The sequence below is a fragment of the Bufo bufo genome, chromosome 2 (assembly GCF_905171765.1).
Source record: "Bufo bufo chromosome 2, aBufBuf1.1, whole genome shotgun sequence".
Taxonomy (NCBI): Eukaryota; Metazoa; Chordata; class Amphibia; order Anura; family Bufonidae; genus Bufo; species Bufo bufo.
Genome location: NC_053390.1, coordinates 527,906,225 through 528,050,403, shown reverse-complemented (window position 1 = coordinate 528,050,403; position 144,179 = coordinate 527,906,225). Strand labels below are relative to the sequence as shown.

The 144,179-nt window shown below is 43.9% G+C and overlaps 1 protein-coding gene across 15 annotated transcripts; it reads left to right on the top strand.

Moving 5' to 3' along the window:
* Positions 1–25,190: 25,190 nt before the first annotated feature.
* On the top strand, positions 25,191–143,142 carry RUFY3 (RUN and FYVE domain containing 3). Of its 15 annotated transcripts, none has more exons than XR_005776299.1 (19): positions 25,192–25,838; positions 89,169–89,342; positions 89,466–89,583; positions 90,549–90,650; positions 95,018–95,141; positions 96,231–96,292; positions 100,113–100,178; positions 103,827–103,896; positions 104,540–104,620; positions 105,003–105,086; positions 106,698–106,865; positions 108,405–108,502; positions 112,527–112,646; positions 119,401–119,527; positions 121,030–121,103; positions 122,577–122,610; positions 134,251–134,325; positions 136,033–136,289; positions 142,314–142,450. XR_005776299.1 is itself a non-coding variant. In XM_040417943.1 (18 exons), the coding sequence occupies exons 1-18, from the start codon at positions 25,445–25,447 to the stop codon at positions 142,455–142,457; spliced, it is 2,115 nt and encodes a 704-aa protein (XP_040273877.1). In that variant the 5' UTR covers positions 25,194–25,444; the 3' UTR covers positions 142,458–143,142. The 15 variants fall into 15 exon arrangements, 5 of the variants coding, with proteins under 5 accessions (XP_040273878.1, XP_040273879.1, XP_040273877.1 ...); XR_005776305.1 differs by having other exon boundaries at positions 25,669–25,842; XR_005776308.1 differs by lacking the exon at positions 25,192–25,838 and adding an exon at positions 62,993–63,076.
* Positions 143,143–144,179: the final 1,037 nt, after the last annotated feature.

Below are 144,179 nucleotides of genomic sequence, written 5' to 3'. Positions count from 1 at the left end.
GGCCTATAGGCCCAAAATATGCTGGTCCTCAAAGCAATGGCCACACATGGTGTAAATGCTGTGGATCCTCCACAGTGGAATTGCACGCAGATAGTCTGCAGTATTTACAGTAGCAGTCAAGTGGGTGCCTGCAGTGAAATTCACACATAATACATATTCCCATAGCGCTTTACTGACATTATCATCACTCTGTGGGGGCTCACAACCTAAATCTGCAACATGTTCATTTATCAAGGGGAAACAAAATGTAGATTAGTAAGTTTGTGTCAGTAGGGAGTTAATAGACTTATAATAGACTGATTTGACCCATTAACATGATGTGCTTTTTTAATGTTACATATAGGTTTGTCTAAAAAACATATTGCCCCATATGCATATAATTGGTGGTTGTGATTTAAAGAGGACCTTTCACCGGTCCTGACATTATCTTATAAATAGCTGGCAGTGTACGGCATACTGATGGCATGTTACAGTGCTCACTAGTTTCTTTCTGTGCCGCTCTGTTCGCCCACTGTGCCCCCGTATTGTTTTCCAGTCTGGTAGGTAAATTCATACATTGGTACGGGGAGGAGGAGAAGGCTGTCAGCTGCCCAATCGCAGAGGAGAGCCAGGGAGAAAAAAAAGCTCACCTCCCTGTCTGTGACGCTCTCCGCTGCGATTGGGCAGCTCACAGCCAGAGAGAAGAAGGCGCCCAATGAAAAACGCAGCCGTCTCCTCCTTCCTGTACTGATGGTATGGATTAGCATACAGGATGGGACATCAGAACGGGAGGCACAGCGAACGAACGGAGCGACACATAGAAAACATAGTAAGCGCTGTAACATGACTTCACTATGCCCTACACAACCCGCTAGTTATATGATAATGTCAGGACCGGTAAAAGGTCCTCTTTAAGCTTTTTTTTTTTTAGCTAGTAAGGGAGTAATTACTATATGCAATTGAGAATTCTGAGTAAAAAATCCCTAAATGAAACATGACTCTTTTAGTAACAGAGCTATAATGTGTATTATATCATATATTATACTATATATTGTGTATAAATAACATTTGGAGTATGAAAATCAGTTCTATATGTAATACTATTTGTACTAATATAAAATAAAGGTGTGGGATCCAATATTTGAATTAGGTCTATTTTTTGGGATGATACTAGGAAAAAGTTAAATAGAAGGAACACGATTTAAAGGGGTTGTCTCACTTCAGCAAGTGGCATGCATCATGTAGAGAAAGTTAATACAAGGCACTTACTAATGTATTGTGATTGTCCATATTGCCATATTCATTTTTCCATCACATTATATTCTGCTTGTTTCCATGGTTATGACCACTCTGCAATCCATCTGTGGTGGCCATGCTTGCACACTAAAAGAAAAAGTGCCAGCCTCTCTGGTGGTCCGGGGGAGTGCACATAGGCAAGCACGCAAGCACAGCACATCCTATCCACCTTGTATCTGTGCAGAAGCAGTGGTTGTAACCCTGGAAACCAACAGTGTATAATGTGATGAAAACATGAACCAAGCTGGGAAAGGAGGCAATATGGATAATAACAATACATTAGTAAGTGCCTTCTATTAACTTACTCTACATGATAAATGCCATTTACTGAAGTGAGACAACCCCTTTTAACCGCTTTACGTCCGCCCATAGGATATAAACGTCCTATGGGTGGACGTCTATTTCTGAAAGCACGTTTTAAAACGTCTTTTCAGAAATAGCAGCTGCTGATCGGGTTGCCCGCTGTCAGTGACAGCAGGGCAACCCTAAGACAAGGCAGGGACAGTGCCCAGGTGTCCCTGCCTTCTGGATCGCTGCAGACACAGCGCTCACCGAGCGCTGTGTCTGCAGAGAAGGAAGCGCTGTGCGCTTCCTGTTCCGGCCCGGCGGTCATGTGACCGCCATGACCGGAGTGTGCAGGAGCTGTGTGAGGTCTCTCAGAGACCTCGATCAGCCCTGCTCTGAGGCTGTACAGCGCTGGATTGCTGCTGTACAGCCTCTCTAGGGGTGTATTTGTCCTGTAACTGGGGCTACTATGTCAGCCCCAGTTACAGGAGAAATCAACAGTGAAAAAAAAAAAAAAAGTGAAGTAAATGTCCCCCAGAGGTCTTGTATGACCTTATGGGGGACGAAAAGTGTAAAATAAAAAAAATAAAAATAAAAGGTTGAAAATAAAAAAATAAAAAAAAGTTTCACATGTAAAAAAAATAAGTCCCCAAGTAAGGAATGAAAAGAAAAAAGTTAAAAATAGAAAAAAAAAAAAAGTATACATATTAGGTATTGCCGCATCCGTAAAAAACAGCTCTATAAAAATATCACATGACCTAACCCCTCGGGTGAACACCGTAAAAAAAAAAAAAAAGAACTGTGTCAAAACAAGCAATTTTTGTCACCTTGCATCACAAAAGGTGCAACACCAAGTGATCAAAAACGCGTATGTCCCACAAAATAGTACCAATAAAACCGTCACCTCATTCCGCAAAAAATGAGCCCCTACATAAGAAAATCTCTCAAAAAATAAAAAACTATAGCTCTTAGAACATGGAGACACTAAAACATCATTTTTTTGGTTTCAAAAATGCTATTATTGTGTTAAAGTGAAACAAATAAAAAAAAGTATACATATTAGGTATTGCCGCGTCCGTAAAAACCAGCTCTATAAAAATATCACATGACCTAACCCCTCGGGTGAACACCGTAAAAAAAAAACAAAAAAAAAACTGTGTCAAAACAAGCAATTTTTGTCACCTTGCATCACAAAAGGTGCAACACCAAGTGATCAAAAACGCGTATGTCCCACAAAATGGTACCAATAAAACCGTCACCTCATCCCGCAAAAAATGAGCCTCTACATAAGAAAATCTCTCAAAAAATAAAAAAAACTATAGCTCTCAGAACATGGACACATTAAAACATAATTTTTTTGTTTCAAAAATGCTATTATTGTGTAAAACTTTAATAAATGAGAAAAAGTATACATATTAGGTATCGCCACGTCCGTAACAATCTGCTCTATAAAAATGTCACTTGACTGAACCCTTCAGGTGAACGCTGTAAAAATAAATAAATAGAAACTGTGCTAAAACAACCAATTTTTTGGTCACCTTGCCCCATAAAGTGTTATAATGAATGATCAAAAAATCATATGTACCCAAAAATAGTACTAATAAAACTGGCACCTTATCCCCTAGTTTCCAAAATGGGGTCACTTCTTGGGAGTTTCTACTGTAAGGGTGCATCAGGGGGCTTCAAATGGGACATGGCATCTAAAAACCATGTGGAGTTTCTTTTCTTCTGCGCCCTGCCGTGTGCCCATACAGCAGTTTATGACCACATGTGGGGTGTTTCTGTAAACCGCAGAATCTGGGTAATAAATATTGAGTTTTGTTTGGCTGTTAACCATCGATGTGTTAAAGAAAAAAATTGATTAAAATAGAAAATCTGCCAAAAAAGTGAAATTTAAAAATTTGATCTCCATTTTCCTTTAATTCTTGTGGAACGCCTAAAGGGTTAACAAAGTTTGTAAAATCGGTTTTGAATACCTTGAGGGGTGTAGTTTATACAATGGGGTCATTTATGGGGGTATCCACTATGTAGGCCCCACAAAGTGACTTCAGACCTGAACTGGTCCTTAAAAAGTGGGTTTTGGCAATTTTCTTAAAAATTTGAAGAATTGCTTCTAAACTTCTAAGCCTTCTAACGTCCTAAAAAAATAAAATTACATTTCCAAAATGATGCCAACATAAAGTAGACATATGGGGAATGTTAAATAATAAATATTTTATGAGGTATCACTTTCTGTTTTAAAAGGAGAGAAATTGAAATTTAGAAAATTGCAAATTTTTCAAATTTTTGGGTAAATTTGGGATTTTTTCATAAATAAAGGTGAAATATTTTGACTCAAATTTATGACTATCATGAAGTACAATGTGTCACGAGAAAACAATCTCTGAATGACTTGGATAAATAAAGGCGTTCCAAAGTTATTACCACATAAAGTGAGATATGTCAGTTTTGCAAAATTTGGCCTGGTCAGGAAGGGGGTAAATGGCCCAGATGGCAAGTGGTTAACAAAAATAATCCACTGAGGAAAAAGTCCAATCTGACTTTGAAAAGTGTCTGGAGTATTTATTAATCTGTATCTGGTTGTCCCAATCTGAAAGAAGAAGCCTACTGTTTATAATTTGATGGTAAAATATCAACTATAGGCAAGATTCAAAGCAGTACTGCATCTAAGCAAGAAATGTGGCCTAGACATAGGAACGCAGAATGGACTACAACTCCCCTCCACGGCAGGAAGCAAGAAACCAGCATCAACCATCTAAAGTAATGCCACTATTCCAGTTCCAGCAATGTCCAGAGGATTATACCAACCCTTGGCGACTGGTCAGGTGGTGAGTGGTCTAAACACACTTTAGTAGTGGGCGCTGCATCTAAATAATAAGTAGACGCTACATCGATGATTGTCATGTCAGCGCACATTATATGGATTGCTATGTTTGGAGCACAAGCTAAATGCTAGTTCAAAAGACATAAGTGCACTGGCTTGTTTTAAAACTCAACAAGCGGCAACTGATACAAACCTATGTGATTGACCGCTTCTTTACTGAGCATTTATTGACTGTTTTACAAAAAACTACTTCTTACTGAAAGTGGAACACCACAGATACAGTACAAACTAAATGACAGTGCAAAGGCCAAGTGTCCTGGTGTCCCAATATCCTGACATACATATACTTTTATTAAATAGTATCTATATTTATACTATTAATATCTATCCTTATTTTTTTTTATGTCCAATTTGTATGTATTTTCAACAATTTATATACAGGGTGGGCCATTTATATGGATACAACTTAATAAAATGGGAATGGTTGGTGATATTAACTTCCTGTTTGTGGCACATTAGTATATGTGAGGGGGAAACTTTTCAAGATGGGTGGTGACCATGGCGGCCATTTTGAAGTTGGCCATTTTGAATCCAACTTTTGTTTTTTCAATAGGAAGAGGGTCATGTGACACATCAAACTTATTGGGACTTTCACACGAAAAACAATGGTGTGCTTGGTTTTAAAGTAACTTTATTCTTTTATGAGTTATTTACAAGTTTCTGACCACTTATAAAATGTGTTCAATGTGCTGCCCATTGTGTTGGATTGTCAATGCAACCCTCTTCTCCCACTCTTCAAACACTGATAGCAACACTGCAGGAGAAATGCTAGCACAGGCTTCCAGTATCCGAAGTTTCAGGTGCTGCACCATTGATGGTATGGTGTGGTATATGGGGTACAAAGATAGTGGGGCCATTCTTCATCAATGGAAACCTCAAGGCCACTGGATATGCGAAATTGCTACATGATGATGTGTTTACCTCTTTATGCACTGAAGCTGGCACGTTCCCTGAGTTTTTCCAGCAAGATGGTGCACCACCACATTATGGGTGTCAGGTCCGAGCATTCCTAGATGAACAGTTTCCTGGAAAGTGGATTGGTCGTCGTGGGCCAGTTGAATGGCCCCCAAGGTCTCCCGATCTGACCCCCTTAGACTTTTATCTTTGGGGTCATCTGAAGGCAATAGTCTATGCTGTGAAGATACGAGATGTGCAGAACCTGAAACTCCTGCGGTGTTGCTATCAGTGTGTGAAGAGTGGGAGAAGAGGGTTGCATTGACAATCCAACACAATGGGCAGCACATTGAACACATTTTATAAGTGGTCAGAAACTTGTAAATAACTCATGAAAGAATAAAGTTACGTTAAAACCAAGCACACCATTGTTTTTCCTGTAAAATTCCCAATAAGTTTGATGTGTCACATGACCCTCTTCCTATTGAAAAAACAAAAGTTGGATTCAAAATGGCCAACTTCAAAATGGCCGCCATGGTCACCACCCATCTTGAAAAGTTTCCCCCCTCACATATACTAATGTGCCACAAACAGGAAGTTAATATCACCAACCATTCCCATTTTATTAAGGTGTATCCATATAAATGGCCCACCCTGTATATCCATTAATAAACAGATTTAATGTGTAGCCTTAAGAGCCAATCACTATCATGTTAATATATCTGCTGTGGATTTCACTCTTTGAAATGCAGATGGTGAAATCCAGTACGCCATGATTTGGTTCTTATTTTGCCACTGCCGACTTCAGCCAGATCCGCTGCAGATCACATGAGGCCGTACCCTTACATCACCTGCAAATGTGTGTGGGTGAAGGTATATAACATCCACACAAATTTCCATGCATTTCTGCAGCATATCCTCATCAAAATCCACGATTTCTAATTGCGGATTTTGGTGCGCATTAGATGCAGTTTTGCTGCAGATCTCACCCTTCCATTGAAAAGGGTGAAATCCGAAACTAAAACCGCATTTATATTTGACATGCTGTGGATTTGGAAATCCACATGGCAGGTCAATTTCAGCACGGTAACAATCCACAAAGTGTACATCAGATTTGTGTACACAATCTCATACACTTTGCTGGTACTGGTATAAGTTTTAGGGGAAGGAATGAGGGGGAAAATGTTTCCCACCAGAGAGTAAAAGGGACAAAAATACAAATGGGCAAATTAGAAACAAATGTAAAGAAAAAAATATCGGAAGAAACAATACTAAATTCCAAAACTCCTCAAAAAAGAAATCTGGCAGAGGCTGTAGAGGACAAAGAAAAATCGCACAGTCCAACAGCAAAAAGATTGAAGGAAATTTAAATGAGATCTTTAACCTTAGTTCCTATTCTTTGACTGAACTAGAAAAGACGGTGTTAGGGGCAAACTTGAGGCCTTTTCCTAACAAAAAGTTAAATAAATTTCAAACATATCTAGATATACATAGATATATACATAAGTTGAATATATGCAAATATTCTATATGTAATCCAAAAATTTTAATTAAACCTACCGGTGATTGCATTATACACTCCAACCTTAGGGAGAAGTGTAAATTCTAGCCCTTGAATAAGAACAATCAATGTATATAGGCTTTTAAAAGGGCGAATTACACTTCATCAGAGTAGACAGGGAAATGTAAATAAAAAAGAGAAATTAGTGTTGCGCAATTTGAAAAAATTACAAATATTGTTATAAAGCAAGCAGATAAAGGGGGTGGAGTGGTTGTCATGAATAGAGAGAATTATGATTAAAAAAATGAGCGTTTATTGGCAGATAAAAATACATGTAACATACTCAAAAGAGATCCGAGATGGAATTATTGCTGAATAAAGGCCTGAAAAATTGCATTTTTAATAAGAAAGAATTTGAGTATCTGAATATTCAATATCCGGTAACACCAATAATTGATCATTTCCCTAAAGTGTACAAAAGTATGGAAAAACCCTCAGGGAGGCCGATTGTATCGGGCATTGTGGCCCTAACAAGCCGTCTTACTGAGTATATTGACTTCTATTTACAAAAATATGCCCAGTCAGCTCAGTCTTTTCTGGAAGATCCAAGACATACATTGAAGGAGTTGAAAAATATGGGAAAACTTGAGGCAGATACATTTGTAGTAACTGCGGATGTGACATTGCTCTACACCGTTATTGCCAAAACAAAAGGGCTGGAGGCTGTGGAATTTTATCTCACTAATGATGACAATATTGAAAATACTTAAAGAATCTTCATTTTATAGTGTATTGATTTCTGTTTGACTATTTATGGTATGGAGGTGCTTTTTATTCATAGTTGGTTGGTACAGCGATGGGGGCGATATTCGCCCCCAGTTTCTCTAATATTTGTATCAGATACTGGGAATGATCTTTTATTGACAATTCACTTGTCAAAAATGAGGGCAGTGAATTATTAATTTTAAAGAGGTTTATTGATGATTTTTTTTTTTTGGCAAGGGAACAAGCTTGAAGTATTTATAAAATATATTAATAAGAATGACTGGAACTTGGTGTTTACTACCAACATTGAGCAGCAAAATGTACAATTTTTAGATTTGGACATTTTCATGGTAAATGGGCATATTGAGACTAAAACCTTCTTTAAGACGAGTGACAGGAACTCCTATATTGACACCACTAGTTGCCATTATGCGCCATGAATTAATGATATCCCTAAGGGACAATACAAAAGAATCAACTGTAATTGTTCCAATAAGGAAGACTCCCATAAACACAGGTTTACTATCTCTGAGATTTTTGGAAAAGGGTTATGATAAAGGTTTCTTGGAGAGAAAGTAGAGAATGAGTGTCAATATGAAAAAAGAAAAAGGATTACTTTAACTATGCCTTTATTACTGAATATAGTCAGGATCCTAGACAAGTAGAAAAGATACTGAAGAAAAGTTGGTCCTGTTTAAAATATGACCCCGTTATTGGTGATCAAATTCCAGATAAACCTCAGTTTATCTTTTCTAAAGCACCAAACCTCAGGTCAAAACTAGTAAAAAGTAACCTTTGACTGAAATTACGCCCACTTCTAGGATCAGTATTCTCATGGTGCGGTTTTTGCATAGCATGCAGGAATCAGGATCGGGATGATAGAAGGTTGAAAACACAGTCTGTAAAAGTGCGTGGAAAGTCACAAGAATTGGGAGTCAAAGGAAACATATGGTTCAGAGCAAAGCAGGTGAGACGTCATATGCTGTGGTTTTTCCACAATGTGTGCCAATGGCCTAAAGCAAATGCTGTGGCCAGATGTTAACTGAAAGCTTATGGTGGTATATAAAACTCACTGCAAACAACACATATAAAAAAAACTTGTGTGAAAGAGGCCAAAGGGAAGTTCATTTTGTTTTTTCACATATCACACATACCTATTGATTTTATTGTGTTTATTCACACATACTTGAATATACTAGTGAAGTTTACAAGGGGGCGTGGTTTTGGGAGCGTAGCTTAACACAAGGGTGGTTATTTGACACAAATCACTTGATCATATTAAGATTTTTGCTACCTAATTTTTGTTGTGACAGTTTTAAATAAAATGTAGCCAAAAACGATGCACTGGCCTCATGTGTAACCAGGTATAATTCAATGAGCTATTATGGAGAAGCAAATAACCACAAAGTCAGGAAAAATCCATCCCCTACACCAGTGTTGAGTGAATCGGGTTAAGACTGCTGCATCCGAACCGAACCCGATTAGTTTGAAAACTTCATTTACAATATAACCTCCATACTACCATAAAATTTATGGGCTCCGCGGAGGGATTTATGATCTTGCTGCAAATATCGCAAGACTTGCTACGTTTTGAGTCTATGACGTGATATTTCGGTTATATACATAAATTACAGTGTCAAAATCTAAAGCTGAACTCTGATTCGTTAAGGAGGCACAAAGCTGAGTTCAGCTTCGGATTTTGACACTATAATTTAAGCGTATAACCAAAGTGTCACGAAGCAAGTCTTGCGATATTTGCAGCAAGGTCGCAAAGACCTCTGCGTAGCCCATACCTTTTTACGATAGTACGAAGGCTATATTGTTAATGAAGTTTTCAAACTAATCGGGTACAGCAATCCAACCCGATTCGCTCAACACTACCCTACACCTACAGACGTTAATTTTTGTTTTACAGAACAAAGTATGTAAAACCAGGGCAAACTAGTCTCCTACATAGGGCTGGACAGTTCAGGGGCAGCACAGACATACATGTGCATCTCAATAACTTAGAATATATTTGATAAGTTAATTGATTTCACTAATTTAATTCAAAAAGTGAAGCTCATATACTCTATAGATCCATCTATTTCAAGTATTTATTTCTTATAATGTTGATGGCTTACAGCTAATGAAAATCCAAGTTAGGATCTCAGAAAATTAGAATATTGTAAATAAGTCAAAAATTCAGTGGGCTACACAATCATGGGGAAGACTGCTGACTTAGCAGTTGTACAGAAGACAGTCATTGACACCCTCCACAAGGAGGGTAAACCACAAAAGGTCATTGCTAAAGAAGCTGGCTGTTCACAGAGTGCTGTATCCAAGCATAATAATGGAAAGTTATGCAAGAGTGGAAAGTAAAAGTGTGGCAAAAAAAGCTGCACAAGCAACAGGGATAACCGCAGCCTTGAAAGGATTGTCAACAAAAGGCCATTCAAGAATTTGGGGGAGAGTCACAAGGTGTGGACTGTGGCTGGAGTCAGTGATCCAAGAGCCACCACACACTGACGTAGCCAGGACATGGGCTACAACTGTCGTATTACTTGTGTCAAGCCATTCATGACCCAGAGACAACATCAGAAGCATCTTCTATGGACTAAGAAGAAAAAGTACTGGACTGTTGCTTAGTGGTCAAAAGTCCTGTTTTCAGATGAAAGTAAATTTTGCAGTTCATTTGGAAATAAAGGTCTCAGAGTCTGGAGGAAGAGTGGAGAGGCACACAATCCAAGTTGTTTGATATCCAGTGTGAAGTTTCCAGTCAGTGATAGTTTGGGGAGCCATGTCATCTACTGGTGTTGGTCCACTGTGTTATATCAAGTCCAAAGTCAGCGCATCCATCTATCAGGAAATTTTAGAACGCTTCATGCTTCCCTCTGCTGACACGCTTTATAGAGATGATTTAATTTTTCATCAGGACTTGGCACCTGCCCACGCTACCAATACCTGGTTTAATAACCACAGTATCATTGTGCTTCATTGGCCAGCAAACTCGCCTGCCCTAAATCTCATAGAGAATCTAAGGGTTTTGTCAAGAGGAAGATAATAGACACCAGACCCAACAATGTAGAACAGCTGAAGGCCGCTATCAAAGCAACCTGGGCTTCCATAACACCTCAGCAGTGCCACAGGCTAATTGCTTCCATGTCACACCATGAAGTGATTCATGCAAAAGGTGCCCGACCAAATATTCAGTGCATATACTGTACATACTTTTCAGTAGGCCAACATATCTGTATGGTTAACTTAGGTATGATAGTCTTGTAGACGTACTAACTCAATAATGTTTACTGCCTAACTGAAGTACGTTAAAAACACTTTATTTAGTTATATTAAAAAGGTTTATCTCCACATAAGTAGGCTGATAGGGTGGACTGGAACTATTATAGACCAATTATATGCTGGTTCCTAAGTGCACCCTACCACAAAAAACTCCTTTTCTATGTAGGAGTATGAAGTCGCAGGGGTATCCTATTGTGGTCCTAAAAAAATATTATTTTTGCACTAAACTCACAGGGCTGTGAACCCTTTGGCCAGTGCTATTCAGGACCCAACATAAAAGGATTACTCCCTAATGGGGCTCAATAGAGGAACAGAGGTCAGTCTGCACGTATGCTTTATACTGCAGTCTAATGCTCGACGCGTTTCCCTTAATTCATCAGGAGCATTAAACCTAATGTTTGGCAGGCACCATGTACTGCGACCCTGATGGTGGGTACGCAATAATCTTGCCAAACACACTTAGGTTTACTGACTAAAAGTGCTACACGCCTCTGATAGCGTGCGTGCAGCAAGACAACGAGCCTCCCGGCACTGTAGTGGCCGTAACGCGCGTGAAGTGTGCGCTGTTTAAAAGGAGATGTCTCCTCCCCTTTCCTTGCCAAGCCTCTAACAGGCATCCAATGGACGTACGATCACTAAACGGCCACGCCTCCTGCTGTCGTCATCTCCAGCTATTGACAGACAGCCCATCCACGCATAGCCGTTCTCGTCGACTACACCTCCTCCTGTTTTCATTCGTCGCTCTGAGAGTGGGGAGTGTATAATCGTGACATATGCTTGAGTCACTATCTGGGGACATATAATCCGTAAGGCATCTTCAGATACAGGTAAATCCAGTATCTAAGTTATCGGAACAACTTGAAACTTATACTGTCATTGATGATTGCCACAAGGTAAACAGAAAAATCAGGCACTGACATTCCTGCTTACAGCAGGAAGGATCCAATTGCCTCCAATACCATAGGAGTCCCTATGAATGGCAGAAGCGTCAGCCACTGACACCCATATTAAGGACATTCGGGAAACAAGTAGGTCCCATTTCATGGACAATCTCCACATATGGCAGATAGAAGGAGATCACGGTGAAGGAGAGTCATCAGGGGGAACAGGATCTCCATTCAAGTGGAGAAACAGGGGATGAATCTCATATATAATGACCAAGAGGGACAAAGGGACACTGTTCTTCATTCAATAAAACATGCGAATGAGATCGCATCATTAAGGCCCTTTGGTTTAACAAATGCAGTTTCCACATTTACATGTGCCATTTGGTATATTTGCCCCTAACCAGGTCTCATTGGTAGGAGAATTAAAGGCACTGTGGACCACCTTATCCTTAATGTTCCCGCCACGACGGTATGTGATCATAGGATAGCCACCCACTAGATGACCAACATCTGGGTCAGTTTTTAAAATATCCCAGTGCTCAGTCAACAATGCACGTATCTCCTTGTGCGCCGTATCAAAGGTTCCTATGATATGTAACTGAGCATCCTCAGATATCCTGTTTTTGGGATGCAGGAGATTTTTCCTATTGCATGCAGCCGCATGCTGGTAGGCCTCCTTTAGGACAGGTTTAGGGTATCCCTTCTCAACAAACCGTTTCTCTAGGTCATCCGCTGATACCTTAAAATCAGACCACTGAGAACAGTTCAGTCTCATTCTAAGGTACTGCCCCTTAGGGATGCCCCTCTTGAGTGGGAATGGATGCCCACTCTCCCACCTCAAGAGGGCATTAGTGGCCGTGGGCTTACGGAACACTTTTGTTTTAAGATATCCAGAGGGGTCAATCTCAATCGCGAGGTCCAGAAAAGTGAGATGTTTTTCATCGATTACAGATGTGAAGTAGAGGCCTAAAGTGTTAATATTCAGCCTCGATACAAAGTCCAAGAATTTCTTCTTTGTACCTCTCCATAGGATGAATATATCATCAATGAACCTCATCCATAATAATATGGATGAGGTCCATTCTTCCATCTCATCGTTAAAAACCGTCTCTCTTTCCCACCAGCCCAGGTAGAGGTTGGCGAAAGTGGGGGCACAGGGACTGCCCATGGCCACCCCCCTGAGCTGGCGGTAGAGAGAACGGTCACCAATACCTGGTTTAATAACCGCAGTATCATTGTGCTTCATTGGCCAGCAAACTCGCCTGCCCTAAATCTCATAGAGAATCTAAGGGTTTTGTCAAGAGGAAGATGATAGACACCAGACCCAACAATGTAGAACAGCTGAAGGCCGCTATCAAAGCAACCTGGGCTTCCATAACACCTCAGCAGTGCCACAGGCTAATTGCTTCCATGTCACACCATGAAGTGATTGATGCAAAAGGTGCCCCGACCAAATATTCAGTGCATATACTGTACATACTTTTCAGTAGGCCAACATATCTGCATGAAAAATCATTATTTTTATTATTGGTCTTATATAATATTTTAATTTTCTGAGATCCTGACTTTTGGGTTTTATTAGCTTTAAGCCATAATCATCAACATTTAAAAAATAAACACTTGAAACAGATCACTCTGTGTGTAATGAATGTATGCCCCTAAACTGTCCAGCCCTATGCAGAAAACTAGTTTGGCCTGGTTTTACATACTGGTTTGTTCTGTAAAACAAATTAAAAATTAACGTTTATGTCTAGAGATGATCGAATTTCATATTTTGAAATTCGTTCACACTTAGTTTGTTGGTTAAGGGTGAATTGCGTTATGGATTCCGTTACCACGGACCATAACGCAATTCTATGATGTAATGCATAATGGAATGCCTTTAGAGGAGTCCTCTGCTGTATAACGGAAACAGGACGGATCCGTTTTGCAGCACATAGACTTCTATTATAACGGAATAAATAAGGGAATGCCTCTAAAGGCAGTAGAGTATGAATAACTATCACTCTTCTCAAGTAGATTTGACTCTTTTCAAGGCCTGTGCTATAATGATTATAAAGCTGGTTCTCAGTGTCACGGGCAGCGGGTGTGAACCCACTGTGCTACGGACTGGCTGTACCCTGGAGGGGCGTGACTAAGAAGCTACCTGGTTTTCACCAGAGCCTTTGATGGTGAGGATAGACTTTGCTGTTAGGGTAGTTGCCAGGTACCACTCCGGGGCAGTCCCAGAGTCAGTAGCAGCTGGTCCAGGCGAACCAGGAGTGGTTAGACAGGCAGGGTCGTTGCCAGGAGCAACAAAGACAGGAACTGGAGGATGAGACGTAGCAAGCAATGGGTCAGGGCAGGCGGCACAGGAACAAAGTCAGACAATTAGGGTCGGCAACAGGAGAAGCGATGCAAGCAAGCAGGGATCAGACGAAGAGCGTAGTCTAGGAACGAGGCACGTAGTCAGGAACACAAGTGGTAACAAGCTCAATTGCACAGGATAGGACCTTGACTCTGAGGTGCTTGAGTAGAGGGTTGAGCCACTTAAATACCACCAGGAGAGCCAGAGTAGGTCAATAGGATCACCTGACACAAAACAGCCCTGCTCAAGGAGTGATGCGTACAGCAGCCGAGCACAAGCAGCGTTCAGGTAGACTGGAAGCTGCGGAGCGGAATCTCCAGAGCAGCAGCAGAGGCAGGGAAGCACAGATCATGATCACAGGTAAGCACGGCGCCCGGAACAGTGGAGGGGGGGAGGGAGACAGCATCACACCGAGGACTCTCTTACAGTCCCCCCCCCCCCCCCCTTACGCCCCCTCTTCTTGAGTCCATGGCGAGACAGAAAACGATTGATGAGATCCGGAGCCTGAATGTTCTCCTGCGGCTCCCAGGACTTCTCCTCTGGACCAAATCCCTTCCAGTCTACAAGATAATAGGTCCTCCTGCCCCGTTTCTTGACGTCCAGGATGTCCTTGATTTCAAAACCCTCGTCAGCATTCTCAGCCACTGGAATAGGTCTAGAAGGAGCCTTTGAGAAGCAGTTAAGGACCACTGGTTTAAGCAACGACACGTTGAAGACATTGGGAATGCGTAGCGAGAGAGGCAGGCGTAACTTGTATGTCACCTCGTTGATCTTCTTCAAGACCTCAAAAGGTCCAAGGAATCTCGGAGCAAACCTAAAACTGGGGACTCTTAAGTGGATGATTTTGGAGGAAAGCCATACCTTTTCCCCAGAGGAGAACTGAGGTGGTTTCCTTGTGATAACCGGAAGAGAGGTTCAGATCTATTTCTAGAAGATGACAGAGGGCTCTCCAGAGCTTGGACGTAAACTGAACTTCTCGATCGGAAACAATATGTCCAGGCAAGCCATGTAAATGAAATATATGTTTTATGAACAGTTTGGCGAATTCCAAAGCCGAGGGTAATCCAGTAAACAGAATGAAGTGTGCCATCTTGGAGAAGCGATCCACAACCACCCAAATCACGGTACATTCAGCTGAAGAAGGCAGATCAGTAATAAAGTCCATAGCAATGTGTTGCCATGGAGCATCAGGAACGGGTAGAGGTAGCAACAGGCCTGGAGGTTTGCTCCTGGAAACTTTATTATGAGCACAGACGGTGCAGTCCGTAACATAGTCACGTACGTCTTTGGATAATGTGAGTCACCAGTAGTGGCGAGACACTAGTTCAGTGGTCTTGCGGATTTCATGACCGGCCAGTTTGGAGTTGTGTCCCTATGACAGGATGCTTTTCCTTTTGGCAGAGGGTACGAATGTTCTCCTGGGAGGAATGTCTCTTACCAGGAGAGGAGCCACCGTGATGAAGCGAACAGTATCCATCATGCATTGAGGCTTCTCCTGCTGGGCAGAAAAATCAAAAGATCGGAACAGAGTATCTGCCTTAATGTTTTTCTCAGCCGGGCGGAAGTGTAACTCAAAGTTAAAATGGGAGAAGAAAAGTGCCCACCTGGCTTGGCGAGGGTTCAGATGCTGAGCTGTCTGCAGGTATGTGAGATTCTTGTGGTTGGTGAAAATTATTACTGGATACTGGGCTCATTCCAATAGATAACTCTGTCCCCAATACAGTAGTTCCTCTTGAACATCTTGCCCTTGGAATTCTTTTGCAGTAAGACCGCACCAGAACCTATGGAAGAGGCGTCCACTTCTAAAAAGAATTGGCGGAAGACATCGGGATGTCGCAGAATAGGTGCAGATGCAAAGGAGCTCTTTAATTGGACAAAAGCGGCCTCTGCCTCAGAAGGCCAGTCTTTGGCATTCGCCCCTTTTCAAGTAAGGGCGGATATCAGACACGTTAGGGAGGAAAAGTTCGGAATAAACTGCCGATAAAAATTAGCTAATCCGAGGAAGCGATGTATAGCGCACAGCCCCTGTGGACGAGGCCAGTTCTTTACCGCATTCAGTTTTTCAAGATCCATCTGTAATCCAGCATCCGAGATGATGTATCCGAGAAATGGTACTGTCATTTTGTCGAAGGTGTATTTCTCGAGTTTGGCAAAGAGTCTATTCTCCCTCAGGCGCTGTAAGACGAGTCGTACATGCCTTCGATGAGTGTTCAAGTCTGGAGAGAAGACCATCCAGATACACAATCACGCAGGTATAGAGCAGGTCCCGAAAGACATCATTAACTAGCTCTTGGAATACCGCAGGAGTATTGCATAGACCGAAGGGCATGACGAGGTACATCACGAGTGTTGAAAGCGGTCTTCCACTCATCACCTTTTCGAATGCGGACCAGATTATATGCACCGCGCAGGTCGAGTTTGGTGAAGATTCCAGCCCCCCGGATCCTGTCAAAAAGTTCGGAGATCAACGGAAGAGGATATCGGTTTTTCACTGTGATCTTATTCAGACCTCGATAATCGATACAGGGCCGCAAGGACCCATCTTTCTTCTGCACGAAGAAAAAACCGTCCCCAGCTGGTGAAGTGGACTTACGAATAAACCCCCTTTTAAGATTGTCATTGCCTGAGTCTCTGACGAGGAGGGGTAGCACCGGGCAGAAGGTTGATCGGACAGTCATATGGACAATGAGGAGGCAGAGTCTCAGCATCCTTTTTTACTAAAGATGTCCACGTAGCTGGCATATTGCTGTGGTAGTCCAGGCAGGTCTACTGGTACCGTAGGCGGGGAGGACTGTCGGACCTCCACTAAAGCAGGTGGAGTGACAAGATGATCCCCATCGCAGAATCTCACCGGAGTGCCAGTCAAACAATTGGTGAATGAAGACGTAGCCAGGGTAGCCCAAGAATAATGGGATTCACAGAGACTGGCAGGACATAGAAAGAGATCATCTCTGAGTGCAGAACCCCAATTTGTAGTTTGAGGGGCACAGTAACAGTGAGTACTGGTTCAGGAAGCGGTAGTCCATTTACTGAAACCACTGACAAAGGCCTCTCCAGCCGCATGGAGGGAAGCCGATAATGATTAACCAGCGCTTGTTGAATGAAGTTATTGGCTGACCCATTGGCAGTCCATGAATGCCGGCACAGATAGCGTAACTCCCTTGTGAGAGAGAGTCACCGGAACGGAAAGTTTCGGAGAGGATTTCTCCAGGTCTAGAACCACCTCTCCAACTGAGCCTAGACAATGGCGTTTCCCGGCCACTGGGGACAATTGCGCACAAAATGGGCCTTGCCTCCACAATACAGACAGAGATTCTCCGCCTTGCGACGTAGACGCTCAATCTGCATGGGCTCTTCAGGAGGAACGTATGCTATTGGAAGGACTGGCCTCTGAAATGAAGGAGCCAGGCGAGATGGTCTTCTGATGCATGCGACCTTCTTAGAACATTCCCTGAAATGCACATCAATCCGTGTAGCCAATGAAATTAGGTCGTTCAGAGACGACGGGCAGTCGCGCCCAGCCAATTCGTTCTTAATACGGTCAGAAAGACCCTCCCAGAACACTGCCGATTGAGCCTCATCATTCCATGCAAGTTCGGCCGCTAGCGTGCGGAACTGGATGGCGTACTGACCCACAGTCGCGAAACCTTGACATAGATGTAGCAGAGCTGAGGCAGCGTAGGACGTATGAACCGGCTCCTCAAATACCATCCGGAAGGTAGTCAGGAAAGACTGCAGATTAGTAGTCTCTGGACCTCCACGTTCTCAAATAGGATTTGCCCAGACGAGGGCCTCATTAGACAGGGATATTATGAATGCAACCTTGGACCGCTCCGTAGGGAACTTCTGCCCATTTAACTCGAAGTGGATCAGGCAATGGTTAAGGAATCCCCGACACGTTTTAGGATTACCACCATAGCGGGTTGGCAGCGGGAGTTGCACTCCGGCGGAAGTCTGTTCCGGAATCACTGGTGGCATCGTAGCAGGCGGAGGAGCGACTGGCGTGCCCGGATGAGAGACGGAATCCAAGCAAGCAGCAACATTTTGCATAGACTGTATCAATACGTCTTGTCGTTCATTCTGGTGTTTAAATTCCTGTAAGAGATCATGAACAGTGGTCTTGGGATGACCAGCGGGGTCCATGGCCTCAGAGTACTGTCGCGGGCAGCGGATGTGAACCCACTGTGCTACGGACTGGCTGTACCCTGGAGGGGCGTGACTAAGCAGCTGCCTGGTTTTAGAGCCTCTGATGGTGAGGATAGACTTTGCTGTTAAGTTAGTTGCCAGGTACAACTCCAGGGTAGTCTCAGAGTCAGTAGCAGCTGGTCTAGGCGAACCAGGAGGAACCTGCAAAGGTACCGACAGTACAGGCGTGGTTAGACAGTAAAAATTTGAAAACTACGATACGTTGTTATATATTTCAGCGCTGCAAGCAAAACTGTGACGTGGGTAAGTCTCACACTGCTGTACACCAATATGAATCTCCTCCTCAATCACAACAGGCTATTTTTCATCAGACATTGAAAACACCATCCAGCTCCCCAGGAAAGCGTCTCTCCTCTTCCAGACTCTCCTATAGGGATCAAGGATTCGCCACAATGGTGAAGTATTGCCAGACTCCGTAAATATAAAAAGGGTTTATTCTACTTACAAACACATCCTTGTTAAAAGCACATCAAAGTCTTAAAACCGCATGCACATCAACGCCCTGTAGCAGAGGAGGAGGTAATAAGGGCGGGCCGGTGGGCTGAAAGAGGTGTGTTTTTCTGGGCACATCGCCGAGGGGCCTGGGCACTTGCGGCAGTAACTCCGCTTCTGGGCACTTGCAGAAGCTCATTTGCATACATTTAAAAAGTGTCTTTTTTATGATCTCGACGAGGGACACAGAAAAGAAAGGTACCATTGAAATGAGGGTCATAGAGTCTATAACTTGATCTGAGTGGTCTAAAACAGCGGTCCCCAACCACCGGGCCCTGGAAGATGGTTTACTGGGCCGCGGCGATCAGGGCCGTCTAACTCTGTACTAATGAAGCGCTTCCATTATGGAAGCGCTTCATTAGTACAGAAGGACCAGGGAGCGGTGAAGGATCTGTACTCACCGCTTCCTGGTTCACGGCTCGGCTATCGGCTGTGCAGGGCTGCGCACAGCGTGAGGTCGCTCTGTGACCTCACACTGTGCGCCGCTATACACAGCCAGCCGACAGCAGAATGAAGAGGATCGTGATGGTGACCAGGAGCAGGAGAGGTAAGTGTTTTTTATTTTTATTTATTTGCACTAGGGGCTGATGGCTGACCTGGGGGACATATGGCTGACATGAGGGGCAGACATATGGCTGACATTGGGGGGGCTTATGGCTGACATTGGGGCCTGATAGATGGCTAAAGGTTTGGGGGTTGATCTGAGCCATTGGGGGTCTGATCTGAGGTCTGATTAACATTGGGGGTCTGATTGCTGGTCTGACCTGAGGTGTAATGAAAAAAAAAAATTCTTCTTATTATTCTCCTACAAAACCTAGGTGGATCTTATAGGGCGAAAAATACAGTACAGTGCAGCAGAGACCATAGTCAGTTTATATAGTCGTTATATAGTGTTATATACACTGCTCAAAAAAATAAAGGGAACACAAAAATAACACATCCTAGATCTGAGTTAATTAAATATTCTTCTGAAATACTTTGTTCTTTACATAGTTGAATGTGCTGACAACAAAATCACACAAAAAAAAAAAAATGGAAATCTAATTTTTTAACCCATGGAGGTCTGGATTTGGAGTCATACTCAAAATTAAATTGGAAAAACACACTACAGGCTGATCCAACTTTGATGTCAAAATGAGGCTCAGTAGTGTGTGTGGCCTCCACGTGCCTGTATGACCTCCCTACAACGCCTGTGCATGCTCCTGATGAGGTGGCGGACGGTCTCCTGAGGGATCTCCTCCCAGACCTGGACTAAAGCATCTGCCAACTCCTGGACAGTCTGTGGTGCAACAGACTGTGGATAGAGCGAGACATGATGTCCCAGATGTGCTCAATTGGATTCAGGTCTGGGGAACGGGCGGGCCAGTCCATAGCATCAATGCCTTCGTCTTGCAGGAACTGCTGACACACTCCAGCCACATGAGGTCTAGCATTGTCTTGCATTAGGAAGAACCCAGGGCCAACCGCACCAGCATATGGTCTCACAAGGGGTCTGAGGATCTCATCTCGGTACCTAATGGCAGTCAGGCTGCCTCTGGCGAGCACATGGAGGGCTGTGCGGCCCTCCAAAGAAATGCCACCCCACACCATTACTGACCCAATGCCAAACCGGTCATGCTGGAGGATGTTGCAGGCAGCAGAACGTTCTCCACGGCGTCTCCAGACTCTGTCACATGTGCTCAGTGTGAACCTGCTTTCATCTGTGAAGAGCACAGGGCGCCAGTGGCGAATTTGCCAATCTTGGTGTTCTCTGGCAAATGCCAAACGTCCTGCACGGTGTTGGGCTGTAAGCACAACCCCCACCTGTGGACGTCGGGCCCTCATATCACCCTCATGGAGTCTGTTTCTGAGCGTTTGAGCAGACACATACACATTTATGGCCTGCTGGAGGTCATTTTGCAGGGCTCTGGCAGTGCTCCTCCTGTTCCTCCTTGCACAAAGGCGGAGGTAGCGGTCCTGCTGCTGGGTTGTTGCCCTCCTACGGTCTCCTCCACGTCTCCTGATGTACTGGCCTGTCTCCTGGTAGCGCCTCCATGATCTGGACACTATGCTGACAGACACAGCAAACCTTCTTGCCACAGCTCGCATTGATGTGCCATCCTGGATAAGCTGCACTACCTGAGCCACTTGTGTGGGTTGTAGACTCCGTCTCATGCTACCACTAGAGTGAAAGCACCGCCAGCATTCAAAAGTGACCAAAACATCAGCCAGGAAGCATAGGAACTGAGAATTGCCTATAATTTCCACCTGTTGTCTATCCCATTTGCACAACAGCATGTGAAATTGATTGTCACTCAGTGTTGCTTCCTAAGTGGACAGTTTGATTTCACAGAAGTGTGATTGACTTGGAGTTACATTGTGTTGTTTAAGTGTTCCCTTTATTTTTTTGAGCAGTGTATTTTAATATGCACCTTGTGTTTTGTTATGCGTGTGAATCAGTCAGACCCGCCCACCCCCCCTTCCCCCGGGAAAATTGTCTTGCATGAAACTGGTCCTTGGTGCAAAAAAGGTTGGGGACCACTGGTCTAAAACACTCAGATTAGGTGACAGACTCCCTTTAAGGTAATGCTGGTGGTTTGGGAGGCGTTTTTTTTTTTATAACAGGTTCCCTTAAACATGGACATGTGAAAAAGGCCTTACTGGTATAAATTTACACTACACAGTGTAAAGATGCGCCAGATTTATCACTCAGCATTACCCACTGGCTGTCTAACATAAGTTTTACAGTCAGTATACGTAAATGTGCCCCAAAGTGTTTTGTTCTATGGCATTTTGTGCATTGCATTTGTGAATTTTTAGCTTTATGATTCCCCCCTTCCCAAAAAAAGCAGCAAGAATGGTGTTTTCCATGCAGATTTTCATCCAGCAAGCGTAATATAATACCAGGAAAGTGAATGAGATTCGCCAAGTCTCATGTACACATTGAGTATTTTTCTATGCGCGGAAATTGACCTGCCAGGCGGATTTTAGGATCCATAACATGTCAACAGTTTGCGTAATTCTGCACTGTAGGGTACATTCACATCACTGTATGTACACTGCTCAAAAAAATAAAGGGAACACAAAAATAACACATCCTAGATCTGAATTAATAAATATTCTTCTGAAATATCTTGTTCTTTACATAGTTGAATGTGCTGACAACAAAATCACACAAAATTTTTTTGGGGAAATCACATTTTTTAACCCATGGAGGTCTGGATTTGGAGTCACCCTCAAAATTAAAGTGGAAAAACACACTACAGGCTGATCCAACTTTGATGTAATGTCCTTAAAACAAGTCAAAATGAGGCTCAGTGGTGTGTGTGGCCTCCACGTGCCTGCATGACCTCCCTACAACGCCTGTGCATGCTCCTGATGAGGTGGCGGACGGTCTCCTGAGGGATCTCCTTCCAGACCTGGACTAAAGCATCTGCCAACTCCTGGACAGTCTGTGGTGCAACGTGACGTTGGTGGATAGAGCGAGACGTGATGTCCCAGATGTGCTCAATTGGATTCAGGTCTGGGGAACGGGCGGGCCAGTCCATAGCATCAATGCCTTCGTCTTGCAGGAACTGCTGACACACTCCAGCCACATGAGGTCTAGCATTGTCTTGCATTAGGAGGAACCCAGGGCCAACCGCACCAGCATATGGTCTCACAAGGGGTCTGAGGATCTCATCTCGGTACCTAATGGCAGTCAGGCTACCTCTGGCGAGCACATGGAGGGCTGTGCGGCCCTCCAAAGAAATGCCACCCCACACCATTACTGACCCAATGCCAAATCGGTCATGCTGGAGGATGTTGCAGGCAGCAGAACGTTCTCCACGGCGTCTCCATACTCTGTCATGTCTGTCACATGTGCTCAGTGTGAACCTGCTTTCATCTGTGAAGAGCACAGGGCGCCAGTGGCGAATTTGCCAATCTTGGTGTTTTCTGGCAAATGCCAAACGTCCTGCATGGTGTTGGGCTGTAAGCACAACCCCCACCTGTGGACGTCGGGCCCTCATATCACCCTCATGGAGTCTGTTTCTGACCGTTTGAGTAGACACATGCACATTTGTGGCCTGCTGGAGGTCATTTTGCAGGGCTCCGGCAGTGCTCCTCCTGTTCCTCCTTGCACAAAGGCGGAGGTAGCGGTCCTGCTGCTGGGTTGTTGCCCTCCTACACGTCTCCTGATGTACTGGCCTGTCTCCTGGTAGCGCCTCCATGCTCTGGACACTACGCTGACAGACACAGCAAACCTTCTTGCCACAGCTCGCATTGATGTGGCATCCTGGATAAGCTGCACTACCTGAGCCACTTGTGTGGGTTGTAGACTCCGTCTCATGCTACCACTAGAGTGAAAGCACCGGCAGCATTCGAAAGTGACCAAAACATCAGCCAGGAAGCATAGGAACTGAGAAGTGGTCTGTGGTCACCACCTGCAGAACCACTCCTTTATTGGGGGTGTCTTGCTAATTGCCTATAATTTCCACCTGTTGTCTATCCCATTTGCACAACAGCATGTGAAATTGATTGTCACTCAGTGTTGCTTCCTAAGTGGACAGTTTGATTTCACAGAAGTGTGATTGACTTGGAGTTACATTGTGTTGTTTAAGTGTTCCCTTTATTTTTTTGAGCAGTGTACTTTACAGTCCACAAAACGTGGACTTTTTTTGCAGATCCATATACTTCAGTGAGTCCATGAACCGCATTTTGTATCAAGTATAGGACATGCTCTATCTTTTTGCAGAACTGACATATGGATGCGAAAAGCACACGGATGATCTGTATTTCATCTGCGTTTGCATAGTTCCCAACTGTCCCGAATTTGCAGGGACTGTCCATGATTTTCATTTCCAGCTCATAATTGGATGTTTCTAAGAAGAGTGTGGGCATTCCCAGGGGAGGGGTTTTGGATCCCCTGATTTTACCAACCTAAATGTTGGTAAATATGCGTTTTGTGGATCACAAAGTACATACGGTGTGTGAATATACCCTTATGTATAGTGATTTTCCCCATAGACTTCAATAGGGTCGATAATATAAACAGAAATTCCGCACAAAAAAAGGGGTAAAAACTGCAATGAAAGTGCATTTTTTAGGGCCCCTGATGAAGTGGAGGCTAAACCCGGGTTGGGCGTTTGACAAGAGAATGTGCACATGAATGTTATTTTATGGATCTTGTGAGTACAATTAATTACTAGATTTATACTCAGTGGTACTTCACTATGTCAGGTCATCTCTTTTATTCTTAGGAGACTTGAGCATTGATTTATGTGAGAACCGAAGCTTTATACCTGAGGAACTTTATCTGAAGGACACTCTGTTTACTCTGAATGTGAACTCTACCTAAGCTTGAGCTGCGCGGTCTTCTTTCTTCTATACTCATTTTTAGGGCCCATTCACACAACAGATTTTGATGCTGCCGGCGGCAGAAACCTTTAAAGGCTGCAGTCCAGTTCGTGGCTTAGACTGAGTTCACACCAGTCATTTGATCAGTTATTTCCATAAGTTAGGGTCCGTGTTTTTCGGACCGCACATGGCTGGTCCTATGATAGAAATGCCTATTCTTGTCCACGATTGCAGACAATAGGACATGCTCTATATTTTTTGTGGGGCCGCAGAATAGAACTGAATGAGTCCGCACCCGTTCTGCAAAATGGATGCGAACGCAGAAATACGGACGTGTGAATAGACCCTTATTGTAAGTCAAAACCAGTAGTGAAGCCTCCACAGAGATAAGGTATAATGGAAAGATCTGCCCCTGTTCTGCGTTTTTGACCTGCACTTAGTTTTGGCTCGCACACCGTATGTATTTCGCGGTTGGGGGGAGAACGGACATGCGGAAATATAGAGATGGAATGCACACAGTCATTTCCGTTTTTTTTTTTTTAAAGCCCCGTTGAAATAAATGGCTCCGCATACAGACCTGTAAAAAACTAAATGGAAGAAAAATATGTTTGTGTACAATACCCCAGAGAAATAACTGAAGTGTGAACTCAGCCTTAGCTCCACTGAATGTGTGACCCACTCAAGCGGCAGGGGTCCACACCAAGAAGGGTCGGCATGCCTCTCCTTGTCCTGGTGGCAGCTTTTAACCGGGTTGCCCCCTATTAAAAAGAGAAGAGAGCCATACACCAAGCAGCTAAATTTTGGCGCGGTGTCCACCCGTGTAGACGGGACCTTATTGCGTTTTTCATGCCTTTTTACTGCATACAAATCCCCACCGTCTACAGGTCGCCTGGACTGGCTGCTCCTAGAAATAAACCCCCACTAATCTCCACACACGGACACATCCTATCACTAGGGCGCCCGCCGCACATGACTGCTAGTGTGTGCGCTCCCCCCGCGGGAAAAGGCGGGACGACGTCCTCGCTGCCACTAAAGGGTTACAGCTTGAGGGAGGAGCGGCCGCTGAGGAAGAGTCTGGCTCTGCTTCCTCCTCTGCCTGACTTGGCTGTGAGGGAGTTCCGGGCTACTAGTGGGCTGCTGAGGGTGGCAACCAGGAGACTGGACGTGGTCACCGGAGCCATTGTAAAGCCTCATGTCTTGGGGTCAGGCGACACTATATAATGTGAAAGCCCTCATAAGCGCATAGGTCTGACTGAGGGGACAACTCTCTTCCCTGAAGGCTTTCTACACAAGTGACATTACTGTGAGGAGACATGGAAAAGCAGCAGCGTAGTAATGGTGGCCCCCAAGGCAAGGGTCTGCGGGACCTGGAGATCATCCCTCTGCACCTGGACCAGAAGGGTTGTCAGGAGCCTGAAGACTCCCCTCCAGCATCTCCATTGCCACCACCCATATTCCTTTATCCAGGAGCCAGGAAGCAAAAGCAGCAAGTGAGGTCTTCTCCTGGAAACAGTCAAGGAGCAGGGGTCAGGGAGGAGTACGCTGGCACTTCTCCATCATCCTCATCCCAGCAGGGGTACCCTGAGCCAATGTCACCTGGTTCTGGGGGGCTTTCTCCAACGTCTTCTCTTCAGCTCATGATGCTGATGATGAACTACAGGGGAGCTAGCAGTGGAAGCAATGGCGGTGGGGACAAAGTCCAAAAAAGTGAGTAAAGTTGATGTCGGGGAGGGTTGAGCAGACATATAACTTCTAGTTAAAGATCTAAATAGTAGTGCATCCCTACTGACTCCCCATTAAAGGGAATGTCATTGTGACACCGGGGGGGGGGGGGGGGGTTTGGTTTTGGCTTAAGGTCCTTTTACACATCCCAATAATCAGAAAATAATATTTTCGGGGGTATTTGTAGATACGCTTCTTCCCAATAACTGGTCCGTGTAAAGGTGCTGGTGATCAAGCGCCCATTCGTCAGGTGATCGTGTCTTTCATCTGGCACCTAAAATCCTCGTCCCCGTGCAGCAGGTTGTGCTGTGTGTACAGGGATCTGCTGCTTATTTTCTATGGACATGAGCGATCACTGGAGTAATTGCTCGTCCCCATACAGCGGAGGTGAGTGCTCACACAAGTGAGTTCAATGTGAGGAGCTTGCAGGTGTCAGTGTGAGTTCTCCTCCTCTGGCAGGATCGCACATCATTTTGATTTCTAAGGCTTTGTGTCCCTGAGAGTCCTGAAATCTACAGAATTACACAGACCTAATGCAATATGACATAATATATATTGTCGTATGACATAGTACAATAGATTCCAGGACTCTCAGGGTTACACATCATTATACATCAGTATGATGCTGTGCGATCCTGTCAGAGGTCAGGACGGGACCTCTAACGGACACACTGCGAGCTCCTCGCTCGTGTGTGTGTGGCCTCGGTCAAATCTGCTATAGATTTTTCAGAGAATCTGTGGCAGAAATACAAAGCAGAAACTTTGATTTCTGCTTGCAGATAAAGCTACGTCCAAATATGTGTTCGAGCTTTCCGCACTCTATTCCGGCAGAGGAACAGAATACCCGAATTGCTGTATGCATTATAGCCAGACACTGCCGAATCCCTGTTCACTTGACCCTGCCGAATCCCTGTTCACTTGACCCTGCCGGGTGCCTGTTCACTTGACCCTGCCGGGTGCCTGTTCACTTGACCCTGCCGGGTGCCTGTTCACTTGACCCTGCCGGGTGCCTGTTCACTTGACCCTGCCGGGTGCCTGTTCACTTGACCCTGCCGGGTGCCTGTTCACTTGACCCTGCCGGGTGCCTGTTCACTTGACCCTGCCGGGTGCCTGTTCACTTGACCCTGCCGGGTGCCTGTTCACTTGACCCTGCCGGGTGCCTGTTCACTTGACCCTGCCGGGTGCCTGTTCACTTGACCCTGCCGGGTGCCTGTTCACAATCATGGGATCTGTACGGGTTTCTGGAACAGGTGTCCGGCCATGCCGGATAGGCGATTCCAGTATTATGTTCGTCTGCTGGAACAGCGTACCGGAATACCCTACACAGATGTGGATGTAGCCTTAGCTTACTTGTAATTTAGTGTAGTTAGCCCGTGGCTTTAAAACGGCTCTGTCAGCTTAAAAGGGTTCTTTGGGATTTTGATGTTGAGAATCATCTAAATTTGATCAGTGAGTGTCTGCCTCCTGGGAACACCACTGATCAGCTGTATGAAGAGGCCGCAGAGTTCCATGAGGGCTTAGGGCTCTTCCTGGGCCATGTGACATCACTGTCATCGGTCTCATGGTGTAGGCCCAGTCTGCCCCATGCAAGTGAATTGGGCTGAGCTGCAATACCAAGCACAGCTGCTATCCAATGGCCGGCACCGTGTTTGTCGGGAGTGGGACCCCTGCTGATATCATATTGATGACCTGTCCTGAGGGTAGGCCATCAATATGAAAGTTTCGGAGAACCCCTTTAAGATGCTGTCTTGTGTAAGATCCATACTACTGCTATGGTGTAGTTTGCCTACTAGCAGCACTTACAGAATAAACTGAACACATACTTATGAGTCCGGTGTGTGTGCATGATAGCGCCCCCCACCTGTCAAGGTGGTGTTTGGCGGGCTGCTAGGTACAGGTGCCGTCAACACCCTTAGAGGGGACGCCTCCTGGCCACAAGAAGTATAGACCTGTGGCTGGAATAGGCCACCCTTACATGGGGCAAGAGAATACCACGTTAAAGAACATGATGGGGGTTTTATACTCCGCTCACTGGTATTACTGGCAGAATGTCTGTGCAAAATCCAGGCCCAAATCCACGAGTTTGTGAACATGGCCTAGAGATGCCATAAGAAATCAAAATCAGTGAGGGGATCATAAAAGGAGAGATGTATAAAGGACAGAAAACACTTCTCCTCTTTTCTGAATTCACTGCTTTGGCTTTCAAAACTGCATTAAACCTGACTGTGTGGCCGCACCCTAAGGTGCTGTGGATATGACGTATCGCTGTCTTGATCTGTCATGGCACACATACATGTCTTTTGATATGATATTACTTTTTAGGATTGCCCCCAAAAATGACCAAAACAATCCAACATGGACACTCAACTTTTCCGCATACCTGCTTTTGGTCTGCGCCTGTCAGGCTGCCATGCCTCATGAGGAGGCAGTGACAGGCAGCAGAAATGCTCTAAATGTCCCGTGTGGGGTTAGCTAATCTGTAGTATTCACATCTCCGTGTGAGTGAGGTGTGGTGGAAGTCCACCTCCTGCCGATGGGGTCACGTCCACCCCACGGGTCGGTTATCACTGCAGACCTTCACCATGTGGCTGAGATTGTGGGAACTCTCATTCATCTGCAATTCCATAGCACAAAATCTCCAGCGAAAAGCCCTGTGTGAACACACCCTAAATCCTGATTAAGGATTCCTTCGAGGGGCGATTTGTATGCAGAACCCCGATTAAAAAAAAAAAAAAACGCACCCAGATCCACACTCTTTATTGAATTTTTGAGAAGGTTTTCTACTTTAAAGCGGTTGTCCAAGTGTTTAGTATGGATAACCCATCCTCAGGATAAGAGGAGGCAGAAATACTAGTGAACTTGGCATTCGCCCTCCACTGGCACCACCTACGTTATCTGGAGTGCAGGTGTCACTACTTTCTTGCCTATCCTCAGGATATGCATCACTATCAGATTGTGGGGGTCCGACTCTTGTCACCCCTGCCGATCAGCTGTTGGAAAAGGCCATGGCACTCCAGTGAGCGCTGCAGCCTCTTCGTAAGCCAGTGATGTCACCGTACGTCAGTCATATGACCTAGACACAGCTCAGTCCCATTCAAGTCAGCCGCTATACAATGCAATGGCGCTTTGGTGCAAGGAGGGTGCGGCGCTCACAACAGTGCTGCATCCTCAAACAGCTGATCGGTGGGTGTACCTGAAGTCGGACCCCTATTATCAGATACTGATGCCCTATCTTGAGCATAGCTCATCAGTATTATACATTCATAAAACCCCATTGAAATACATCGGCCATGGAGCCACAAAAACAATTGACATGCTGTGGATTCTAAAAGCCAAAAAGGTCCGTCTCCTGGCAACCCTGCCAGTCAGTCCCAATGGGTGATGAACATATGATGTCACGTACATCGGTCAAATGGCCTGGACACAGCTGTCCTATCCTCCTGTCAGTACTTGTCACCTGACTATTGATAGTGACAACTTCAGATTTCATAGGTTAGAAGGAAACAAGCGGACGGCATTTGCTCACTTACAGTTATAAAATGGTTATTTTCAAAGAGCATATGTCAGCAGGATCAACCCAGTTAAACCAGGAATACTGTCTGGTAGGGTTGATTTTGCCGATCAAAATGACCCTTGCCAGGTGAAAATCAGTTGTGCTGTTTCAGAGAAAAAAGACTTTTATTATTTATGCAAATCAGGGCTTCAGTGCACCAAGGAGTGGTCCCTAACCCTTTGGTGCACCTCAGCTCCTCCTTCTAGTGTTGGCCACTTCCTTTGACTGACAGGGCTAGGCATCATCATTGTTCTTTTGCCTGGCCATGCACAGTATATGCTTCTAGTTTCTACAGTTGGCGCATTCGCAGTAAATCTTCAGCTTGAGGACTGCACATGTGCTGATAACACCACCCTCCACCTAGGAGTCCATAGTGTCTTTCCTGTGATGTCATCGATGGTTACACAGTAGTCATTTCAGTGGTGGAGCAAACTGAAGGAGATGTACCGCACATGCACCAATTGTGGAATCTACAGCACAGAGGCAGGGTTACAGGGCCAGGCAATGATGTTGTCTGGCCCTGTCTGTCAAGGGGAGGGGGATGTGGCCAACACTGTAAAGTGGAGAAGCTGAGGTGGACTGAGAATGGGCTAGATGGGTATCCTTCTAATCAGCAGGATCAGTCCTGCCAGGCAGTATGCCTTGTTTAATAGGGTTAATCCTGCTGACAGATGCTTTCATTTGTGTCAACCTCTTTTATCTTCTAAAGGTTTAGAAGATGATGTTAATCTCTTGACAGACACTTCTATTACATCTTGCATCTTATGGGAGATAATAGAAGTAGATGAAATCCTACTTTTTTCCTGACGTTAGTAGGGTTGTTTTCTGACAGACCCATAGCTGGCTGACATGTAGATGTTTTAAAGCCAACCTGTCATCTCAAAATGGCTTGGCATCAGGTGGCATCTCCTTAGGGTACAGTCACACGGTCAGGTTTCCTTGATGCAGTTTTGGAAGCCAAAACTAGAGGTGAATAAAAAAAAAATAGGAGAAGCCATATCTGTCCTTTATACTTTCCCCACTTTTATGATTTGCTGCAGATTTTGGCGTCCAAAACTGCATCAAGAAACTTGATCGTGTGGCTGTACCCTAATAATACAAGAAATATGGTGGAGTTTTTAAAATCTTTCTAATTGACCAAGCAATAGGAACCTGCAGTTCTATGCGGCCCCCACACATCAGGACACAAGCATGCTCATTTGTCTCCAAACTGTTCAAAAAGACAACCAGAACTCTGGAAGCCCCATAAACCACAAGAATGGGGGTTCCGTGATCCCATTGGAGATGAGATGGATAGATGGATACGCACACATTCTGCTCTCCGTTGTAGTTTATAGTAGTTATGAAGCAACCGGTTGTTTCTGGCATCTCCCAATAAGGGCTTGTTCACACCACCGTGTGAAGCACGTGCTGTGGACCGCAAATTGCGGGTCTGCGATCCGTCCGCTCCGCAAAAAGATAGAGCAATTCCGTAGTGCTTCCGTGGGGTTCTGTTCCGCACCATTCCACATCTCCGGATTTGCGGACCCATTTAAGTGTATGGGTCCGCATCCGTGATGAGGAATGCACATGGAACGGTGCCCATGTATTGCGGATCCGCAATTGCGGTCCGTGTGAATGAGCGCTAAGTTGGAATCCCAAAAGTGGAGCCCCCACTCACGAGACCTTTATGGTATAACTGGTCAATGTGTCAGGAATAGCTCAAATGTTAATACCTTTTTAAGCTTTAATGCGGCCATTAGGGTTGGTACAACGCAACAATTGTGTAGCCCTGATATAGCACAGACCACCAACTCTGTCATCATCAGTAGCATCCTGGACCCTGGCATGCGTCTAGCGTTGGCATAATATTAATTTCTTAAATTATCCATGCACCCTTATGTTGAAGACAAGTCCACAGCAAGTGCTGAGGTTTTACATGTCCGTGTATTTCATGCTACCAAGTAGAGGTCACACTACATTTTTTCTGGAAGAGTAAAAATACTCCTTATACCATTTTTGAGGAGTATTTTTAGCCGAGGAGGAGTCCGAAATTTGCTGTAATTCATATATATATAATACGTAGGCCTAAATAATATTAAAGGGGTTCTGCACTTTCATTTAACTGATGATCTATCCTCTGGATAGATCATCAGCTTCTGATTGGCAGTGGTCCGACACCCAGGACCCCCGCCGATCAGCTGTTTGAGAAGGCAGCGGCGCTCCAGCAGCGCCGCGGCCTTCTCACTGTGTACTACCGGGCCGCCGGCCCACTGACGTCCCGGGTGTCGGACCCCCGATCAGAAGCTGATGATCTATCCAGAGGATAGATCATCAGTTAAATGAAAGTGCAGAACCCCTTTAAGATGTTGCTATTTCTGCAAGGAAACCATTACCAGTCTCCTCTATAATGTATTCCATGCAGAAATGGCAAATTTTTACCATTTTAAATTTCTCTCTCAGAAGACTAAATCCCTACCTTTCTTGAAGCACCAAATCTGTCACACAGGGATTGGAGCGGTAGATTGTGCAAAACTCAATGCAATAAGAATTGAACAGGGATGTCTGGTCGTTGTGGCAGGGAGCAGTGGGTGGCATAGTGGCGGTGGGTGGGGTCTGGGACGAATGCACAGGAGGCAGTTATAGGACAGTCTTACACACAATATATTGGACTATTGCACAGTATAGTGTACTTGACGTCTCTGTACTTCATATCTATGAGCACTGTGGCTTTCACTATAAGGTCTCAAGCACACGACTGTATCCGTTTTGCGGTACACAAATCACGTATGCGGTCCGTGTGCAATCCGCATTTTCTTGAGGACCCATTGACTTCAGTGGGTCCGCCAGAACAGGACATGCTCTACCTTTTGCAGCATGTAGATGTGGATAGCACATGGATGTCCATATTTTGTGGATCAGCGATTTGCAGACCTCAAAATGTGTACATGAGACCTAATGGGGGCAAAATGACTGTCCCAGATATAGGGACAATCTATAGCCTATTTGCCAACCCTCCTTGGTTTTTATGGAGTCTCCCTAAAAATGTAAGCCCTCTTAGATCCCAGCAGAACATATATAACATTGCACCAATCACAAATTGTGCTGTCTAATTACGATAAATTAATTTAATGTGCTCACCAATCATAAGTCTTCCATGTGATGACAAGCTACTAGTCCAATAGTCACATTCACTTTATGAAGTTCTGGACGTCGGGCTGCGGGTCACTTTCTCCATGTGCTCACAGCGTCTTCTCCAGTGAAGAACGTGCGTCCAAACTCATAGCCCACCCCAACTCATCACCATTAGCCCCCCCCCCCCCCATCTCCATGTCAACATGCGCTGCGCCCGACTGGCCTAGAACGGACCCGATCATTTTATTCATCTGACCAGGGCAAGCATGCTCAGGCATATAGTTCCCTGGGGGGAGTTTTTTGGTATCTGGATACTATGGAGTTTGGGTGCACATTTTTCACTGGAGAGGACGCCGTGAGCACATAGAGGAAGTGACCCACAGCCCCAGACCGCTTACCCCGCCAGGCGCCACCTGGTGAGAATCTCTCGCCGCGGTAGGACTCTTCCTCCTCACTTCAGAGCGGTGTGCCAAATGGTCCGGCTGCCCGCTCAAACCGACCAATAACAAAGCTCCTTAATGTAAGGAGCTTTGTTATTGGTCATTTCAGGCACAGGCAGCATCGCTGCGCTGCCCGCACTGTTCACATCGCTCACTGCGCTGATGAAAGGCGGGGAAAAGTCTAAGGCGTATCTGTACGCCTTAGACTTTTTTTTTAAGGAGTAAAATTGTCTGAACACGCGTCTATGACGCTTGTACAGGTGTTATTGCGACCTCTGCTACCAAGATTGTTATATTTTATAGTTTGTATTATTATGTTATAAAATAGTTTAGATTTTGTATTGTTCTGTTATATTCTGAAGTGTTGTGTATGGGTGGGGTCTTTTTTCCCCTTGGATTGGGGGCCCTTTAGAGCTGACTGGACACTGGGTCTCCACCCTGAACAGATAGCCAGGTAGTATAGTACCTCCTGAAATTCTCCTTCACGTGTTGCCTCCATGTGTCCAGTAAGACCTCATGTACACCACCATTGTTTGGGTCAGTGCCTGATCAGCCATCACACGGATGACATTCGCGTGCTGTCTGCATCCGTTCAGCCTTTGGGCTAATTGTAGTACATGCCCTATTCTTGTCCGTTGTATTTGAAAAATACGCCATGCACAAGGCTGGTATCCGTATTTTAGAAATCCGCAGTTTGTGGAAAATCTATCCAGTTGTGTGTATGAGGCCTTATCTGTATGAACGTCTTGTCCAGGATTTCATTCTTCTAATGAATAAGCCTATTGATTAGATGTTGCTCTAGGATATATTTTATTTGCTTTCTCTGCTTGCATGTTTTATGAGCCTCGTGAGTATTTTTTTGGAGAGGAAGTGTTTATGGTGTGCTAGAAGTCATTCTCAGAACCGTTCTCTTTGGTCTTCCATCCACTATAATTCAAAATCCGTGCCATTTCACGATTAAACTGGATGTTAGGCACACGTTTTAAGGGGCACACTTTTTTTTCTTCTAAGAAAGAATTTGTGTTGTATGCAAGTAAAGGGTACTTTCACACTAGCGGCACGGGCCTCCGTCGGATCTGTCCTGCCGCTAGTGAACGTGTGCCCCCGGACTGCCGCTCCGTCCCAATTGATCATAATGGGGGCGGGGCGGAGTTCTGGCGGCAGCGCACGGCGAGAGGCAGCCGGACTAAAAGTACGACATGCCGTACTTTTAGTCCGGCTACCTCTCGCCGTGCTGCCGCCGGAACTCCGCCCCGCCCCCATTATGGTCAATCCGGGGGCAGGACTGATCCGACAGGCTGTTCACCTGACGGAACAGCCTGCCAGAGGTCCATGCCGCTAGTGTGAAAGTAGCCTAAGGATTGTCAATTTATTGTTTTGGGCTCATGAATTTTGATCTCGGTAAAATACTTTTAGTAGAAAAGGTGATATACCGGTATTTCTACTGTGATTTGTTTGTACTTTTGATTTGTTTTCCTCAAGAAATATAGGTTTTGGTTGTGAACTGTGCATATTTTAAGGTTAGGATTCTTTGCAGTTGATCTAAATTAACATCAGGTTACATTAGGCCGCGTTCATATATCTGTTTAGGAGGTCTGGCAGACTATTCCAGCACAGAGCAGCCTGCTGGATCCTTTACTTCACCAACAGATCCCCATTGACTGCATTGAGGTCCGACAGTGATGCCAATTTCTGGCATAAATGCCTTGCATGCAATGTTTTTTTTTTTTTTTTTTTTTGTCCAGCTGGAATTTGCATCCGGTGAGGCAGCTGGATCTCCTAAACTGAAATGTGAATGTGGCCTTAGCTTTTCAGTCCCTCACCCACTGACCTCCATGACTTGTTTTTTTTTTTTCCCCCCTAAGGCCTCTTGCACACAACTGTGTGTCCCCCGTGGCCATATTGCGCACCGCATACATCGGGTCCGCAATACACAGGGCACCGGCTGTGTGCATTCCGCATCATGGATGCGGACCCATTCACTTGAACACAATACTTAACACAACGACCAGTGTTGTTCAGCAGTTATCACTCTTTGAACTGGTATCTTGTGTCTACACTGCGTGCAGAATTATTAGGCAAATGAGTATTTTGACCACATCATCCTCTTTATGCATGTTGTCTTACTCCAAGCTGTATAGGCTCGAAAGCCTACTACCAATTAAGCATATTAGGTGATGTGCATCTCTGTAATGAGAAGGGGTGTGGTCTAATGACATCAACACCCTATATTAGGTGTGCATAATTATTAGGCAACTTCCTTTCCTTTGGCAAAATGGGTCAAAAGAAGGACTTGACAGGCTCAGAAAAGTCAAAAATAGTGAGATATCTTGCAGAGGGATGCAGCACTCTTAAAATTGCAAAGCTTCTGAAGCGTGATCATCGAACAATCAAGCGTTTCATTCAAAATAGTCAACAGGGTCGCAAGAAGCGTGTGGAAAAACCAAGGCGCAAAATAACTGCCCATGAACTGAGAAAAGTCAAGCGTGCAGCTGCCAAGATGCCACTTGCCACCAGTTTGGCCATATTTCAGAGCTGCAACATCACTGGAGTGCCCAAAAGCACAAGGTGTGCAATACTCAGAGACATGGCCAAGGTAAGAAAGGCTGAAAGACGACCACCACTGAACAAGACACACAAGCTGAAACGTCAAGACTGGGCCAAGAAATATCTCAAGACTGATTTTTCTAAGGTTTTATGGACTGATGAAATGAGAGTGAGTCTTGATGGGCCAGATGGATGGGCCCGTGGCTGGATTGGTAAAGGGCAGAGAGCTCCAGTCCGACTCAGACGCCAGCAAGGTGGAGGTGGAGTACTGGTTTGGGCTGGTATCATCAAAGATGAGCTTGTGGGGCCTTTTCGGGTTGAGGATGGAGTCAAGCTCAACTCCCAGTCCTACTGCCAGTTTCTGGAAGACACCTTCTTCAAGCAGTGGTACAGGAAAAAGTCTGCATCCTTCAAGAAAAACATGATTTTCATGCAGGACAATGCTCCATCACACGCGTCCAAGTACTCCACAGCGTGGCTGGCAAGAAAGGGTATAAAAGAAGAAAATCTAATGACATGGCCTCCTTGTTCACCTGATCTGAACCCCATTGAGAACCTGTGGTCCATCATCAAATGTGAGATTTACAAGGAGGGAAAACAGTACACCTCTCTGAACAGTGTCTGGGAGGCTGTGGTTGCTGCTGCACGCATTGTTGATGGTGAACAGATCAAAACACTGACAGAATCCATGGATGGCAGGCTTTTGAGTGTCCTTGCAAAGAAAGGTGGCTATATTGGTCACTGATTTGTTTTTGTTTTGTTTTTGAATGTCAGAAATGTATATTTGTGAATGTTGAGATGTTATATTGGTTTCACTGGTAAAAATAAATAATTGAAATGGGTATATATTTGTTTTTTGTTAAGTTGCCTAATAATTATGCACAGTAATATTCACCTGCACACACAGATTTCCCCCTAAAATAGCTAAAACTAAAAACTACTTCCAAAAATATTCAGCTTTGATATTAATGAGTTTTTTGGGTTCATTGAGAACATGGTTGTTGTTCAATAATAAAATTAATCCTCAAAAATACAACTTGCCTAATAATTCTGCACTCCCTGTATATAGGATTAGCTGCTGTGACTTAAAGGGAACCTGTCACCGGGATTTTGTGTATAGAGCTGAGGACATGGGCTGCTAGATGGCCGCTGGCACATTCGCAATACCCAGTCCCCATAGCGCTGTGTGCTTTTATTGTGTAAAAAAAACAACAATTTGATACATATGCAAATTAACCTAATATGAGTCCTGTCCCTGACTCATCTCATATACAGGACTCCTCTCAGATTAATTTGCATATGTATCAAATTGGTTTTTTGACACAATAAAAGCACACAGAGCTATGGGGACTGGGTATTGCGGATGTGCTAGCGGCCATCTAGCAGCCCATGTCCTCAGCTCTATACACAAAATCCCGGTGACAGGTTCCCTTTAAAAGTGTTATCCTGGAATTCGATAATAATGGCCTATCCTCAGAATAGGTCATCAATATCATATTAGTGGGGGTCCGGCACCTGAGACCGCCGCCGATCAGCAGTTTGAAGAAGCTGCTGTGCTCACCGGAGCTTCCATGAATTTCACAGCTTGCCAAGCACAGTGCATAGTATTCAGCTGCACCATGTGACCAATGTACTGTGAGGTAAGTGGCCTACAAGAGACCTAAGCGCTCTCACTGAGCAGTGTGGCCTCTTCAAACAGCTAATTGGTGAGGGACAAAGGAGCCCTGAGGATAGTTAATATCAGATTCCGAGATAGCACCTTCAAACAGACTTGTGTCAAAAGAATACAACCTATTGTTTAAACTGTTCCGGACCACCGTAGGACTGTATACGTCGGCGGTCGTGACTTTTAATATGGCACCTGCTTGCGAGCACCACAGCTGCCAGGTACCAGGGCTTCTGGGTAGTCAAAAAACTGTACTCCCTGTAGCACAACAGCTTCCCCTAGTAAGGATCGGGGAGCCGGATGCAGTGTGCGGCAGCTTTTGCCCTCCTGAGCGACAGGAGGCTGCCGCACATTATTTCCTATGGAGAGCCTGCCACAATAGTGTAATTCTCATAGACTCCAATGTTAATAAATGTATTGGAGTCTATGAGAGAAGCAATCTAATGGTTGCTTGTTATAGTTCATTATGGGAACTATTAAAAAGTGAAAAAAAAAAATTTTTTTTACAAAATATATAAAAATTCAAATCACGGCATTAAAATGCACAAAAACTATACAAATGTGGTATCGTTGTAATCGTTGTTTACCACATAGGAAATGCTGTAAAAACAAATCCCATAAAACTGTGGCAAAATTGTAGTTTTTTTCCATTTCATCCACCATGACGGCCCACCTTGAGATTGACCCTTGACCTCTGTAGGGGCAGGAACACATAGAGAGTTTAAGAACCCCCCACCCCTCCACCTCCTCAGTGCTTTCCTGCCCCTACAGGGGCCAACACGTGGAGAGGATCCTCCTCAGGGAGGATTACATCGTTAGTTTTTACTTTGCAGGTTCTCCAGCTGGCCTCCCGCGGCATGGGCTAAGGCTGGCCAGCTTGGAACATCGAGGACCCTCGTCTCGGCCTATGCTGAGGCCTGTGGTCCTCCCCCATACCTCTCGTACTTCCTTCCCTCCTTAGGGAAGCAGTCGGGGGTGCCGGATTCGCGGGCGCGCGGTGTGCGGTATGCGACGTTCTTCCTCTGCATGCTGTGCGCTTGTGACCGGCTGGGGGAGCAGGTACGGCGAGGAGGCAGGCCGGACGCCGCACGCCGCACGCATCCTCTCATAGGCTCGTGTGGCACCGGCTCTTGCCGTCACTAGAGGCGCAGCTTGATGACGTCAGACGCCGGGAAATTTGAAAAGGAAAGTAGACCGCGGTTCCCTCCAGCTCTTGCCTGCAGCACCGCGATGTCTGAGACACCTGCTCCCCGCCAGGAAGGCCCTGATCCCACTACTGCCAGTACCGTGAGTCCCCTTCTGGGGGGTATATATTTCAGTCTTTGGACATTGAAATTCTAATTGGCATATCTGGTTGTTTCCTCTCCAGGGCAGCAAGGAGTCAAAGCCAAAGTCCAAACTCCTAAAATGCTGCGCTTGTTCTAAGCGTCTCCCTGAGAACTACAAAAAAAGGTTGTGCAAACCTTGCACATCGGAAATTTGGAAAGAAGAACAACCAGATATTCTGTCTGAAATGAAATCTTTTATTGCAGACGAAATTAAGTCCTCTTTAGCCACCCTGACAACCCCCGCTAGTACTCCTATCCCCTCCAAGAAACGCAAGTTGTCCGCTATCTCCTCCTCTGAGGGCGAGGAGGTGGAAGTGGCTTCCACCTCATCCAGACAATTTCCTAATGAGGAACCCTTGTCTGACGGGGAAATTCCGGACGAGGATAAAAAATATTTCTTCTCCGCTGATGAAATGGAGGAGCTGCTGAGAGCAGTTAGATCCACAATGGGTATCGAGGATACCCCTAAACCTCGTACGGTACAAGACGAAATGTTTGGGGGCCTTAGATCTAAATCCTCTATAGTTTTTCCCATTAATGAAAATATAAAGGAGATGATAATGGAAGAATGGTCAGACCCGGAGAAGAGGTTAGGCGTTCCTAAGGAGTTCAGAAACAGGCTCTGCTTTGATCCGACTGAATGCAAACTTTACAATCAGACCCCTAAAGTGGATCTACAAGTGGCTAAGGTAGTAAAGAAGACCGCTCTACCCTTTGAAGACTCCTCACAGTTGAACGATCCTATGGATAGAAAGGCGGACGGGCTCCTAAAAAAATCCTGGGAATCAGCCATGTTTGGGGTCAAGACTAATATCGCTGCTACTTCTGTTGCTAGAGCAATGTATATATGGCTAGGGGAGTTGGACGTACACCTGAAAAATAAAACCCCAAGAGAAGAGATCAGAGACTCGCTCCCTCTTCTACGCTCCGCCACTGCATTTCTGGCCGATGCTTTGGCAGAGTCGATCCGCTTCTCAGCCAAGGATGCGGCTCTTTCTAATGCAGCCCGGCGGGCGTTATGGATGAAGGCCTGGTCCGGGGACAAGGCTTCCAAGGCTAAACTCTGCTCCATCCCCTTCTCAGGGGAATTTGTCTTCGGTCCCACTTTGGATAAAATCCTAGAGGGGGCATCAGACAAGAAAAAGGGGTTCCCAAAGGAGAAAGATTCTAAAAAGAAGCCCTTTCGTCAATTCCAGCCTCAGCAGAGATCCTACAGGGGGAAAGGGAAAACTGGCCGATGGAGCTATCCCAAAGGAGGGAGAGGAAGAGGCTTCATACTCAACCCCCAAAATAGACCAAACAAACAGCAGTGACGCCAGAGTGGGGGGGCGACTGATGGGTTTTCTATCTTCCTGGAAACAGGTAACTTCAAATCCCTGGGTTCTAAATATAATCTCTCAGGGCTACAAGATAGAATTCGCATCAGTCCCCCCAGGAAGATTCTGCATCTCACACCAGCGCAGATCAGAACTTCCAAAAATTTGGCAGGGCGTCCAAGACCTCTTGGACCTAGGGGTGATTCAAAGGGTCCCTATCCCAGAGGAAAGGAGAGGGTTTTATTCCAGCCTTTTTTTAATAAAAAAGCCAGACCAATCCTTTCGCACCATTATAAACTTAAAACCCCTAAACAAGTCCATTCTATACAGGAGGTTCAGGATGGAAACAATCCCATCCATAATTCCCCTGATCCTGAAGGGGGCGTTCATGACATCGATCGATTTAAAGGACGCCTACTACCACGTCCCCATTCATCATCTCTCTCAGAGGTATCTAAGATTTGCTATAAAGGGTCAAGACGGATCAATCCATCACTTTCAATATGTGGCCCTTCCCTTCGGTATCTCCTCGGCCCCCAGGGTCTTCACAAAAGTAGTTGTAGAGATGGTGGCCTATCTTCGTCAAGAGGGAATTACAATCATCCCATATCTCGACGACTTCCTGATTCTGGGCAAAACAGAGTCCGAGAACCTCCGAGCAACGCAAAGATTCTCGGAATTCCTAAACAATCTCGGCTGGATCATAAATCTAAAGAAATCCACCCTAATCCCATCCAGGAGAATAAGGTTCCTGGGTGTGGAGCTGGACTCATCCCTGTTAAGAACCTTCCTCCCTCAGGACAAGGCCACGACTCTAGTGGAAAAGATCCGAGCATTTCAGAGGTCTCGCAGTTGCTCCATCCGGAAGGCCATGAGTCTCCTGGGAAGCCTAACAGCCTGCATCCCTTCGGTTGCCTGGTGCCAAGGTCACACAAGGGTGATCCAGAGTTGGATCCTAGGCATCTGGGACGGGAAGCAGGTAAGTCTGGACAAGACTTTCCGGATCCCGCAGGCCGTAAAAACAGACCTAGACTGGTGGAAAGAAAGAGGAAGACTGCTTGGAGGCCTACAGTGGCAGAACCATCCGGCAGTTCAGGTTATCACGGACGCAAGCCTCGGAGGCTGGGGTGCAAAGATTGGAGATCATCTTCTACAGGGCTCCTGGCCAGCCGAGATACGAGTCAAATCCTCAAACTACAGAGAGCTGTATGCAGTCCTGGAGGCGTTAGTAAGGGGAGAGAGTTTTTTAAAAGGGCAACACCTAAGAGTAATGTCCGACAACACCACAACGGTGGCCTATCTGCGACATCAAGGAGGGACAAGGTCACGGCCTTTAGGTGCGTTAGCAAGAAGAATCTTCTCCTGGGCAGAAGAGAACGTCTTATCTCTCTCCGCCATCCACCTAAAGGGCTGCGAAAATACGATAGCAGATTTCCTGAGCAGGAGGACGATAGATCCAGGAGAATGGTCTCTGAACAGGGACATCTTCCGGAAGATCTCGGAAAGATGGGGCCGTCCGGAGGTTGACTTGTTCGCCTCCAGAAAGAATGCGCAGGTGGAATGCTTCTGCTCCCTAAACCGGGAAGACAGACCCTGGGCAATCGATGCCCTATCGATACACTGGAATTGGAACCTGGCCTACGCCTTCCCCCCAATACCTCTTCTTCCCAGGGTCATCCAGAAACTCCTAGGAGAACCAACTACTCTGATCTTAATAGCCCCTTTGTGGCCAAAGAGGAGTTGGTTCTCCACTCTAAAACAGCTATCGCTGGAGGATCCATGGGAAATCCCTTTCCAGAAAGATGTTCTAGTCCAGGGCCCTCTACTTCATCCAGACCCCGGGATATTCAAACTGTCAGTCTGGATTCTGAGAGCGAGACATTAAGAAACAGGGGTCTTTCAGAAAAAGTGATATCTACCCTAAGGGCCAGTAGGAAAAATGTGACGTCTGCCATCTACCTAAAGATCTGGAAGAGATACTGTTCCTGGTTAGGAGTGGAGCGCCCAGACACCTCCTCCCCTCCCATCAATAGGATCTTGGATTTTCTACAGTGCGGCTTGGAATTGGGCCTAAGACCTAGTACCCTGAAAGTCCAGGTTTCTGCTCTCAGCTCCTTTTATGACTGCAGCCTAGCTAGCCACAGATGGATCAGGAGGTTCTTTAGAGCGGTTTCAAGATTGAGACCCTCTCTGAAATCAAGGGCTCCTACTTGGGACCTTAACATAGTCCTAGAAGGCCTAACAAAACCTCCCTTCGTACCGTTATCAGAAATCTCTTTAAAACACCTTTCCCTAAAAACTGCCTTTTTTAATTGCTATCACCTCAGCAAGACGTATTGGAGAGATCCAGGCCCTTTCTTGTAGGGAACCCTACCTCCAGATCACCCAAGATCACATCCGTTTAACTCTCGATCCAGGTTTTCTCCCAAAAGTAGTCTCTCCCTTCCATCGGGAACAGGAGATCTTTCTACCTTCCATCCCCAGATCTGAATCTTCAGGGTCTAGTGTTAATTTACATCTCTTAGATGTCAGGGATACAGTGATCCAGTACCTGGATTATACCAGGGATTTTAGGGTTGATGGCAATCTCCTTGTTCAGTTTTCGGGGAAAAATAAGGGAAAGAAACTAGCTAGGTCTTCCATAGCCAGATGGATCAGATCCACCATTGAATATTGTTACAGGTTCCAGAATATACCCAGTCCTGATAATGTTAAGGCCCACTCTACTAGGGCCACTGCCTCCTCTTGGGCTGAGAAAGGAGGAGTCTCGCTTGACCAGATTTGCAAGGCTGCAACCTGGTCAAGCACCAATACCTTTGTAAAACATTACCGTCTTAATCTTCCGGATTCGAATGAAACTCTTTTCGGCCGGAGGGTTTTACAGGCGTTATCCCCACCCTTTTAGTTATCTGTTATGTCTCAAGGTGGGCCGTCATGGTGAATGAAATGGAAAAACCGCAATTAGACTTACCGGTAATTCCGTTTCCTTGAATCCACCATGACGGCCCATACTATTCCCCTTCCCAAAAAAAAAAAAAAAAAAAAAAAAAAAGGGGAGATATATGCTTACGAATATATCTTTTCATACTTACGTACTTTAGGATAGATAGGAGTTTAAGGGTATGGATTAATATCCTTTTACTTTTGTTCCACCTTTTCGGGTAATTGTAAAGCACTGAGGAGGTGGAGGGGTGGGGGGTTCTTAAACTCTCTATGTGTTCCTGCCCCTACAGAGGTCAAGGGTCAATCTCAAGGTGGGCCGTCATGGTGGATTCAAGGAAACGGAATTACCGGTAAGTCTAATTGCGTTTTTTTTTTTTTTTCTCCACCCCATTTGGATTTTTTTCCCCCTGCTTCCCACTACATCATATGCACCAGTAAATGGTGCCACTAGAAGGTACAGCTTGTCCCGCAAAAAAGAAGCCCTCATACCGCTGTGTAAATGGAAAATTAAAAAAGTTATGGCTTTGGGAAAACAGAGTAAAAAATAAAAATGAAAAAGTGGAAAATTGCCTAGTCATTAAAGAGTTAAATCATGTTTTTATGGTAAAAAAAAAAAAAAAAAATTATATATATATATATATAATAAAATAATATTTGATTTTTGTTTCATTTTCCATGTCATAATTTATATTGAAAAAAAAACTAAAATCCTGGAGTAATTGGCACTGGCCTCTAGGCTAATAATATCTTTAGACTTCCTGTTCTGTGCAGGTGACTCTTCAGTAGCAATCTCATTATGATTACTGAGAGAATTACAATGTCTGATATTACTTTTGTGTAGGTGATATTACAGCTTATCTATTCCCTCCTGACCTCTGCCCAGGTCACAGAGCATGCCTTGAAAAATCCCCATAGAAGGTAATGAGGTCACTTCCTGTCTGTTGTGTCTGTGACCCATATCTTGATATACTTCAGGCCTAGTGGCCATTGTGATTATTTTTTAGTTATTTTTATAAATATACATGGTGACATGGGGGAAAAAAAGACCCGGTATCGCTCAGAAAAGCTGAGAGCCATGTAGTATCACGTTCACATCTCCGCTTAGTTTTTCTATTCTTCTGATCCATCAGAAAAAAAGGGAACCTGTGCATCCATTTATGCACATTTGGCATCCGTTTAAGCCATTTCCATCTGAGATAAAATTATATATATATTTTTTTTTGACAGGGAAAAAAATACTGCAACCTGCGATCCTCTTATAGTCTATGTAACTCACTGCGATACCAAAATCAACTTATTAGAATTAACTTGAGACTGCCGCAGCGCAATGCAAGGAGGAGTCCTGTGCCACCTCCATGCTACTACTGCAAGCTTGTTTCTTGGTCTGGAGTAGTATGTCAGTGCAGCCTGCCATCTGCTCCATGATTAACCTCTTTAGCCATCTATACAGTTACATCATTGTGATCATGTGACACAGGAGCTGACTGACAGCTGGGATCGTCAATAAAGCCCCTCCTCAATGCAGATGCAGAGTTCTAATGCATTACCATGGCAGCCGGAGACCTGCCATGACTGTGTGCCTTTGTCAGTCTTAAGGCTCCTTCACATGGCTGTATGAAATGATCCGCACCCGTTCCGCAATTTTGCGGAAGGTCTGCAGATCCATTCATTTTTTATGGACCCTCAAAAGATGTGGACAGCACACCAGGTGCTGTCCGCATCCGTTATTCCGTACCGCGGCACCTCAGAAATGATAGAACATGTCCTATTCTTGTCCGCAAGAATAGGCTTTTTCTACTATGGTTGCGGCCATGTGCGGTCCGCAAATTGCAGAACCCACATGGCTGGTATCCGTGTTTTGCGGATCTGCAAAGCACTAAGGCTGTCTGAATGGGCCCTTACAGTGATGGACGATAATGCTTTTGTATACGAGGTATATCAATGCATTATAAAAGCAAGGTGATTATGTCCCCTAGTGGAGCTAAAAAAAAAAAATAATATTTAAAGATAAAAAGTTTATTAAATATTATTTTTTTTCCATTAAGTGCTTTTTGTAAAAATGATTAAAAAACAAACACACATACAGTTCAGTCCAGAAATATTCAGACATTGACATAATCTTTATGATTTGGGCTCTGCATGCCACCACATTGGATTTGAAATGAAACGACTGAGATGCAATGGAAGTGTAGACTTTCAGGTTTAATTCAAGGGAAAAAAAATATCCTGTGAAACGTTTAGGAATTGCAACCATATTTCTACAAAGTCTCCTCATTTTGGGGCTCAAAAGTAATCGGACAAACGAACATTACCATAAATAAAATGTTGATTTTTAATACTTTGTAGAGAATCCTTTGCAGGTAATGACTGCCTGAAGTCTGGAACCCATGGACATCACCAAACGCTGGGTTTCCTCCTTTGTGATGCTTTGCCAGGCATTTACTGGAGCGGTCTTCAGTTGTTGCTTGTTTGTGGGTTTTTCTGCCTTAACCCCTTAAGGACGCAGGGCGTACCGGTACGCCCTATTTCCCTAGTCCTTAAGGACTCAGGGCGTACCGGTAGGTCCTAACTTTAAATCGGGATTCCGGCGCCGCGGGGGTTAATCGCAACGGGATGCCGGCTGAAATCATTCAGCCGGCATCCTGTCACAACGCCGGGGGGGTCATGTGACCCCCACCGTATCGGCGATCGCCGCAAACCGCAGGTCAATTCAGACCTGCGGTTTGCTGTGCTTTCTGCAGTTTCTGATCCCCGCGGTCCCTGACCGCGGGCATCAGAAACTTTAGTGTCCCTAAAATATAGATTTTACAGTTGTGGGCGGTGCGGGAGGCGGGCGGTGCAGCAGGTGGGATCGCGATCCCCCGCCCGCCTCCTCTTGAAAATTCGTTGGTGTACAGTGGGTATACCAGGGTGTCAGCACATTGCTGACACCCTGGTATAAACGTCTGACATCTGTGCAGATGTCAGCCGTTTAAACCTTTCCATACCGCGGTCCGTACGGACCGCGGTATGGAAAAAATTAACAGTAAGAGGGAGCTCCCTCTCCCATCGGGGGGCTGCTGTGCCTTTGCAGCCCCCCGATAGAGAAGGAGAGAGCCCCCAGAGAGCCCCGTCCTTACCCTTCCCCGTCTGCGAAGTTCTGACCAGTACTGAGCAGACGGGGAAGGTTCCCATGGCAACAGGACGCCGTCTCAAACATCCTGCTGTCCATGGTGCTGAACAGATCTGTGCTAAAGGCAGAGATCTGTTCAGACAAAGTGTAAGTAAAATACAGTACAGTACACTATATATTGTACTGTATTATACAGACATCAGACCCATTGGATCTTCAAGAACCAAGTGGGTCTGGGTCCAAAAAAAAGTGAAAAAAAAGTAAAAATCAAAAAACACATTTATCACTGATTAAAAATGAAAAAAATAAAATTCCCTACACATGTTTGGTATCGCCGCGTCCGTAACGACCTGATCTATAAAACGGTCATGTTACTTTCCCCGCACGGTGAACGCCATAAAAAAATAAAAACTATTAGGAAATTTAAACTTTGTCCACCTTACTTCCCAAAAAAGGTAATAAAAGTGATCAAAAAAGTCGCATGTACGCCAAAATAGTACCAATCAAACCGTCATCTCATCCCGCAAAAATCGTACCCGACCCAAGATAATCGCCCAAAAACTGAAAAAACTATGGCTCATGAAATCATTGTGTAACTGAAATCATTGTGTAAAACTTAAATAAATTAAAAAAAGTATACATATTAGGTATTGCCGCGTCCGTATCGACCGGCTCTATAAAAATATCACATGACCTAACCCCTCAGGTGACCACCGTAAAAAAATAAAAATAAAAACGGTGTAAAAAAAGCAATTTTTTGTCATCTTACGTCACAAAAAGTGTAATAGCAAGCGATCAAAAAGTCATATGCACCCCATTCAAACCATCATCTCATCCTGCAAAAAATGAGACCCTACTTAAGATAATCGCCCAAAAACTGAAAAAACTATGGCTCTTAGACTATGGAGACACTAAAACATTTTTTTTGTTTTAAAAATGAAATCATTGTGTAAAACTTACATAAATAAAAAAAATTGTATACATATTAGTTATTGCCGCGTCCGTGACAACCTGCTCTATAAAATTACCACATGATCTAACCTGTCAGATGAATGTTGTAAATAACAAAAAAAAACATGCCAAAAAATCTATTTCTTGTTACCTTGTCGCACAAAAAAAGTGTAATATAGAGCAACCATAATTCATATGTACCCTAAACTAGTACCAACAAAACTGCCACCCTATCCCGTAGTTTCTAATTGGGGTCACTTTTTTGGAGTTTCTACTCTAGGGGTGCATCAGGGGGGCTGCAAATGGGACATGGTGTCAAAAAAACCAGTCCAGCAAAATCTGCCTTCCAAAAACCGTATGGCATTCCTTTCCTTCTGCGCCCTGCCGTGTGCCCGTACAGCGGTTTACGACCACATATTGGGTGTGTCTGTAAACTACAGAATCAGGGCCATAAATAATGAGTTTTGTTTGGCTGTTAACCCTTGCTTTGTTTTTTTTTTTTTTTTTTAATCAGATAATTTTTATTTGACATTTTTTGAAAATTACAAAAATACAAAGAAAGAAAATAGCTCGCACATTATACATGCATCAGTTGATAACAATAGTATAATAGTATTACATGATCGGCAAAGAGTTACTTCCATGAGTGTGTAATATGTCAACAGGCATATCATAAGATGCACCTAAGATCAAGTAATCTAGTTACACAGTATACCATGTACAAACCAGCATAGCCTTTGGTGTACAGTTGTGGCCAAAAGTTTTGAGAATTACATAAATATTGGAAATTGGAAAAGTTGCTGCTTAATATTTTATAATAGCAATTTGCATATACTCCAGAATGTTATGAAGAGTGATCAGATGAATTGCATAGTCCTTCTTTGCCATGAAAATTAACTTAATCCCAAAAAAAACTTTCCACTTCATTTCATTGCTGTCATTAAAGGACCTGCTGAGATCATTTCAGTAATCGTCTTGTTAACTCAGGTGAGAATGTTGACGAGCACAAGGCTGGAGATCATTATGTCAGGCTGATTGGGTTAAAATGGCAGACTTGACATATTAAAAGGAGGGTGATGCTTGAAATCATTGTTCTTCCATTGTTAACCATGGTGACCTGCAAAGAAACGCGTGCAGCCATCATTGCGTTGCATAAAAATGGCTTCACAGGCAAGGATATTGTGGCTACTAAGATTGTACCTCAATCAACAATTTATATTATCATCAAAAAGTTCAAGGAAAGAGGTTCAATTCTTGTTAAGAAGGCTTCAGGGCGTCCAAGAAAGTCCAGCAAGCGCCAGGATCGTCTCCTATAGAGGATTCAGCTGCAGGATCGGAGTGCCACCAGTGCAGAGCTTGCTCAGGAATGGCAGCAGGCAGGTGTGAGCGCATCTGCACGCACAGTGAGGCGAAGACTTTTGGAAGATGGCCTGGTGTCAAGAAGGGCAGAAAAGAAGCCACTTCTATCCAAAAAAAACATCAGGGACAGATTGATCTTCTGCAGAAAGTATAGTGAATGGACTGCTGAGGACTGGGGCAAAGTCATATTCTCAGATGAAGCCTCTTTCCGATTGTTTGGGGCATCTGGAAAAAGGCTTGTCCGGAGAAGAAAAGGTGAGCGCTACCATCAGACCTGTGTCATGCCAACAGTAAAGCATCCTGAGATCATTCATGTGTGGGGTTGCTTCTCATCCAAGGGAGTGTGCTCACTCACAATTTTGCCCAAAAACACAGCCATGAATAAAGAATGGTACCAAAACACCCTCCAACAGCAACTTCTTCCAACAATCGAACAACAGTTTGGTGAAGAACAATGCATTTTCCAGCACGATGGAGCACCGTGCCATAAGGCAAAAGTGATAACTAAGTGGCTCGGGGACCAAAACGTTGACATTTTGGGTCCAAGGCCTGGAAACTCCCCAGATCTTAATCTCATTGAGAACTTGTGGTCAATCCTCAAGAGGCGGGTGGACAAACAAAAACCCACTAATTCTGACAAACTCCAAGAAGTGATTATGAAAGAATGGGTTGCTATCAGTCAGGAATTGGCCCAGAAGTTGATTGAGAGCATGCCCAGTCGAATTGCAGTGGTCCTGAAAAAGAAGGGCCAACACTGCAAATACTGACTCTTTGCATAAATGTCATGTAATTGTCGATAAAAGCCTTTGAAACGTATGAAGTGCGTGTAATTATATTTCACTACATCACAGAAACAACTGAAACAAAGATCTAAAAGCAGTTTAGCAGCAAACTTTTTGAAAACTAATATTTGTGTCATTCTCAAAACTTTTGGCCACGACTGTACATCTCCTATCTGTTTAACATTCTTCTTCACACCCATCCTGTGTAGTGCTGAACACTTTCATACATTGTACGTCTATAGCTGATTAAGCTGAAGAACAAAAGAAATCAAGGACTGTGCCTCTACCTTCCCATAGTCCAACTAAGAAGAGAGGCTAATCCCACTTATCCCATATTTTGGTAAACTTCGTTACACATTGCCTTTTAACATATACACCTTTTTCTAGGCGTATTATATCTGACATCCTATTAAGGAATTCTCCCCTAGACGGTGGTTGAGATCTAAGCCAGAATCTGGCTATCAATTTCCTAGCCCGGAATAACAGACGCTGCACTCCCAAACAGTGATGGCGATTTTTGATGTCTAATATTCCTACTACACATGTTCTCGGACCAGACGGAACCGTGATATTAAATGCGTCTTTTATTAAGGCCAGAACTGAGGACCAGAAATTCCGGAGCTCTGCACAATCCCAGAACATGTGTATCAAGGAAGCAGGGCTCAAGCCACATCTAGGACAATCCGCATCCTCCCGAACACCTATCCGACATAAAAACTGGGGTGAGTGCTAGGATCATCTTCCACTGCTCTTCTGAAATCGGCCCAACCTCGCTTTCCTATTTAGATTTAACTGCTTAAACCTCTTGTTTAATTGACTTCACATATAAGTTCCTGTAGGTAGATGATATTAAACCGCTCGAGGAACTGTTAGTAAGAAGTTGCTGAAACAATGGGACCGTAGTACATTTCAATGATATAGAGCTAGCCTGTTTCTGAAAGGCATGCCGTAGTTGTAAAAATTGATAGAAGGCCGTATGTGGGAGACCAAATTCAGTTCTCAACTGCTCAAAGGACTTAAAAACATCAGCACTCTGTAGTTGACGTAGATACCTCACTCCTTTGCGCTCCCAGGGTGAAAAGCCATCTAATTGGAATAGTTCAGGAAGATGCGGATTCCTCCAGATAGGGGAAAACTGTGTAAATCCTTTTACTGATAACAGCGCCCGACATTTCTGCCAAACTTTGTATATCATGGAAAGTGTGGGATGCCCTGGCAGCTTACCAACAATTCCGCTATTTTCCAACAAGACCACCGGAGAGTCGTGACCGATAATGTGCGCCACTAATCTGGCTGAGGCAACGTCTCCAGGAGTCCTCCCCAATCCCCTCAACTGTTGCAACTGTGCTGAAATGTAATAGAGCCATGCATTCGGTACTGCTAGCCCTCCCTCCTCTTTAACTCTTTGCAGAGTGTCTAGTTTAATCTGTGCTTTTCTATGGCGCCAAATCAGATCCCTAAATAACCTATCAATTTTTATGAATATTCTACGAGGAATCCATACTGGGGAATTATGCAATAGATACATGAGCTTGGGCATGAGAATCATTTTAAGAAGATTGTTCCTCCCAATTTCAGATAACGGCAACTTGCACCAAGCCTTAATTTTATCCAACATTGTGATTAAGAGCGGCTCTATATTAAATTTAATATAGCTGTTAGGATTTGCTGTAACTATTATCCCCAAATACTTGACCTGATGCGCAATTTGCAACGGACTGGATCTGGGGACGAGATTCACAGCAGAATCATCTAACGGTAAGAGAATGGACTTGTCCCAGTTGATACGGAGCCCAGACCTATCGCCAAATTCCTGTATAAGTGCCATGACAGGACTTAAAGACTGTTCCACATTACCTAAGTAAATTAACATGTCATCAGCGTAAAGGGGCACTCTCTCCTCCCAAGACCCACATGGAAACCCTACAATCTTATCAGATGAGCGCAGCAGGCATGCCAGTGGCTCAATTGCAATAGCAAACAGGAGGGGGGATAGTGGACATCCCTGTCGGGTCCCTCTTCCCAATCTGAATGACTCCGATGTTCCCCCATTCGCCCGTATCCTAGCCGAGGGGCCGTTATATAACAATTGGACCCAGGAGATAAAGGTCCTCCCAAATCCCATGACTCGCAGCACCTCCCAAAGATAGCTCCATTCAACACTGTCAAAGGCTAACCCTTGCTTTGTAACTGGAAAAAAAATATTAAAATGAAAAATCTGCCAAAAAAGTGAAATTTTGAAATTGTATCTCTATTTTCCATTAAATCTTGTGCAACACCTAAAGGGTTAACAAAGTTTGTAAAATCAGTTTTGAATACCTTGAGGGGTGTAGTTTCTTAGATGGGGTCACTTTTATGGAGTTTCTACTCTAGGGGTGCATCAGGGGGGCTTCAAATGGGACATGGTGTCAAAAAACCAGTCCAGCAAAATCTGGCTTCCAAAAACCATACAGCGCACCTTTCCCTCTACGCCCTACTGTGTGCCCGTACAGTAGTTTACGGCCACATATGGGGTGTTTCTGTAAACGGCAGAGTCAGGGCAATAAAGATACAGTCTTGTTTGGCTGTAAACCCTTGCTTTGTTAGAGGAAAAAATGGGTTAAAATGGAAAATTAGGCAAAAAAATGAAATTCGCAAATTTCATCCCCATTTGCCAATAACTCTTGTGCAACACCCAAAGGGTTAACAAAGTTTGTAAAATCAGTTTTGAATACCTTGAGGGGTGTAGTTTATAGAATGGGGTCATTTTTGGGCGGTTTCTATTATGTAAGCCTCGCAAAGTGACTTCAGACCTGTAGTGGTCCCTAAAAATTGGGTTTCAAATTTCAAGATTTGCTTCTAAACTTCTACGCCTTGTAACATCCCCAAAAAATAAAATATCATTCCCAAAATGCTACAAACATGAAGTAGACATATGGGGAATGTAAAGTCATCACAATTTTTGGGGGTATTACTATGTATTACAGAAGTAGAGAAACAAACTTTGAAATTTGCAAATTTTTCAAAATTTTGGGTAAATATGGTATTTTTTTAATGCAAAAAAATTAACTTTTTTGACCCAATTTCATGAAGTACAATATGTCATGAAGTACAATATGTGACGAAAAAAACAATCTCAGAACGGCCTGAATAAGTCAATGCGTTTTAAAGTTATCAGCACTTAAAGTGATACTGGTCAGATTTGCAAAAAATGGCCAAGTCCTTAAGGTGAAATAGGGCTGAGTCCTTAAGGGGTTAAAGGGGTTCTGCACTTTCATTTAACTGATGATCTATCCTCTGGATAGATCATCAGCTTCTGATCGGCAGGGGTCCGACACCCGGGACCCCCGCCGATCAGCTGTTTGCGAAGGCAGCGGCGCTCCAGCAGCGCCGCGGCCTTCTCACTGTTTACCGCCGGTCCACTGACGTCACTACTAGTATCAACTAGCGTGGGCGCGGCTAAGCTCTATTCACTTGAATGGAGCTTAGCCGCGCCCACGCTAGTAGATACTAGTCGTGACTAGAGTTGTTGCGATACCAAATTTTTGATTCGGTTTCGATACCATGAAAAAGTATTGCGATACTCGATACCATTCGATACCACGCGAAAAAAATAAACAAAAAAAGCCACGTGCATTCCTCATTTTCAAAAATGGCGAATCGCGCAGTTTTTATTTTATTTTTTCTGTTCCGGCATTCACCACCTAGATTTTTTTTTTTATATTTTAATAGTTTGGACTTTTCTGACGTGGCGATGTAATATGTTTATTTATATATTTTATATGTGAAATTGGGAAAAGGGGGGTGATTTATACTTCATATTTTAGTGTTTTTTTTTCACTTTTTATTTAATAACTATTTCCCCCCTTAGGGGCTAGAACCTGGGATCTTTCATCCCTTTTCCTATTCACCCTGATAGATCTCTATCAGGGTGAATAGGACTCCACACTGTCCCTGCTGCTCTGTGCTTTGTGCACACAGCATCAGGGATGTTACCATGGCAACCAGGGCTTCTGTAACCGATCGGAGCCCCAGGCTTACACAGCTGGGGCTCCGATCAGAAGCTGCCACTGCACCACCAATGAGGGGGAGTGGAGAGGTCCCTGTGGCCACTGCCACCAATGATTTTAATACTGGAGGGTTGAGAGGGGCCGGCGCACTGTGCCACCAATGATTTTAATGGGATGGGGGGATTGAGGGGGGGGCACACTGCACCACCAATGATTTTACCCCTTTATACAGGAGGCGGGTACTAGCAGATCAGCGGCAGTTAACTGCCGCTGATCGCAGCTCCCTGTCAGGGGCAGGGTGCCGGCAATGCGATTCTGCTGCCGGCACCCGCCTCCTGTATGTGTTAAAGACTGACTACTGTATATGAGTCCAGACTTTCACTATTAGGCCACACAGAGCGGCGCCCAGCGATGTCTCAGCACTCACCATTTAGTCCTGGGCGCCGCTCCGTTCGCCCGCAGTGCCCCATTACTGTCTCCTCTCCTGCTCCACATGCTGCTGATTACTATCGGAGCGATGGGAGGAGACATCAGCTTCACTAGTGGGCGTTCCTTCTCCCTGGCTGTAGCGCTGTCCAATCGCAGCGCAGGGAAAAGGAACGCCCACTAGTGAAGCTGATGTCTCCTCCCATCGCTCCGATAGTAATCCTATCATTGGTGGCGCAGTGCGCCCGCCCCTCCTCCGCCCCTCTCTTCTCATTGCCGCCCCTCCTCCACCCCCTCTCTTCTCATTGCCGCCCCTCCTCCACCCCCTCTCTTCTCATTGCCGCCCCTCCTCCGCCCCTCTCTTCTCATTGCCGCCCCTCCTCCGCCCCTCTCTTCTCATTGGTGGCAGCGGCAGCAGCACAGGGGGAGGGAGGACAGCTTCCTTCTCCCCGTGCTGCTGAGAGAGAACATGAGCGCGCCGATAGCAGCGCGCTCATGTTCAGAGATACTAGACTGCGCAGAAGCGCAGCCCAGTATCGAAAAAACGGAAATCCCGGTATCGTATCGATACCGGGACAAAAGTATCGATTGGGTATCGAAATTTCGATACCCGCAACAACCCTAGTCGTGACGTCAGTGGGCCGGCGGTAAACGGTGAGAAGGCCGCGGCGCTGCTGGAGCGCCGCTGCCTTCTCAAACAGCTGATCAGCAGGTGTCCCAGGTGTCGGACCCCCGCCAATCAGAAGCTGATGATCTATCCAGAGGATAGATCATCAGTTAAATGAAAGTGCAGAACCCCTTTAAAGGATTGTCTCACCTCAGCAAATGGCATTTATCATGTAGAGAAAGTTAATACAAGGCAGTTACTAATGTATTGTGATTGTCGATATTGCCTCCTATGCTGGCTTGACTAATTTTTCCATCACATTATACATGGCTCGTTTCCAGGAGTTATGATGACCGATGCAATCCACCAGCGGTGGTTGTGCTTGCACACTAGAAAAAAGCACCAGCCTATGTGTGCCTCCGCGGTCTCAGCCACCAGAGAGGCCGACGTTTTTTCTTTAGTGTGCAAGCACAGCCACCACTGCTGGATTACAGGGTGGCCGTAACCATGGAAACAAGCAATGTATAAGGTGATGGGAAAAATGAATCCAGCCAGCAAAGGAAGTAATATGGACAAGCACAATACATTAGTAAGTGCCTTGTATTAACTTTACCTACATGATAAATGCCATTTACTGAATTGACCAAACCCATTTAAGTTTTATCTTAACCCTTTAAGCCCCGGGGTGAAATTGCAAAAAAAAAAAACAATTCCACCACAGTTTTACGTTTTTTTTATTATTTTTTTTATTTTTATTTTTTATTTACAATATTCGATGTACGATAAAACTGACCGGTTACTTTTATTCTACAGGTCAATACGAATCCGGCGATAAGATACCTTATATGTATAATTTTTATTGCGTTTTGATAGTGATAAAAAATTAAAAAGTGGGAAAAATCTGTTTTATTTTGTCGCCATATTTTGACCCCTATAACTTTTTTGTAATTATGTATACGGAGCTGTATGGGGGCTCATTTTGTTGCGGGGCGATCTGAACTTTTCATTGATACCATTTTGGGGTGTATGACTTTTTGATCACTTTTTTTATTGAATTTTTTTATTTTTTTTTGCAGAAAATGAAGCGACCAAAAGCCATTTGGACACTTTGTTCCGTTTTACTGGGGAATATATTTTTATACTATGGGCGTTTTCACACATTGCGACACCCAAGATGTGTATTTTTTTATTTTTTTTTGCTTTATTTTTTTGGGGAAAAGGGGGGTGACAGGAATATTTATTTATTTTTTTACACTTTTTTTATAGTTCCCACAGGGAACTATAACATGCAATCATTAGATTGCTATTATCATAGATTCCAATGCACTAGCATTGGAGTCTATGAGAAAATTGCTTGTTTCCTATGGAGCCCTATTATAGGCAAGGGCTCCATTGGAAATACTATGCAGCAGCCTCTTGTCATTCACAAAGACAGGGGCTGCTGCATACACACTCTGGCTCCTCCGATAGCCACACGGGGGAGCGGGAGCACCACCGAAAGTGTGCGCTTTTGGTTTTCAGCGCGCTCAGATGCCGTGGTCAGGATTGATCACGGCATCTGAGGGGTTAAATGTCCGCGATCGGCATTACTGCCGGTTGCGGACATGAGCCGCGGGGGTCTGCTATAAGATGGTGCCCGCAGCGCTCAGGAGCAGGCACCATCTTTAAAGATCCGGCCAGCACAGTACTATTACGGCTCTGGTCGGGAAGGGATTAAGCAAGTAAAATACATGCTTGATCGGGTTGAGATCTGGTGATTGACTCGGCCATTGCAGAATATTCCACTTCTTTGCATTAAAAAACTCCTGGGTTGCTTTCGCAGTATATTTGGGGTCATTGTCCATCTGTACGATGACGTTCCGTCCAATCAACCTTGCTGTATTTGGTTGAATCTGAACAGGAAGTATATCCCTGTACACTTCAGAATTCATCCAGCTGCTTTTATCTTCAGTCACATCATTAATAAACAATAGTGACCCAGTGCCATTGGAAGCCATGCATGCCCATGCCATCACACTGCCTCCACCATGTTTTACAGAGGATGCGGTGTGCATTGGATCATGAGCCGTTCCAAGCCTTCTCCATACTTTCTTCTTCTGATCATTCTGGTACAGGTTGATCTTGGTTTCATCTATCCAAAGAATGCTGTTCCAGAACTGGGCTGGCTTCTTTAGGTGTTTTTTTTTTTTTTGGCAAAGTCTAATCTGGCTTTTCTATATCTGAGGCTGATTAACCCTTTAAGGACCTCTGCCATCAAATGTGACCACGGCATCTGTGCAGTCCAGAAGCGGAAGTCGTGGACTTCCGCTCCGGTAACAGCGTTCCCCGACAGAGATCGGGGAACCTGTTACCTTGCGCTAATAGGCTGAAGCCTCAAGCAGGCTTCAGAGCCTATTAGATGACTATACCAATGCAGGCCACTAGGTGGCAGCATTGTATTGGTATAGTGCAAATGACGTGTTCAATGATGTCTATATAGACATCAATAAACACAAAAGGCAATCTAATGATTGCCAGTTATTGTCACCCAAGGTGACTTAAAAATAGGAAGAAAAAATAATGTTTTTACAAATATTAAAAAATTAAATAAAAGTTCAAATCACCCCCCTTTCCTTAGAAAAAAAAATACTTAAACAATAAAAAAATAAACATCATGGGCATCAATGTGTGCGAAAATGCCCATGCAATTAAAATATAACCATATTAATGGCAACCGCTTCCTACTACATGGTATGCAACCATAAAAGGTACCATTAGAAAGTACAACTTGTCACGCAAAAAATAAGCCGTCATAAGGCTATGTGAATGGAAAAATATAAAAGTTTGGACTATGAGAAGGCGGGCAGTAAAAAACGAAAACGCAAAAATGGAAAATCCCAGGGTCCTTAACGGGGATAATGGTTTGCACTTTGTTGTGAACTCTCTGTATTTGATCTCATGAAGTCTTCTCCATGTGGTGGACTTAGATACCGATACACCAACAGTACTTTCTGGAGAGTGTTCCTCATTTGGGTGGATGTTGTAGAGGGGTTTTTCTTCACCATGGAAAAGATTCTTCAATCATCCACCACTACTGTCTTCAGTCGATGTCCATGAACTTACCAGCGCAATCTTTGTTTACCAAACTATTGATTTGGCCACTCCTCCTAAGGGTCCATTCTAGGGTTGTTGCGGGTATCGAAATTTCAATACCCAATTGATACTTTTGTCCCGGTATCGATACGATACCGGGATTTCAATTTTTTCTATACTGGGCTGCGCTGCTGCGCAGTCTAGTATCTCTGAACATGAGCGCACTGCTGTCGACGCACTCATGTTCCCTCAGCAGCACAGGGGAGAAGGAAGCGGTCTCTCCCTCCCCCGGTGCTGCTGCCGCTGCCACCAATGAACGCAGGAAGGGCGGGCGCACTGCGCCACCAATGATAGGACTTTTCCTACACAGAGCGGCGCCCAGCGATGTCCCCGGACTTACTATTATTCCTGGGCGCCGCTCCGTTCGCCCACTGTGCCCCATTACTGTCTCCTCTCTTGCTCCATATGCTAATTACTATCGGAGCAATGGGGAGGAGACATCAGCTTCTCTAGTGGGCGTTCCTTCTCCCTGCGCTGCGATTGGACAGCGCTACAGCCAGGGAGAAGGAACGCCCACTAGAGAAGCTGATGTCTCCTCCCCATTGCTCCGATAGTAATTGGCATATGGAGAATGAGAGGAGACAGTAATGGGGCACAGCGGGCGAACGGAACAGCGCCCAGGAATAATAGTAAGTGCTGGGACATCGCTGGGCGCCGATCTGTGTAGCCGAATACTTAAAGACTACTTTATATGGGTCCAGACTTTAACGTATAATACAGGAGGCGGGTGCCGGCAGCAGATTCGCATTGCTGGCACCCTGCCCCAGACAGGGAGCTGTGATGGACCCTAACATTTCCGCTATCTCTCTGATGGATTTCTTCTTTTTCCTGCTTAATTGATGATGGCTTAACGAGGGAACAGTGCATGCAGCCCATGAAATAGCTTTTGAAATAATTGTCCAATTATCTTCGGTCCCTTGAAAAAGAGGCAGCTACTGTCCAGTATTTCTGGACGTAACTGTATATATAATAAAAATAATGGTATTTAAACCTACATCAGTGGAAAAATAAGTAAGTTATGTCTGTCAATGTAGCAACCAAAAATATTACTTTTTTGCATGAGACATGCTATTATAATGCAAAAGTAGTATAAAACTATATATTTGGTATTGCTGTACTTGTTTCGATACCATAAAAAAGTATTGCTATACTAAATACCATTCGAAAAAATATAAAACACCAAAAAAGCTGCGTGCATTTTATGGAACGTCCGGCCCATAATCGAACAGTCCTATCCTAATTTTTGGGGGGGCAAGGTGACAAAACAAAATTGCGAATCGCATGGTTTTTATTTTTTAAATATTTTTATTGTTTTGGACAGATATGGTGATATGTAATATGTTTATTATATCTGTAAAATTGGGAAAGGGGGCTATTTATACTTTAATATTTTGGTGTTTTTTTTTTTTTACTTTTTTATTTATTAACTATTTCCCCTTAGGAGCTAGAACCTGGGATATTTTAATCCCTTGTCCTATTCACCCTGACAGAGCTCTATCAGGGTGAATAGGACTTCACACTCTCCCTGCTGCCCTGTGCATAGTACACACAGCAGCAGGGAGATTACCATGGCAGTAATCAGTAAAAGTTATTGCTCTTGGAATGCTGTGACAAAATTAACTATATTATTTGCATGACATGCTATTATTGCAAAAAGTAGTAAACTAAAAAAAAAACTATGTATATATTATACCATTGTAATCACACAGATCCTTAGAATAAATGGAATATGTTATGCCACACAAAAGCTACACAAAGGCCCAGGTTTACTCATCCTAAAGATGGCGTAAATTTGGACAGGCTGCTTAGACCTGCAACAGATTTAGGCCTCATGCACACAAACGTATTTTGTTTCCGTGTCTGTTCCATTTTTTTGGCGGATAGGATGCACACCCATTCATTTCAATGGGTCCTCAAAAAAAGTATGTCCGTTCCGTAGCTCCGCCCAAAAAATATAACATGTCCTATTCTTGTCTGTTTTAGGCATTGTTACAACCACTCTCCACTCATTGCATCTAGCAACTCTCAGTACACAGATCTAGTACGGTAGACCATGACTATCTCTTGAGATGAGTGAATCAAAGTTGACGAAGTGGAATTCGATCCGAATTTCAGTTTTATTTAGTTTTTAAATAATTGTCTTTTTATTAAAGCTTTCTTTTGAAGTGAAAAACGGCAATGAATAATGACATTTCTGTGTAAGAGTCAACATGGTAAACACGTATATCTTAACTAATTTCAGGTTTTATTCAATTCGCACCGAATCCGAATTTCCTCACGCTTCGTGGCCATTTTTGGCTTGTATTAGTGGGAAAAAAAGGGCTTATTAGCCATTGTGTGGTGAAGTGCTAAAATTACAGCCCTTTTTGTCGTCATGTATTAGTGGAAAAAAGAAAAATATATTTGCCATTCGGTGGTGCAGTTATATGTTCTAAAACCTTTTTTTGCATGTATTAGTGGGAAAAGGGCTTATTAGCTGTTGTGTGCTGCGCTCACGTTTCACTGCCATGGCTGCTGGAGAGGGGTGGGGTGGCAGGAACAGTACCAGCTCCATCAGCCTGAGTATACTAGAGTCGCTCATGAGCAGTTTTCTTCACCCGCATAGTGAAGAAACTACTCACCAGCAGCTAGACGTAGAGCAGAACCTGAACCAGCATGTGGTGGCATATTTGGAGTGCACCCTGCCAGCCGTCATTGAAGATCCGCTGAACTACTGGGTAGCCAAACTGGATTTGTGGCCTCAACTGGCCGAGTTTGCCCTGGAAAAGCTGTCCTGTCCAGCCAGCAGTGTGGCATCAGAGCGGGTGTTTAGTGCCATAGTTACCCCAAGAAGAACTCGCCTGTCCACCCAAAATGTGGAGAGACCGACCTTTGTCAAGATGAATCGGGCATGGATCAGCCAGGATTTCCACCCACCAATGCCTGATGCATCAGACTAGATCATCCTTGGTGCCACACCAACACTTTGACAAAAGAGACCGGTTTCTTCTGGCTACCTGCCTCAGCTACTATTCTGATGCTGCCACCCGCCTGATGCCACATATCTGATGCCAAGCGCTCTTTCTTTCACCCACCATCTTCAGCTGGTACTCTTATTGCCACCCACCTCCCCACTCTGTCACCGGGTCACTCTAGTCTCCTGATGCTGCTGCCACCTCCAAACTATGTCACCTTGCCACTCTGGTTGTCACGTTGGGGAGTAGGGGAAACCCCCCACTAGGCCTGGATACCAGGATAAGGGAAGCAGGTCACCTCCTAACGCCACCCTAATCCAATCCCTGACCTCCTAACTGTATGAGCCAGCCTCGATGGTAGGGGGGGCTCATTTCCCGGACCTGGGCCCTTCTGACCCTAATGATCTCTGAAATAGGAGACAGGAATAAGAGACGACTGGTTCATCCACGACATGGATGAACCGGAGTCTCCCACAGGCCTAGCAACAAAGGGAGGGAAAGCCAGTGAGCTAAAACCAGATTGGCAGGTAAGCACCCAGCGCAAACACACACTGGAACAACAGCACTTACCTGCCACAACAACTAGAGATGTGAACGAACTGGAACCCATGCAAACGGACTGCAGTCCGAACACCATCCCAGACTCACTACATACTGACACACATAGGAACCAGCACTCCAGCAACAGCTCACTGACTTGACTTTTGGTTCCCCCTCCGGGGAACCCTGAGAACCCCTTCCAGAGGTACAACACACAGGGAAACGCCTTGCATTCATGCTGGACAAACAACACCAAAAGACCAGACATGAAACAACAACAAGACGTACACCACACCCTGAACATAATCCCACACCAAACATCAACACAGATAAGGTAGGGAACACAGAGGATACAAAAGGAATGACAAACTATGTTCAACAAGGTGGCCCTTAAGCTGGACAGATGGAAAGGTCCAGGATGGCAGCATAACTCCACCAGAAGTTGAAGTCAACTAAAACCTCAGGCTCCAAACACCAGTACTATAAGAGCCAAGAGGCCACACCTAGCTCCACCTTGCTCACACCTTAACCCCATACACACCAGAAATGGGAAGGGAACCAGACTTAAAGGGAATGTGTCCAAACATGCTACAAACTACACGTTGCCACCAGCAACAAGCATGCACGGCTAAAGTGTCACGGTCCACTACCACGAGACCATGACACAGCTGTGACAGTTGTCTCCTAATCCTGCTGCCACCTCCACACTATGTCACCTTGCCACTCTGTGGCCTTCTGATGCTGCTATTGCCACCTCCGCACTGTCATTGTGCCACCCTGTGGCCTCCTCCTGATGCTGCTGCCACCTGCACACGCTGTCATTGTGCCTCTCTGTGGCCTCCTGATGCTGCTTCCACCTCCAGACCCTGTCATTGGGCCACTCTGTGGTCTCATGCTGCTTCCACCTCACCACTAGGTCATAGGGCCACTCTGTGGCCTCCTCATGCTGCTGCCACCTCCACACTCTGTAGTTGGCCACTCTGTGGTCTCTTGATGCTGCTGCCACCTTCACACTCTGTAATTTGGCCACTCTGTGGTCTCTTGATGCTGCTGCCACCTCCGCACTATGTCACCTTGCTACTCTGTGGTCTCCTCATGCTGCTGCCACCTCCACACGCTGTCATTGTGCCACTCTGTGGCCTCCTCATGTTGCTGCCACCTCTACATTGTTATTATGCCACTCTGTGATCTCCTCATGCTGCTTCCACCTCACCACTATGTCATAGGTCCACTCTGTGGACTTGTCATGCTGTTCCCACCCTCCCCACTTCATGACTGGGTCACTATTTTGCCTTTCGGCCTGGATCACATCATCATTTATTTGACCTTTCTTCTGATCTGTCAGAAGGAAGGAAAAATGAGACGCACAACGGGTCTTGTCTGTGTAACAGCTGTAAGGCCTGTATGGTCCTATCAGAATTGGCTTTTGATTTGGACAAAAGCAGGAGTGGGTACAAAACACAGAAGACATGCAAAAATTCCATTCACGTGTCATCTGTTTTGGATCCACTCCTGTTTTTTTGGGCAATAGCAATACTGATGGATTATTGAGCAAATGCTGACAGAGTGAAGGCCTATGCTCCACAGACAGGATCTGTTTTTTGTGGGTTATTATTCTGACTGATCAGAGGAAAGGCAAATTATTCAGTGACGTCAACACAAACTTACTGCTGACACCGTCTCCACTATGTCCGGGGGGCTCTACTTGTATAAGAGTTTAATAGAACAGGTTCTGTAGACATCTATGTGGAATCAGCTGACGACGTAAAAGGAGTGCGCTTCTTCTTGACGCTAACATCGACCTGTAAGGCTGAGTTTACACTTATTTGGTCAGTTTTGGCCCCGTGACTGCTAAAATAAGTGAAGTGTGCAGTGATTCTAAGAGTGACGCCTGTCATCTGCATGTCATACGAACTCACAGTATTATTTCACTACCAAAGCAGACTCCATATGTGTGTAACTGCAAGGTGTTCTACACCACTATAAAGGCTCTCTGCAGCCAGGAAATAGCAGTTTTTAACACGATTCGCTACGAATAAATTCAGATGGATCCGAATCTTTTTGAAAAATTTGGCGAACCGGCCGAATCGAATTTTTGAGAAATTCGCTCATCTCTAATTATCTCTTTAGAACCTGTACTTCATGACTGTGCTAGTTCAGTGTCCATTATTGTGTTTTCCACTGCATTCCATGTTTTTATTGCTTTAGTGACTGATGCTGAGCATTTCATAGAGGTTAGTACAGCACACACAGTGTCGTACCTGGCGTATGGAGTGAGCTGTGTCTGCAGTACAGAGTTCAGTATTTGGCTGCTGTGCTGCTAGGAGTGGATCCGCCTGCTGCACTTTCCGGGTTAACCCCTGTAGTCCCAGATGATGGTGCTGTTTGCGTGCCATCTGCAGCTGGGTGTCACCGCGTCGGGCATGACAGTGAGCCGAACGTCGTCCTTTAGAAGGTTATAGAGGTGTGTATAAATGAAGGACTGTGGATTAAAGGCACAAGCTATCCTCCCTTCTTCCTTACGAGAGTGGGTGAGTCATTATGCCACCTCTGCCAGCTGTTGATAATGCCGTTTATCTCCAGAATAAAAGAATAAACATTTTTGTAAATATAATGATCGGATTTTGCTTTATATTCCAGTAATTCATTTCTCTACCTTATATGTGTCTGTGGACAATGATGAGCTTGTATTGATCATTTCTTTGTGTTCATACGTCTCTGTAATCAGAGCGTTGTGCTGAAATAGCAACATCTGTGATAGTGTTTTTTTTTTGTTTTTGTCTTGTGATCAATCATGATGTCCCTTGTGTATTCTTCAGTATTGATTTTTAGAGTATTTTTGTGTCTCTTCTAAAAGCACAGCTCACAAAGAACCAATTGCTTAAAGGGATTGTCCAGCCTTTAAGTGATGATGGCCTATTCTCAGGTTAGGCCATCATTAGCTGATTGGTGAGGGTGCAGTGTACAAGACCCCACCAATCAGCTGTTCGGGTGTAGTGCCTGTGTCGGAACTACACTGCACCGTCAACATTGCAGTGGATAGTGCTCGACACTGCAGTGCAGCCCACTACAATGTTGACAGTGCTCTGTAGCTCCAGCGCTGACCATGGTATCTGGGGAGGGGTTAAATGATCAGACCAATCCTGGTCACATGCTGTGTATAGAGTGGACTCAGCCTCTGAGCCTACTTCAGATGTGAAGAGTTTAGGGGTCCGACACCCCCGCCTCTGTGACTACCGTGACAGCTTACAGTTTTTCCTAGACCAGTGACAATACGTTCATCGGTCACGTGGCCCAGGTGCAGCTCAGCCCTATAAGAAGTAAATGAGGCTGAGCTGTGATACCAGGCACAGCCGCTATACAATGTATGGTGCTTTGCTTGGTAAGGATAGTGAAGGCCGCAGCACTCACAGGAGTACAGATGCCTTCTCAAACAGCTGATCAGTGGGGTTTGTATCAGTGGTTTGGAGACAGCACACCAAGGACAGCATATAGCTTTGAATTCAATCTTTATTTTACCAGTGGTGCAATCTCATAATAACATTTATTGCTTATTGCAACGTTTCGGGCCCAATTCGGTGCCCTTTTCAAGCGGAGAGGCCAGTCATATAATTTCCACGACTCCTTGGGTGGAAGGAATCTGTAAGGGGACGTGCACCCACAAAAGCCGCTTGACAAGACGTGTGCTGAGGTCTCGTAGTAATTAGAAGCTGATCAGTGGGGGGTGCAAGTGCGGATGCGGTGCGATTTTTCACGCACGGTTGCTAGGTGACGATTGGGATGGGGACCCGATCATTATTATTTCCCCTTTATAACATGGTTATAAGGGAAAATAATAGCATTCTGAATACAGAATGCATAGTAAAATAGGGCTGGAGGGGTTAAAAAAATAAAATTCTACACTACAACTAACCCAAACCTGAACTTCTGTGAAGAAGTTTTTTATCACACGCGTGCAAAACACATTGCACCCGCGCGATAAAAACTGAACATCGGAACGCAATCGCAGTCAAAACTGACTGCAATTGAGTACCTACTGGCGCGGGTTTGCCGCACTGCACCGGGACGCATCCAGACACGCTCGTCTGCAAGGGGCCTAAAGGTCATGTTCAAACGGTATTTTCTGCACTGAAAAAAAACAAACCTTTTTTGAATTTGGATTTGATGAGGTTTTTCATTCCTGCCCATTTTCAACAGGAATTCTGAACACGGAATCCCCATCAAGAATGGACGGGACATTTTATTTTTTCCCCCGCTTTGCAGTTTATAAAACCTCTAGCAAGAATGCATGCGTTTTTTGCACAGAATCCGGGCCAAAAAAATTTAGTGTGAACCTACTGCACACGTTGCGGATTATGCAGTTTTTCCGCGTGGAGCAGCAAAGTTTATAACACATTCCTGTCCGATTTGCGGACAAGGATAGGACATTTTAATGGGAGTTTGAAAAAAAAATGGTGGCATGTACATGGCTAGGACCCGGGTTTCTCGGACTTACGGTCGTGTGCATGACTCCTTAATTAGAGTCTGTTATTTGTGTCCGTTCTTCTTTTTTTTCATTTTTTTTTTCAGATAGGATGCGGACCCATTCATTTCAATGGGTCCGCAAAAAATGTGGACAGCATACCATGTGCTGTCCGCATCAGTATGTCCGTTCTGTAGCCCCTCAAAAAAAAATAGAACATGTCCTATCCTTGTCCGTTTTAGGCATTGTTACAATGGATCCGTAAAAAAAAAACGATTTGCGGACCGCAAAACACACAACGGTCGTGTGCATGTAGCCTAAGCCTGATGGAAATCACTGACCGAACACGGACTGTGTGAATAAGGCCTTACTATCTAAGGATAGGCATTTACGCTATCTAGAGAACAGGGGTGCACTGATTCCCATTTTCATGCTGCTATGAAAGTAATGGGGTCCACTCATGGGTGGCTCACATAGAGAGAGCCACCCATGAGCAGCCATCACAAGAGGGGGACCCCGTTCTTAAGAGAGATGGTGTCCCACTTCCCGCACCTGCTCCTGTTGAACATTTATAGCATTTCCTGTCGTGAAAATAGGAATGACGTTTTTAAGTCTCTTTTTTTTTTTTTTTTTTTTTTGTGGGTTTGAACAATATATTTTTATATTTTACTGTATTATATCTGTTAGATTTATGTTTTACATATCAGTAATTATAATTTCTATGTGGAAAATGGATGCATATATGGATGGCTAGATGGACAGCCAGCTTCTCTGGCTACCACAATGAAAGGTTCTCCTTTGCAGCCATCTTCCCTGCGTGCTCTGCAGGGTGGCAGAGTTAATGTCAGTAGCCTCATGGTGTTTAGACTGTTTGCTAGTAGAGTCTGAAGCAAGGAGGAGCCGCTGGTGGGGAGGGGGAGGCTGTCACTGAGAAGCCATCGGGGTTGGAGAGAGCTGGTTTTCATCGCTCTCCCTACATCAGCAGCATCCAGACAGCATCCTGGGACTTGCTTACGCTCCTAGCATCTCTGGTCACATGAGTGTGAATTTTCTCTTCTCTTCATTAGTCAGCCATTTTGGTCACCACCCTACTTACTGCGCAGAACCAATCCTACAAGATCACAAGTGCCTGTGTTGTGCAGACCTGCTGCCCTCTTTGAACCTCTTGGATTCCTGTTATTGCCTTTCATTGTCATTTATGTGCTTGGTGGGCGACTGCTTGGAATTTGCACAATCTAGCTTACTAGCTTTGACAAACATAATCTTAGAACCTGGAGTTTGTGTTCTGAAAAGGCAGGTTTGACGCATGACAATTGGCATCAGAGCAGCAGGGAGGCGGAAGAGGCAGGGACCGTCCTCAGGATTCCAGAGCGAACCAGAAAGGAAGAGCTTACTTTCCGTATTGGTGGAAATCCAGAAACTGTAAGACCTTTCCTAGCTCTCTGCATGTTGATGGTGCCACTTTACCTCTGAGCTCATTGCCTTCCTAACTTGTGCGACCATCTTGGATTGTTGGACGCTGTTGTTTTCTTTTTGGGTGGCTGTTGTATCACCTGAGCCATCATGTCGGCTCTTACTCCTCAAAGCGACATGCCAACCCCCACCACAGACAAGATAACACAGGCTGCCATGGAGACCATCTACCTTTGCAAATTCCGCGTCTCTATGGATGGCGAATGGCTGTGCTTGCGTGAACTTGATGACATCTCACTTACGCCAGACCATGAACCTAATCCTGAAGGTATGCTCCAAATTCCTGCCATAATCGGTGTGGAATATTTGATTGTCATCAGATCCAAGTATTGTGTATGATTGATTGTTTTCTACTTACCAAGCCGTTATTACGCCAACAATTTGTCTAAAATGACTTCCGTTCCTTGGAGCAATAATTTCCCTTACAAGTGTATCCATTGTATTGTGGAATGTGCGATTCATTACCTTAGCTATGTGTCTAGTGACTTAACGGATTTAGATGCTTCTTGGCCAGTTACAGGACAGATTTGTGAAGGTCACGTGTCTCTTGGCTGTACACGATACTTGCTGTGCATGCTTCCTGCACTATTGGAGAAGCAGAAGTATTGTCCTCTCTTGACTACTGTAAGCTTTTTGGGGGTTTTATGGTTTATAATTCCATAGTAAAACACATTAGGCCTCTCTCTCCCTGCTGTCAGTAACCTTCATATTACCTTTGTAATATGATGCAATGAAATACGCCCGAGCCTTAAGAGGAGCTGTGTAGCCCAATTATACCGCCTGCACTGATGGAGTTAACTGCATTGCTGGGCCATCTGGTTGCAGTAATCTTCTGATGCATGCAGCGGTGAAGTGGTTAAATGGTGTTCCCTACTCCCTTGTTGGAAGGCTCATGCCATTCTGCCTAAATAGTTTTTAGACAAAAGGCAGAGATCTGCTGTCTGCCCATAAAGCCCTGGTCAATTCTCACTGCCCCGTGACCTGTGCCCAGTCTGGAGGGCAGTTTTATATACACTGTTTACATCCATTGCCTCTATGACATATGACTAGGGATCTGGATCTTGTAGTATTAGCACAGCAGAAGAGACTATTGGTTTGGTCCTTGCATGGACCATAAGATGCTTCCTCTCTCTGATGTTCTTGGTCATGTGGTCTTTCTTCTGGAAAGTGTGTTATCAGTTTAATCAAATTGCCTATTTAGCCTGGCCACCTGGTTGATATCTATATTGTGGTTGCCTTCAGTCTGTAGTTAAGAAGCAGTGTCACTTGTTTTCCGGTACGAGTTCCATCAAAAGAAATCTCTTCCAAGGTGGGGAAGGACAAAGGGATGTAGACTTCAAGGGCCTACATAAAAGGCCTGGCAGTGCAAAGCATGTAAATATATCCCTTACAGTACCTAATTTATAGGTTTGTTGCCCGTCTCTACGTTATTATCCTTTTTAAGGCCTCCACAAAAAGGAAAAGTACATAAACTAAAGTAAGAGATGTGTAACAAGGACAGTCATTGGCTGCAGCAGTCACGTGACATGCACGTATGCAGAACGTCACTGCTGAGGACAGTTATTGGCTGCAGCAGTTACATGCCCTATACAGGTTAGGCACCACTGCTGGAGAAAGGGATGAGTGTAACGCTTGTTTTAGGCTTTGTCGGAGATTCTATATATAAACTACAAATCCTGCACTTGTGGTCCGCTGCTAATGGCAATCCCCAGCAAAAATGCATACAATGGAGGATGCCTGCAGCGGACCACAAGTACCACAGTGGACATCCTACACAGGATAGCAAATGTGTGGATGTGATAAACAATCAAACAAAATAACAATAACTTTTACAAAGACAGGTGCACTCTGCGGTCTTACTAAACTCATACTGATGTAAAATTGAGCGATTAGCCAACATATCCTTCTGTGGAGGACATGTCTGAGCCCGAGCACCGCGCCAAGGTTTCTCAAGTAGCTCGGGACCTAACGCTAAACCTACCTGTGCCGTATGGGCAATACCAGGATCCAGTGGGCAAATTACAGGAGCACAAGGTCCGACTCACAGCAAACTCTGTTACCTTTGTCGGAGATTGGACAACCCCTTTAGGTCGACAGCTTGCTTAGTCTTCAAGTTGTCTTGATTAAGGGCTCATTCACACGACCATATGAATGAGTCCGCATCCATTCTGCAATTTTGCGCAACGGGTGCCGACCCATTAATTTCAACGGGGCCGCAAAAGATACGGACAGCACACCGTGTGCTGTCCGCATCTGTAGTTCTGTTCCGCTCCCCCGCAAAAAAGATAGAGCATGCCCTATTCTTTTCCACAATCGCTGACAAGATTAGTCATTTTCTATATTGGCGGCAGCCATGTGTGGTCCGCAAAATGCGATCCACACATGGCAGGTGTCCGTGTTTTGCGGATCTGCAATTTGTGGACCACAAAACACTTGGGGACCTGTGAATGGACCCTAATTGTATTATGTTAGTGTCTTATTGTGATGCATTACAAAAAAAAAACTATGGGGAGCATTTTTATCAAACTGGTGTACAGTAGAACTGGCTTAGTTGCCCATAGCAACCAATCAGATTCTATCTTTTATTTTGGACAGCTCCTTTGGCTTAGTTGCCCATAGCAACCAGATTCCTCATTTCATTTTCCAAAGGAGCTGTCCAAAATAAAAGATAGAATCTGATTGGTTGCTATGGGCAACTAAGCCAGTTCTACTGTACACCAGTTTGATAAATGACCCCCTTATAACTGCTACTTCTGCCGTCATGATTATAGATGAGCGAATTTCATGTTATGAAATTCATTCACACTTCGTTTGGTGGTAAAAGCAGAATTGTGTTATGGATTCTGTTACCACGGACCATAATGCAATGCTATGACGTTTCCGTTATTCAGGAGAGGACTCCAGCATAACGGAAACCGGACGGATCCGTTTTGCAGTCCATAGGCTTCTATTATGACGGAATAAATAACGGAATGCCTCTAAAGGCATTCCGTTATGCATTCCGTCATAGCATTGCATTAGGCTGCGTTCACACGGGCCAGATTTCCGCGCGGGTGCCATGTGGTAGGTGAACGTATTGCACCCGCACTGAATCCCGACCCATTCACTTGTGCGTTGCGTGAAAATCGCAGCATGCGCTATATTCTGTGTTTTTCACGCAACGCAGGCCCCATAGAAGTAAATGGGGTTGCGTGAAAATCGCAAGCAAGTGCGGATGCGGTGCGATTTTCACGCACGGTTGCTAGGAGACGATCGGGATGGAGACCCGATCATTATTATTTTCCCTTATAACATGATTATAAGGGAAAATAATAGCATTCTGAATACAGAATGCATAGTAAATTAGCGCTGGAGGGGTTAAAAAAAATATATAAAATTTGACTCCCCTTAGTCCACTTGATCGCGAATCCCGGCATCTCCTTCTGTCTCCTTTGCTGAACAGGACCTGTGGTGAGCATTAATTACAGGTAAAGGACCTTTGGTGACGTCACTCCGGTCATCACATGATCCATCACATGATTTTTTACCATGGTGATGGATCATGTGATGACCGGAGTGACGTCACCAAAGGTCCTTTACCTGTAATTAATGCTCACCACAGGTCCTGTTCAGCAAAGGAGACAGAAGGAGATGCCGGGCTACGCGATCAAGTGGACTAAGGTGAGTTAAATCAATATCTAATCGGTGGGAGTGTGACTCCCGTGACACTGGTGATCAGCTCTTTGAAGAGGCCTCCTCACCGCTTACTGCAGTGCTCTTCCTAGTGTAGCAGTTGTGCTTGGTATTCTAGGCAAGGCCCATTCACTTGAATAGGACTGAGCTGCTCCTAGGCAAAATGTCCAGTGAATGTGACATCACAGGCCTAGGAAGAGGCCACTGTGCTAACTGGAGCTATGCGGTCTCTTTAAACAGCTGATCACCATGGGTCCCGGGATTTGGACTCCCATCGACCAAATATTGATGACATATCCTGAGGTTAGGTCATATCCCAGACAACCCCTTTAACCAGTTGTGCACAGGTTATTAACTAAAAAGCTTGCTGTTGTCCTCTTGTCAGCACTGGTAGCTTTTACGTGCTGTTCATGTCACACCTAGGAATTACCGTATGTTCGCCATGTATGCAGGGAAAATATATACCCAGGGTAAATGTTCCTGTAATTGACTATGCATTCTGGTATGCCAGTGCGTACCACCCAAATGTATGCCTATAGGACACTCTTGGCATATGCCAAGTTCATGGTTGCTGTATGGCTGTATTCAGCATATGCACCTGGAACATGCCCTGGCATGTAGACTGAATGGAAACCCGAAGTGTGATGTGAACAGAGCCTAAAAAGAGCATGGCTCTGTTTACGCTCACCCCAGGCGAAGAGTTTGCTACCCTAGCCCAGATTTTAAATATCCTGGCCAAGGATGAGTGACCCCCTTTCCTGGCACACCACCTTGGAAATTTTCAACACGCTTGCAGCTTGTTTCCAGAGTCCAACTCGGAAACAAAGGGTTAATGTTCATTTGGGAAAGGTCGCTAATGTCCACAATCATGTACGCAGCATGTTCCTATACTGGAAGTGCCCTTATATTCAGCAGTTATACTACAGAAAGCAGCCAAGCCCAGTTCTTCACCGTGCGCATATGCCTACAGAATGCTAATGTCTTTAATCCCCTCACAGCCCCCAAGAACGTGTCTTGCGGATATTAGCTATGCCTTGCTCTGAGATTGCCTTGTATTCCCAGAAGTGGTTTAAACTAGCAGCAAGGTTTTAAAGTGATACAGCACATGGATGGCGACAGGAGAATGGATCTAGCGTCCCATGGGAACCGCAGGCCTTATTCAAATAGAAGCTGAAGATGGTACAGATGTCTTACCAAGATACTGTAACATTTATTTATTTATATATATAATATATATTCTTTTTGTTGTGGTCATGAATTACATCAATGGACAGTATTACATTATTAGAACCATATTCTAGGACACAGTATTCCTGGAGGACTCTGCTTTAAAGGAGTTCTCCAGGAATAAAGAAAAATACTTAAATATTACTTTATTATAAATATGTTCCCAAATACCTTTCATTAGTTATAATGGCTCTTTTATCTGGGGAGCAATCATTAGGAGAAATAAAATGGCCACCGTCCAAGTAGTACACACAAAACCTGTCTTAATGACACAGCAGGACAAGTTACTTCACAACACTGAGGTAAAGAGCTGCCTCATCCTCCTCCTCTCTGCTCTAGTTGTCAGGGATTATGATCCTGAATACAGATGATAAGACCTTAAGCTGAATCCCTGTAGGAATGGAGTTCATGAAGTACAGAGAAGAGGTGGGGATGTGGATAATGAGCAGCAGCACTTGTATACAGTCTCCATTACCACAGCTCCACATTACAACAGTCTGTCCTGTCCATCCTCTCTGTACTTCATGTCTCCTCATGAACTCCATTCCTACAGGGATTCAGCTGAAGATCTTATTATCTGTATTCAGGATCATAATCCTTGACAGTCAGACCAGAGAGGGGGATGAGGCAACTCTTTACCTCAGTGTTATGAATTAACTTGACCTGCTGTGTGATTAGGACAAGTTTTCTGTTTACTAATGGGACGGCAGCCATTTTATTTACCCTAATGATTGCGCCCTAGACAAAATAAGTCATTATAAGCAATGAAAGGTATTTAGGACTATATTTATTATAAAGTAGTATTGAAATATTTTCAATTTATTAATTCCCAGAGAACCCCTTTTTTACATTCTTGGGAAATAATTTTATGCCATATGTTATGATGACATTAAAGTGCATACAGATATAATATAGCTGCGTTTTAAAGGGGTTCTGTCAGCAGGAAAATGGTTATTAACCTGGCTGACATTAGTGATGTACTAATGTCAGCTGAACATAACTATATTAGTGCCATCTCACTGCGTGCCGCCGTTATTGAGGAAAAAAAATGCAAATTAGCCTCTAGGAGCAGGAGCAACGACCCCCTCCACCCCCCCCCCCCCCCCCCCCGCTCCTAGAGGCTCCGTTCTCCCACCTCTGGCCACACCCTGCTACACTTGATTGACAGGGCCAGGCAGCGTTGGTCTCCTTCCTCTTGTCTTATGGACCCATAGCCCAGACAGGCCAGTATTATTGAACCTTAAACTGGCCATACACATAAGATTATGGTCAGCCAGAATTTGGTTCATCATTCATCTATCGTATTTTTTATATGAACACAAATGACGTGGAGAAAGCAAAAAAAATAAAAGAATAGTGGGCTTGCACAAATTGCCAAGTGATCGGCTGAATTTGGAGATCAGGCCATCCATGTATCCAGCAACAGTTGAAGCCAGTCATTGGCTGCAGTAGAACAGGTGACCATGCTCATGCCCAGACGGAAGTAAACAGCCCGTGGACCGTAAATCTGCCAGTGTAAATGTGTTGTCGTTCACCTGGGTGAAATGTTCTTTCATGCAGCACATTACACAGGGGTGGTCTCCCCTCCTCACTTCTGCACTTTAGGCCAGAACTTCCAGCACTTAAGGGAGTGGTGCCTGCAAGTATGATTTGCAGCACAGGCAAGGAGTGCTTGAATGCTGTAATCCCGCCCCTTACCTGCACATGCGCAGTTCCGAGGCTGCTTATGATTCAATAGCAGCCTTGGTCTGCCCAGCAGATCAATGGCGGCCTGGGAGGAGATATAAGGTGGCCAGGGATGGGAGTTACTGCTCATGCGCTCAAGTCTATGTGCGCTCACTCCTGTATCCTGGACACCAGCAAGGCCGGCGCTATTTCTGTTTATTGCAGTTACTCCTTCAGACAATAATAGTATAAAGTGAAGCAATGTTCAAGATACCAAGGGAAGGAGCCATTATGGACTCATAAAGTTAATTAGCAGTGATTTATATTGGTGTTTAACACATAATAAAAGTCACAAATCATCGTCTGGGCAGCGATCTGCTGCCCAGAAACAATGAATCTGTATCAGGACCAGTGATGGCATTAGCGATCACTCCTTCCCATACAGCTCTTTACCTCCACTCATGAGCAGGCAATTATCAGAATGGAACGGATGGGTGAGGAGTAGGCAAGTATGAATCTTTCAATAGCGGAGGAATGCTGCAGGTATCACTTACAATGTAGCTATTCCCGGAAAACCCCTTTTGAGGATGCGTTGCGTTATTCACGTGCTCCATATATTTCCTTCCACACCATATGCATATAACACTGGTACTATATGTATTTTTAACATTGCACTGGAGTAGTTTTTTGTGTCCCGATCGGCTGATGAAACAAGTTTCATATGATTTGAATTAGAATAGCTAGGACATCTGCACAGTGGAGCAGTGATGAAATGATTATATTCAATGCAGTGACCTGGTCTTAAATGCATGACATGAAGTTATTGTGCTTCTTTTTTTTTCTTTTTTCCATTGTTTGCTATGTGCAAAGACTCTTGGGAGGATTTGACAGAGTTGGTGGAAAAAATGCGTCCTGATCCAGAAGGTGCGTTCCTCACCACCACCACAAGCACTTCAGTTTATGTCGTCAGATATTTGCTTTGGTGCCCAGTCTCTCACTAGAACGGATAGCATAGTAGACCTTATAAGACTATAATTCCATTAAACCCTCACATATTACCGCATGATGTCACTTAAAGGGGCTCTTTATGTGCTGCTCACTTCAATGCTGCTGGACTAATGATCAGGACGTCTAGTGTGTTTGTCCAATATTAAATACAGAGGTTTGAGGACCTGTCCGCTCCCCTAACATTATCTGTTTGAGTAAACCCTTAATAGAAATTTAGGAATAAATTGCCATCTTGGTGTTTTTGTTACCATAGGGGCTTGTCTCTACACAATCTGATAGTCTGTCAGCTTTGACTGAACACTGCCAGGCTGTAGGGACACCTCCCCAACTGGAACTGCCCAGTTGTCCGTTTATTCATTTTTTTCTAGGAGGATTAACAGTGGAACAGCACAACATAGAGTTTTAAGAAATTGTAAATTCCTGAAGAAGATCCCTAGGAAACATGGTAAGAATCCTATTAATCCCACCCAGTGATAGACAGTCTTCTGGTACATACACCGATACAGGGAAAGCTCTCAGTCGCTGTGGGTGAGGTGCGCAGGACCGTCAGGACTTATTCTGCGTTTTACTCCAAAATGCTGCTCCACATCACATACACTTACATATCACAGCTCTCTGCTTCCCTCCTTCTGTCATATGCAGATCCACAATATTCAGTCTGGTTTACCCTGTGTTTTAGGCCGGGGCTACCGCGCAACTTTCCATCTAATGATTGCCGGTGGGGTCGTGATGCCACGCAACTGCGGTGGGACAATTGCTGAAAACCCAACACTCTGCAGCTTTGCCACCATAGACTACAAAGCAAGTCGGGTGCAACTATTCTGCAATTTGGTTGTGTTTTACAGCAGAAACATAGCTGTAAAATAGTCATTGTGGCAAAACCAACCTCGCCACTGGGTTTTGGAGAGGATTGGCTGCTGGCCTCTTGCCCCAGGATTATGGGCCATATACTAACTTTTAAACCCCTGAACCGATTCAAGTGAATTTTGGATAGGTTTGTCCCCAAGTTATACTGTTTAAATTGATGTAAGTTATATGTATGGCCAATGTAAACTCACAAAGTTGTAACAATTTATAATAAGTGTAACTTGTCAGCTTGGGAGGAAAATGCTGGGTGTGTTTCTATTGTGCCATTGTCCCATTGTGTGTTTAAATGGTGATGTCTGTTCTGTTGTCCTCACATGTGTATTGGCGATCTCCCTTTGTCCTCAGAGATAATTGGATTGCTCCTCAGGTTGTCTCCGGGACAGAGAGGAGGAGACCATGATGCATTGTGGGGATATGTTGTATTTGTCCTATGTCACAGTCTTCATTCTGGTCCTCTGGGGGCGTGAATGATTGGTTGCTGTAGTTACATTGTATGTGTTGTAAATTACTGATTGGTTGTATTTCAAACCCCTGTGGGCAGTACTATGTTTGTGGTTTATGAATAAAAGAGGCTGTACGTGAAGTACAGTCAGACCACTGCTTGACCCTCAACACGGAGCCTTGTCTCGTTATTGGGGGGATTCACTGTATGCTGTTAGAAGACCGATTGTGAGGTGAGGTTCCAGTTTGGAGTGCTACTTTTTATCCAGTTCGGGAGGTTGGTGTCCTGCAGTAGCTGTGCCTGTCTCTCAGAAAGGGGCTTATCGCCTAAACGGATTTTAACCCCTTGTCTGCTGAAACGGTCCGTTACAGTCATGTCACAGCAAGTTGTAGCCAAGACACTCGTTTTTGGTCACTTGACTTTTCTGGGACAGGCTGTCTTGTGACATATGATGTCACGTAACTCCAGGGTGAGAACAGAGAAGACATACACAGTTATGTCAGTAGCATTAAGGTTAGGACGGCTGTCTCCTGAAGCATCCCTCCGGCACAAAGTTCTGCCATTCAGCCTACTTGTTGTTTTTCCCTGTCCTGTCTATGGTATGACGGGGCATAGAAGCAGGGTACCATTTCTCATTGTGTCAGAGCCATAGTGAAGCTCACTTCTTGGTAGACAGATGTGACCCAAAGATTTGACTTTGATATGTGGTGTTGCTGAGTAGTAATTAAAGGGAATGTGTCATCAGAAAAGACCTATTGTTTAAATCACGTTTTTATGTTAAACTTATTTCTAATGACATTTTTATGGTTATTTTTAATTTTCAAAGTAAATATGTAAAAATAAACATTTTGAATTCCTGCAGTTTTCGCACTGGTCACTAAGCTTAATAATAAATGCCACTTCTTGGTCTGTATAGATCACTTTACTGCAGTTATCTGCTTATCACAGGCAGGATTAGAATGGCAGACATCACCTATATACAGTATCTCACAAAAGTGACTACACCCCTCACATTTTTGAAAATATATTATTATATCTTTTCCTGGGACAACACTGAAGGTATGACACTTTGATGCAATTGCAAGCTGTACACTGACTACTTTACGTTGTATCAAAGTGTCATATCTTCAGTGTTATCCTATGAAAATTATATAATAAAATATTTACAAAAATGTGAGGCGTGTAGTCACTTTTGTGAGATACTGTACATATAACATAGGATCCACCATTCAAAAGGTGATATCACAGCTTATCTACTCCCTCCTGACCTCTGTACATGTCACACAGCTGCCTGGAAAACTCTCCCATAGAAGTCAATGAGTCCGCTCCTGTCCATTGTGTCTATGGCCCATGATGGCTGCTGTACAGCATATCTCTAAACAGCTCAGGCAAGAGGGGCGGCCTCCGTAATTATGTCCAGGAAATGAGAAATGAAGGCGTTTTAGCCAATGTGAGCTAGGTACAGTGTATTTTTCTAAGACTAGATGCATCAGGCTTAAGTCTTTTTTACACAGCAGTAAATCATGGATGTGTGTGGTCTCCACGGACAGCACACGTATCCATTAATTTTAATGTGTTTATTCACACATCCTTGTTTTACCATTGACCGTACATACACACAGACCAACAAACAGCCCCATCACAGACCTCTTCATGGATGAAACACTTAGGGCTCTTTCACACGAGCGGATCCCTTGTGTGGAATCCGCTGCGTGAAGGAGAGCCAAGCCCCATTCCGGACAGCAGACACACGGAGCATTAACATGAATTATAATGCTCTTTGCCTTTCTGTGATCTTTTTATTACAAAATCACAGTGAGATAAAGTTGTCACTGTGATTTTGTAGTAAAAAGGTCACAGAGAGGCAAAGAGCATTATCAATCATGTTAATGCTCCGTGTCTCTGCTGTCAGGAACGGACATCCGCACGGCATCCGCTCGTGTGAAAGAGGCCTTATCGTCTTCTCAGGGAGGTGTGAAAGAGGCCTAAGGCTATTGCAAGGCTTGATTTTTAATAAAAACTTAGGCCCATTTCACATGGGCGAGTTTTCCACGCGGGTGCAATGTGTGAGGGGAACGCATTGCACCCGCACTGAATCCGGACCCATTCACTTTAATGGGGCTGTGCACATGAGCAGTGATCTTTGCGCATCACTTGTGCATTGCGTGAAAATCGCAGCATGCTCTATAGTGTGTGTTTTTTCACGCAACGCAGGCCCCATAGAAGTGAATGGGGCTGCGTGAAAATCGCAAGCAAGTGCGGATGCGGTGCGATTTTCACGCATGGTTCCTAGGATGAAAGTCTATTCACTGTATTATTTTCCCTTATAACATGGTTATAAGGGAAAATAATAGCATTCTTAAATGCAGAATGCTTAGTAGAAGGTCAATTGAGGGTTAAAAATAATAATAATAATAATTTACTCACCTCCAATTGATCGTTTAGCTGCCGGTCTCCTGTTCTTTCTTCAGGACCTGTCAAAGGACCCGTGGTGACATCACTGTGCTCATCACATGATACATCACCATGGTGATGGACCATGTGATGAGCTCAGTGACGTCACCACAGGTCCTTTGACAGGTCCTGAAGAAAGAACAGGAGACCGGCAGCTACACGATCAATTGGAGGAGGTGAGTAAATTATTATAATTTTTTTTTTTTAACCCTCAATTGACCTACTAAGTATTCTGTATTAAAGAATCCTATTCATTTCCCTTATAACCATGTTATAAGGGAAAATTATTATTTTTACAGAATACTGAACCCAAACACGAACTTCTGTGAAGAAGTCCGGGTTCGGGTCTGGGTACCAAACACGCGCGTGCAAAACGCATTAAAACGCTTTGCACTCGCGGGGAAAAATCTTGCATGTTCCCGCATCTTTTCCCGCAACGCCCGTGTGAACCCAGCCTTAAAGTTTTTTTAAAGTTATGCCCACAGGATTTGGGATAACTATTAGATCTGTTGGGGTCCAACCATGGGGGGCTCCAACTGATCATGAGAATTGGCCCACGTACCCCTCAGATCCCCCCAAAATAATAGGAGCAGCCAGTTGGTCATGCAAACTGCTGCTCCATTTATCATTATGGGAGTTCCAGAGACAGGGAACCGCTTATTCCTGTTCCCGGAGAATGTCTTTAGGCTGATGTCACACACAGTTTGTCTTTTTTTTGTGTGTGTTTGTGTGTGTTTTGCAGAGTTTTGTGCTTTCTTTGGTGCATGTTATTTAGGCAAAAGTAGTGTTTTTTCACATTTAGGCCTCATTCACACGACCGTTGTTTGGGTCCGTGTGCGATCACTTCAATGGGTCCGCAAAAGATGCGGACATCACTCCGTGTGCTGTCTGCATCCATTGCTCTGTTCCATTGTCCATTTCTATTATGGGCGGCCCGTTCCGTTCCGCAAATTGTGGAAAGCACACAGGCCGGCAGCTGTGTTTTGCAGATCCAAAATTTGTGAACCTCAAAACACGGCACGGTCATGTGAATGTGGCCTTAGGCCACATGCACACGACTGTGCCATGTTTTGCGTTCCGTAATATGCGGATCTGCAAAACACGGCTGCTGGCCTGTGTGCTTTCTGCAATTTACGGAACAGGCTGCCCATAATAGAAATGCCTATCCTTGTCCGCAAAAATGCTACAGAACGGAAATTGAAGTGAATGGGTCCGCATCCAAGCTGCCAAAAATGTGACTCCGTTGCGTACCCAAACAACGTTCATGTGCATGAGGCCTAAGTGTGTGGGCAAAACAGAGTCCGAGTTTCTCTCATTGACTGGGGTTTCTTCCATAGACTTAGATTTGTTTTTTCTTTAGTTTTTTTTACCAATGACTTATTCCAAACAAAAATCTACAGAGAAAATTACATTATGGGGGGCACATAATGTCCTCTAAAAAACAAACAAAAAAACACTAGTGTTTTATAGTGCGAAAACAGTGTATATGGGCAAAAATGCCTCAAAGATGCTGATCAAGCAAGGTTAGGCCAATAGTATCTCATCACTGGGGGTCTGACACCCCTGCACCCACTGCAGTCAGCCCTGCAGCCTCTGGCACTGTAACAAGTGCATGGAACTGGAATCGCAGCTCGGTTCAAAGTGTAGTGACTGGTTACAGCAGCTCGGCCCTCGTTCATCAATAGGAGCTGGGCTGCTGCACCTGGCACTCTGCATTGTACTGTGCTTCCTGAGTGTTAGGCCATAACTGATCAGATATTGATGACCTATCCTGAGGATAGGTCATCAATATCAGGAGCCTGGAAAACCCCTTTAACCTTTTCCTATGAGCTTTGAAGACAGCTGGTAAAGGTGGCCATATGCATTTGTCTAATGTTGATCAAAATGGATAATTTCAACCAAAACGAACGAACTATCTTTTTAGCCGACCGTTGACTGACCATTATTGTATAAAAAAAAAAAAGTCAGCCATGTTCAATACTTTCGTGCGATAGTCAGATGAAAGATTTTTCTTTGAACGTGTTCCCAGAAAAATCCTTCGTCCATCGCCCGATTTGACTAAACGTGTACGGCCAGTCTGAACAACTGTAATGATATGGACTTAAAGGGGTTCTGCAGTTTGTTTAAACTGATGATCTATCCTCTGGATAGATCATCAGCATCTGATCGGCGGGGGTCCGACACCCGGGACCCCCGCTGATCAGCTGTTTGAGAAGACAGCGGCGCTCCAGCAGCGACGAGGTCATCTTACTGTTTACCGCAGGCCCAGTGACGTCACGACTAGTATCAATGGCTTGGGCGGGGCTAAGCTATGTTCACTTGAATGGAGCTTAGCCGCGCCCAGGCCATTGATACTGGTTGGGTCGTCAGTGGGCCGGCGGTAAACAGTGAGAAGTCTGCGGCGCTGCTGGAGCGCCGCTGCCTTCTCAAACAGCTGATCGGCGGGGGTCCTGGGTGTTGGACCCCCGCCGATCAGATGCTGATGATCTATCCAGATGATAGATCATCAGTTTAAACAAACTGCAGAACCCCTTTAAGTGTGTTTGGCATATCTCTGAAATGAACGGTCACCAGATGATTGTTTATTCAACTAATGTTCAACCATCAACCAACTTCTATCTAATGTGTATGGCCAGCCTAAGGGCTCATGCACACGAAATCCACAGAACACTGATACCAGCCGTGTGCATTCCGCATCTATAGGCTGGCCCCTATTAGAACAGTCATGTCCTTGTCCATAACGTAGACAATAACAGGTCATACGGACATGGAATGCACAAGTGGTCGTTTTGCTTCTTTTTGTGGCCCCATTGAAGTTAATGGTTCCACATACGGGCCACAGAACGGACCTGTAAAAAAAAAAAACGGTTTGTGTGCATAAGCCCTGACTGTTGACATTTTTATCATTTGCCAAGGTTAATTGGTAAAGAGACCCTCCAGTTTCTGGGCACACCCACCATTCTGTTTCATCTCGGAGATTCTTTATTAACTGGGAGTGAAGAACAGCAGTCTTGTCCTTAACCAGTTTAATTGTCCAGATAAATAATGATAGAGATGGGATGACTGATCTGAGCTGATGGATCTGTTCATGGTCTTCAGGTTCTATAGAAGACTTGTCATTTATGTGTTATCTGTGCATTTTATGGTTGAGCTTTTATCTCTCGGCTGCTGTGATAAATGGTAAGATGCTTCTTTGTAACCTTTATGTGATTACAGTGCTGTGACCAGTAACTGAATCTCTGGAATGCCAGTCCAAAATAATTCACTAGTTAACTTTTTGGACTTTACTCTCATTCCCCATCTTTCACCAGATTTTCCATTCCAGCAAGAGATGTGGTTCTCAGAGCATGATTGGAAAACGCACACCATCCATACCCTGAAGCTTAACACTAACTGCGCTTTAAGCTTACATTCACACAAACGTATTGTGTTTCTGTGTCCGTTCCATTTAATTTTTATTTATTTTTTGCGGATAGGATGCAGACCCATTCATTTCAATGGGTCCGCAAAAAATGCGGACAGCACACCGTGTGCTATCCGTATGTCTGTTCCATACCCCCTCAAAAAATGGAATATGTCCTATTCTTGTCCGTTTTAGGTATTGTTACAATGGATCCGCAAAAAAAAAAAAAACAATGTCATGTGGACGTCATCTGTTTTTTTTTTTTTGCGGATTAGCAATACGGCCGTGTGAATGTAGCCTAAGGCGAATCTGTCACCCTGATTTGAACTATTATCTACTATTATCTAGTTCTGCCGACAAGGAGTCTAAATCACTATATTTTTTTTTCTACTGCCCTCTATTCACTGTCAGCTCTCAAATCGTCATGGAAATATACAGTCTGGACTGCTGTGCTGTTCTAACATAACAGAGAGGACTCATGTGTGCATGAATGGCAGTCCTGACAATGTGTATTTCAGTGCAGCTCTGAGTACTGACAGCTGGACTCTATCTGCAGTACTACTCATGTATTACTGTAGATAATGGTACATTTAATACTAGTTAAAGGGGTTATCCCATGACTAATGTCATATAGTACATGACAACCTCTTTCTAACAAAGCTAGAACCAGCCCTGTACCTCACATGGATCCAGAGATCTCCCCATTCAATGCTCTGCTAGATTGATATCAAGCTGGCCGCTCAAAGGGAGTGTCTTTTCTGCTGCAGCTAAGGGGGCGTGTCCATGCTCTCCCTATCCCAGCTCAGTGGGAGTGTCTTTTCTGCTGCAGCTAAGGGGGCATGTCCATGCTCTCCCTATCCCAGCTCAGTGGGAGTGTCTTTTCTGCTGCAGCTAAGAGGGCGTGTCCATGCTCTCCCTATCACAGCTCAGTGGGAGTGTCTTTTCTGCTGCAGCTAAGGGGGCATGTCCATGCTCTCCCTATCCCAGCTCAGGAGCCAGTTGAAGGATGAAACTGAGCATGTGCGGCCATCTCAGTGAGCAGGTCAAAGAAATAAGAAAAAAAGCAAACAGCAGGTGACGCTACACAGACACATTTTATTGAATAACTCTGGGGATATGCTAACTTTTTAATTACATAAAAATACAAAAGTATTCAGACTAGAGTTGTTGCGATACCAAATTTTTGATTCGGTTTCGATACCATGAAAAAGTATTGCGATACTCGATACCATTCGATACCACGCGAAAAAAATAAACAAAAAAAAGCCACGTGCATTCCTCATTTTTAAAAATGGCGAATCGCGCAGTTTTTATTTTATTTTTTCTGTTCCGGCATTCACCACCTAGATTTTTTTTTAATATTTTAATAGTTTGGACTTTTCTGACGTGGCGATGTAATATGTTTATTTATATATTTTATATGTGAAATTGGGAAAAGGGGGGTGATTTATACTTCATATTTTAGTTTTTTTTTTTTTTTTTCACTTTTTATTTAATAACTATTTCCCCCCTTAGGGGCTAGAACCTGGGATCTTTCATCCCTTTTCCTATTCACCCTGATAGATCTCTATCAGGGTGAATAGGACTCCACACTGTCCCTGCTGCTCTGTGCTTTGTGCACACAGCATCAGGGATGTTACCATGGCAACCAGGGCTTCTGTAGCGTCCTGGCTGCCATGGTAACCGATCGGAGCCCCAGGCTTACACAGCTGGGGCTCCGATCAGAAGCTGCCACTGCACCACCAATGAGGGGGAGTGGAGAGGTCCCTGTGGCCACTGCCACCAATGATTTTAATACTGGAGGGTTGAGAGGGGCCGGCGCACTGTGCCACCAATGATTTTAATGGGATGGGGGGATTGAGGGGGGGGGGCACACTGCACCACCAATGATTTTACCCCTTTATACAGGAGGCGGGTACTAGCAGATCAGCGGCAGTTAACTGCCGCTGATCGCAGCTCCCTGTCAGGGGCAGGGTGCCGGCAATGCGATTCTGCTGCCGGCACCCGCCTCCTGTATGTGTTAAAGACTGACTACTGTATATGAGTCCAGACTTTCACTATTAGGCCACACAGAGCGGCGCCCAGCGATGTCTCAGCACTCACCATTTAGTCCTGGGCGCCGCTCCGTTCGCCCGCAGTGCCCCATTACGGTCTCTCTCCTGCTCCACATGCTGCTGATTACTATCGGAGCGATGGGAGGAGACATCAGCTTCACTAGTGGGCGTTCCTTCTCCCTGGCTGTAGCGCTGTCCAATCGCAGCGCAGGGAAAAGGAACGCCCACTAGTGAAGCTGATGTCTCCTCCCATCGCTCCGATAGTAATCCTATCATTGGTGGCGCAGTGCGCCCGCCCCTCCTCCGCCCCTCTCTTCTCATTGCCGCCCCTCCTCCACCCCCTCTCTTCTCATTGCCGCCCCTCCTCCGCCCCTCTCTTCTCATTGCCGCCCCTCCTCCGCCCCTCTCTTCTCATTGGTGGCAGCGGCAGCAGCACAGGGGGAGGGAGGACAGCTTCCTTCTCCCCGTGCTGCTGAGAGAGAACATGAGCGCGCCGATAGCAGCGCGCTCATGTTCAGAGATACTAGACTGCGCAGAAGCGCAGCCCAGTATCGAAAAAACGGAAATCCCGGTATCGTATCGATACCGGGACAAAAGTATCGATTGGGTATCGAAATTTCGATACCCGCAACAACCCTAATTCAGACCCAGGTGCTGGTTTATAAACTGTAGAATATTTTCTGTGAAACAACCCCTTTAAGGAATTGTGTTGATTATAATGGTTAGGTTAATCTTTATTTAAGGCTGCAGTTTAGATATAGCTAGCCGCTGTTCACAGCAGCGTCGTGGCATTCCTCACAGATCCTTTCAGAAGCATTTGTTGTGCAACTTGTACCAGGTCTGTTGGGGTATGTTTACGTGGATACGCCTTGTTTTCTGTCCAGATTTTAACTGACAAATCCAGAGAGTATTGCAGTAGCAGGAACATGGATGAGATTGTAGCACGTTGTGCATGGAAATTGACGTGGCAATCTGCAATATGTCCGTTCTTTCTGGGGATTTTTTGCCGCGATATCGGCAACAAAATCTGCATGTAACACAGGTAGATTTTAGAGGGGTTTCGTTGTGAATTTTGCCACAATTAGGAGGCAAATCTGTGGCTGAAAATGTGTCCGCGTGGACATACCCTAAGGTTTCTGTATAACAGTATGCTAACCTGAACCATGGCATCCAGAGGGTTTGATTTGTGGGAACTTGTGGCTCTGTACAGTAGTAAAATATTGATATATTCAGTCCAGGGCTGATAAAAATCAATGATTTTTTTTATTTTTATTTAAAAATCTTTTTTTTTTTAAATTTTTATCAGATTTTTTTTTTCTTATCTGATTTTTAAAAAAAATATAAAATGCTTTTTGAGGAAAATATATTACCATCCAAAGGTTATTCCATTATGAAATAAAAAATTAGTTTTTTAATTATGTAGAATAAGGCTGTATATGTTTAATTTTTTTGGTAAATAAATTCCATTAATCCATTCACAATGTCCTGCTCTTCCAGAGGTTTTTGTAAGATTATTGGGCAGTTTCTCTGCCTACAAGATATTTTCACAGATGCTTGGTTTACTTTTGCAGTTCTCAAAACTGAATTTGACTCAGCAGAGATCACATGCCTCTTCTTCACAGCAAAAATGTTATAACATGAACAGTTGAGAAAAATACCTTAATCCTAACTTCTACAAACCTATGAATGCATAATCAACCTAATCAAACTAATATGAAAAGTTGTTATTCTAAAAATCTTCATCTACTTGCATATTATAAGTTTATACCAGCAAGAATTAGTCTTTATGTAGAAAACTATGATTTAAATCAAGCCTTACTGACTAGTGATTTAAAGCAAACCTATCACCAGTACTTTATAGATTATCCTCATTGTGTTTCCATACAGTCTTGTGCCGCTTTCCTGCGATGTATATTCATGAAAAAAACATAGAAACATAGAATGTGTCGGCAGATAAGAACCATTTGGCCCACCTAGTCTGCCCAATATATCTGAATCCTATTAAAAGTCCCTGGCCCTATCTTATATGAAGGATGGCCTTATGCCTATCCCATGCATGCTTAAACTCCTTCACTGTATTTGCAGCTACCACTTCTGCAGGAAGGCTATTCCATGCATCCACTACTCTCTCAGTAAAGTAATACTTCCTTATATTACTTTTAAACCTATGCCCCTCTAATTTAAAACTGTGTCCTCTTGTGGTAGTTTTTCTTCTTTTAAATATGCTCTCCTCCTTTACCGAGTTGATTCCCTTTTATGTATTTAAAAGTTTCTATCATATCCCCTCTGTCTCTTCTTTCTTCCAAGCTATACATATTAAGGTCCTTTAACCTTTCCTGGTAAGTTTTATCCTGCAATCCATGTACTAGTTTAGTAGCTCTTCTCTGAACTCTCTCTAGAGTATCTATATCCTTCTGGAGATATGGCCTCCAGTACTGCGCTCAATACTCCAAGTGAGGTCTCACCAGTGTTCTGTACAGCGGCATAATCACTTCACTCTTTCTACTGCTTATACCTCTCCCTATACATCCAAGCATTCTGCTGGCATTTCGTGCTGCCCTATTACATTGTCTTTCCACCTTTAAGTCTTCTGAAATAATTACTCCTAAATCCCTTTCCTCAGATACTGAGGTCAGGACTGTGTCAAATATTCTATATTCTGCCCTTGGGTTTTTACACCCCAGGTGCATTAAAACGACTTATAAAGTACTCTTCTCCAGCTCCTGAAGTCAAGGGGGTAGCCCTTCCCTCACTCCAGGCTGTAACTCCCCTGCCCTAACCCCGCCTCTAAGCAGTGTAATTGACACCCGGCTCAGTCACCGGGACCGCGCTTGTACAGGCGGCGCATGCGCCATCGGCCTCAGTAGCAGCGCAATCCCGTCTATCGCGCGGACTCGAGCGCGATCCTGTAACTGAATCGCGCATGCGCCGTCTCAGATGCCTGCCTGTCTTCTCTTCCTCGCGCGCGATTCAGTTGCAGGATCGCACTTGAGTCCGACGGCGCATGCACCGCCTGTACAAGCGATGTCCCGGCGACTGAGCCGGGTGTCAATTACACTGCTTAGAGGCGGGCTTAGGGCAGGGGAGTTACAGCCCGGAGTGAGGGAAGGGCTACCCCCTTGACTTCTACCGTGACTTCAGGAGCTGGAGAAGAGTACTTTATAAGTCGTTTTTTTTCATGAATATACATCGCAGGAAAGCGGCACAAGACTGTATGGAAACACAATGAGGATAATCTATAAGGTACTGGTGATAGTTTATTAAGTGAAATCCAGGTGAAAGGTTCGCTTTAAATCAGTTTTATTTAAATCAAATCCACCCGGATTCAGTCCAAAACTGCTTAACTGTTGTAGTTGTCACAGTGGCGGTAATGTCAGAGGGTGTGCTCTCAGAAGTGGGCTTCCTTCACACCCAGATCCACTAAGACCAACGTTTCAGAAAACCTGGTGTAGAATCCTTCATAAATTCCTTCACAGTCTGATTTTGTGGCATTTTTTTCCATGCTTGTAAAAAGTGCCATAAAATTCATGTCGTTTTTACAAGGACCAAGGATTGAAAGAAATGAATGGGTTCATAGCTCCACTCACAAGTTACTGCGACCTCAGCAAGGTTGGATTGTTTGCAACTCTGGGGTTGCAACCCATTCATTTCTGTGGTTCTACTGCTACATTGCATTCCTTGGGTGCATGACAGCTGTCCTGCCCAAAACCGCCTTGTAGCCCCAAGAGCCGTATGTCCATTTCGCTTCCCCACAAAAAATATAGTACATGTCCTATTCTGGTCCGTTTTTGCGGACAACGATAGGATAGTATTGAAAGAGGGAAAAGAAATGGCAGCAGCCTCTCGGCCGGTAACCGTGTTTTGCGGATCTGCAATCCGGACTGCAAAAACTGCTACGACCATGTGAACTATAGCCATTGGAAATCAAATTGAAGCTTGCTGAAACTGTTATTTAGAGATGGCTACATATGTAAGTTTTTAAGCAAGTCACCAGATTTCAGATCAGTCATATCAATCATTGTAAACTGATATTAGTCTGATTGGATACACAATTCCCATTTAGTGAGAATCCAGCTTCCCACAGTACAGATATTGGACCAGCATTTTCTGTGTGACACATGCCTAGTTGTAGAAGTTGTTCCACTGACTACAGTAGGCCCATCATTTGTAGAGTAGTAGAGCAGCCTTCTATAATATTCTGGCTATGAATGACAGTCGGAACCTGATTTAAAAAAAACAACAAGTAATTGAAGTGTGAACAGAGCTGCAGCCCATATTTTGACACCAAAGAAAATGTTCAGAAATGTGTTAGTCCAGTGTCAGTTGGCCGTGTGTAGACCAGGAGAAGAAACTGTCCGTGCGGCTCATCTCACACCTATCCACGGGCCTACTATACTGAGTAGAGAACAGCACACCCGTGGTAAGGCATGAGCTACCATAAACCACTAGGATCTGTCAGTTTGGATCAGATGCGGCTGTCATATGGACTGTATTTCCTGGACCACACTGGCTGTCTGGTCTAACATGGATTTTGCGGTGGCTTTCCAGGTGCACGTAGATATTGTAATCTAATTTGATTACAGTTGCACTGGAAATCTGCAACAATTATGCCACATGTGAACATGGTGGATTTTCCTTTTTTTACAATTTTTATTTCTATGTTTCTTAGTTTATATTTGTGGTATAGTCAAATATTTTTGAGAATGAGTTATGAGGGTGCTTTCACACTTAGGTGTTTGCTTGCATTTAGTGGCGTTTTTTGTGCGTTATTTTTTTTTCGTAAAAACACCTGCTGCAGATGTTAGCTGAGAGTCTATGGCAAATATGAAATGCAGGCCACACAAACTGTTTTGCTACAGGCACGTTTATTAATTAGGTGGGATTTTTTAGGCTTTTCAAAAAGGCAGCATGCTGTAGGTAGTTCTTGGTATTTTTTTAAGGCATTTTCCTTTCACTTTCTCTATAGTGGAAAAACACCATCAGGAAAACACTAGTAGGCAAGCACACATTTTGCAATAAACACCACACAAAAAAACCTGTTAAAAACTTTATGTATTTCACGAGTGAGCTTGCCAAGTAGCCTCCTTAAGTTATGGCCTTTCAAAACTTTTAAATCTACTTTTTCTTCTATGTTAAGTAAGGCTGGTTTAAAAAGCCGCCTCGCACACATTGATGTTTGGTTCTGATGATTTTCATTATAATCATCCTCTGCCATGCCTTTAAGTACTTTACGCTTTGTTGGGCCGCCGGCTTGTACGTACTCACCTGTGACCCTCAGGTATAGAGGGGAACAATGGCCACCCTGTGAGTGATAAACATGAGCAGACACAGAGGACGTCTGTCCCTCACCGGTATATAATCCCAGCTGTAGAATACAACAGTCAGGTCTGATCCTGTGATGTCTGCTCAGGTCCTTAGTTTTGTCTTCTCTTTGATGAAACCAAAGTCTGATCTCTGTCGGTCGATTATCCAGTGTGATATTCCAACATCACGTACAAGAGTTGAACTGGCCGAGCTTGCTAGAAAAGGTACAGTACCCCGATTGTCCTCGCGATATATGAGGCAGATTTATTAGGTCTACATATGTCCTGCCTGAATTGACTTTACTTTAATCTGCGGCCCCTTTTAACGACATGCGCAGCAGGCCCCTATAGCCTTGATAAAAGGGGCAATGGCTGCATGACGGTGGTACTTCTTGAGTTGCTAATATAAAGTTTATTTCTGCACCCCACCACAGTGTAGGTATCACAAGCTTACCATAGTCACTCCTTATATATGCAAAGTGTACACAGGTGTTTTATCAAACATTTTATGTCACTTTCTTTCTAGATCCCAATTATCTCATGGCCAACGAACGGATGAATCTGATGAATATGGCAAAGTTGAGTATAAAGGGCTTGATCGAGTCTGCTCTGAATCTGGGTCGGACCCTGGACTCTGACTACGCACCTTTGCAGCAGTTCTTTGTGGTGATGGAGCACTGCCTAAAACATGGATTAAAAGGTGAGGACTCTGCCCCCTTCTAATGACATTCTCTTGTAAAGGTAGCGGACCTGCTATCCAGTTTGCATGATGTCATTTAGAAAGCTGAGTAGATCTGGGTTTTAATGCGCTGTTGTTTGCTAGGTAAAAAGACGTTTCTGGGACAGAACAAATCATTCTGGGGACCCTTGGAACTGGTGGAAAAACTTGTACCAGAGGCAGCTGAGATCACCGCCAGTGTAAAAGACCTACCTGGCCTCAGGTAAGTGATATTAACTGCAGCATGTAGTGATAGCCACTGTGCAGGGAAAATAGGTGAAGTAACCGGCCACTTCATTTTGCAGATCTTTGGGGCCTCTACCCCAAATGACTAGTAAGTGATGGCATATAAAAATGATAGGTAATTAATTTAGTGGAAGGATCCTTTTAAGGGATTGCTATGGATTAAAGGGTTTATCATTCTACAGGCAGTTGTCCACATATGATAGTTACTCAAATCCATATTATGTGATCTGTAGCAAGTGGTTAAGTGGCATTTGACATGGTCTTCTATATTATTATTATTAAGTTTGCCTCAGCAGTGTGTTTTCTGCATTTGTTCCATCAGAGAAGAATGGAAGAAGCTGGTCTGTTTGATCCCTATTTGTTTGACGGTGTTATTTGGAGAATCAGTTTGTATCAGTTCTGTCAGGTTTCAGTTATTTTTGTTCCAAGAGTTGTCTGCCAGAAGCACTCTCCATGTGATGGCGTGATTTCCCATCCTGGACTCTTCTCTTGTAACAGAACCTTACAGCATCATAATGATTTATAATGCTGTGTGTACCTGCCCGACATCCATGTGATGTGCTAACATAATGCTGTCCGGTATGGACACACAGCATTATAAATCATTAAAGCAGAGTTCAGGATGGCAAATCACGCTCCCATACAGAGGTTTTTTTTTTTCCCCCGCAGTGAACATGCTTGTCTGAAAATTTCTCCCATCAAAAGTAACTGACACCCTGATGGACCTGACGCATACTGATGCCCACAATAAAATTGATCAGTTTTTTGAGGAATGTGGAAAACACAACGCTTATGTGAACTTGGACTAAGGCCCCATACACATGACCGTTTCAGTTTTGCGGTTCTATCCATTTGTGGAAAGCACACGGATCATGTAGTGTGCATGGAGCCTTAATGTGTATTTTAGTGCTGTATTTTTAATTGTCTGATCTTTTGTTACAGGACACCCGTGGGCAGAGGCCGGGCTTGGCTGCGCTTGGCTTTAATGCAGAAAAAGCTCTCTGAGTATATGAAAGCCCTAATTAATGGGAAGGATCTCCTGAGGTAACATTACAACTGAGCGTTTTCTTTCTAGATTAAGAGTGGCTATCCTTGATCCTTCTAGTGGTTGTGTGTTTTCAGGTTTGGCCTTCATGTCCTTGCAATTTTTTTGTATTGTTGGTAATCAGGTTCCCCTGTACAGCTTAAATCAAGCAAATGACTTCCTGCTCTCTCTATGCTTGGGCTGCGTTCACATCTTCATTTTGGAGATTGAGCTGCCTGACTCAGCACAAATGCTGGCTGTTGGCCAGATCACCGCTGTACCTGATTGCAGACCATGGGGATCTGGCAGTGAAGTAGAGGAGATCTCTGAACGGAGATGTGAACAAAGCCTTAAGGCCCCTTTCACACGAGCGAGTATTCCGCGCGGATGCAATGCGGGAGGTGAACGCATTGCACCCGCACTGAATACTGAACCATTCATTTCTATGGGGCTGTGCACACGAGCGGTGATTTTCACGCATCACTTTTGCGTTGCGTGAAAATCGCAGCATGCTCCTCTTTGTGCGTTTTTCACGTAACGCAGGCCCCATAGAAATGAATGGGGTTGCGTGAAAATCGCAAGCATCCGCAAGCAAGTGCGGATGCGGTGCGATTTTCACGCACGGTTGCTAGGAGACGATCGGGATGGAGACCCGAACCTTATTATTTTCCCTTATAACATGGTTATAAGGGAAAATAATAGCATTCTGAATACAGAATGCTAAGTAAAACAGGGCTGGAGGGGGTTAAAAAAAATAAAAAATCATTTAACTCACCTTAATCCACTTGCTCGCGATGCCGGGCATCTCCGTCTGACACTTTTACTGTATAGGACCTGTGGAGAGCATTAACTATAGTTTAAGGACCTGGGATGACGTCACTCTGGTCATCACATGGTACGTCACATGATCTTTTACCATGGTGAATCACCATGGTAAAAGATCATGTGACGTACCATGTGATGACCAGAGTGACGTCATCCCAGGTCCTTAAACTATAGTTAATGCTCTCCACAGGTCCTATACAGTAAAAGTGTCAGACGGAGATGCCCGGCATCGCGAGCAAGTGGATTAAGGTGAGTTAAATGATTTTTTATTTTTTTTAACCCCCTCCAGCCCTGTTTTACTTAGCATTCTGTATTCAGAATGCTATTATTTTCCCTTATAACCATGTTATAAGGGAAAATAATACTATTTACAGAACACCGATCCCAAGCCCGAACTTCTGTGAAGAAGTTCGGGTTTGGGTACCAAACACGCGCGATTTTTCTCACGCGAGTGCAAAACGCATTACAATGTTTTGCACTCGCGCGGAAAAATCGCGGGTGTTCCCGCAACGCACCCGGACATTTTTCCGCAACGCCCGTGTGAAAGAGGCCTTACTAGTCTAGTGTGTGGTCTTTCAGTGACAGTCTGGCTTCTTTGGCGGTTCATGCACAAATAGCTGTCAGTCACTGTGTAGGATCTCCCACATGACTACTAAGCATAGAATGAGTAAAGGCTATGGACACCTTTTGGGGCAATTTATTATTATTCTAATTTTTTTTTTATGATTGCATTTTACTTAATTTTTTCAGTTCTTTATTAAAAATGTTCAGCAGTTGCTGAGATACAAGGGTTAAAAATCAGTCTGTTTGCAAGCTGTCACAGTCTGTTTCCTCTGAATCCAGTTCATCTGTCAGCTCATGTGTAGCTCTTATCTCTGATCTTCAAACTGATAAGACTATGGCTTAAATAAGTGTTTATGAGGTTAGGAGGTCAGAGGTAAGAGCTACAAGATCTAATCCTGTAAACACCCTCTGAAATGCCTGGGTCCCTCATACAGAACATACTTACGCCAGAATCATGTGTGATGTCACGAATGATGCAAGGGGGCAGGTCACCATCACAGCCTGCTGTTGGCTGCAACCCTTGTCGTCAGATGGTGTGACCTGCACGACGGGGAGATGCAGCAGCAGCCGTGCAAGGATCCAGAGGCAAGCAGGCTTCGGGGACTAGGTAAGTATGTTCTGTTTGAGGGACCCGGGCATTTTGGGGGTGTTACAGGATCGGATAACCCTTGTATCTCAGAAACGGCTGAACAAAGCCCTCAAAGGTATTCATAGCCTTTAAGTGAATAAAATAAAAGTTGTATTGGATCTTTTACCACTGCACTATATAACAATCTGCCCAGCTCTCCTGCTCTATAACATACTACCTGCAGATTTAACTGCCTTTTTAATATGACAGGTTCCCTTTAAGAGCAGATATGCCTGTTTTCACGTCTACACAACAACATTTGTTGTGCGACAATAAGTTGCAGTAATGTCGCACATTTTTTATAATGACAGTCTATGGTGTCGCACTGCAATTGCGACAAGTTGTATTTTTGTGCGACTGTCGTGTCGGAGTTGCAGTGCAACTCCATAGATTATCATTACAAAAAATGTTGCACAACAAATGTCGTCATGTTGACGTACCTTTAGATAGATATTAACCTAGAAATGAATAAGAGAATCTCTAGTTCAGCTATCCAATGTAACATAGTAACATAGTATATGAGGCCGAAAAAAGAAATCTGTCCATCCAATTCGGCCTGTTATCCTGCAAGTTGATCCAGAGGAAGGCAAAAAGAAAAAAATGTGAGGTACAAGCCAATTTTCCCCACTTTAGGGGAAAAAAATTACTTCCCGACTCCAATAAGGCAATCAAAATAACTCCCTGGATTAATGACCTATCTCCAGTAGCTATAGCCTGTAATATTATTACACTCCAGAAATACATCCAGGCCCCTCTTGAACTCTTTTAGTGAACTCCCCATCACCACCTCCTCAGGCAGAGAGTTCCATAGTCTCACTGTTCTTACCGTAAAGAATCCTCTTCTCTGTTTGTGTACAAACCTTCTTTCCTCCAGACGCAGATGATGTCTCCTCGTCACAGTCCTGGGGATAAATAGATGATGGGAGAGATCTCTGTACTGACCCCTGTTATATGTATACATAGTAATTAGATTTCCCCTCAGTCGTCTTTTTTCTAAAGTGAATAACCCTAATTTTGATAATCTTTCAGGGTACTGTAGTCCCCCCATTCCAATTTATTACTTTAGTTGCCCTCGTCTGAGCCCTCTCCAGCTCTGCTATGTCTGCCTTGTTCACAGGAGCCCAGAACTGTACACAGTACTCAATGTGTGGTCTGACTAGTGATTTGTAAAGTGGTAGGACTATGTTCTCATCACGGGCATCTATGCCCCTTTTGATGCAACCCATTATCTTATTGGCCTTGGCAGCAGCTGCCTGACACTGGTTTTTACTGCTAAGTTTGCTGTTCACCAAATTTCCTAGGTCCTTTTTCCATGTCAGTGTTACCCAGTGTTTTACCATTTAGTATGTACGGGTGACTTGCATTATTCCTTCCCATGTGCTTAACCTTACATTTGTCAGTGTTAAACCTCATCTGCCACTTCTCTGCCCAAGCCTCCAGTCTATCCAGATCCCTCTGTAGCCGTATATTGTCCTCTTCAGTGTTAATTACTTTACACAGTTTAGTGTCATCTGCAAAAATTTATATTTTACTGTGTTTTTATAAATGTCTGCATGTGTATCGTTTTATTACATATTTAAGTAATGATAATTTTTATCTCGTGCATATTGGCTCGTGGCCATTGCTGTTCAGATTTGGTGGTGATTCATTGTAAATCTCTGTTTCCAAATGCAACATTTGTAAATGGCCTTAAGGCATATTACAAGGAAGCAGGTGGACAAAGCAGTACAGTACATCATCTTAGATAGAGCTGGCAGCACAGCAAATGTTCTCACATATTGATCATGAATTGTTTACTGCCAGGCTAATGGGAAAGCCTCAACTAACAGTGGGGTTTAAGAGCCCGCTGAACCGCATGGCCTCTCGGTGATCTCTCATGCACAATTGGAGGTCAAAAAGGTAATTATGTGCTGTATACTGACTGATCTTATTGTGAGGATGCAGCTTTTCTAGCTAATATAATCCCTTTATAAAACAATAAGCTTCATTCTAAAGAGAAGTAATGTAAAGCTTTCCTAATGCCATCACAGACCTCGTTCTCACTATCCATTTGACGTTTCCAGCCTAAAATTGGAATTACAATAATACCATATTCTGTACATGGTGTTCATGTGTGGTGGTGATGGGTTCCTGTGACTTTTTATAGATTTTTTTTTTTCTTTTTTCTTATAAAAGAAAGTACTATTGTTTTTGTAACATTTACCTAGTGGAAGCTCACTTCTATTTTTCCATTAATTGTTTGATATCAAAATTATTTTTTTAATGATCATAGACTTGTGCGGTAGAGCAACACATCAGTATCATTGTGTTTGCATCACACTTCATCAGCCATGTTAAACCTTGTGTGCCAATTTCTCCTTGTTGTTGCAGTGAATTCTATGAGCCCAATGCCCTAATGATGGAAGAGGAAGGGGCGATCATTTCTGGCCTTTTAGTTGGACTTAATGTGATAGATGCAAATTTTTGTATGAAAGGGGAAGACCTTGATTCACAGGTATGCATTCCAGTAAAGGCAAAACCAATCAATGCAACAGCACGCTATTATTTGTGTTTGCAGAGTAAATACTATCGTGCCATACTCGCTTTTGAAAATGTACTAGTGCTAATGCTAGGTTATAAATGTGAGATTCTTGGCAAATACATTTCTTACAAAATGATTTGTGCTTGCAAGCCAGTGTCAAGGCGATCTCTTTAGGAAAGGAACCTACACTAAATACTACCTCCGGTGGTGCCAGGCTGGTCTCCATTAAATTCTGGGAATGCAAGGTCCACATGCATGCTGAGCTCACTCTGTATATTACCTCTCCTAATGCCAAATGGCCTCCGATAAATACAGGGAGAGCAGGCTACAGCTTTATACTTGCACTAATTAAAATCAGCCTTTGGGGCGGACAGATTAGTTAGGAGGGCATGACCAATGGAGTCAGCCACACCTCCAATGCAAACAGCAAAGAAAGAAATGGGGGTTAGTCACCACATCCCAGTGCACTGGGATGTGCTGACTAACCCCCATTTCTTTTTTTTGCAGTATGCATTCCAATAGCCTCATGTTACAGAATAGCAATCTCAATATTGCAAGCTGTTAGATCTCTCCAAAAAGTTGTAAACTTTCTTAAAGGGGTTGTCTCACTTCAGCAAATGGCATTTATTATGAAGAGAAAGTAAATGCTTGTTTCCAGGGGTTATGACCACCCTGCAATCCATCAGCGGTGAACGTGCTTGTACACTATAGGAAAAAGTGCCTGCCTAGGGGCACTTCCGCTGTCCCTGGCCACCAGAGAAGAGGGTGCCTTTTCCTATAGTGTGCAAGCACGAGCACCACTGCTGGATTACAGGGTGGTCGTAACTATGGAAATGAGCAGTGTATAATGTGATGGAAAAATGAATCCAGCCAGCAAAGGAGACAACAACAATACATTAGTAAGTGCCTTGTATTAACTTTCTCTACATGATAAATGCCACTTGCTGAAGTGAGACAACCCTTTTAAAAGTGTGATAAAAATTATTTTGTGTGTTTTTGAAGCACTTTTGTTAAGACTTAATCTCTAAGAACTAATATGCACAGTTTTTGTTCACTTTCAAGGTTGGAGTCATTGATTTTTCCATGTACTTAAAAGAAGGTCCTATTGCCAAATCCAGTGACGAGTAAGTGAAAATAAGGCAGCTAAGAATATGATGATTAAGTTTCCACTTGGAACGAGTTGATAGCCCACATTTATTAATAATGGCGTATTTGGAAATGGCTGCCTGTTTGAACTTCTTGAGTTTTGTGAATTCTTATTAATACATCGGTACCATATACAAACTCTGATTTATCAAAGACTCTACCAAATAATTTTACAGCTTGTAACTAGTATTAATAAAAAGGTGGGTAACTCATTCTGAGTTATAGCGGGTATTATATATCCGAGCTGCATTCACATTTCTGTTTCTGTCATTAGAACTATTCTACATGGACATACACTAGGAGCACTGAATGGGCGGTACACGGTCAGTCTGCAGGATTTCCAGCATGTTCCTGAAGTGACCAGTCTTATAGAAATCTTATAGGGAACACAGGAGTTAATTCCCTGCAGATTTCTTCAATTTTATGCTGGCACTGGGGGCCAGGCTTAACTGTCTTCGTATCCCATTGCAGACAGAACAGAGGGAGAGGTATCCTGCTTCAGCCAGTTGTCTCATAGCCAGACACAGGATTGTAAGGAGGGGGACAATCTGATCTCCTAGGAGACACATATAGAAGAAATGGGACAACATGGATTAAGGAGGAGATGCAGCAGTTTGTCCGTGTACTTAGTGTTTCTTTAGAGGCACAAGAATATCTCAAGCCTATCATGTCTGCAGTAGATTCTCTTAATAGCAACCTATCCCATTTTTAGCTATTGATTTTTAAAGTGGGTGATCACTTTGCCTTCTTATGTCATTGAAAGAATTAAATATTCATGTGTAAATTGGAAAATTTGTATGCTCATTTGTTAAAAGAAATCTGTCACCACATACCTCAAATAGTGATCCAAGTGAAGTGCTAGAAGCATCCTGGTCTCCGTTTTCCATTGTTTTTGTCCCCATCCTGATCGGTGACTGCATTGCAGAGAAATCTTAGATTTTTATTCATTTCATTGACCTAAAAATTAACAGTTTGGTGCCACTAGGACATCACAATTACACGGAAAGCCACTGAGATACGGAGCGTATTGCTGCCCGCTCGGTTCCCCCAGCTTTGAGTGACAGGGCCAGGCAGGGGATTGTTCTCACGTTCACCGAGCTTCAGGAACCTGCAGACACGCAGTACAGGCCTGATGCTTGCTAGGGCTGTGTAGTACAGAGGACTTCAGGACTGTACTGAGCGTGTGTCAACTCCTGAAGCGCCGGGCCCACCCTAAAGCACAAGGTCAGGCTAGATTACGTCTCCCCTGCCTGGCTCTGTTACTCAGAGGTGGGGCTGGCTAAAATAAGGAAAGGAGCTTTAGGTGCAACCATGACACCCTCGTTGCGCCAATAGCTAATTTGCTTATCGCAAAATATGAGATTTCTCTTGCAATGCAGGCACTGATCTAGATGGGGACAAAATGTTGGATTCAGGAGCCTATGGTGCGTCTAGCACTTCACTTTGATTACCGTTGAATAGAATAGGGCATCAATAGCTAAGTACTAAAAAGCACCTTGGTGAAGATAGATTACAATTGCTAAATTTGTGACCAATATTTATCTGAAATATATAGACTGAAATATTTTGAAAGAATCAGCTTTAGCGCTTCTTAACGTGCTCTGCACCTTTGGGTATAATTGGCTCTTCTGGCATGCAGAGTACGTATCCCATATGCTTTCTTTGAATAAAAACTCGAAGGAGAATAGTGCTCAGAGAAGATGTGGTTTTAGCAAAGGTTTAGGTCCCCTTAACTTTAGTATCAGAGTATAAAATGTGGGGTGAAACGAAGAGTAACACTGACTACACTGTGCTGTCTCTGATATCCTTTTTTTCGACTTTCAACACGACGCAAATGTGACTTAATTTACTATCTAGCAAGTAGGGCTGTCCTTTTACATTTTATTTCCAATTTTGGCATAAAAACTAGGTGACGTTCGATTTGTGATGGCAATTTCTTTACAGTCTCTGGGTAGTTTTCAAAAATCACCTGTAATGTGTGCATCCTGCTAAATTCACAGTTGGTGCATTCCCAAAAGCTGTATGATTACTTTATGAAATAGCAATGATATTGCAGCAGTAGCCTAATTGTTCCCTAGTAACAACTTAAGGGGAATTTAGGTGATTAACATGTAGAAAGTAGCAAACAAGCGGTTTTTGTTCTGCCCTAACCAAGTTCTTAGTCTTTTCTGTGCCTGTGATTTAGGAATTTTACTGTAACTGGAAAATGCATTTAAAGGAACACTAAACGTAATTCACAAAAATAACAATGTCCCAGAGTTCCTCCCTTCATCTCCTTTCCTTTGTTCCCTTTTGTATCATACTTCAATGAAAACTGAGAAATACATAAAGAAATCTTCCCAATGTGTCCCAAGCGATGATCCATGTTCCCCTTCTCCTCGCTGTCATATGTCCCTGCCCCCACTTCTGTATCTGCAGTAGGACAAAAGCGTTGCTAATCCCTGTCCTTCCACCCTTCCCCAGCTGAAAACCGCACAGGTCAGCAGGTGATTAACCCCAGTGTTTTCTGCTGAGTTTTCCAAGCCAGTGTAGAAAGCTCTTTATTTCACGAGCTCCTAACGAAATCTCTTAAAGAAGACTGTATACTGTTACTGGAATTCTTATTAAAAGGGCAGTAGACAGGAGCATTGTGGTTACCAGGTTATGTACGGTAATGTGGTACATTTGCCCACAGATGTGGCAGCTTGGCCTATAGATCCTGCACACTTGTAGGTTGCCGAAGCTTGCTTCTGGGCAGGCCAAGTAAGTGTAGCAATATGGTGGAGCATTATCCTGCTGGACAATTCTAATTGGAAGACCTGCCATGAGAGGGAACATGTGGTCACAGGATGTCCTGCACATATCTCTGAGCTGTCAGTGTCCCTCGTATCACTACTAGTGGTGAGCGACTGTCGTATGCCATGGCTCCCCATATAATCACACCAGCAGTTGAGGCAGTGTGTTGCTCCACAGCAGAGGTAGGATTGAAGTGCTCACCATGAGGCCTCTAGATCCTAACCTGACGATCGTCTGATCCCAAATAGAACCTGTACTCATCTCTAAAGATGATACAGTTCCGTTCCCATATCAGTCCAGATTTCTCATTTGGGACAGCACTGAAAACAAAGGGGACAGTGGCTGGCTCTCAATGGCAGGACTTGTAATGGGCACCGTGACACCAAAGTTATTTTGCTAAGTGCCTGGAAATGGTGCGGGCAGAGACAGGGGTGTGTATGAGAGTGCCACGACGTGTCTGGACGGTGGACAACGAAACTGTGGGAGCTGATTCTGCTTGCTGGCAGATCAAACATGATGGTTTGTCTGGGTCATCTGGAGCCTGTTCGCTTTGTGTGTGTGCTCTTACATAACCACTGCTCCCAACATCTCCTAATAGCCAGGTCAGAATGGCCTAGATAGTGGGCATTTCCTTGAAATGACAATCCTGCTTCTCTTCGTCTAATAACGTGCCTCCTCTTAAAGTCTGTCAACTGGGAAAAATGTCTGTGTGTGTCATGTCTAGCAGTCAATGATCTCTCACCAAGAAGTACACTACCCAAAAGTAGTTTCTGAGAGTCTTTTTATAGGGTAGCAGGGAAAGCACCTTTATGCCCTCAGTGTGTAATCAGGCCGCACCTGTAATCATCTACATATCTGCCTGAGACATAACTGCATGCAGAGTTTTGCAGCAATCTGACATTTGAGTGCGTTATTACTTTTTTGTCAATGAGTGTATACAGGTAGCGAACAACTGTTTTCTCTAGTAAATCTATACGTTTTGGCTTCTGCTTGTATATAACTTTATTTGTATTTTCGCTCTAGAGATGTCCAGATAACGGCTATTCTAGATCAGAAGAATTATGTAGAAGAGCTTAACAGACAGTTAAGGTACAGTATGCATATTTAACAATTCACAATAAAGGTTATTAAAGGGATTCTGTCACCTATTTTTACCCTATAGAGATGCGGACATGCACGGCTAGATCGCTGCTAGCATGTCCGCAATATACTTGTCCTATATCTCTGAGTGGTTTTATTTAGGGGAAAAAAATGATATAATATATATATATATATATATATATATATATATATGTAAATCAGCCTGGTAAGGGGCCCAAGGGGCTGTACTAATCGTTCTGGAGCCCAGCCACGCCCCCTGTGAGGGAGCCCAGCACCGCCTGTATCAAGCAATCTCCTCCTTGCTCAGAAAGTCAGATCGCCGTGATCTTGCGCATCGCTAGATTACGGCGATCTGACTTTGTGAGCAAGGAGGAGATTCCTGGTTACAGGCTGTGCTGGGCTCCTTCTTTCTGGCTACTTGTGACTAATGTGTATGTAAGATGACTATATAGAACTTTCTAATGTATCATTTGTTGATATTCTGTGCTGTTTGCTACATTTCATAAGCCATGTCCCCTTGTTGGGCATAGAGGTCCTATCCAAAAGATGGCCGCTGATGGAGGGTCCTGTGACCAGACACATCACTCAGCCTCCTCCATTTAGACACCCTGCACCCGAACTAAACTCCCAACAGGACAAATGCAGATAGCAGGTGCAGTGTATTTGAATGGAGGAGACATCACATGGAGGTGATTTGCCTGGTCCCATGACCCTCCATTGGCGGCCATTTTATGGACAGGACCTCCGTGTGGACAGCACAAAAGATGTGGCCAATATCATCAAAAGCTATATTAGTAAGGGCCATAGAGAGGGGAATTTTTCAAAACTGGTGCAAAGGGAAATTGGCTTAGTTGTCCATGGCAACCAATCATCCCATCTTTCATTTTTCAGAGCTCATTTGGAAAATGAAAGGTGGAACCTGATTGGTTGCTATGGGCGACCAAGTCAGTTTTCCTTTGCACCCGTTTTGATAATTCTCCCCCATAGTAATCTTACATACACATTGATCAACAGTAACCAGAAAGTGGCAACCCCTTAAATATGAGGTCATTGCTTTATGACTGATTGTCACTCGGTTACTGTTTATAGACCCGTCCACGCACTGACCAGCAGTACATTTATTTGTAATGTATACAGCTGTGGCTCCTGCACCACTGAGCATACATAATTGAAGGGATAATTAGTACTACTGACAGGAGAAATGCATACATTGCCCCAAGCAGACCAGTAATTCTAATTTACTCCATTCAGCCCATTATCGGTGCACTGCATAATATCAGCCTATATAATTGGTTTGCTGTGATGATACCCTCTGTTTCCAAAGAGGAGCTGCTATTATACCTCCAGGTAGGGGGGAGACTGGCTTAGTCACTGATAGCAACCAAACAGATTATTCCTTTCATTTTCCAAAGCAGCTCTGAAAAATGAAAGGCTGAATCTGGTTGCTGTGGGTAACTAAGCCAGTTTTCCTTTACACCAGTTTTGATAAATCTCCCCCTATGTCACCTAGGCCTCATGCACACGACCTATGTATTTCACAGTCCGTAAACTGCATATCCTCAAAATACCGATACTGGCCGCATGCATTCCGCAATTTTCACGGGCCCCATTGTCCAAATGCCTATTCTAGCCTGCAAAATGGCAGAGAATAGAACATATTCTATTGAAATAAATAGGTCCACATCAATCCGCAAAAAATGCAGATCAGACGTTAACTGCCAATGATATGGTTTGGCCCTAGTGCCAATTTCTAGTAGTTACCTCTCTGAAAAGTATCTGCAGTGTCCAACAGCTGTGGGACCAAATGGAGGTGGTTCCAGAACCACAGGTGGATCCTAGTAAGAACAATGGCTTATAGTTACTTGTTCTGTGCTATAAAACTGCTGCTCTATATTCGTATGTATAGCATTCCTTAAAGGGGTTATCCCATGACTAATGTAAAAAATTCTAATCAGATATATAGTACATGACAACCTCTTTCTAACAAAGCTAGAACCAGCCCTGTACCTCACATGGATCCAGAGATCTCCCCATTCAATGCTCTGCTAGATTGATATCAAGGGAGTGTCTTTTCTGTTGCAGCTAAGGGGGTGTGTCCATGCTCTCCCTATCACAGCTCAGTGGGAGTGTCTTTTCTGTTGCAGCTAAGGGGGTGTGTCCATGCTCTCCCTATCACAGCTCAGTGGGAGTGTCTTTTCTGTTGCAGCTAAGGCTACTTTCACACTAGCGTTCGGGGCTCCGCTTGTGAGTTCCGTTTGAAGGGGCTCACAACCGGCCCCGAACGCATCCGTCCAGCCCCAATGCATTCTGAGTGGATGCGGATCCGCTCAGAATACATCAGTCTGGCAGCGTTCAGCCTCCACTCCGCTCAGCAGGCGGACACCCGAACGCTGTTTGCAGCGTTCGGGTGTCCGCCTGGCCGTGCGGAGGCAAACTGATCCGTCCAGACTTACAATGTAAGTCAATGGGGACGGATCCGTTTGAAGATGACACAATATGGCTCAATTTTCAAACTGATCCGTCCCCCATTGACTTTCAATGTAAAGTCTGGACGGATCCGTCTGAACTACTTTCACACTTAGAATTTTTTCTAAACTATAATGCAGATGGATCCGTTCTGAACGGATCCAAACGTCTGCATTATAGGAGCGGATCCGTCTGTGCAGACACCAGACGGATCTTCTCTGAACGCTAGTGTGAAAGTAGCCTAAGGGGGCATGTCCATGCTCTCCCTATCACAGCTCAGTGGGAGTGTCTTTTCTGCTGCAGCCAAGGGGGTGTGTCCATGCTCTCCCTATCACAGCTCAGTGGGAGTGTCTTTTCTGCTGAAGCTAAGGGGGCGTGTCCATGCTCTCCCTATCCCAGCTCAGTGGGAGTGTCTTTTCTGCTGAAGCTAAGGGGGCATGTCCATGCTCTCCCTATCCCAGCTCAGTAGCCAGTTGAAGGATGAAACTGAGCATGTGCGGCCATCTCAGTGAGCAGGTCAAAGAAATAAGAAAAAAAGCAAACAGCAGGTGGCGCTATACAGACACATTTTATTGAATAACTCTGTGGCTTTGCTAACTTTTTAATTACATATAAATACAAAAGTATTCAGACCCAGGTGCTGGTTTAAAAACCGTACAGGTGAAACTCGAAAAATTAGAATATCGTGCAAAAGTCCATTTATTTCAGTAATGCAAATTAAAAGGAATTGCATTAATGCTGCTTAAAATTAGAATATTGTGAAAAGGTTCAATATTCTAGGCTCAAAGTGTCACACCCTAGTCAGCTAATTAATCTATATCCCCTGAGCAAAGGGGACCTGAGATTGTGACTTTGGGGTTTCATAAACTGTAAGCCATAATCATCCAAATTCTAACAAATAAAGGCTTCAAATATCTCGAGTCTATCTCATATGTTAGTTTCACCTTTTAAGTTGCATTACTGAAATAAATGAACTTTGCACGATATTCAAATTTTTCGAGTTTCATCTGTAGAATATTTTTCAAGGGACATCCCCTTTAAGATAGGCAGATAATTTACTGCAGAGGTTCAGGAATAGAAAAGCGTAACCAACTTGTGTTGGTATATTCTACCTAAAATATATATGTCATCACTGTGTAAAATCAGATCTTTTTCTGAAATGTATTACAGTGCCACCGTCAACAACCTGCAGACAAAGGTGGATGCATTAGAAAAATCCAACACCAAACTAACGGAAGAGGTATGTTCATTTCTGATGGAAACAACACTACAAACCAGAAATGTATCTTTTTAATAACTTTTTATAGTAAAAGATATTCCTTATTGTACTATATGCATATATAATTGTAGCAGCTTTTACACTGACTACCATAGCGAAAAGTTTGTGACAGGGTGGAAATCCATTTGTAATATTCATTGAATCTTATGTAAAGCATAAGCTCTCATGGCATGCAGAAGGAAATAAAAGAGCATAGTAATGACCAATAAAACCCATTCAAAAAACACATTGATGGAGTCCACGACCACCAGTGACAAATGGGGACCATTGATTTGAATGTCTGTTTTGTTGAGGTTCGCTCCTTAATTTAGGACATTATTTGAACTCATCGGCCCCATGTTGTAATCTATAGTTTCAGTGGTATGGATTTCCCCTTCAACTGTTCTAAATTTTGTAAAACAGTCAAATCCAAAAATATAGTAAATATTATATGATATATAATATTACATATAAAAACAATAAAGTATATTATAAAAATGAGTTTCAGAGCATTTAGAATACTTTTGAAATAAACTTGTCTAAACGGGTTAGTTACCCTTTAAGCAATGTTTTCTGAATACACAGATGAAAAGAAAATTCACAGTTAGTTTCTTTCATTTTCCAGCTTGCCGTGGCAAACAATAGAATCATCACCATGCAGGAGGAAATGGAGAGGATGAAAGAAGACAGTACATACTTCTCCAAGGTCAGCTTGATGTATTAGTGGATCAATGATCTTATATCCAATTGAAGACCACACGCCACAGTTGCAAATAACGGCTGCCCTGCACACACGTGCATCTACAATGCTTGATAAAGGGCTCTGCATTATAAGCCTGAAATGTTTACTACATCTGATGCATTCTATCCCGGGGGGAAGAAATAAATTAATATGTTATTTGCAACTGTGGCATGCTGACTTCAGTTGGGTAAGATCACAAGTAGGATCCCTTGGTAGAAGGGAACTAAAAAAAAAACAACGGGTGCTTTTGCCATTGGTATATAGTGGAGCAATAGTCTTATGTTCTTTTTATTTATTTATTTATTTATTTTCTTTAATTAAGTTTTATTTTCCATGTGTTTTTAAGGGTAACAAACAAGAGAGAACTGCAGATGGACAAACTTTTACTGAAGTCAAGAAACATTTGAAGGAAGAAACCCAGTTGAGACTGGTAAGTTCACATTTCCGTGGCACGAAAATGGTTCAAGAACCTAGATTGTCAGATAGATAAATCTTTACGAACACTGAAGTATGTACCTGTACCTAATCTTTTTTTTTTTTTTTCTAAATGAGTTAAAATTCAGCATTCTATTCAAAACATGTGTGTTGGGGTTTGAGCTTGGAATTTTTATTACAGTTTAATGTGTTGTACACTTTTCCTGCATCCCTTTGAGGAAAAAAAATAATTGACCCCTTAAAGTGTTTTCTAGGACTCATTGAGCCTATCAAACCCACCTTTAATTACTCTTGCCTGTAGTAGAAAATTTGTAGTTACAATTCTGAAGTTGCATGGATCGGCTTGTCAGGAACCTTGACGCTCCTCTTCTGAAAATTCATCTTCTGCAGACATCACATCCTTTACTAGGTTACCGACTTGTGCTATGGACAGGACATCACCTGCTGTGGACGGGGCCAGAACTATCCCTCTTCCCTGGTGCATGCACAGATGAGGTGAATTCAGGAGTTTGCGCATGTGCCGGGGAGAGAAATAGCTCTGGCCCCATCCACAGCAGAAGTGACATCCCATCCATAGCCTAGCCCGTAAACCTGGTAAAAGACATAGGGGGTCATTTTATTAAGATCGGCATTTTAGACGCTGGTCTTAATAATCCCTATACCTGTTGGTGGATATGCCGCAATTGTGAAGAGGCAAATACCTCTAAATAACTTTGCTTTTAAATGTAAGACCGCTTTCTAGCTGTCTTACATTTAGACCATTTTCTATGCCTAAACCAGGCGTAGAAAATGGTAAACGAGACGGGCCTGCCGGCTCTACCCCGCCCACTTTTTTTAGACATGGCGTGAGCAGGTAAAAGTCGCAATCTGCGTCAGAATTAAGCCTAATATAGGCGTATTTCTGGTTAGTAAATGATCCCCATAATGTCTGCAGAAGTTAAGCCCCTTTCACACGAGCTTAACGGATTGGCTCCAGATGCTTTCAGGGTGCGTTCAGTGAAACTCGCACCATTTTGCAACCAAGTTCAGTCAGTTTTGTCTGCGATTGCCTTCAGTTTTTACCACGCGGGTGCAATGCGTTTTTGATGCGTTTTTCATGCGCGTGAAAAAAACTGAAGGTTTACAAACAAGATCTAGCAACCATCAGTGAAAAACGCATTGCATCCACACTTGCTTCCGGATGCAATGCGTTTTTCAATTAAGCCCCATTCACTTCTATCTGGCCAGGGCTGCGTCAAAAACGCAGCATGTTCTATATTCTGCGTTTTTCACGCAACGCAGAACTGATGCGTGAAAAGAATGCTCATGTACACAGACCCATTGAAATTAATGGGTCAGGATTCAGTGCGGGTGCTATGCGTTCACGTCATGCATTGCACCTGTGTGCGGAAAACTCGCTCGTGTGAAAGGGGCCTTAGGAAGAGCGTTACGTAACCAGGTTCCCAACAGGCAAACTTTGGAATGGATTATAAAATGTTCTCCTATGAGCATGTTACATCTAATTAAGGTGGGTTTGTGAAAAGATCTTAGATTTTATTTAGTAAAAAAAAATTACAATATTTACTGTGAAATTAAATGTATGTAACTAATGTATTTTATGTCTTAGGACATAGAGAAAGAACTGGAGGTCCAAATAGGAATGAGACAAGAGATGGAAATGGCTATGAAGATGCTGGATAAAGACGTCTGTGACAAGCAAGATGCTTTAGCAGCGCTCAGACAACAACTTGATGATCTCAGGGCTTTAAAGCACGAACTGTCCTTTAAACTTCAGGTAGGAAGAAGTTACTGAAGCATTAAAGGAACGCTGCAGGAAAAATACTTGTATTGGTAATATGGTCAGCTTTATTTTTTCAAAAAGGGCAGCGTTACACTTACATGAAGGGAAAGCACTGGATTTTCTGCAGCAGATTTGCGTGCAGAAAATTTTCAGCATTTACAGCAGCAACAAAGTGTATGAGATGAAGAAATAATGCTTTAGAAAATGTCTGCATTGAAATCTGCATATAACTTGTCATGTGATGCAGATTTTAAAACAGCAGCATGTCAATTTATGTTGTGGATTTAGTCAGCGGAATTTCCACTGCAAAATCCACATTATGTGGTGCAGATTTCCGGTAGGTACTCTGTGGATATTTGGACCCCGCTATGTATGGTTGGAGGGAAATTGTAACACCCAGCTGCCAATTTAGTAAAAAATCTCAATAATGCAGAAGCTGCTCCAGAATTTGTATTTTTTTGAGAATAGAAGTATCTACTAAAATAGACAAGTGAGGTAAGGGGCAGATCTACTCTAACATGAACCGATTGTCATGCTGCAAGTCGGCAATATAATGCTATGCTACTCCGTCAATGCTGGGAGGTCAGGCCGGGAACTGCTCCGCGTGACACCCGCTCGTCTGCAAGGGGCCTTATACTGCCCACTAGGAGTGCAGCATAAAGTAATACAAAAACACAGATTTCAGTGGACTTTCTGCAGAATAATTAGAAGAAAGCTGTCAATCAGAGGCAGGTAGGTAAGATGAGCCTGTATCTCCTGAATACTTTGGACTTCTGGCTTACAGCACTTGTAGCACATGCTGCAATAATTGACCTTAGTTCTCCAAAGCTGCAGTATATTAACACATAAGTGACAGACCTATGAACTCATTGTGTTCATCACTAATTTATGGTGTCCTCCGAGAGCTTCCCTTTTAAGGGGGTTGGCCACATTCTGACAACTGTTGATTAGTGGTTTGTAAATTGGCTGCTGATGGAGGGTCATGTGACTGACTGGGCATATCACTAGGTTTCCTCCCTGCTAATACTTTGCAGCTGCTGCGTTTAAATGGAGGAGGCTGAGTGATGTGTCTGATCACATGATCTTCCATCAGCAGCCAATTTATGGAGAGGACCTTCGTGTGGACAGCACAAGAGATTTGTCCAACAAGGGGGCATGCCTTATGAAATAATAAAATGGTGCAGAATATCAACAAAGGCTATATTAAGAAGTGCAATATAGTCATCTTACATACACATTGATCGGCAGTTCTCTGACCAACCCCTTTAAGTGCTTTAAATCCTAAATGTCACTTAAAAGTAGAGTCAATCAGCTGTTCTTGAAAAGGGTAGGCTCTTCAGCTAAGCATTAGTTTAACAAAGTATTGTAACGGTGGGGCTTTTCTTTAAACAAGTAATATATTGCAGTTGGAGAAAAGCTTCCCTCTATGTGTGAAACTGATGTGCACTGTAGAGTAGCGACTGATTTGTGCAATGATATTGAATAATTTTCTGAGAGACATTATTTTATTACTGATGGTAAACTTCCATGCAGAGCTCAGACTTGGCTTTGAAACAGAAGACGGAGTTAAACAGTCGCTTGGAAGAGAAAACCAATCAGATGGCCGCCACCGTCAAACAACTGGAGCAGAGGTAACACACGCAGAGTGGAGACTGCCTGATATAGCGTTTACTGAGTAATGAAGACTCCAGGCCTAAAAAATTCAAAAATGCAATACATTTCATTTTTTTCAATATTTTCAGTTTTCATACATTCAAATGTCCTCTCCGTCTCTTTTTTTGCTGATTTTCAAGGCTTTTAAGGGAAATCATATTTTACACAACCTTCACAGTAAACAGAGATTATTATTTTTTTGTCTTATTTAAAGATTTTTTTTCTGAACATATCAAGACCTGTGCCAGATTTATTAGTAAGTGGTAGTAAGTTGTGGGCACACATAGTTATCACATTTTACACTGTGTGTTCCTTGTGCATGCATGCTTTAGTTAAAAAGTTTAAAGGGGTATTCTAATCTTAGACATTTATGTCATATCCTTGGAATAGGTCAGTGGTCCTTTTTTTTTAGATCTCCCATGAACTTCACATTAGAGAATGATGCTCCAGAAGTGCTACTCTCATCTGTCTATCAAACATTGATGACACATCCAGTAGATATGCCTTACATGTCTAAGGTAGAAATGCCCTTTGAACTGGTCAAATGTGTCACAACACCAAATACCTAAGCAGAAAAGTTGTGTTGGATGTTTCTATATTTCTACAAGGGTAGTATATAGTAGATTGGCTCCATCTCCTTCATGTCCCAGTAAAAATTGTCCTTTTATTAGAATGTGGTCAAACCAGGGGCAGACTGGGAAGTTATGGCCCTGGAAAAGAACCTAAAAGTGGCCCCAAAGTTGTAGGTGGGGCAGCACAAGTAGATAGGGCCAATGCAAGTTGTCAGGGTCAGTAATTCCACAGTGCTGCACAAAATACCTCCCCCGAAGCTGTCCCTCTGTGGTGGCCATTAATAGCTGCCATGTTCTGTCCTCTTCCTCCAATTGTCTATAATTAAGATATGGAGAAGGGGGCTTAGGAGATGAGATGTGGGCCACAACACCAAGCCAGCCCTACCTTCAGCATGCTGCCCGGACTTCTTCTAATAATGACCCCTATAGTTTCCCCAGTAGTATGTACCTGACCATTGGCAGTGAGGAGGGCTCGGTGGCCCTATGAGCAAAGGCCATTCCGCCCCTGGGTCAAACAAGCGTTGGTATTCTGAGAGTCTGGCTCCAACATTCTTTGCTGGTAAATTTCATTTTATTAATGGGAGTTTCACCGGGGCGTCATTTTGAGGGTCTTTCATACAGCAGCCAGACGATCCAGATGGAGCTCAACTCTTTTATTTATAATCCACTAGACAGCGGGTGCACAGGTGCGGGATCTCAGTGCTAGACCAGAAGTCTAGTGCTGTCAATCTAAAGGGAGGGGGGTGTGATTTGAAGGAGAGGGTTGTCAGTATGGAGCACCAGAGGCGTTGCTGGAGTGGTGCTCGAACCGCATAAGCCCGCCTCCTGGTGCTCTAGTAGCTCATTAGCATATCTATACACGTTCAGATTTCTCCACAACACTACTACCTACAGATAATAGGTTTCATTTTAATCAGCGTTGGCTACCCTACCAGGCTATATGCCTGCTAGTATATGCCAGGTGACAGAGCCGCTTTAAAGGGTTATGCTGGAATACACTCCCGCACGATCTGGCATTGAGAGACGCAACTGTACGCTGGGCAGGACAGATATGGAAGCAACTCAGCGAGTATTGTGCACAGGCCCACAAACTAAAATAAATGTTTACATTATCGAAGCTAAGAAACCTGTAGAAAACGATGTCTTAATGATTATGAACTTACTAATAATAGTCAGTTGGGCAGTATCATTTAAAATAAACTGGAAAATAGCTCTGAATACCTGCATCAATACATAATACTTTCTATAGAAAATGGAGAGCTTGTCAGCTTTGTGTAATTTTCTTACTATTGATGCTTATAATCTATAATAAAAGTGTTCGGTTTCCATTCTCCTTAGATTTTGATAAGGGCTAAAGCATTATGTAAGTGTAAAGGTGTTCAGTACTAGCAGATACATAATGCTGTGTCAGCCCCTACTGTTACTGTGGACAGATCTTGTAGCTGAAATAGCGATTCTTACACAGACCTGACATGTTCTCTTTATTGTATTTGCATTTCTGGATAAATCTCTTAATTGATCTTTTCCTTTTGATGTTCTCTGTTTTATTAATCTTCCGCCCTCAACTCTCATTTAACTTTTCTGTTTTCCTTCCATAATAAACAAACTAGTGAAAAGGATTTGGTGAAACAGGCAAAAACCTTAAGTAGTGCAGCCAGTAAACTCCTACAGAAGCAGCACTAGACAGCTGACACAAAGCTCCTCACCACCACTAACAGAGCAGCTTGGTAGCAGGAGGAAGTCGGCCTTGTAACAAACTCCTACATAGATGTTAAATGTTGCCTACTGTTCATTTGAGAATTGCTGCATTTTGAAGCCATGGCTCCTCCGTTCTGTTCTCCTTCTTTTTCCCACTCTCTCACTATAGATGGAATCTTTGTTAGAACCCCCCCCACCCCAAATATTTGCCAAATAAACTTTTTAAAACCATGCCTGTGTGATGCTTTATCCAACTATCGGCCTGTAGAACTTTTACCGCCTAGGACAGAAATTGTGAGGGGTTGTTACATTCTAACTTAAATGGGTTCTCTGGAAATTTAGAAAATGAAAATGCTTAAATATTACTTTATTATAAATGTATTCCCAAATACCTTTTTATTATTTATAATTGCTCGTAAGGAGAAATAAATTGGCCACCGTCCTATTCATATTCACAAAACCTGTCCTAACCACGTCCTAAACACAAATCAGTCCTGAATTAGCAGCAGAGGGCTGAGAGCTTTTCAGTACAAGATTTCAGCAAAAGGACTGAGTCAATTAAAGAAAGTGACCCAGCATTTTGCTAAGGGAATCTGTCACTATTTTATATTGCCCTTAGTGAGGACATCATAAAACTGGCAACATATTCTCTTTACACAGCTCCCAGACCTTAATACATTAAAACGTTTGACATGTCACTGTCATCAGAAGATTTCTGAAATTGGAGGTACACTTTAAAACATACTAAAAGAAATGCATCCCTTCTTAGACCAGGAATTGATTTAAATAAATATGGCGAGCCTCATCATAGTTTTAAGTCAAGGATCACTACTGGTATGCCTTCATGTGGCTTTCAATTAAGTGAAAGTGTATGTCCCACAAAGCACATGTATCACCTGTTCACAGGATTAGTGATAAATGTCTTATCACTAGGGGCGTCACCTCTGGGACCACCTATCTTGTGAATAGTAGTTAAACATCTTTTTTGGGACATCCTCTTTAAAGAGGACCTGTCCAGACAGTGCCTGAGCACGTGGAACAAAAGTCTTTTGACAAGGGGAATGGAAAGGCCCAATTATTCTCTTGTATAATACTGGTGATGGTAGTGTATAAGGCCTATTTCATTAATGCAATGTATATTCAAAAATGGGGTCTGCCAGTTCAGTAGCAGAGTAATAAAAATGGTTTGCAGCCTAAACAATCTAGAAACTGTTCAACCTTAGTTGACAATATGTCTATAAGAGGAATTTATCATGCCCTACACTCCAAAACTGTGGTTTTCAAAAAGTCACAAAATAAGGCATTTGTGACTTTTTGGCCTCACTTGTGCAAAATTTTAGCATTTTTACACCATTCATTCAGTTTTGAAATACAATATGCGACTTTTGATAAATTTGAACGCAGATCCAAGCATAATTGACTTCAAATATTCACTTAATAAATTACTCACTAACATGTCCTTCAGTGATGGAACCCATGACATGTAACCTTTTAGCATATATATATATATAGTCCGTTTTTGCCTGCTTCACCTTCAAGTTTCTGTAAATATAGGTTTCCATCATCTCCTTTTTTTTAATTTTTTATTATTATTCTGTCCATTCTAATTTTCCACCCTTTTATACTTTTGTTCTTTCGGTTTCATATTTTACTATGGCCCCTTCCTTACCCCCACCACCTCCGTTTTGTTTTGTTTTTTATTTTATTACCCATTCATGTGACTCAAATCCAGATTGAGAGTGTCAGAACGAGATCGACTGGAGGCCGAGGATGCCAACAGACTCTTCAAGCAAGAGTTTGGTGACAAGATTGAGAGTCTGCAAATAGAAGTGGATCAGCTCCGAAAGCAGTGGTGAAGAAATGATTGCTTGGTGTAGTTCTAGTCAGAAGCAGTGGTGATGCTCTCTGGGTGTCTATGGTGCCAGACATTTCCTAACCTCTTGCAGGTGGTGATATCTTTCATTGTACCCACATTAAAAGATTTTAGGATATTGTCTCCAACCTTTCAGGATTTTCTGAACTCCTCTATCTAGTTGTTAAACTATACATGATAATGTTGGTATTGTAAGTAAAAGTTGTCACAACCTGCAAAATACAAAAGACTATTAACATTTAATGGTGTTCCAATATAATAAATCAGACTTTCCATGGCTGCAATTGGTGTACATGTCACTGCCAATTATAATCATGCAGGTTAGCTAATAATTGCCTGTGCAGATATGGGACCTGTACTTTCATATATTCAGCCACCGTTGGTGCCCTTTATCAACCAATGTAAAAGGGCTCTTTCAGCATTTCCTCCTTTACTCACTTAAATGGTCACTGACTTATTCTTAGTGGTCACTTTAGGTGAACCTGAATAAATGTGCAAATTAAAGGGGTTCAGAGCTGAACCCGGACATACCTCCATTTTCACCCAGGCAGCCCCCCTGTCATGTCACTAAATCGCGCCGGGCAAAGGCATTTTCAAGAGTTCCGGCTCTCCATGGGGCTGCCAGGAAGCCCGGTGATGTCACCGGCACTGATGGGTGGGATTTAGCGCTGCCCTAGTCAGTAAAACGGCTAGGGCAGCGCTAAAGCACGCCCATCCGAGCCGGTGACATCACCGAACACACTGCCGGGCGGAAGCTTCTGCCCGGCAGTGTGTTATTGTAAACAAAAGAGCCCGTGCACTGCGCGATCTAGCGCAGGGCAAGGGAGCGCATCTGATGAGATGCTCCGATGCCAACATCAGGGGTGCTGCCTGGGTGAAAATAAGGGTATGTCCAGGTTCAGCTCTGAACCCGGACAACCCCTTTAATTTGATTTAAATATTGTCATGTGATTCACCCTACAAACCTTGAAATCTCTGCTACTAGGAGTCTTCCTTCTAGTTATTTAGCAGTAAATTCCATCCTTAGCAGAAAGGAGAGCTAGACAGAAGGAAGTGGGCTTGCTCTCCAGCTCAATCAGATTCTGGTCTCTGTGCAGAGGCCCTTCTCCCATGCAGAACTCAGTGCTGGAGCGCTGACCACTCCTTAGAATCTCAGACTAAATGTCATCGGAGGGAAGAAATTAACTTTATTTCTGAACCTTGTGTGTCTGGGAGACTATCTCCATTCTCTTCAGTCTGGTTACAAGTTTGGGAATGGAAGTCTAGACCAGTATAGTACTGGCAGACTGCCTGCATATGGAGACACCCACCAGCTCTGAGATCAAAATGCTGCTTTACAACAGCAGCCAAAATCACATCTGAATTCTTGGGCAGGCTTGATTATGATCCAAGTCATAGTCATGTCCCCAGCCAGAGCTTTTTTTAAAAATGGTATTACCATACAAAGTAAAACATCCAAATTATTATTTCCATTTCTTGACCCTTTACCCTCCCAGACTCCCACCCCTTTGCGATGTGTTCTCCCCCCCCCCCCCCAAAAAAAAGGAACAGGGATAATGAGGCAGGAAAATTTTAAATTTTCTAATTCCATTCTCCCCAGTTTCTTTGTTCACATAGAACATATTCATACCTTTTGATATTAGATGAAAACCAAGCCCGTGCAATCAAGAGTCTTGCCAAAGACATTATTTTAACCAAAAAAATTCCTTTTGTATTTATGGAACCCAACCTTGGAAAGATCACTCAAAATCCAACACTCCACCGCAATTGAAATCGCCACTTTCAGTTTTTGGGTAATATAATTATGAATTTCCCCCGAATATTTCTTTTAGTTCTAGACAAGTCCAAAACATATGTAGATAATCTGCATCAGGAGACTCACACCGTGGGCATTTAGAGGTGTTTCTCAAACCCCGTTTGTTAAGCCATAAAGGTGTAACATAAATTCTGTGTAAAATATTAAATTGAACCAATATGTGATTTAAAATTATAAGAAACTAATCAAGAAACATTCACCAATATATTGTCCCAATCATCCGATTGAATCATTGGGCAATCCCTTCTCCAGGCATTTTGCCCAGGGGAATATATATTCATAAATCGTGCTTTAAGTAAATATTTATAACATTGAGAAATTTTAACCCTCTGTGCTGTCTTTACTATCAAATGGTGCAAAAATATAGAGGTGTCTCTAGTATAAAAGAAAAATCGCTTTTTGATATAAAGTGCTGAATGTAACTGAACATACCTAAAGCAAGATAAATTAGATATATTTTCTCTTTGTGCCAACTCCAAAAATGAAAAAATATGACCATTCCCAACCACCTGTGCAAGATAGTAAATATTTTTTTGCCAATACTGATCCCCAACCAATTAATCTAAGGCCTGTAGATAAGAATTATGCCAAAGAAAGGGTCGTACAACAGAGGGATCCCTTTATTCCCAACCAATCTCTAGTGGTACTCCAGGACTTAGTAAGTAGCTTCACAGCAACTCTATAGTCCTGTTGGAGCTTGATTAATTGACCAGATTCCAATAAAGTAAAGATGTTACCATGTGAAGAGATCTTAACCAAGGTTCTATAAAATGGGCTTTTCTCCCATTCATAATACTGCCATAACTGTGATGCTATAAAATAGCCCTTGAAACAGGGAAGATTTACTCCTCCCCATTCCATCAGCTTATAGAAATACTCCAATTTAAGCCTTACTCGCTTTCTCCCCCAAAGTAGGTAATTGATTATCTCAATTAGTTTAAAAAAACGTATCTTCAATCCATACTGGAGAGTTCCTAAAGATATACAATAATTGGGGCAGAATCACCATCTTTACCAACGATATTCTATCGGCTTTAGATAGCGAGAAACTAAGCCATATCGTTATTTTAGATCTCAATTTAGTTATCAATGGGATCAAATTAAGGTGTAGAAAGTCATCAATCTTAGAAGAAATAGTGATACCCAAATGTTTGAAAAAATCTGAGATCTTCAAATTACTAGAAAACTCCTCAGTGAAAGGTTCGAATCTATCTAAAGGCATAAGAATCATCTTAGACCAATTAATATTAAGACCCAAAACCTTGCGAAAGGAGTTGACAACTCTAATAACTCTCCAGAGCATGGTATTAGTATGTTGTATATAAAACAAAACATCATCGGCATATAAGGAAATACGATCTTCTGTTCCCAATATACCAAACCCTTCACTCCTGGGATCCTGCCTGACCCTAACAGCAAGAGGCTCAATATAAACATCAAATAATAGTGGAGAGAGTGGACATCCTTGGCGGGTGCCTCTTCTCAAAGAAATACAACTTGTAAACATCTTATTGATATTCAACCTCGCCTTAGGGGATTTATATAAAAGCTTGATCATATTTATGAACTGAATCCCAAATCCCATCCTCTCCAATACCCTCCAGAGGAATCTCCACTTCACCCTGTCAAAGTCCTTAGAGGCATCCCAAGACAGGATGGAACGAGAGACCCCCAGGGAGGACTGAATATTAGCAAAAAGGCGAGGTAAATTATAAATGGGTACCCTTGTTAGGCATAAACCTGTTTTGATCAGGGTGTATAATAGATGAAATAACTTTAGACAACCTAGTAGTAAAAATCCTTGAGAGAAGCTTAACATCTGTATTAAGTAAAGAGATCGGCCTATACGAACCAATATTTAAGGGGTCTTTGCCTCTTTTTAAAATTTAGTACTATTACAGCTTCAGTCATTGATTCTGGGGAGGTTACCATCCTCTATTGCCCCAATAAATACCTTCAGGGTCAATACACACGTCCGTAGCGTGTTTTGCAGATCCACAAAACACGGACACCGGCAATGTGCTTTCCGCATTTGCGGACAAGAATAGGATATGTTCTATTTTTTTCGGGAACGGAATTGTGGCCCCGGAAGTGCGGGTCTGTAATTCCGTATCCGGGCAGCACATTGTGCGGTCCCATAGAAATGAATGGGTCCGCAATTACATTTCGCAAAATGCGGAAAGAAATTGCGGACATGTGAATGGGGCCTCAGTCTGTCAACTCTTAAAGGGGTTGTCTCTAGTGATGAGCAAATCGAGCTTCGGATCCAAGATTTCAAGTCGATTAGCTCATAACTTTATTTGAATTCTGTATGGAGTACAGGCGATGGAAATTCGTTATCACTGAAGTATCGTGGGACTTCGGTAAATAACTTCGTCATTCAATTTTAAAACTTGGATCCGAAGTGGCCTTCGGTATTGAGGTACCAGCCAGTTCCAAAGCAGACTTCGGATTCCTGTTTTAAAATGGTTTTCAAGTTTAAAAATCGAATGCCAAAGTTGTTAACCAAGACTTCAGTGATAACGAATTCGGGCTTGTTTGAGGCCATACATTTTAATGCTGTATGGCGACGGGTCTCTGTACAGCATTAAAATTAAGTTTTGAGCGAATCGACTTCGGATCTTGGACCGCTCAACACTAGTTGTCTCCCTTTATAAAGTAGCCTTCACCACGTAGAGAAAGTTAGTACAAGGCACACACTAATGTATAGTTGTCCATATTGCTTCCTTTTCTGGCTGGATTCATTTTTCCATCACATTATACACTGCTCATTTCCATGGTTACAACCACCCTACAATCCATCAGTGGTGGTCGTACTTGCACACTATAGGAAAAAGCGCTGGCCTCTCTGGTGGCTGGGACTGTGGGAATGCACAGCCTGCAAGCACGGCCTTCACTGCTGAATTACAGGGTGGTCGTAATCATGGAAATGAGCAAATTATAATCTGAAGGAAAAAACGAATCCAGCCAGCAATGGAGGCAATATGGATAATAACACTACATTAGTAAGTGCCTTGTATTAACTTCCTCTACATGATAAATACTATTTTCTGAAGTGAGACCACACCGTTTAACATTAACATAGGCATACAATAATGAGGTAATATCTCTATACTAATGTAAACCCTATGCATTTGGAATAAAGGGTCCCATACCTGTATTGTAGATCCAAAGCTTTGCTTTCTGCTGCTTTATAAAAATTTAGATTTAAGCCTCATTCACACGTCCGTGTCCGTGCTTAAATCTGTGAAAAGGTGGTCAGTGATGCCTCCATGAAGATGTCCGCGATGGATCCGTGTGTCATCCGTGTTTCAATGACACGGCACAGCTGAAAAATAATTTTCAAAGCATCTCTTCCTAATGATCTGTGAAACACGGATGGCATCTGTGTTGCATCCATGGTTTTCACATACCCATGGGCATGATGGATCCGTGAATACAGACAAAATAGAGCATGCAACTGTGCTAAAAACACGGACCGTGGTAAAAAAAACTGATGTGTGAATACATATATTAAAATGAATGGGGGGGGGGGGGGTACTGTCTGTGGAGAACATGTACAGCACACTGATGTGGAACACTGACTTGTGAATGAGGCTTTAAACAATCCATAAGTCATTTGCATTTGTGCCGTAAATTGGTCTCCTTTTTTTTCCCCTGAGAAATAAAGCCACACTTGCCCATTGGCTATGTCTGGAATTGGTCCTGCTTCATTCAACCAAATGTAATACCAGCCACAGCCCATGGACTAGAGTGGTGCTGTTTGCCTCATGTCATACAGAGACGTGGTAAAGTGGTGACGGCTACACTGGTCTTCAGCTTCTTGCAACTTTCATCTTTTTAACGCAATTTCTCAGCAATATTGTATTCAATGATGGGTGACTTGCTGCTTTCTGTGCTTCTATAACACATCATTGTCACCCTGTGAGCTGCCCTGTTATTCAGTAAGCCTGCAGTGTAGTCGTGTATTCTCATTTACTCAAGAGAGGACAGTGCTGCTTCATGTATGTTCACGTGACTCATGTAGATGCTCATTATTCCTTCGAACAGTGAATGAACAACTGTCTAGTGATGCTACAGGTCTTGAAATTGGAGTGTACATTATACTGCTGTGGTATAATATACTACTTCTTTCCCATTCCTATGGGCAGGACCTAAGCATTCAAAGCTCCTTGGGTACTAATATGAAAATAAGCAGGGGCTTAAAGGGAGTTACATTGATCACATTGTTCAGTGGGACACAAAGACATGACACAGATGTTACCTGTGTTTAGTTTTTCAGATCCTTCAAATAGCCCAAAAGGTTGTTTTTATAATATGCTAATGAGCCATCGCAAGTGCCAGGGTCGGAGAGTTTGCTGAAAGTGCCCAAGTTCCTCGTGCCTCGCTCCACCCTCACTAAACTCCGGCCAGCCCTGTGGCTCTGTGATGTCATATTTCCCTATATCCCCTTGGCTCATCACTGCCGGGCCCGGGCATGCGCAGTGTTCTGCCCACAGTGTTATCTATTATGATAATATGTGAAACTGGAGTAGCACTGTCTTTTCTAGAAGTGAAAAGTAGCTTCATGTTCTTTAGGTATGGAGAGAGAGCTCTCCTGCCTAGTTGTGAAGACCATAAAATGCTATGCTAATATTTTAATATTTTAAGTTGCTATTGGATAACCTGTGGTTTTATAGGTAATATGAAACCTCAATCATTAGCAAGACCTAACAAGTCGCATTGCAGCAGCAATAGCAGCGTTTGGGGTTTCTTAAAGGTGGTCTGGTGTAAATACAGCAGTAGATAACAAGAGTGCACCAGCAGATACACTGTGAGGTCTCATATCCTTAGCGTGTCTTGCTTAACTTCACCACGTAGAAAATGCATCCTGTGGGTGATGTCGCCTAAAATTGTTTCTCTTCTGTTCATGTTTAGCTCTCAATATGAAGTGGAATTGAAGAAAGAACCAAAACGAAGGGCTTCTGGCAATCAAAAAGAGAAGGAACTGCCGGAAAATAAATACTCGCCATTGAGAATACCACATCTTCTACAAAAAAACATGGTGAAAATGGGAATTCCTAGGATATGCAGTTCAAAATATGCTCATTGTGATGCTAATTTGTAATGCTCATTTAAAATGGCTTCCCCTTTTTGATTTGGACACGATAACGCAAGTAGTTTTAGGAGATTGGGGTGGGGCCAGGGTTATGGATTGACTCAGTGGCAACCGTTTTATATTAGTATTTTTTCTTTTCTTTTTCCCCAATGGATCAGAAAAGACCTGCAATGTATATTACATGCCCCTGTAAGTGGGACTACCCAAGCTGCTGTGACCATGGTCTCGATTAGAAGCAACAGCTCTCTCCTGCACTAAGCAATCATGGGATCAGTAGAATTTATAGACTGTGTTACACATTGTCTCTGTTTTATACAGTGATTCGTTTACCATTCTCGGCAATGAGAGGCGACAAAAGAGACCTTACGTGTGTCTGCATGATTACTCATACAGTTACTATGGGGCAGGTATAAAGACCAAAACCATGTGCCATACTTGACACACTTTCTTTGTGGCACAGTATTAAGAAGGGAGAAGCCCGGAAATGAACTGAAACATTGTACCTGTGAAAGATCTAGTGTAATGATACAGTATTTCTTCTTGTTGCGGCAGTGGTAGAAAACTTGGCTTTGAGAAAAGATTTTCTAAAGTTGAAATGATTTATCTGAAACTTTCAGCAGCTGACATTTATCATTGTGTGCATGGGCAGCTTTTTCTAGCACCTACAGTAGTCCTGGTCTGTGTTCATTTACTATATTGGTTTCTGACCAGCATCGATTGGGGGCATTTGCAGACTGTGACTGGGTATTTTGTGTTATTAGTGGGTTATGCATACTAATAAATACTGCACATCGCTGCCACTGAGGAGATATTTTCTTACACTGCGGTATCTAAGCAGACAAAAGTTTGCAAGCACATACAGTATATACACTGTTTTAGCCTTCAAGAGGACCACAACACCACAAGGGAAATGAAGAATTACATGGTGTCCATGGAAATCTGTGATCTTTCTTTGTATATTCATGGCAAGTGAGGTTCTCCAGAGAGAGGGAGACCCTTTGTAGCATCTCCACTACAGATAACTGATGGAAGTTCTATCTCCGTTAGTTGACTCAAAATTCTCTAGCGGGGTATTTAAAAATAGGATTTTCTAACAAAGCTAGTTGCACACTAGTGGTAAATTCTTCCAGTAGGCTGTTCAGGTAGAGGAACAGCCTGTTGGAAGACATCGCATCTGGCATAGCCGGATACTACTGGAGCCCATTGACTATAATAGTCGGCAGGGATCTGCCGACATACAATTTATAGTCAAATGGGCCTGGCGGTGCTCCGTCCTTTTCTGGTTATGCTGGATACGATGTCTTCTGACAGGCTGTTCCTCTGCTGGAATAGCCTGCTAGAAGGATTTACAGCTAGTGTGAAAAGAGCAAACAATCCCTTTTAAGATTGCTTTTATTTAGGCTTGGTTGTTTTGAGAAGGTTGCAAAGTAACTTTCTTATTTCTTCAGAATACACAATTTAAAGTAGCTGATCAAAATGTGAGACAAGCTGTGAGCGAGACAAGCAGAACCACACAAAAGAAGTATGTAATGCTTGCAACTGTTCTCCAAATGACATCACATAAAAAGCACCGTAATCTAATTTTCTCTTATTGTATCTTATGTTCTTAGGCAGAATAGAAAATACATTTTGAGATCTTTACCTCAGTAGTACACCAATTTATTCTGAATATCAGAATCGGTAAAGAGAACGGAGGTGCTAGGTTGCTAAGTGAGTTCAATGAATGCACATGCTCTGTGACATGCTTGTGATTCGGCACGTCCTAAATATGACATCACAGCCAGTGGCTGATTAAGCGCCAGGACCCCCTCCTCCTTTACCGTAGCCCGCCTTACTGAAGCTGATGTATGCAACTGCCTTTGGTATCCATTTACTTTTTTTCACCCCATGTTTGTTTTTTGTTTTTTTTTGTTTTTTATGCTGTATGGAATCGCTTAGTCTGCTTTGATATACAATACAGAGTTATTCTGTACATACTGCTGAGCATGTTTTTTGTCATGAGGAGTTTTCTGGGTGTTTATGGGCGATGTATGCAACAAGATATACACATATACATCTATATATACACATAGACACATACATTTATATGTATACCTATGCATACACATCCATATACACACCAACAGTATATATACACACAGACAAATACACACACACATATTATTTATATATATATATATATATATATATATATATATATATATATATATATATTACATACATATATTTAGTACACACACTTAAATCTGCAATTATTCTATATATACACATACAGGGATCTTCTGCCCAGAAACAATGAATCTGCATGAGGAGAAGTGACAGCAGCAGCCATCGCTCGCCTCATGTAAATGCAGCTTTTCACCTCTAATGATGAGCAAGTAATTGTTGGGAAGAAACACCCTTCCTGACAGTCGCCTGCTCCATTGGTCTGTAAGGGGATTTTACTTTGTTGCAGGAACCTGCGGTCTGTATAGCTAGCTAAAAGGCCTGGGACTTCCCCCAACTGCCGAAAGAAAGCAACTGCTGCTCTTCTCGGCAGCATTCTACAGCAATTCCAATATTGAAGGGGACTTTGGGTGGGTGGACATGGACCCTCCAGGATCCTGGTGCCCCGGGCAGCCACCTAAAATTGCCATATTGTAATTCGCCATTGGTCACAGCAACATCCTACGAAAAAGAAAGCCACAAAATTACCACAATTGAATTAATACTAGGTGGACCTCCTGATGGTGTCATGTAATTTCAGAAGGCAGTCTGAGACTGTATATTACACTTTCCTATACAGTGAAACAAAAGGTAGACTGGCTTATACCTGCCCTGAAGAAGAATTGGCATACATCAGGAAATTGGAGCCCATGCACTAGGATCTTTCCTAGAGTATTATCTCGATGTTAATTCAGCCTCACTATTCCTTAGTGTTATCATGTTCTTGCCACTCTGAGTATTCTGTTTTAAATACTGACTTTGTAATTTATTTTTCTTTTTTTTTTTTCAGTACAGGATCACCTTCAATAAACACAGAGAGTGAGGTTTGTGCATACTGTAATGTTTATTCACTTGATTTACAGCAAGCAATGCTTTTCTACAGCTTCAGCACTATATTTATTAACAATGTGATTAAAGGGAAATAAAAAATGAGAGAATATCACAAAGAAGGTGGTCAGGACACTGGACACGTTATCAAGAATACATTTGTGATTCTATAACAATAGTTTATTTAAAGGGGCTTGCCCACAATGAATATTTATCTCCTATCCACAGGCTAGGTCATAAGTGTCTGATCACTGGGGGCCCCAAAATTTGGTCCCGAGCCTAGGATTCCTGTCTCACTATGGTCCTGAGTTTGAATAGGGCAGCCTTTAAAAGGGTTTTCTGAGATTTTGTTTTACTGATGACCTAACCTTTGGATAGGCCATCAGTATCTGATCAGCGGGGGTCCAACACCTGGGACCTCCACCAATCAGCTGTTTTGAGAAGGCAGCGGCACTCTTGTGAGATTTTGTGCTTGGTATCACAGCTCAGCCCCATTGACTTGAATGGGGCTGAGCTGCTCCTAGGTCATGTGATTGATGAATTTGACCTCACTGGCCTAGGAAAAGCAGGCAGAAGGCTGCGGCACTCGAACAGCTAATTGGCAGGGGTCCCGGGGGTTGGACCCCCACCAATCTGATACTGATGACCTTTCCTGAGGAAAACATTTGGAAAACCCTTTTAAGACAGGCAGGATGATAAATTATTTAGTTACAAAAAGGGTTAATTACTCTTATCGGTAATTGGTTTTTAGCCTCCACAACGGCACTCACAGGAGAGTGTCCCCACCCCCAGGACAGGAAACAACACAGAAGCACATGATTTAAAAGGCCTCCTCCCCTTACCTATTCAGTCAAAAGGAGAGGACACGGAAGTGATGCAAGAACAAAAATATGTATTAAACATCAACAAATTATGTCATTTGGAAAAAGGGAGGGAAAACCCAGTGCCAATGTGGAGGCTATTGGAAAAACCAATTATCGGTAAGAGTAATTTACCCTTTTCCCCGGCGCCTCCACAACAGCACTCACAGTAGGATTAACAGAGTAATCAGTTCTAGGGAGGGACCACAGCAATCCTGCAACCAAAAGACAAGTCCTGGTTCTTGAGAATATCCAACTTATAATGATTGAAAAAAGTCATAGGGCTTGCCCACATGGCTGCCCTGCAGATCTGGTCTATTGTAACTGAAGTAGACTCCGCCCAGGATGACACAGCTCTAGTAGAGTGAGCTTTTTATTCCAGAAGGGGGATGAAGATTTTTCTGGACATAAGCTATGGCAAGAACATCTCTGATCCATCTTGCTATGGATGACTTGCTGGCCTCCTGTCCCTTCTTAGGACCCTGATATGATCTGACAGTCTGAAGTTACTTGTGGTGTCCAGATAGGATAACACCCTCCTAACGTCCAGGTTGTGGAATTTCCTATCTCTTTCCGTAGTTGGGGACGGACAGAAGGAAGGTAATGATAACTCCTGTTCACAATGAAACCTGGAAACAACCTTGGGAAGAAAGGAAGGGCAATGCCTGAGGATTATGCGATCGTCCAGGACGGTAAGATATGGAGGTTTGTAAGAGCCTGGATTTCTCCAATCCTCCTAGCAGTTGTTATTGCTACAAGAAAAACTGTTTTGTAGGTGAGCAGTTTTAAAGAAACCCATTCAACTGGTTCAAAGGAGGTTCCATCAGGACTGAGAGGACCAAGTTTAGGTCCCAGGGTGGAATGATGAAACGGAAGGTAGGCAAACTTGTAGCCCCCTTTAAAAAACGCTTGGTGAGTGGGAAGTCTGCTAGTTTTTCATCCAGAAAAAAGCACTTAAAGCTGAAACCTGCACTTTGAGCGTTGTAGGCCGAGACCGTTATCCAATCCCGCCTGCAAGAAACTTAGAATCTGAGGAATGTCTGGAGAAAGGCTATTATTTGAGAAGGACAGAGCCACCACTCCGTCAGGTTTAGTTGGTTTATCTTGGGATGAAATACAGGACCTTGGAGAAGGTCCGGGATTGATGGAAAGGTCCAGAATATTCCTGCAGACAGCCTGAGCAGCAGGGGGAACCAAGACCTTCTTGGCCAAAATGGAGCAATGAATATTACTTTAGCCCCTTCTTCCTCCACCTTCATTAGAGCTCTTGGAATCAAACTGAAGGGAGGAAAAGCATAAAGTAGAGCCTTCGGCCATGGTTGGTTTAGAGCATCTACCCATAACGGCTGGTCCTGTCGGGAGAGGGAGAAAAATCTCTTGGTCTGCCTGTTGTCCCTTGTGGCAAATAGATCTAGATCCTGGACTCCCCATTTTTCGCAGAGCTGCTGAAATATTTCAGAATTCAGGGACCATTCTCCCTCCTTCAAATTCTGGTGGCTGAGGAAGTCGGCTATTAGATTGTTCTTTCCTTTCACATGAACTGCTGTTAAGGATATAAGATTCCTTTCTGCCCAAAGAAAAATGTCCCGAGACACTGCACCTAGGGAGCGGCTTCTGGTCCCCCCTGCTTGTTCAGGTAGGCTACTACTGTGGTGTTGTCTGATAACACTTTTTTATGTTTTTTGGAGATGGAGTGTGAAGGGGGGTAAACACTTTGTGGATGGCTGAGAGTTCTTTCAGATTGGAGGAAGCATGTAACATATCTTTCCCCCATCTGCCCTGAACTACTTTTCCTTCTGAATGACCGCCCCTTCCTGAACTGCTGGCATCTGTGGTCACGATGATCTGTTTTCCCTGGCGCCAATAGACCCCTGTCTGCAAGTTCTTTTCTATTCTCCACCACATCAAGGACTTTTTTACGGAATTGGGAATGAAAACACACTTTTCTAGGGCGGAATTTGTTCTGTCCCAGGAGGATAAGAGGAAAGCCTGAAGGATCCTTGTGTGACTTTGAGCCCATCTGACCGACAGGATTGCAGCCGTCACAAGGCCCAGGACGATCATGATATTCCTGATGGAGGAAGCCTTTTGGCTGCAGAACAGAGAGACTTTTTGAAGTAGATTGTTCAGTTTTTCTATGGGTAAAAAATACATTAGTAGACGAGAGTCTAAGAGTACTCCCAAGAAGAGCTTTCTCCGGTCTGGAGGGTGAAGCAATCAGGAAGTCGTCCAGAGAAGAGATTCTCTTTTAGGTGTAGGTATTTTGTGACCTCTGACATGATCTTTGAAAATATTCTTGGAGCCGAGGAGAGTCCGAATGGGAGAGCTCTGAACTGAAAATGGCGTAGTTGATCCCCTATGAAGACAGCGATTCTCAAATATTTCTACTGACTTTGACATATCGGAACATGATAGTAAGCATCCTGGAGGTCCATAGTCTCCATAAAACAGTCCTGAGGGAGTAAGTTAATGGTTGATCTTATAGTTTCCATCTTAAATTTTTTGTAGATGATGGATCTGTTCAGGGATTTTAAATTTATTATCAAACGGAAGGATCCGTTTGGTTTTTGTACTAGAAATATCGTAGAATAGAAACCTTTTGCCGTATTGATCTTCTGGGACTGGATGGAGTACTTTTTTGTCTGCCAGAGAAGAGATTTCTAGAAATTTCTTTTTGAGGCAGCTTTCTGTTTATGATGAATCGCTCTGGGGGAGGGGATAAAAACTCTAGTTTTAAGCCCTCTTTTAGAGTAGTTACCACCCACGGGGAGGCTCCTATTTCTTTCCAGGCCAAGGTGAAGTATGTTAACCTGCCTCCCACATGGCCTATGGCGTCATTGTGTGGAAGGTGAGGAGCTTTCAGGTTTGAATAGGAATCCTCTCCCTCTGCCCCTAGAAGGCTGCCACTTCCTTGATCCTTCTTTCTTCTTCTGATCCAGCCTAGTTTTTTTTCTGCTTATGAAAGGATAACTACTCTCGAGGGGGAATCCTTTCTTTTCATCCAAGGCCTTTTCCAGAATATCATCTAATCCTGAGCCAAATAATCTATCTCCCTCACAGGGGATCGAGCACAGACGTTTTTTTTTTACTTTTCACCCTACCATGAACAAAGCCAGATTGCTCTACAAGTCACATTAGACAGTGCAGCTGACATGGCGGAAAATCTGATGGATCTGCTAAAAAATTTGACGCTTTCTTTAATATAGGCAAGGAGGCTAAGATCTCCTCCCTCGGGGTAGCTGCTGCTAGATGTTCGTCTAACTGATTAAGCCAGATGGATCGTGTTCTGGCTGTGCAGGTAGAAGCGATACTAGGACGCAGCATAGACGTATTTGTCTCCCAGGCATCTTTGAACCATTTTTGTCCATGGGACCTGGCAGGGGACCTATATCCTCGAATGGGAGAGATTTTTTTTTTTTTTTTTTTTTAAATGCAGGCAACTGGGGCATAAATTTTTGGCGTTTTGTCCCACAGATTAGATTCAGTCTCTGCAAAAGGATATTTCCTTTTAAGGGAATTCGTCACAGCTGTTCTCCTTTCAGGATCCCTCCACTCTTTGGATATTAGGGATTTAATGCTGTTATGGATGGGAAAGAACCTTTTTCTTTCTCTCAGCCCCTGGAACATTTGATCCTCGACGGAGTGGGTTTCTTTCACCTTTTCAATGTCCATAGTGGCTCTTATGGTCTTTAGAAGACCGTCTGTTTCCTTCGGGAGAAACAATGGTCTACCCGAACAGTCATCTGAGGAAGCTGAGTCTGGATCAGATACTAGCTCTCCTTCAACCAGATCAAACGCCAAATCAGAATTAAGGCATCTATGAGACGTGGATGGGCGAGTGGATTGTGGTGTTATTTTAGAGTCCACCGCCGCATTAACTTCTTCCTTAATCATAGCTCTCATGGAATCAAGGAGGGTTGGCGACTCCTCTGTGACCACTTTCTCTGTGCATTTTGGGCATAAAGGTTTTGTCGATTAAGAGGAAAAGGTCTTCCTGCAGATGGCGCACTTTTTGCATCCCGAATCTTCACCGACTGGCTTAGGTGTCATGGTCTTTGTGCCCTGAGAATTAAATAAAAAGGACTGTTGGGCCAGGAAATTTAAAGATCATCACCTACACCAGGGTTGGAAAAACACCACTGCCACCATGTGAAGAGAAAAAACAAGGAGCTGCTGTACAGATGTAAAAGAACACATTAAAGTGATTTAAGAAGGGATAGAAATATAAGTCCCACTGGGGCTGAGGGCAGAGGCAGCGGGATCTCCAGGCTGCCTTGCGGAGTCAGCGTCCACCAGGGCAAGCATGACTGCAGGGGGTGAGAGACTGAACAGGATACTCCTCACAATGTTTAAATTTCCCTGCATGCTGCACCACCCGGAAGTAGATCGGTTTAGAGCGAGATTCTCTTGCCCAAGGAGAACCTCGCCTGGTGATGTCACATATTAAATCCTGTGCGATTTTCTCCTTACCTGGGAATATCGCGATGCCGGGGAAGCCTGCACGTAGGACTTACTCAGAGGAACTGGTAAGGGAGGCAGTGCGTCCACGGGGTTCTCGTTGCATGCTCCAGCCCTCCCACAATGTGTGGGGAAAGGAATCAAGGCTGGGCAATAAGAAATCATTCCTGTCACTCCAGGAGAGGCTCCCAGCAATCCTAAGGATAGGAAACAACGACTGAATAGGTAAGGGGAGGAGGCCTTTTAAATCATGTGCTTCTGCATTGTTTCCTGTCCTAAGGGGCGGGGACACCCTCATGTGAGTGCCGTTGTGGAGGCATTGGGGATAATACATACTTGTAGGGGGTTAATAGTATTGCAGTAAAAAAGCCCACAATGGGATTCAGTGTCCAAGGGGTAGTGTATGGAAATTATTTCTGTAGCACTGAAATATGAGAGGTGTTGGGGGAGATAAAGGTAGGAACTGGTTGTTTTAGATGCTAACTGCATAATGACTCCCGATTGCCATCTGCTATCCTATTCTAGAGGTAGTTTATATCAGAAAAGCAGAAGTTTCTTTTCAAGAAGGGGGAACTCTTTGACGCCGCTTGGTAGACATGAAGGCTCCCTTTCTCTTTTGTTTTCTACAGCAACTGGAATGAGCACTGTAATGTGCATTGAGTAGCTCAGGGTTGCACACCCTGCAGAGCCACGGTTTGCGGCATCCATCCTCCTGAAAAGAAACATTGTATCGTCTGCCGAATTATCGCTGATGCCGGCAGTCTTCTCTTCCGGGTGTGGTGTGACGTAATCGGAACAGGCGCACTGAGGAAGGAGCTGGCAAGCGCGTGTCCTTCACTCAGTACGCCTGCGCCGATCGAGGAACATTACGGCGCAGGCGCGGGAATTCAGCAGCAGACGGGGTCAGCGGGAGGAGGAGAGCGCTCGCTCGCCCTGTCTATCAAGAGGAGAGGGGGCGTGTCTAGAAGCGGCAGATGCGTCGGCTACCAGCAAGTACACGCCCAACTTGCTTGTAGTGAAGAAATTTGCATATGATAAAAGTATGATTTTTACAAGAAATAAGCCACAGACAAAGGTAGGACATGTATGATTGCACTCAGCTGACATTAGCAAATAGCTAATGTCGGCTAATGAAAATTGCACAATGGAGGGTGACAGAAGCCCTTTAAGTCCTTAACCAATTAGCGTAAGGAAAAGTGCTTACTGGTTATTGCATCCATGAAAAACTAAAGACAGCACATATATTTTTGGCACACCTCAAAAATATATGAATTTTATTACTTATTGAAGCAGATGACAGCAATTTTTTTTTAATATACTGTATCTAAAAACAATCCAAAAAGCAATACATAGAACATTTCCCTATATACAGTGTCATCCCTAATAGGATGAGAATTTCATAGAAGAATGCAAACCGTTCCCTCTACACATGATTAGAAAAAGCCCAAAGAAAAAAAACAATCCCAATGTAATACATGATTACAATATACTATAAAATCCTGTACTGTGACATCCAACACAAGAAGAATAAATAAGGTGCTCAGTCTATGCCCATGTGGAGGGAGATTGTTAAATACACCATGTTAAAGAACCCTAAGTATATCTCCACAATTTGCGGCTTCCTCGGGATAGAGTCACTACTTATATACCTAAATATTAATTACTTAGAATTAACATATGCTCACATCTTAGAGGCAATGTCAGGACCAGCATAAGACCAAGATGGCGACTAGAAATTATGTAATATGTTAACCTTCCTTAAACCGGATTTTGAATGACCAGCTCAAATCACCATCCAAATATTTAGACAAACACATAAAAAGTATCAGAAGTGTATATTGCGCTAATAAAAAATAATAAATCCATTAAATAATGTTTTGCACATTTAATTTAGCATGCATTCACTTATACATCATACTAAACGTGGCACTGGCTGGTCACCAAATCACACACAATATAGTGTGCACTCGCAGTGTAAGTTTTGTTCTTCAATCAGCATTGCCTCGTACTGTAAAAACATACAGTACAGACCAAACGTTTGGATACACCTTCTCATTCAAAGAGTTTTCTTTATTTTCATGACTATGAAAATTGTAGATTCATACTGAAGGCATCAAAACTATGAATTAACACATGTGGAATTATATACATAACAAACAAGTGTGAAACAACTGAAAATATGTCATATTCTAGGTTCTTCAAAGTAGCCACCTTTTGCTTTGATTACTGCTTTGCACTCTTGGCATTCTCTTGATGAGCTTCAAGAGGTAGTCCCCTGAAATGGTTTTCACTTCACAGGTGTGCCCTGTCAGGTTTAATAAGTGGGATGTCTTACCTTATAAATGGGGTTGGGACCATCAGTTGCGTTGAGGAGAAGTCAGGTGGATACACAGCTGATAGTCCTACTGAATAGACTGTTAGAATTTGTATTATGGCAAGAAAAAAGCAGCTAAGTAAAGAAAAACAAGTGGCCATCCCCCATCATTACTTTAAGAAATGAAGGTCAGTCAGTCAGCCGAAAAATTGGGAAAACTTTGAAAGTAAGGGCTATTTGACCATGAAGGAGAGTGATGGGGTGCTGCGCCAGATGACCTGGCCTCCACAGTCACCGGACCTGAACCCAATCGAGATGGTTTGGGGTGAGCTGGACCGCAGAGTGAAGGCAAAAGGGCCAACAAGTGCTAAGCATCTCTGGGAACTCCTTCAAGACTGTTGGAAGACCATTTCAGGGGACTACCTCTTGAAGCTCATCAAGAGAATGCCAAGAGTGTGCAAAGCAGTAATCAAAGCAAAAGGTGGCTACTTTGAAGAACCTAGAATATGACATATTTTCAGTTGTTTCACACTTGTTTCTTATGTATATAATTCCACATGTGTTAATTCATAGTTTTGATGCCTTCATAGTCATGAAAATAAAGAAAACTCTTTGAATGAGAAGGTGTGTCCAAACTTTTGGTCTGTACTGTATATCAAAAAAAGTTTGGATAATGGCTGTGCTTCTTTGTACAATCATAACGGTAAGGAACGGTTATGTTTATGTTTGGGCTTCCCTAATGTTTTTTTCAGCCATATTCCCTGTTTCAGATGCACAGCTAAATGTATTTCACTAAGAAGCAGGGGACATATATCCCTTCTGTGAAATCTGCGAGCACTGTACTGCTGTGACATCCTTTCCCTTACTTCCCACTATGTTTGTTTCCAGCTCTGGAGCTGACAGAATAGATAAAGTCCGGGAGATCAGTGTTCAGAATAGAGTTGTTGCGATACCAAAATTTTGATTCAGTTTCGATACCATAAAAAAGTATTCCGATATTCGATACCATGCGGAAAAAAAATAAAACAAAAAAGCCACGTGCATCCCGCATTTTTAAAAATGGCGACTCGCGCAGATTTTTTTTTATATTTTAATAGTTTGGACTTTGCGGACGTGGCGATGTTTGTTTATTGTTTATATATTTTATATGTAAAATTGGGAAAGGGGGCAGTGCTTCAGACTAAAAAAAAATACCTAGTAGCCATTGGCTCTTGAACTGAAAAATTTAGGAGCCAAATTAAATTTGTAGTCGCCAAATCGAAACCGAATCAAAATTTGGGTATCGTGACAACGCTATGCCGATCAGATCGGCGTAGGGTTCTTTCAATACCAAAATTTTGATTCGCTTTCGTCACCATAAAAAAGTATTGCGCGAAAAAGAAAAAAAAACACACAAAAAAAAACGGCGTGCATTTCGCATTTTATTAAACATTCGGCCCATAATAGAACAGTCCTATCCTATTTTTTGGGGTGACAAGGTGACTAAAAAAATGGCGAATCGCATGGTTTTTATTTATTTTTTTCTGTTACGGCGCTCACCGCATAGGAGATATTTTAAAATAATTTAATAGTTTGGACTTTTCGAACGCAGCGCGATGTAATATGTTTATTTATTTATTGTTTATATATTGGGAAAGGGGGGGATTTAAACTTAATATTTTTAGGGTAGCGTTTTTCTTTTCCGGCATAGAGTTCAGTCACAGGGGCTCTATACCGGAAAAGAACTGACCAGGCATATCCCCATGCATTCTGAATGGAGAGTAATCCGTTCAGGATGCATCAGGATGTCTTCAGTTCAGTCTTTTGACTGATCAGTCAAAAGATAAAACCGCAGCATGCTACGGTTTTATCTCCGGCCCAAAAAAATGAAGACTTGCCTGAATGCCGGATCCGGCATTTTTTCCTATAGGAATGTATTTTTTCCCATAGAAATGTCGGATCCGTCCTTCCGGTCTGCGGTAAAAATGTGTAAAAAGATACAAGACTGATCCGTCTATCCGCATGACAAGCGGAGAGACGGATTCGTTCTTGCAATGCATTTGTGAGATGGATCCGCATCCGGATGCGTCTCACAAATGCTTTCAGTCACATCCAGATCGGCGGATCCGGCGGGCAGTTCCGACGACGAAACTGCTGGCCGGATCACACTGCCGCGAGTGTGAAAGTAGCCTTAGGCCTCTTTCAGACTGGCGTCACGTTTTGGCTCCGGAGGCATCCCGGGTGCATTGCGGCAAACCCGCGCGGGTAGGTACGCAATTGCAGTCAGTTTTGACTGCGATTGCGTTCCGTTGTTCAGTTTTTATCGCGCGGGTGCAATGTGTTTTGCACGCGCATGATAAAAAACTGACTGTGGTACCCAGACCCGAACTTCTTCACAGAAGTTCGGGTTTGGGTTCAAGGTTGTGTAGATGTAATGGTTTTCTCTTATAACATGGTTATAATAGAAAATAATAGCATTCTTAAAACAGAATGCTTAGTACAATAGGGCTGAAGGGGTTAAAAAATAAAATTATTTAACTCACCTTAATCCACTTGTTCGCGCAGCACGGCTTCTCTTCTGTCTTCATCTGTGAGGAAAAGGACCTGTGGTGACGTCACTGCGCTCATCACATGGTCCATCACATGATCCATTACCATGGTAATGGACCATGTGATGAGCTCAGTGACATCACCACAGGTCCTTTGACAGGTCCCGAAGAAAGAACAGGAGACCGGCAGCTACGCGATCAATTGGAGGAGGCGAGTTAATTATTTATTTATTTTTTAACCCTCATTGGCACTGCGCCACCAATGTTTATTATACTGGGGTGTTGGGGGGGGCGGCGCACTGCCTCTCCGTTCGCCCGCTGTGTGCCTGTGCCCCATTACCGTCTCCTGCAGTCCTGCTCCATATGCTATTTACTATCAGAGCAATGGGGAGGAGACAGCAGCTTCTCTAGTGGGCGTTCCTTCTCCTCTCCCTGCACTGCAATTGGACAGTGCTACAGCCAGGGGAGAAGGAACGCCCACTAGAGAAGCTGCTGTCTCCTCCCCATTGCTCCAATAGTAATTAGCATATGGGGCACAGGCACACAGTGGGCGAACGGAGCGGCGCCCAGGAATAATAGTAAGTGCAGGGACATCTCTGGGCGCCACTCTGTGTAGCCTAATACTTAAAGTCCGGACCCATATAAAGTCCTATCATTGGTGGCGCAGTGCGCCCTCCCCTCCTCCGCCCCTCTCTCCATTCATTGGTGGCAGCAGCACAGGGGGGAGGGAGAGACTGCTTCCTTCTCCCCTGTGCTTCTGAGAGAACATGAGCGTGCCGACAGCAGCGCGCTCATGTTCAGAGATACTAGACTGCGCAGGCCAGTATTGAAAAAATGGAAATCCCGGTATCGTATCGGTACCGGGACAAAAGTATCAATTGGGTATCGAAATTTCGATACCCGCAACAACTCTAGTTCAGAAGCATTTCTTTTATAAGGCTCAGGATCTTAACTAGTTCTGATACGCCCCCAACTCCTCTGAGCGTCTTCTGAGTCTCTGTTACAGGGACTATTCTCGCCAGACAACAGGCAGTGAACCCCTAGTGGCCATGACTTTACAGTTTATTTTTCCCCCCAATTACATTATTAATAAAGCAGTGTTAGGGTTAATATATAAAAGAAATGTACACTGCTTAACACAAATCTGAAAAATATATAACTATCAAAAAGATGTGTCCAAAAAAAATAAATCAATAATAAATCAACATTTTTCAATTGTCTGGAAAATCTGGGGGTTGGAGCCCACATATGGTAGTAGCAACAACCCCATGACAGAATTGGAACAAGAAGGTTGTTCGCTATGTCTGTGTTCACATTATTCAGTGTTTAAACATGACCAAACAACCTGAGGTTGGAAACCATAGTCACTGGATCATGATCTAAATTCTGCCATGGTTATTATTTTATTAATATATAATATACATAATGGAAAAAAAACTGGTATACTGTAAAAATTCTCTCTTAATCTTGTATTAGGAGCAGGATGGTGAAAGGACAATCCTTCAAATGTGTCAGCTGTGTCGAGAAGAATCCAGCATTTTGCTTACCAAGGTAACCTTTGGAAGGTTCATTTATACTTTATAAAGGCATAGAAAAGGGGTCCAGACACCTTTAATGTAGGACACACTTGATTAAGCATAACATCAGTGTTCTTTATTGGTACAAAACAAGCTTCTAGAAAGCATCCATTAATTAAGAAACATTTTTTGCCATATTCGCACAATACTGTGGTAAAATAAATACTGTAGCCTGGGTGCTTTGTAAAAAAAAACAGCTTTTTATTTTTTATGTTTTCAATAGAAACTTTTGTTTATAGAAATGTACATAACAATCTGAGCATATAGATGTTATAGGACCCTCATTGGGACCCATTATGTTAGAGTAGCTTCCACTCTGCTGGACATGGCCCCTTCATGCATTACAAGGCCTTCCATTCACTTGAACATCTTGCATTTGTTTTTAAAATTCTGGGGTTTAAAAGTGCAACATTTTTACATTGTGCAAATGTTGCATTGAAGGACATTGGTTTAGTTCTACAGCTTTTGTGCATACCTATGTGTCTCCATGATAACAGACTACAAATGTTGTGTAGTCTGATCCTGCCATTACATTCTTTCAACAGTCCCCCAGTATTTGCTGATATACATGCAGTAGGGTAACAGTAGCCAAGGGAAACATTGGGAGAATGACTACAGGAACACAGCGCACTGGGTTTGTTCAACTCCTTCCTTCCCTGTACTGTAATTGAACATTGTGGCTAAAAAGGTAGATGTCATTAGCTACCATACTATTTTATGCCTTTTTTTTTTGTAAAAGATAAAGCAACTCTAATAAAACCACATTTTCTCATGTAATAATGAGCAATTTATCCAATATGTCGAACAATATATAGAGACAACTCTGGGTCACTTAGCTCTCCAGGATCGCCTTCTTCTAACCTTAGATGGTTGGGACACCTCAAGAAGCCACTCCAACACTGCAGATTTGTGTGCAAACTGGCCACAACCAGCTTTATTGTCACTTTTACATCAGTCCAAACAAATCATAAACACAAATCCTCGGCCGTCTGGCCACTGACTACATAGTATTTCTACCTCTTTATCGGGATCTGGGTCTACCACCCAGCTCCCCACAACACAGTGCTTACCCTACACAGCGTCAGAGGGTCCTGGCTCCCACAGGCCTTGGTGCAGCCTGTTTCTTCCCCAGACCGGGAGCCCTGGTTAAGGAGCTCAGACCACATTTATGTCAGCTCTTCAGCTGGCTGCTAATTATCTAAATTACCAGCCTAGCTGCTGCAGACAGTGGGGAAAAACACTATTTTCCCAGCCTTTCCTATTCTCACCCAGGCTCCTCTGGGTGAGATAAACCATTTCAATGGCCCCCTGGCAGCTCCACTGCCACAATATATATGACAGCACAGCAGGCTAAATATAAATATGGATCGTGCAACAAATCCAGGACCATATAAGAAGAAAAATGGCAGCACTCTCACAACATGGGTGAACGAAGTATTTTTCTTTACACTAATTTTCTCGCTCATATCATTGGGGGACACAGGACCGTGGGTATAGCTTGCTGCCACTAGGAGGCGACACTAGGCTGAAAACTGTTGGCTCCTCCCCTGCCAGCTATACCCCCTCCAGTCTGGAGAGAGCATATTCGTTTTTAGCTTAGTGTTGTAGAAGGACAGACCTTCCTGCTTAGCCGGGTGGCTCTGTGGTTTTATTTTCTTTTAATTTTATTATTTTTTCTCAGGTCTTGGGGACACAGAGTTGCAATGCTGCATTGTGTCCCAGGGAGGCTGGCCGGTGTCGGTTGTCCCACCGCCTTGCCTCCCCCAAGAAGACAAGTGGACTAGGGCAGCCTAGCTCCCCTGCTTCCCACCAGCAAGAGGGCCACCTGCTCCAAGCCCTTTTACTGCCCGGTCCCCTGCCACTTCTGTGCCAGCTGCCGTAGAGGTGGCACTACTGGTCTGTCTTGGAAGGGCGAAGACCACAGATGAAGACAGGTGAGTATGTACCACCAGCAGCTTCCCCCTTCCTTCTTCTCACAAGGCCCAGAGGGGGTAGCATTCCTGGCCATGTCTCCCAGTCATGCAGGGGTTAACTGCCACCGCGGCTCCGGCAGGCGGGGCACTCTGCGGGGGGGTCTCCTACCGCTTCCCCCTGCAGTCACGGATCAGCCCGGATAGCTCAATCGACTATTCAATTTGATTCAGTTTTACGGTCAATGATCGCAGTGTTCAGCATTAAGGGCGTACTGAGCCAACATTCGGGGGGGCGTGGCGTGAGGTTCTTCCCTCCGTTCAGGCTCCTCTGCGTCCGAGGGGAGGGGGGCGCATCTTTCCCGCCGCGACAGCGTCCCTCCCCTCTTCTTCTCGGCTTTTCTGTACGTTGGTGTGACACAGGACCTGGGTTACAGAAATTCTGGTAGGAACATCGCTACCCCCTCCAGCCTAGAGTAACTGTGGCACTCATGTCTGAACCGGCCAATACCTCCCCTCAGGCACCCTGCAGGGCCACCTACCATGCCTGCACTTCGTGCAGAGTTAAATTCCCTTGTGTACAGGCAACATCTCTGTGTTCTGAATGTAATACGCCTGCACAGAGCCATCCCTCCCCTCCACAGCCCACAGAAGTTCAGGACCATCCTGACTGTGTAGAACCTGACTGGGCAAGGGCCCTGTCCCAGGCAGTGGAAGACCTTTCTAAAATCTCCCACTCCACCCTTTCTCTATTGGGACGGTGTAGATTGCCACCGGTGCAATCTACACCGTCCCAGGGCCAGGAGCAGGCTTCTCAGCATGCGTCCTAGAGTCCTCCTCTGACGCTTCAACATCTCCACCTCCTCCCGGTTCCCATTCACAGGCGTCCTTCCTTGGTGACGCGCTGTCGGGGGGAGGGGAGGAGGAGATTGTGGATTCGGATGCGGAAATGGATCCGGAGCAATCTTCCCAGCCACCATGGGGTGTCTTTTTTGCATGCGAGGCAGGCCCCTAAATCTTTTCCCTTGCACGACGATTTTTCTGTGGTTGTAGCAAAAGCTTGGGAACAGCCAGGTCTGCGCTTCCTGGTTCCAAAGTGGCTGGACATGCTCTATCCTTTTTCAGCTGATTGCGTGGCGAAATGGTCCTCTCCTCCGAAGGTGGATCCACCGGTTGCTCGCCTAGCAAAGAACACGGCCATTCTGGTGGATGGCTCCTCTCTCCAAGACCCGGTGGACTGTCGCGTTGAATTGCTGTCCAACTTCATGTTTACGGCCAGTGGGTCTGCCCTGCGACCCATTTTCGCCTCTGCGTGGGTGGCCAAGGTGGTCTCGGAGTGGGCCCTCCGCTTACACCAAGACCTGACAGCGGATCTCCCTATTGCGGAGCTCCAATCCTTGGCAGGCCAAATCTCTCAAGCAGGAAAGTACCTCTGCGAGGCGGGTTTGGATGCTGGTACTATGGTCGCCCGCTCTTCTGCTTTTGCAGTCTCTATTCGCCGGGAGCTCTGGCTCAAAGTTTGGGCGGCAGATTCCCCCTCTAAGTGCTCGCTTTTGAGCCTCCCTTTTACCGGGTCTCGACTCTTTGGTTCCCGGCTCGACTGGATCATATCGGAAGCAACGGGTGGGAAGAGCATTCATCTTTTACAACCCAAGGCGAAACGTTCCTTTTGTCCCAGAGCTTCGCCCCCCCGTTATCAGTCCTTTCGGAAGTTCTCTGGCAGCCGTCTGGAAGCTGCCTCGGCGGCCAGAGCGCCCACACAGGACCAGCGAAAAAAGCAATCCTTTAAGCCCCAGCCGGCCTGGCGTCCGCGGGCTCAGCCACCACGTTCCTCTTCAGGAAAAGTCTTCTGCATGAAGGTGCACCCCACCCCTTCGCAGGTGGGGCGGGGGTCGTCTCCTCCTCTTTCAGGACACCTGGCGAGCTCACATCTCGGATGCATATGGACACTCAAGGTCGTCACCTCTGGTTTCAAAATAGAATTCAAGTCCATCCCTCCCAACCATTTTTTCCTCTCACAATCCCCCAGGGATCCAGTTGGGCTGCGGCATTCTTTCAGGCAGTTCAATCCTTTCTCATGCGGGGGGGGGGGGGGGGGGTTGATAATTCCGGTGCCCCTAGAAAGATTTACGGGTTTCTATTCAAACCTGTTTGTGGTTCCCAAAAAAGAAGGCAAGGTCCGCCTGGTGCTGGACCTCAAGGTGGTAAACCTCTTTCTCCGGATTCAACGGTTCAGGATGGAGTCTCTTCGTTGGTCCAAGGAGAATTCATGGTGTCCATAGACCTTCAGGACGCCTACCTGCACGTTCCAATCGCAGCTGTTCACTAGCGTTTTCTTAGTTTCGCTGTTCAGTCGTGCCATTACCAATTCGTCACCCTTCCATTCAGCCTAGCAACAGCTCCGCAGGTATTTACGAAGGTACTCGCTCCCCTCCTGGGCCTTGTGCGGTCCAGGGGCATTACCCTTTTCCCGTATCTGGACGACATTCTGATCAAGGGTCCGTCAGTCTCTCAGTGAGAGGAAAGTCTCTGGATCACCCTGGACACTCGTCCGATTCGGTTGGATATTGAATCTAAGAAAATCCTCCCTCAGTCCTTCCACCCAGATCAGATTCCTCGGCATGACGCTTGATTCGGGCACGGCATTGGTACGCCTTCCGCAAGACAAGAGACTGGACATCCAGCGGTCAGTGCGTCTGCTGCTTCGGTGCCGCAGTACGTCAATCCGCAATTGTATGCGGGTACTGGGGGTGATGGTGGCCTCCTTCGAGGCAGTCCTATTTGCTCAGTTTCACACCAGGTCTTTTCAGCGTGCCATTTTGTCTTCCTGGGACAGGTTTCCAGATTCGCTGGATAGGGAGATTCACAGGTATGGTATGGTCGGCACTCGGTTGGTGGATCGCTCCTGCGCACCTGACGATGGGGAAATCCTTTCTCCCTGTCTCATGGGTGGTTGTTACAACTGACGCCAGTTCTTAGCCTCCCGGACGGTCCAGGACGTTTGGTCTCAATCGGAGTCCAAACTGCCCATCAGCATCTTGGAGCTCCGGGTAATTTATCTATCCCTTCACAATTGGACTCCCCTACTGCAGGGCCGTCTGATCTGAGTACAATTGGACAATGCCACGGCAGTGGCTTATACCAACCACCAAGGGGGGACCCACAGCCTGGCGGTGATGAAGGAATCCGCAAAGATTCTGCAGTGGGCGGAAGACCACGTTCCGGTGATATCTGCGGTCTACATTCCAGGAGTGGACAATTGGACGGCCGATTTTCTCAGCCGGACAACGGTGGACCCGGGGAAGTGGTCTCTCCATCAGGAGGTGTTCAAGGCTCTCTGTCTCCGGTGGGGACGTCCAGATGTGGACTTGATGGCGTCCAGGCTTAATCGCAAGCTCCCGTGTTTCTTCTCTCGCGCAAGGGATCCCGAGGCACACGGCGTGGATGCTCTCGTGGCACCATGGGACTACTTCTCGTTCCTTTACGTCTTTCCATCCTTACCTCTCCTGCCCCGGATTCTGCACAGAATCAGGATAGAGAACGTCCAGGCGATCCTGATTGCTCCAGACTGGCCTCGCCGAGCCAGGTATTCAGAGCTCATTCGTCTTGTAGGGGACGCGCTGTGGCCCCTTCCACTCAGGGCCGACCTTCTTTCACAAGGTCCAGTCTTCCACCAGAGTTTGGATATGCTACATTTAACGGCATGGCTATTGAAACCTTCATTTTGAGACAGAAGGGTTTCTCTGATGCGGTCATTGGGACTATGATTAGAGCCAGGAAACCCTCATCATCCAAGATTTATTACAGGACGTGGAAGTCCTTCCTGCGTTTATGTGAGGAGCGCGATCTTCCTCCTAGACGTTTTTTCCTTCCTGATGTACTGGCATTTCTGCAGTCCGGATTGGAGCTGGGTCTGGCAATTGGTTCATTGAAAGGGCAGGTCATGGCCCTGTCCATTTTTTTCCAAAGGCCCAATCAAGACGTTTATGCAGGGGGTGGCTCACACAGTGCCCCCTTATCGTCCCGCACATGCTTGGGACCTGAACTTGGTTCTAGGTGCTCTCCAGGCCGCTCCGTTTGAACCTCTGAGAGGGGTCTCTCTACGCTTGCTCTCCTGGAAAGTAGCTTTTTTAGTGGCTATCACATCTATCCGGAGAGTTTCAGAACTGGCGGCTCTTTCTTGCAAGGAGCCCTTCTTGGTGTTCCATCAGGATAAAGTGGTGCTTCGCCCTGTGCCACCTTTTCTACCTAAGGTAGTATCAGCTTTTCATGTTAATGAAGACATTGTTCTGACCTTGTTTTGTCCGCAGCCTTCTCATCCGAGGGAGGTCTTGCTCCATCGTCTGGATGTGGTGCGGGCTTTGAAGTCTGACCCCCTTTCGGCGTACGGACGCTTTGTTTGTCGTCCCAGAGGGTCCACGTAAAGGGTTGGCAGCCTCCAAGGTGACGATTGCCCGGTGGATTCGGTCGGCGATTGCTGAGGCTTATCGCTCCAAGGACAAGGCACCTTCTCCTGGGATCACGGCTCACTCTACCAGGGCGGTCAGGGCTTCTTGGGCTCGCCTACACCACGCTTCTGCGTCCCAACTGTGTAAGGCGGCGACCTGGTCCTCCTTACACATGGATGGATGCTGCTCTCGGCCGCAGAGTCTTGCAGACCGCAGTGTAGTGCCTTCTATGAGGGAGTTGTTTTCTTGGAGGTGTTGTTTTTCCTCCCCGGGGACTGCTTTAGGACGTCCCACGGTCCTGTGTTCCCCAATAATATGAGCGGGAAAACAAGATTTTTGTGAACTCACCTGTAAAATCTTTCTCGCTTTATTTATTGGGGGACACAGCACCCACCCATTGTTCTTAGTACGGCATGTGGGGTCCATGGGTTTCCAGTTGGGACCTTGTTTTGGTTTGGTCTTATGGCAGTGTGCAGTTCTTGTTTGGTTTTCGGTTTATTTCTTCTCCTACTGCTGGAGCACAAACGGATATGCTCTCTCCAGACTGGAGGGGGTATAGCTGTCAGGGGAGGAGCTAACAGTTTTCAGCCTAGTGTCACCTCCTAGTGGCAGCAGCAAGCTATACCCACAGGTGAGTTCACAAAAATCTTGTTTTTATAAATATATTGTGTATGTATGTGTGTGTGTGTGTGTGTGTGTGTGTGTATATGTGTATATGTATATATATATATATATATATATATGTTCAAAAGATGAGGCAGCACTCCAGAGGTAAAGTGAAAAACGATGGACCCTTTATTAACCCCTCTGCAACGTTTCAACCGCTCAATGCAGTCTTTATCAAGCATGCTATACCTATCTATTAGCCGTTGAGCCTGCGGCTGGGAGGATTTTGCACCCGTGCTATTGGACTAGTGCTGCTGTGGATTTTTTTGTTTGCTGCTATATATATATAATATATATATAATATATATATATATATATATATATATATATATATATATTATTAGTACAGACCAAAAGTTTGGACACACCTTCTCATTCAAAAAGTTTTCTTTATTTTCATGACTATGAAAATTGTAGATTCACACTGAAGGCATCAAAACTATGAATTAACACATTAACAATGAGTTCACTTTACTAAAATGGCCCCCACAGTCACCAGATCTCAACCTAATAGAGCATCTTTGGGATGTGGTGGAATGGGAGCTTCGTGCCCTGGATGTGCATCCCTCAAATCTCCATCAACTGCAAGATGCTATCCTATCAATATGGGCCAACATTTCTAAAGAATGCTATCAGCACCTTGTTGAATCAATGCCACGTAGAATTAAGGCAGTTCTGAAGGCAAAAGGGGGTCCAACACCGTATTAGTATGGTGTTCCTAATAATCCTTTAGGTGAGTGTATATACACACATACATGCCACTATTGTGTTTTTTGTTTATTCTACCTAAGAAAAAAAAGGGGGGGATGTTAAAAAGTGGTATGTGCCACAGATTGGCACCACTGGCATGCCCTCTAGCTGTGGAGTTTGATTTGGTATTTATTTTATATTAATATCTTCTCAAGTCTAATTTTTTGTTTCTTTTTTTTGTACTACAGAATGAATGCAAAAATTGTGGTGGGATATTCTGTTCCACTTGTTCGGCAAATGAAATTCCTCTTCCATCCTCCATTAATCCGGAACGAGTGTGTAACCTCTGTTACAAGAGACTGATACAGCAATATTCAAACAGCCCATCTTAAAATCAAGGCTTCATATAGATTTGCATCGCAACTGGAAATTACTCCAATCCTGCGCACACTAAAAGATGAGACCACCATATCAGCTAAATTAATGTACCTGTCAAACTGGAGTATCGATGTAAATTTTCTTAGGAAGATGGGTATGAGAGCCCCAATCTTAAAACTCTTAAGGAGCTTCCATTGCTTATCAGGACAAGTTTGGCACTCTACTTGAATGTTGTGGAACTCTGTTGTTCTTACGAGTTTTTAGCGGTGATGGGAATTTCTTTGACAGAAAGTTGGGGGCTAGCGGAAGTCAGATTGAGGACTAAATTAGACTAGCTGACGTCAGAGTCATCACTGTGAACCAATCTGAGAAAACATTTGCTGCTGAAATGTTATATTAGAATATGTACAGTTGTATTGACTTATTTTTGGTAAAAGTGAATTGTGTAATCTATGGGGTGGCGGGCACTTCAGCATTACCATCTGGCAAAACACAAGGCTTTTCTCTGCTTCTTTGGATATAATAACTCCATAAACTGCCCCTACACATGAATGGACTGCTGTTATAGGAAACTGTTATGCATAGAAATACTTCTTTGCTGGAGAACTTGCACAACTGTTACAATGAATAAAGTGAAGAGAACCTGGGGAAATATGTATGCGAAATTACTATTCACATTGAAGAGCACGTAGAAAAAAATCGCTTTTTTAATTACTGTTAGGCCCCTTTCACACAAGTGTGACGTATTGGCTCCGGATGCGTTCAGTGAAACTCGCACCATTTTGCAAGCAAGTTCAGTCTGCAATTGCATTAAGTTTTTTCCGCGCGGGTGCAATGCATTTTGATGCATTTTTCATGTGCATTTTAAAAAACTGAAGGTTTACAAACAACATCTCCTAGCAACCAACAGTGAAAAACACATTGCATCCGCACTTGCTTGCGTTTTCACGGAAGCCCCATTCACTTCTATGGGGCCAGGGCTGCGTGAAAAACACAGAATATAGAACATGCTGAGATCTTCATGCAACACAGAACTGACGCATTAAAATGAATGGGTCAGGATTCAGTGCGGGTGCTATGCGTTCACGTCACACATTGCACCCGCACGGAAAACTTGCTTGTGTGGAAGGGGCCTTAAGGCCCCTTTAACACAGGCGAGATTTCCGCGCGGGTGTAATGCGTGAGGTGAAAGCATTGCACCCGCACTGAATCCGGACCCATTCATTTCTATGGGGCTGTGCAGATAAGCGGTGATTTTCACGCATCACTTGTGCGTTGTGTGAAAATCACAGCATGCTCTATATTGTGCGTTTTTCACGCAACGCAGGACCATAGAAGTGAATGGGGCTGCGTGAAAATTGCAAGCATCCGCAAGCAAGTGCGGATGCGGTGTGATTTTTCACGCATGGTTGCTAGGAGACGATCCGGATGGGGACCCGATCATTATTATTTTCCCTTAGAACATGGTTCTAAGGGAAAATAATAGCTTTCTTAATACAGAATGCATAGTACAATAGGGTTGGAGGGGTTAAAAAAATAAATAAATAATTTAACTCACCTTAATCCACTTGTTTGCGCAGCCCGGGTTTTCTTCTGTCTTTATCTTTGCTGTGCACAGGAAAAGGACCTGTGCTGACATCACTGCGCTCATCACATGGTCCGTCACATGATCCATCGCCATGGTGATGGACCATGTGATGAGCGCAGTGACGTCATCAAAGGTCCTATTCCTACTG

What these genes read in the sequence shown, in the direction of transcription:
- RUFY3 (XM_040417943.1), top strand. Translation starts at nt 25,445, where the DNA reads ATGGAAAAGCAGCAGCGTAGTAATGGTGGCCCCCAAGGCAAGGGTCTG. An exon ending in AAGAAACCCAGTTGAGACTG is followed by an intron (nt 105,087 to 106,697) that starts GTAAGTTCACAT and finishes TTTATGTCTTAG; the next exon opens with GACATAGAGAAAGAACTGGA. An exon ending in ATCTTCTACAAAAAAACATG is followed by an intron (nt 119,528 to 121,029) that starts GTGAAAATGGGA and finishes TTATTTCTTCAG; the next exon opens with AATACACAATTTAAAGTAGC.